Below are 144,179 nucleotides of genomic sequence, written 5' to 3'. Positions count from 1 at the left end.
CTGAACAAACCCTAAGGAATTTCAAAATTAAGAAAAACCAGTTCAGTAAGAGCTAAGCATGAGATTGGTTTCCACAGACTGTGATAATTTCAGTAACAATCAGGTTCTATGCATGATTACTCAGAAGACTGAACTCCATGGGCCTTACTCTCAGGTAAGTGTGTATAGGATAGCAATAGCCTGCAATCCCTATGAACAGTCATTTGGAATTAATCCCCATTGAGCATGGTGGGATTTACTTCTCAATAAACATGCATAGGATTGCACTGTAAATCTCATTTACCCTTTTCAGAATATCCAAATATAACTGAATTGGACTTTTAAAAAACAATTGCTATGTGAGTGGGAAATGGCTTTTAATTTTCCTGCTGCTGAATCAGCATTTTCTCTTTCTGCTGGTAGAGACTACCCCATCTTTCAATCCCCATTCCCTGAGTGCTAGTCTACCGAGTTAACAAAGCCTGATGAAATATTTGAATTTTGAACACCATTACCCCCATTCCTTCACATTCACTGAGCACATGCCTCAGGTGAATTCGTAGCTGACAAATCAAATGTAAAACCTGCATTCAGCCATCTATATTTAATAAATGGCTTAGTTCATGTCCTGTAGTTTTTCCTCTCAAGAGATACAGTGCATTAAATTAGTGCAACAATGTAAGTTATAACACAAATAGAACAGGAAATTAGCACATCAAATTCAATTCCACCCTCCCTAAAAATGGTAGGTCCTTATCTAAGGATTATATTATGGTACAAACAAGGCTTTGTCTTGAATTTCATTGCACACTCTGCTGAGTTCAGATATTGACATGTATTTAGTTAAAGCTGCAAGATGTGAAGCGATCACTAAAATCAACTCAGTTACGTATTTAGATTTCCTTAGGGTTTAAGATTGCTGTAGCTGTTCTGTTTATTTCTGTGTTACCTTATTGATAGCATAACAGGCTGATCCTATATTTCTTCATCAGGACCTGCTCTGGTCATTTGGGTGCATGGAGTGGGGTCCTAGTTCACATACCCATCTTAGATGTGTGATTTCCTTACTGTTCAATGTTCCCTTGCTTCCTGGCATCATCCCATTTATCTTCTGGATGGACAAATCCTGCTTTCTACCTGTCTCTCAGCAGATCATTTCATAGTCCAGAACACCCATAATGTCTGGCACCCAACCAGAGCATGGCCACTTGAGAACAGCAACACCAACATTCACTTGGGGTCTTTCCAGATGGAGGGTCTTTTTTGTAATTATTTACATGTTTTCTGTACAGAACCACATGTGGAAGTGAAATTTCATGTTCAAATGCAGCAGTTCTTGCAGGGGTTGGAGGCTGGTTCTGATATTGCTGTTTTCCATCCACACTAGGGGGTGAAGCATTGCTGGTTGCTTGCCTGTATTTGCCCTTGTCCTTCCCTGGCTGCCCCCCGCTTCCCCACCAAGTCTGGCTTTTTAAACTAAAACAATATACATTATGTTGCACAATTCTGGTTTATTGAACTTCTGCAGCAATCTCCCCCTTCCGTCAAGACTCTTTTAACCTTGGAAAGGAAGAAACAAACAAAAGGGGGGCTGGAGTTTAGACTTCCCACATCCCCTGCTGCTAACTGAGCAAAGAGGCACCTTTTAACATGGTGACTCTCTTATATTTAACAGGGAGAGAACAACTGTCCCTATCCAACCCCAGCACAGTGTCTTTCCAAAATGGCTGTTGCTGGTGTCTAGTTTGTGCTACTTTTAAAGACTATGAGCCCTTTTTGGAACAGGGAACCATCTTATTTTTCTACTGTAGTGGATTATAGCCTTTGTCTCAGAGCAAGATCATGTGAGAGAAAGAAATACTGAATCATCCCTGCTGAGCTGCCTGACTAGGCTTCTCCTAACACTCTTCTGTATTTTTGGTAGGTTCAAAAATGGCTGCAACCCACCCCCCTCTTTATTACAGAGCTTGAATCTCCCAGGGCTTGGGGTGGAATCACAGGGGAAACTCTCTTTATTTTGCTGCTAGATGAATACAGAAATCTTCCACGTGCAAGCCTCCCATGGTGATAAAACTGATAGTAGCTGAACACCTGAGGAAATGTATTTGCACCAGAGAAATCTCCCTTTAGCACCCACTTTCCTGAGTTAAAAACCAACTCAGAGAGGTTTGTAAAAGAAAAGAGGAAAACAGTTTTATTCCGGTACTACAGACTGCTTCCACCTGAGGCTTATTCAGCTTTTCATTACCGATAAAAATTCTCAGTAGGTTACAAGAATACTTCAAAAGCACCCTGAATGATGTTGGGGCCTCACACTTTAAAAATCTTGGTTACCCATTTACAAATAAAGGGTATGTAGGAAAATGTAAATTATTATTATTATTATTATTATAACACCATTATTATTATTATTATTATTATTATTATTATTATTATTATTACACCAATTATAATTAACACCAGTCAGACAGGTGTTATTGAATGGTTTGTTTTATCCAGTCATCGAGTCCTTCCCAAGGACCTGGGATGGCTGAATTTTATTGTCAATGTTGTTGCTGTTCTTATAGATATCGTCGCAGAATATAGGCTGTTCCCAGTAAAGTTGCTTTTTGTAATTGGCTGATGGTGATTTCTGTGGCCTCTATGGTGTTGAGGTGCTCTTCAAGTTGTTTTGGAATTGCACCTAGGGTGCCAATTACCACTGGGATTATTTTGGTCTTTTTCTGCCACATCCTTTCAGTTTCAATGTGTAGATCTTTGTATTTTGTGATTTTTTTTTCTATTTCTTTTTCTTCTATTCTGCTATCCCCTGGTATTGCTATGTTGATTATTTTAACTTGTTTTTCTTTCTTCTTTACTACAGTTATATCTGGTGTATTGTGTGGTGGTATTATTATTATTATTATTATTATTATTATTATTATTATTATTATACCACCACTTGATATGTAACTCTCTAGGCTGTGTACAAATTTTTATATTAAAATCACAAGTTTTAAGGTTTGATTTTTGCCATTTAAATCACCACAATGGGAGCAGCTGGGATAGGCACAATGTTAACCCACACACACACAAAAAGTACGTCCAAATAGCATCCAAATGTACATGTACAGTCCTACCCTCAATGTTATTCATGTCCCCCCCACTTCTTGGGAGCCCCACTAACTAGTCTTTTATTCTTAAAAAAATATAAAATTGACAGAAGATTGTAATAGTAATAATATTGGCTGTGGGTTTTTAAAAAAGAAAAGAAAAATGAATTGCCAAAGGCAATAACCAGAAGTAAAACTACAAAGGTGCACTCAGATACGGGAGAAGAATGACATTAGGAGCCAACCCTCTTATTACACCTGTAAAGGTGTAACATCCATTCCTCGACACTCTGATGTGTCACCACTTATGCAGGAATTTACTCTTCCTCAGACCCAGACGTTATGGTCCAGCCACACCTTTCCTCATCCCCTTATGAAGGGAAACACTTTTCCTCATCCCACTCCCATTATGAAGTTTCAGAATAACAAAACAATAGCAAGAAATGTGTGTTCCACAGCAGCAAGGTAAATTTTGTCCAGAAACCTGAGATGTTATCTGGACACCCTGCAAAATCACCCGACTAACAATAGCTGTTCATGACAGAAAAAAAACACCATCTGAAGGAGCTCTTAGCACATATGGAGCTCCTCCTCATGACGTGAGCTTCCCGGGTAGGAGAGTGTTAACCCAGGCAGCTTGTGTTGTCTAGGCCACCAGGAGGCCTCCAGACCCAGGCAGCCCAGGGCAAAGCAAGGCCAGGGAAAGGAGCTCTGGTCAAATGGCAGAATCTAGAGGAGGCTCCAATCATCTGGAGGAAGGCAGGTAGGATCCTGCCTCCCCCCCTCAGCCCAGCCCACTTTGGTTGTGTGAACAGCCTCATGCAATACACATATAAACCAATTTAAAACTTTAAAAATTATCCTTACCAGTCAAGAAAGCTTGGGAAGTGTATGTTTGTGATAGGAGTAGGGTCTTCAGCAAAAGATTCTTAGTACTTACACAGAAGAACTAGGGTCCACATGATTATTTGGAGAAAGTCATAATAGTCAAAAGAGTTTCCGACTGGTTCAAATATAAATTTGTCTTTAGCTACTAACAAAAGAGTTGGAGAAACGTACAGTTAAGAGACACAGAAATGATCCAGAGTGTACAGCCCACCCACTGTGTGATTAGAATCAAGGCTGTACATGATCCCCCCCCACCCAGAGCCCTGTTCTGCTGACCAGACAGTTACAAATCATGGTCTGAGGTCTATAGACTGTTTCAGGCTCAACCAGAGTTAACAGCAGATATATTATCATTTTCACATAAAACAAAGGCTGGTTTAAGTTCAGGTTTTTTTGAATTCAAAAAAGAACTGATGACAACTCTGCAGATTTGCTGACTAAATAGTTTTCTTATGAATCCAGTATTAAGAGTATGAACTTTTCATGTTTTATTAAGGAAGTAAACTTCTGGTCACATTAGATATTCCCTTATAATGTCTCAGTATTTAGAGGATCAAATTCCCAAAATCTTGTTCAGAGAAACATAACTTGGCTTTTACCATTGCTATATGTGGCTCATTATTGCCCTGCAATGGTGCAAAAATGTTGGTTTAAAATGGCAGCTACTTCAAAGTGATGGTTTCTCTATACTTGAAGTGCTGGATTGAACACTTTTCAAGAGAACATTTATACTGCACTGTAATCACATGCTCTTCTGTATATGCTGAACAACATGAAGTGGTTCAGATTTTTAATTTGTGGATATATTAAAGACAGATATTGTAGCTGATACCCAAGCTAATACTAGTAAAGTTAAGTGTGCCATCGAGTCAGTTTTGACTCCTGGTGACCACAGAGCCCTGTGCTTATCTTTGGTAGAATACAGGAGGGGTTTACCATTGCCTCCTCCCGCGCAGTATGAGATGATGCCTTTCAGCATCTTCCTATACTGCTGCTGCCCAATATAGGTGTTTCCCATAGTCTGGGAAACATACCAGCAGGGATTCAAACCGGCAACCTCTGGCTTTATAATCAAGTCATTTCCCCGCTGTGCCATTAGGTGGCTTCTCAGGCTAACACTGCATGCATTGAAAAAGATTTCACACACACAACGGGGGGAGAGTTGACCCCTTCCTTCCCTCTACTGCTCACTGTGCCTCCAGAAAATATGGCCCTGAGGGTTGCAGAACCTTCAGGGACATATTTTCAGGAGCCACAGTGGGCTGAAGAATGGAGAAATTGGCAAAAATCGCTTCTTCCCTACAGCGTGCAAAACATTTTTTTGAAATGTTAGTCTGGATGTCAACTAGTGACCATCCAGAATAATGTTCAACAGTGACCATCCAGAAATAATAAATAAAGAATGACTCTTTAAAATAGACAGAAACAAGGAAAAGCATTTCCCCACTACAGAAAAAAAGAACCCAGGATCCCTACTTCATTTTTGGGCTGAAATGTTATCAGTTAATGAAAATCTATTCACAAAGGAGAGAATTAACTCCTGATCACACACAAAAAAGTGTGAACTAAAGACGATTTGGATGCAAGATAGTGCAAGTGCTAGAATATCATGTAAATACTCAAAAATCTATTGGCACCAATCCAGTTATCTCATACAGGAGTCAATTCCACAATAACTGTTTAGCTTAGAATTGCTAGTCCTTGTTCACTCACTTTTAATGAGTTCATGCTACATTATTGTCAAATGGCTGTAGTCGAGTCTGATCTCCGGTGATATTCTAGACTTTATTTCTAGCTATTTTTCTTCCTTTTACAGCATTACACCCATTTTCTATGCATAGACTGCCAAAGCACTACTAGTCCATTTGCACTTCGGTCATTTTAAAAAGATTTTATTTTGTTTCACCCATCTAGAACTTGTAAGGGCAGCAGTGGGGAGAGGGTGGCTTCACTAAGAACACTAAGCTATGGAGGCATGAAAAGTGTTTTGCTGCCTTGCAAGCCTCTGTGATATTGAGTGTGAGTGAAGGAGATTTTTCTCTTCACTTCCCACCAGGCTTTCTCCTAAGGTAGGAGAAGGATGCAGCCATCTGGTACTCACATAGAGCTGCCCATCTCCAGCCCACTGGAAGGAGCTTGAATACAGCAGGGAAAACCATGCCTGCTAATGGGAGGAAGGAGAGAAGGAAGATTGAGCTGCTGCTACTTCCACAGGCAATTCTCTCACTCTTCACCTTGATCATACAGAATAGATCCACCCTGGCTCTCACTGGCTTCTCTGATTGGTTGCCAGAGCTGTCAATCAATCTGGAGGTATCTCATTGGTGGGTGGGTCATTCCAAGTCCTGCCCACCCTTTGAAAACAAAACCAAGCCTTTCCTTTGGCTGCTGCCTCATTGATATGTTATGATTGACACATGCTCAGCATTATAATACAGCCTAGTACCGTCACCCATTTTATGAAAATACTGCAGCCTGGAGAGGCAAGCTGCAGGGAAGGGCAGAAAGGACAGCACAACCCAGGCAGTGAGTTAACATGATGGTGGGGAGCTAATTTTGGGAGAGGGGCACCACCCACTCCTAAGCCTAAGTGAAGAGCCTCCCCTGCCTGCCCTTCTTTTCCTACCCTTCACTAATACCTGCACCACTGTTACCCGGTCTCCTCCAAAAGCAGCCTCCCCGCCAATAAAGCTTGCTTCTTTATTTGTGTGGATTTAAATTTTCTAGATTGTGTGTGCACCACAGTGCTAAAGGTAGACCATCCCCAACCCCACACCCTCTTCTCCCCCGCCATCAGAGTTAGTAATAATAAAAAATGAATAATACTTTTTTAAAAAGATGCCCAGGAAGGTGTGAAGCAGAACCAGGAGCAGAATGGCAGGCACGGACGAGGGGTGATGCTTCTGGTTGTGATATGTGATGGTGAGAGGGGCCTACTCCCCAAGTCATTTCTGCTGCTGATGTGGTTATGTGCAGGCTCTCCTATCCAGAAGAGCCTGGCCCCTTAGTGCAGCTTCCTGTGGCAGCCGACGTAGAGGAGACCCTGACAACCAAATCCCCTCATGCACCACCTTTAGCAGGTGGGTGGCGCCATCCCTGTACCTGTTATTCAAGGAGGCCGTGTTGGGGCTGTTGCACCTGACACCAGTGTGCACTTCACTGAGGATCTGTGGAGAAGTTCCAGTGGGAGGCATGCTGCTTTCGTGTCCCTCACAGTGCCCAGGAGAGCAAGGGGACATCTGCTGTTGGTGGCGTGGACACCCCCTCCCATGCAGTGAAGCACAGGTGGGCTGTGCTGCATGAGGAGGGGATTATTTATTTATTTTTAAAACCTAAAGTCCTATAGGATCCTATGGGGGTTTTTAATAAAGGGTTTTTTAAAAAGTTAAAATTTGCCCGCTTGCCCATTTCTTTTGTGGGTTGGGTAGTAGGTAGCACCCATCATACCCTAGCACCCAACCCACTTTGATGTCCCTAGGACCTACCCATGGGGAATAATGGGGTGATTCAAGTTCCCCATTGTTTCCTATGAGCAAATCGTTAATTTCTTGCAAATTTCTGGTTTGATTCATTGAACCATCCAGCAATGGCCAGCTGGTTTGATGAATCAAATTGATTTTTTTCCAATTCAATTTGAGGTTGTATCAAATTGTAAAAAATGATTTGTGCATACCTCTACCAATCTGACTTTGATGCAAACAGAGGTATGTGACACAGTGGTTATTGGCTGGTTCTACCACTAGGTCTGTTTAATGCTGCTTAACCATGGTTCTTCCATGATCAAGTGGAAGAACGAATATAATTTTGGCTCCACATGACACTTACTACGGTGCAGTTCCCATCCTCATGGTAAGAGGCAACAATGTAAATCAGGTTGCACAACTCTGGCCCTCCTGCAGATGTTGGATTACAGTGCCCATATTCCCCAATTATTTGTCATTGTGGCTGGGGATGATGGGAGTTTTAGCCCAAAAACAGCTGGATTATCGAAGTTGTGCAGGCCTGGTGTAAATAAAGCTGCTGCAGCAGCAATCTGACTATTCCTCTTCTACTGGGAAATTCTAGGGTGCCTCTCCACGGCCACAAACCATTTTGAGTGAGCAGTGCTTGGAGCAACAGCTCAGTTTGGCACTGTGACTAGTTACTAGTATACTAGTAAAAGAAACAAAAACTAAAACTGAACTTCCTCATTGGAATTACATATTTCTCCGGTGGTAATGGTGGTGGTAAGTAAGTTGTTTGTTGTTCCTCCAGCACCCACCCACCCACCCCCGCTGGATGGATTTAAACTATGATACTACTTTAGTAATATGTACCAAACCATTTTTCAACGATCCAAAAATGAGAAGCAAATATAAAGGATCTAAAAATCATCCTTCTTGGACTTAATCTAAAATCAAAAGCAGACAGTCATATCAAAATGCATCTATAAAGTCTTGTTAACATGCACCATCCATTCTGTAGCTTTTCTAAAGTTCATGAAGTACTTCTACCTGTCTGCAAAGGTTTACCAAGTAATTTTTTCTACCTGCGACATTAACATTCAATTGTTGTAATTGAATATTAATTCAATTGTTATTTAATGTTAACTCATTATTATTGTTTACCAGATTTTTTTTTAAAGTCAGTGTTCTACACCAGCATTTAAATTGTAAGCTCCTCAGAGCAGGAATCTCTCTGAGTTGCTCATGCTGCTCTGTAAAGTGCTATGTATCTTGATGGAGTTATAGAAATAATAATGAAATATGTGTGTGAGGTCACATTCTGATAGTTTTGGAAAAATAAAATATGAAAATGTGCTGACAAGTTAAGGAAAAACCTTGTAAGTTAAGGTATTATGTGCTGGGTGCCCTTTCTGTCCCTTCATGAGCATGCAGGTGCTCTTCCTAGAGCGGACCCATCCAGATCTGACAGGGATCACACATGCAGTCTCTAACGTGGACCCTGCTTAGCAAAGGAGCAGTACATACTTGCCACCACAAGACCAGATCTACTCCCACAAAATTGTAGTCCAGCAAGGTCTGGGGGGCCCAACGTTGAGAACCCCTTTGTTAGTGTATTTTAGCTTGTGTGGTTTTATCGAGAGACACCTTGAACATGCCTTGGAAAGGTAGAATATAATTATATTGAATACAGAGTTATTATGAATAAATAAAATGTTTCTACAAAGCAAGCCAACTGTGGCCACAGCTCAGCAGGGAGGGAGCAAGCATGGCCTCTCGGATTCAATCCAGGCTTCTAAAATTAAAAAGTGCATAGGCAGCAGTGCTGGGGAACACCCTCCACTTCCTAAGACCTGAAAGTGCTGCTGATAGTCAGAGCTGGCAATACTGAACTGTATGGACCACCGGACTCTGCAGACAGCAGTTTTGCATGCTTAAAATTTCCAGTTAAAAGATGGGAAAGGCCTCTCCCTAAGATCATGGGGAGGTGGGAAGGGTTTATTGTTAACATCAATTCACGACAAATCGGAGGCGATTTGATTTGCCCTCGAATCATCCCCTTCATTTAAGTGGTGAGTTGATTAGCGGGCAAAACCATGAATTGTCCCCAATTCATCACAAATCAATTTGTGCGCTAATTGAATTGCACATCCTACAGATTGGGCTGTGCATGTCCTCAGGGACTCTTCTCAGCTGGTCTTTGCTCAGTTGTCTTAACTCTTCGATTTTGTTCTTCTCAGAGGGATATTTGGTTCTACCTATTGCTAAAAGTAGCATTGACTATCTATCTTTCAGCTCCTTTACAGATCAATGCACACAGTGCTATGGGTTGTAGCTCAGTAACCTTCAGAGACCAGCTAATGGCAGTTGGTGGGACCTGCCCATCGAAACCATGAACTATGAGAAAGCCAGGATTTACAGTTTGCTCTAGTCAGGAGGGAATGAAATTTCAAAGCAGCACATTGAATTATTGTATAGAAAGAAGACTGCAATGCCTGACAAAGCTTGCTGCACCAACAGAGAGGCTCATTTGCTGAGGCAAAAGGCAGGGAGGAACTGTTCCTACTGCTGTTAACAGTATGAATGCATGAAAGAATAAAACTGGCACATCTATGGCTCAAGACTAGCTGGAAATTCTGCTAGCCTCTTGACTATACTGTGAACCATGCTGTAGTGTCTGTCCTAGCTTCACTTCCGTATAGCATAATTCATTCCATTAGCACTTACCATAATTATAATTTTTTGCTCCCACACTATAGATTTTCTGTCACCTAGTAATGTATGCTTTGCACCCTAGATCAGTGGATTATGAGAAACAATAAATTTCCTCTAGAACTCTCATTTTCATTCCTCTTTCTAGCCCACAACGCAACGGCTAATTTTACACCAAGGACCTAATTACTTCACATCTCCCGGCATTTTCCTTCTGCACTTCAAGTAATCATAAAGACCATGTAGCTGTGTCTGAAGTCCTCATCTGAGCTGCAAAACAGCTTCTCTAGTGAGCAGATGCTTAAAAATTATATCTGACAAAAGCAGGTCCAAGTCTGTAGTCTGATGTGATCTTCTTTAAAGCACAGACATATAGTTTAAGGATTTTTTAAATCAGATGGGTAAGTGGCTGATACAGAACTTAGTTTGATAGAGATTTTACTTCTTAATGGTGGACTGAACATGTTCTGTTGCACAGAGGTTCTTAATGCCAGAGGTGCACATTTCTGGTAGTAACTGATGCTGACATGATGCTGGCATGTAACTGATGGTGGTATTTGTAACTAAATTTGGCACAATAGGGCCTAAAACACTGCTATGCACAACATGATTCAAGTGAATGTAGAAAAGAATGGAAACAGTTCACATGTGATGGTAGCTCATCATCAGGTGCAGAGGGAGGCCAGCGGCTCCATTTGCGAGCACACCATGTCTGACGTCTAACATTGGGGGCATGACTGGGGTGCAAGGTGTACCCCCTGAAGTGCGGTGGCCCATGTTATTCATACCCGTTGGCACTATGGTGGCTCCGCCAGTGCTCATCATACAAAGTTCTTGGGAGGATCAGCAATAGGGCAACAGTCATACACATAAACTACCAGGTTGGGGAACTTAGTTTTTATTGTTATGAGTGATTGACATGGCAGTCTTCAAGTAGGGACCCACCAGGGTTGCTGTACAACTTAAAAGGCTGTCTAAACAGAGTAGAGATATGGCTGCTGTGGAATGACTTTGAACTACTTCTGGGGAGCTGCGCAGCAGCTGGGGAAAACTCCTGCCTGAACTCTTAAAGAGCTACTGCCAGTCAGTATAAATAATGCTAAGATAGGGAAACCAATGGTCTAGCTCAGTATAAGGCAGCTTCCTATGCTCCTAAGCTGGGGTTCACCTGTATTTCTATGTTTTCTAAGCTAACTGACTGGAAGTAATGAAGTTTACTAGACACAAATCTTTAAAGCAGGTTACTCACACCATGAACTGCTGTCTCTAGAGGGTGTGCACAAACGATTCGTGTAGAACCGGTTTGCCTCAAACTGGGGCCAGTTCAAAGCTTTGATCACAAACTGAACCAGGGTCAATTCAGTCTGTGATTTAACCGAACCAGGCCCGGTTCAGGCAAACCAGTTCTGCACAATAAGGGGTGGCCAGGCGGAGACCACAAGAGAGGGGGAAAAGCTGCTTACCTGGCCCGGCCCGGTGTGCCTGGGCAAGGTGTGTCTGGGAGGGCAAGCGGTTGCTCACCTGGCCGCCCCATGCAGTCCCCACGCTTGTACATGTAAAGGGGAATCCTCACTGGATTCCCCTTTACATGTGCATCCCACAAACCCATTTGGCCCGATTTGATGGTCAAACCAGACCAGACGTGGTTCGGCCAGACCTAGAACCAGACTGAACCGGCCAAACTGGTTCCATGCACAACCCTAGGTGGCTCAGCTTTGAAACTTGTTTCCCCTGCACCTGCTGGGTGTTTTTTTCATTCCCATTGTGTTTTCATTTCTCATTGTGTTTTTTATCATTCCCATAAGAAAACACAATGGGGTAGACCTGTGGGAATTGGCAGGTCCAAGGAGTACAGCAGAGCAAAATGAGGGTACAATGGCTAGGGTAATTAGGGACAGCCTGGAAAGGGCCGGCCTAATGCAGGCTATGGAGAAATGGGCCTTTAAGAAGACATACTATGCAGTATTTTGTGGACAAGCTTTCATGGTGGTGATGGAGAAGATTGGCATATGAACGTGTGTGGCTACACACGTTCATATGCCAATCTTCTCCATCACCACTATGAAGGCTTGTGCACAAAGTATTGCATAGTATGAAGAGAGGCTGTAGCTTGTAGGAAGGATCAGTATTGTTTTTCACTTTTCCTGTCATGACTTTGAGTAGCACAAGCATAAGACAAAGTGCTTCTTATCTAAATTATATAAGCGTCTGCATACCCATTACATTTTGCATGGTGTTCTTAGACTCTTTTTATATTTTACCAAGCCTCTGCCATCAGTATGTGATTTCTCTCCACCAATATGTTCATTCCCCTAAGGGAGTGAAGAGATAAACATAGGAGTGTGGAAGTCAGAGCAGGTATTCAGAAATGCTAATGTGCCTTTGGGAAGTTAACTGTCAAAGATGACAGTTCTTCACCTTAGCAACGGCTGTCTTTACACAATGAGGCTGCTGAGTCTTGACGATGCATAATGTCAAAGGTTTGACTCTACTTTGTTCCCTTCATTCTTACAGTTTCAGTATCAGCAACTCTTTTGCTTGAGGGCAGGATTTTCTATTAGTCAGTTCCTATCTACAGTCTTCTTGTTATCATTTCCAGAATGTTCTGCTTAATTTATTTACGTACTTCTCTCTCATTAATTTGTAATTGGCTATTAGATTCAGTAGTTCTAAGAGTCAAGTATGGGAAGTCTAGCCAGAAACCCCAAAGCTAAATGGAGAAGTTATGCAAATGTAGAACAATACTCTTAAAAAAACCTGCAACAATCAAGCAGTTTGACAGCATTCTGCCTAAGTGACAGGTAACAACTGATCTGCTGGATCCAGATAAAGGGAATCCAACATGACTTCTGTTTGTAGCCATTTTGAAGCAGTTCAGCCTCCAAAGTGTAGCTGTATTTTAAGGATGACAATGATGGAATGAAAGCAACAGCAAATGGTTTGTGTTTTCTGCTGTGAGTTTACCATGGAATCCTTAAACTTAAAACTGGTAGCACAAATATATGGTGGAATAATTTTGTGAGCCTAGTAATAATCATATGCCAAACTCTTGTTTTCTATGGCTGCCTTTGCACATAACACCAAACCAGAGGCAAATCAACCAGAGATTCCAAAATAAACTTGGAGCCAAAAATTAGATTGGCAGTTTCAAACATCAAGTCCAGGTTTGGAAAACTAAGCAGGAGCAAGTGATGAGCAAGCAAGCGCATCACTGAAAAGGTAAATGTGCTTAACTCATCTCTACCTTATCAAAGCAGTAGCTAATCATGTGAGTGGTGAATCTTGTAGTTTATATATTATTTTGGGGACAGAGTATCAAAAGGTTTGAGAACTAGAAAAAAAATATGTCTCAATGACTGAAGCTTTCAATTGAAAAATAAAGTATACTGAATGTTATTAACAAATGTTCGGTTTTATTTAACATCAAGATGATTCTTACATAGTCCCCTCACCCATATATTCTACTGAATCAAAAGGCATGGTAACTCTCTTATGTCAGTTACTAGTTAGCAGTAAATATATGTTTAAACTGTCAATTGATTCTAATTGCAAACCAGTTTCTCAGTAGATCATCAGCTCCCAGACATTGTGGATTTGAATACAAAATATGTTTCTGGTTGCATTTGCGAGTAACATGAAATCCCAGCTAAATGGGGCAGAGGATTGAATTTGTGAATGTCCGAATACATGCAACCAGGGTTTCACGGCAAAAGCAACCAGAGGTTTGCCATGCCAAACTCCAATTTGAACCTTCGGTTTGTAGTGAGTTTTGTTGCTGCCACCTGAGGTTTTTCAGCAGTGGTGTTCCATCTAAACATGGACACCTCCATAACCACGGTTTTGTGAAGTTCCTGGAACTGTAATAATAGAGAGGGCAGCCCAGACCCACCTGGGATCATGCCCACTCTGTACCTGCACTGCTTCTTGTTGGCCGTCTATCCAAGCACTTCCCTGTAGGGATGTGCATGGAACCGGTTGGGGGTTTGGTTTCTACGTTAAACTGGTTGCAGGGTAGAACTGAATCCCCTCCTGTTTGGTCCACCCTCGTACTGAAACCCCACCCCGACGGTTCGTGAGGTTTGTGAAGTTTTTATATATATAAACCTCTAGCCCCTTTGGGGGGCTTCTTCTAGGCCGCAGGGTGTGTGTGTCCATGAAGGTTCCCCCTCCCCCCGCCGGACTCGTTTATCACCACCGCTGTCCATTTTAAGCCCTTTTTCAGCCCATTCAGGCCTTGGTAAGCTGGTGTGGCGGCCATGTTGCCCACCGATGTGCATGCGCAAATGGCCTCTGCAAGGCTTGGCATGGCCCAAGACCTCACATAGACTATTTCCATATGCACGGTGGCCATTTTTTTTAAACACCCCCCCATGGCCTATAGGAAGCCCCCCGAAGGGGTTAGAGGTTATATCTATATCTATATCTATATCTATATCTATATCTATCTATCTATCTATCTATCTATCTATCTATCCTTCATGAACCCCCCGGACCGGACCAAACTCAAGCGGTAGAGTTCTAAGGGGTGCCAGACTGAACTGGTCCGGTCAGGTTCAAGTCCGGTTGAACCGAAGCGGGCCAGCCAGTTTCGTTCACATCCCTACTTCCCTGCCTCCTGTCTCTGATCCAATAAAGCAGTTGCCCAGCAATAGTGATGCTGGCATGTCCATCCCAAGCTTCAAATCCTGTCAAACAGGAAATTCACATGGGGGCATGCCCTCTTCTCACTCTGTCCCTCCCCCCCCCCATCCCGGTAGTCAGAAGAAAAACGGGATGGAATGGCAAGACAGGCACTATGTGTTTAGAAGATGTATATTCACCAGCACATGCAGTCACATTGGCAACATAAATAGGGCAACCCCATTAGAGGGCTGGGATGGCAACATATGGCAGGGCGGTGATACCTGGAGCTGGGTTTAAAGGTCAGACACAACCAGGAATTTTTGAATGGCTCTGCTCTAGTTTTTGTACAATGATGTTGGGTGAATGTGTGTGGTTCCTAGGCCTACTCATGAGAAGGGCTGGGCAACAGGATCAGTATTGCCCCAGTGAAAGGAGCAATTCGACAGATGTGATGGCAATGGATGCTGTTCCTGAGCTGAATGCTCACTCATGAGAGTGTAAGGACATGGGGACCCGTTCACACCTCATGGGAAGAACCGTCTGTAGAGACAGGGGTTTCGAGCAGAATAACGAGTAATGTGCAATGACTTTCCTTCTCCCACAGACCGCTCTCTCATGAGAGTCTCAGGCCATGGAGACACGCATGCTGGCAGATGCCACCCCATCAGGTTGCACTAGTCAAGCAAGCTTCAGGGACAGGTACTCCAACAACAGCTCTCCCAATCTTGGTGGCTGCCATGAAGAAGCTGTCAAAGAGTGCCCTCTGCCAGCCCGTCCACCCATTTGAACATAGCTTTATTTTTGCCCAGAACAGCCACCCCACTCTACTGGGGTTGCAGACAACCGGGGCTCCCCTCTCTCATGATTCCCCATGGCAGCAAATCTGCATATGCCGGTGAACCCAGGGAATTTGAATGAGAGCAAAGATCTGTCTCCGGTCCTGATGTTTCCCCAGTCTGCCCACCCGGCTACACCCAGACACATGGAGTGTCAAATTTTCCTTTGCATGCATGAAAGCCTTCAGTGGAGAGGAGAGGGTCATGTGCAAACTTTCTATAATTAACCAGAGAGAACAGGGGCTTCTTTGCTGGGGTGAGCCATTGCAAGGGCCTCCTTGGTCACAGTGTGCTAGACCCCAGGATCCTTTGCCCTCTTTCATATACATATCCCCTCCTAGGAAGTCATCATGTTCCCTTCCCTTTCCTGAGTAACAGAAAGATCCTGCCCTCCAAGATCCCCCCTGCCAGAAATTGTGCTTATGAGGGACAGTTTTGTTTTGGGGCTCTTACAAGGGAGGCAGTGCAATCGCTGTCAGAAGAAGGGTTTGCATGGTATTACAGTTAAAGGGATTTAAATGTCCTTTCCCTGCTGGGGGTGGGTGAACCATTCCGGAAAAGCCCAATTGCACTCAGCATGCCCTGACGATTGTGGCCAGTGGCTGCAGCTCTGGAGATTGCCCACAGTCTGGCGATGCTAGCGCTACAGAGCTTGCTTGGATGCTGCCTCAGCATACCAGGAAAAGGGAGGGACTCCCCTGCCCTGAATATGGGGGTTGCTGAACTGTGGTTGGATGAATGTCTGAGCTGTGATACGTGATTAGAAAAATTAACTGTGGGGTCAGCACCCTCCGTTTTCACATTATGTGCGAACGAGGCCAATGTGATGTGATTTATATTTACTTATAAGCTAAAAGGCCCTACAAGCTTCCTTGGTGATTTCCTGACCCTCATGCATTTAAATAAATGTGGTTGGTTATTTTTAATGACTTTAGACATTTGTTTCTCACATGTTTTCTTTGGAACAACATGTATTTTTGCCAGTTTTTTATTTGGGTTAGACTCCCGCTTTGTATAGGCCATATTATTGCTTTTTATAGCTTCTTTTACTTCATTAGTTAAACACACTGGTGTCATCTTAGACTTGTTCATACCATTTCTGATCTGTGGTTTGCTCTATGACCTGGTTTGGTTAATAACCTTCTGTTGGAGTGGCTTTAAATAATCCCTGAGCTCTCTGAATGAGCATGATGTTACTATCGCTTCCCCTCAACTTCCTTTTAACTAAACCACTCAGTTTTGAGAAATCGCTTTATAGAAATTAAATGTGAGAGTGGGTCAGTTTGAACAATACATCCAACAGACCCTGTCCACTACACAGTTAGATACATGGACAAATGCATCCTCCTTGCATACTTTGCCAGTATTTATTTCATATTTACTTTAGTTAAACATAATATTTAAATCACATATAAGGAAGCAGTTTAGATGAACTTAGCCCATCACACAGTTATGAATAATAGCATGCAGGGAGGCGGAAGAGAGCAAGTACATTCATATTCTTAATAATTAGTGGGTGGAGCTGGTTGATTGTTCTAGCTGAACCAGCCCTAAGTTGCACTTTATAATTTTACATCTTCCATCTTACACTTACACAGCCCTAATTTTACACTTCCATCGTTGTTGAATTAGATAATTATGTGGAAAGTGGCTGGCATTCCCTGCACACAGGGGCGGAGACACCATTGGGCGAACAGGTTCAAAGAATCTGGGCCGCCAACAATCAGGGGGCACAAGTGCGGCCCCAGACATGCCCCCCGTATCTGACATCAGATGCCAGGGGGGGCGGATTTCGGTCCCATGCCTTAAAGGCAAGGAGAGCTGCTCCTGGTCTTGCTGCCAACGCAGCGGGGCTGATCGATCTCCCTCCCAAATGGGGCCGCGCAGCCCCATTTAGGAGAGAGATTGGCCTGCGCTGCATTGGCAGCATGGTCGGAACAGCTCTCCCTGCCTTTAAGGCAGGGAGAGTCACTCTGGCCCATGCTGCCCAATGCAGTGTGGGCTGATCTCCCTTCCAAATGGGGCCAAGCAGCCCTGTTTTGGAGGGAGACCATGTCCCCCACGTCTGACATGACGTGGGGGTTGGGACCAGGGGCCTCGCCAGCCTCCCTACGCTCCTGTCTGCACAGTAATGCAGATGGTTCAACACTACCCTCTGAGTTTCAGAACTGGCTTGCTCAGTGGCACAAAAAGTGCCTTTAGGAATAGTGGAGCTCACTGCACAGCCCACTGAACTAGTGCCGCACTAACTCTGGGAGACATGAAGTGGTTGCCTTGGGTTTATTGTGGAAGCTGGTTTGAGGTCTGAGTTGCAGGGGGAGTTATGGCAGGCGAGAGGGCACGCCCTCAACTCCTGTCTGTGGCTTCCAGCAGCATCTGGTGGGCCACTGTGCGAAACATGATGCTGGACTAGATGGGCCTTGGGCCTGATCCAGCAGGGCTGTTCTTATGTTCTTATTATAAGCATATTAACATTAAGAAACACACACATCCCACTGGTTTTGTTAAATTTCTCAATTTCCATGTTGTAGAGAACTGCTTTCATTTCTGTCCTTGGATGCTGTCCTGACACATGGCAAGTATGGATAAATGAAAGCAGAATGATAACATTATTTTGTTTGCAGTCTGAACGTCCCTGTTCTGTCTTCTTGCTTCATTGCCTTTATTATATGTTGGTCTATCATAGCTTAGATGAAAGACTATTGCAGGTAGACTGGCGGATATAGCATGCTGTGCAAGTCTCTTTTGTGCTGTTTCATTGAAAGCTATGTAATGCTTTCGGGCACTTAATTTTCCTAGTGCCTATGTTTCTGTTATTTGTTTTTCAAAATTATTTGCTCTTTGTGTTCCTACCTTGGGAATATCCTTTAGATTATCCAGAACTCTGATTTTTGCAGCTGTCACAGTGTCTACCTTTGGATTTCAAAAGTCAACCACAAACAAGAGAAATCTCTTACAGTGCTTGATTATCCTGGGATGACAACTATTCAGTGATCTCTGTCTATCAAGACCAAAACATCTCAAGACAGGAGACAAAGAAGAGACTGAAATATACTTTTCTATCTTATCATTAATTCCCAAGCTAAGTCTAAATTTCTTTTTCCATTCTCAGTATGAAATGTTGCCTTTCCAAATGTAATATTTTACTAGTGGACAAAGATAGTGACAATGTCACACTCTGTTTTTATTACAATTCCAGTGGGATGCTTGTATTTTAGCTATGCTTAGCATTTCCAGTAACGGGATAGATTTCACATTTTATGCTAAATAAAGGGCATGCTGCGTATTACATATGAATGGGTTTTTAAAAGCCCTGACAGTTGTTTTTAAATGAAAAACAGATTGCAATTTTGAGCAAAGGAGTGGTGGAAGAGGAGAAAGAGCACTTTATCCTTTCTCCGCTGCCTGTATGCCCCCCCAAATCTGGGATTGTGAGGTTCTTTAAGAGTATATATGCATCTGGAGCCCCCTTGAGAGGGGAAAAGCAGTATATGATTTTTCAAGACAAAACTGGTGGTAGAAAAAGACTTAGCATATTCATCCTCACCTGAAACTATTCATCTCCAAATAGCAGCTCTCTAAATTTCTTTTAATTAAGTCATAGAAAATGCTTGGAGAAGACGGTACTTAACTCTTTTACCACAGGCCATTTTACTGCTGCTCCACCCAGGAGCTTTCATTCATATGGGCTTTCATGTGGATCTTTCCCCATGTGCCGATTAAAACTATTGAGCAACATTTTTTTAATGGCCCACTGCGAAAGGGATAAACTAGTCTTACACACACACACACACACACACACACACACACAACCGCATTTCCGTTTATCCCAATGTTATTTTTAAAAACATTTGAGCCCTCTTCAGACGTTGGCAAGCCAAGTGGCACTCATGGTTACAGTTACAGAAGCAGGTAGGAAGTTCCGGCCCGGCACTGCCATTCACCCCCCTCTTTCTAGCCATTTGCGGTTATAGCAGTGTTTGTGTGAAAATGGCTACACTGTAACTGTGATGGCTACCATTTCTGTGACCGTCAGATTTGGGTGCTCAAGGCTGACAATCACAGAAGCAGCAGCCATCATGTACATAGGAACATAGGAAGCTGCCATATACTGAGTCCGACCATTGGTCCGTCTAGCTCAGTATTGTCTTCACAGACTGTCAGTGGCTTCTCCAAGGTTGCAGGCAGGAATCTCTCCCAGCCCTATCTTGGAGAAGCCAGGGAGGGAACTTGAAACCTTCTGCTCTCCCCAGAGCGGCTCCATCCCCTGAGGTGAACACAGAGGCGTATATAGGGAAAATAGCGCCTAGGGCAAGCATTGAAATTGCGCCCCCGTCCAAACATCTGACACCCATCTTTCAGATAACTTTACCATAATATCAGCTGAAAGATACAAGTCTGAAGGTCACATACAAGTCACATATCTGAATATGTGTACAGTGACTTAAATTATATTAATTTTTATTTATTTTTTTACCTGTAGCCCCTTCAGGGGGCTTCCTAAAGGCCATGGGGGGGTCTTCAAAGGTTCCCCCTTCTCCCGATGGCCTCTAGGGCCTCACAGGGACCATTTGAGCATGTGCGGTGGCCATTTTTAAAAATAATTTTTTAAAAAAATATGGCAGCTGAAAACAAAATGGCCACCACACATGCTCAAATGGCCTCTGTGAGGCCTGGTATGGCCTAGGGCCTCACAGAGGCCATTTGAGCATGTGCGGTGGCCATTTTGTTTTCGGTAGGCTTTTTAAAAAAAATATCTAATTTTAAGAAATGGCGCCCCCCTTCAAGTGGCGCCCGGGGCATGTGCCCTGCCTGCCCCACCCTAGATATGCCCCTGGGTGAAAATCTTACAGTGCTCACACATCAAGTCTCCCATTCAGATGCAACCAGGGCAGACCATGCTTAGCTAAGGGGACAAATCATCCTTGCTACCACAAGACCAGCTCTCCTCTCCTGTTTATGGGGCTTCCCTTTTAACACAAACACCACTGTAACTGTGAGCAGCAAGAGAAAAGGAGTGAGTGACAGCACTGGGGCAGGACTTCCTACCCACTTTTCAGTGCTGTAGCTGTGAGCCCTGCTTGGTTTACTAATGCCTACAGGGGGCTTGGGAGATTAAGAGATTAATGAGATTAAAAGAATGCTTATCAGGATGCTATAGTAACTTCTGAGAGACAGCTAGAATGGCCTAGAGACTGAACATTTGAATATTTCCCAGCATCCCTAATGGTAGTCACCATAACTTAAAGCTGCAATGCTATGCACGCTTACCAATTTAGGTCTCAGAAAAGATGCGTAGGCTTGGACCAGCAAGAAAATTCAGACACTTGATCATCTTTCTTGGGGCCTGTTTGCACACTGTGTTGCAATATCTTTGCCCCATTCTCCTTCAAATGAATAGATCACGTTTTCCCCCCTATGTGGTCCCTCCAATATACAGAATTGCATGCAGAAATGGTAGTATGAGCCAGCAGTGAAGATATGTCCATCATTGTGTAGAATCCAGAGGAAAGCATTGTGGTATACAAGGACAAGACAGTGGAGTTGAATCAGGAATAGCAGAGGTTTAATGAGACAGGTATTATTTACAGAGAGGCAAGTGCAGACTACTTTTCAGTGCTCTTGTTTGTTAGTCCTGCCTCTATTTCAGGACTGGAATAAATGAAACTAAAGCACCATTCAGTGCATCAGCACTGGACTGGATCAACCAAAAACACCACACATTGCAGCTGAGGAAAAAATTTTTGCCCATCCAAAAAGTGATATTTTTCAATTCCGCAGAAGAAATGTCTTATTTCTTAACCACGTGACACTGCAGATTGTCTCAGTTCACAGAGTGCAAAACCTGACTCTTGAGGCAGCAGCTGAAGCAGAATCCAAATCTGTTTCTTCAAGTTAAACTTGAAGATCGTGCTGACTCCTGAGTGCTTGTCTCTGCATGCTTGTTCTTTTAATGTAAATAGCAGCTGCATGGGGATCAATTCAGACTGGTGTGGGGACTGGAAGCCTTCACCCATTATTTCAGCTGGGATCCTGAACCAGATTGGGGTCACTACACTCTTTTCTTTGGGATGGAAACTCCCATCAGCACCTATAGGGACTTCGTTCCTGGGCCAAAGCAGCTGCAGTACAATCTGGATCAGAAACATAGTGGAGGTGAAGCTCCATACGGTCCATGAGCCAGGTGCACACATTTTGGGCATCTCAGGGGACAAATGCTCCTAGTGATGTTTGGCAACATCGACTCACCCACCTCCACCCGCCCAAAGATGGAAAATAGGTAATAGCATTCTTTCAGCTTTTGGTGTGTTATCACCTACCCCACAAATGATTAGGGTACAATTGCAGTCATTTTTGCTCAGAGGAAAGGGTTTTTCATTTCCATTCCTGTGAAAACAACATTAATGAAATATTATATAGTAGCATCTATCTGTCTATCTTTCTATCTATCATAATTTTATATCACCTGGTATGTACGTCTTTAGACAGTGTACAACATTTAAAATAATATTTTAAAATCAACACAGATTTAAAATACACAGAACAATAAAAACAGTACCATAAAACATACACAATAAAACAGTAGCATAAAACAATTATTAAAACAAATTATTAAAATTAATTTTAATTAAAAGCCTGCAAAAACAGGTTAGTCTTGAAGGTCTTCCTGAAAACAAACAGAGAAGGAGATGCTCTTATTTCAGCAGGGAGCATATTCTAAAGCCCTGGGGCAGCCACAAAGAAAGCCTGGTCCCGGGTCACCACCAAACGAACTGGTGGCAACCGTGACTGGACCTCTCTAGAAAATCTTAACAAGCGGCAGGGTTCATGACAAAGGAGGCACTCTCTTAAGTTTCCTGGACCCAAGCCATTAAGGGCTTTATAGGTAATAACCAGCACTTTGTATTTCGCCTGGAAACATATTGGCAGCCAGTGCAGTTCTTTCAAAACCAGAGTTATGTGGTCCCTTCGTGTTGTCCCCGAGACCAATCTGGCTGAGATATTCTGTACCAATTGTAATTTCTGGACTATGTACAAAGGCAGCCCCACGTGGAGTGCATTACAGTAGCCAAGCCTGGAGATTACCAGCATATGTACCACTGTTTTAAGGCCATATACCTCCAGAAATGGATGTAGCTGACGTATCAGCTGAAGCTGATGAAAAGTGTTCCTGGTCACTGCCTCAACATGAGAAACCAAGGAGAGCTTTGGGACCAGGAGTACTCTCAAGCTGCGTACCTGATCTTTCAGGGGGAGAAAAAGGCAGATCTAAACCATCTCCCGAGGTCTCCCCCAGTCAGTACCTCCGCCTTATTTTGATTCAACTTTTGTTTGTTATCCCGCATCCAGCCCATTACTGCCTCCAGGCAGGCATTTAGAGAAGATATGCCATTTCCTGATGAGGTTGACATGGAGAAATAGATCTGGGTGTAATCAGCATATTGATACCAAGCACCAGACCTCCTAATAATCTCTCCCAGCGGTTTCATGTAGATGTTAAAAAGCATTAGAGACAGTATGGAGCCTTGTGGAACTCCAAACTTCAGTTCTCACTTTGCAGAACAACAGTCTCCATGCGACATCATCTGGAATCTACCAGAGAGGTAAGAACAGAACCACTGTAAAACAGTGCCACCCAATCCCACCTCCCTCAGGCGGTCCAGAAGGATATTATGGTTGATGGTATCGAGAGCCTCAGAGAGATCCAAAAGGATCAGCAGAGTCACGCTCCCTCTGTTGATAGCCAGTTGGAGATCATTGATCAGGCCGACCAAGGCAGTCTCAACCTCACACAGCCCACATGGAAGGCAGTTTGAAATGGGTCTAGATAATCTGCATCATCCAAAACTGCCTTGAGCTGAGAGGCCACCACCCACTCAATCACCTTGCCCAACCCTGGAAGATTGGAAACAGGTTTGTAATTAACTAACTCTGAGGGATCCAATGCAGGTTTCCTCAAAAGGAGTCTAATCATAGTCTCCTTAAGACAAGGAGCCATCCTGCTCTCCCTCAGAGAAGCATTTATAATATTAACCAGACCCTCTCTGATAATATGAATACGCCAAGTTGGGCAAGGGTCAGGAGAACAGGTTGTAGGACGCACAGTCCGAAGCAGTTTGTCCAGAGTCACGAACTGAAAATGAATCAATCTAATCCCATAAGGGGAGTTGCAGGACACCTCCACCTTAGTGTCATGAGAGCTCAGAGGAAGGCAGCCAATATAGGCTAAGACTCTCATAATGCACTACATACTTGTGTGGTGCATTATGAGGTTTCTGGGGGATTCCCAGCTCCCAAACTTTCCTGCTGCCGGAAGAAGCTGGCAATCATCTGGGCAGGCGATCCTCCCACCTAGCAACAAGGAGAGGATAGTCTGTGGGGGAGATAAGCTTTCTGAGTCATCTTCTGCCCACTCCTTCAAGCCCTTCTCACAGATCATGAGAAAGGGCTCTCTCTATATGTGTGAGAGGATGCTGCAACTTCTTTGCTCACATAGCTGTTTCAAACCAGTTTCAAACCTATATAACTGCAATGACTCTGGTGATGTGCAAACTGGTTCTGAACTGAACTGGTTCAACATCAAATTGGTTCAGTTTGATGGCTTGATATCAAGCTGAGTTCCTCCAACCCCACCCCCCCAACCTGTTCTGGGTTTCTAATTTTTTTAAAATTAACTTACTCCTTCCAGAGGGGCACTGCCATGGATGCAGATGAGTCTCCGGAGGTTCCCCCTCCCCCACCAGCCTCCATTATAGCACCGAATCACCTGATTTGGGCAGTCTTCAACCTGTTCTGGACCTGTCTTCCATCAAGAGCTGGTCTGAGAGGACAGCTGGTCTTGTGGTAGCAAGTATGACTTGTCCCCTTAGCTAAGCAGAGTCCGTCCTGTCGACGGTCGACGGGGAGGAGGGGGAGTCTCCGAAGTGTCACGCCCTCGCTCTCAGATAGCAAGGAGGAAGGGGATGCTGACAGCTCTTCAGCTGATGCAGGGGTGCCTGAGGGGCAGAGTCCCGGCTGTCGGTTCCCAAGAGACCGCCGAGGCAGGTCCGGCTGATGTCTCAGAGCAGGCACGGCAGTCTGAGGCAGCAGAGACAGAGACTGATGAACCGGAGGATGAGCTGTGCAGGCAACCCCCATTGACTCCACAGCAGAGACGGGTCACAAGATGGCAGACACAGCTGGAATCAATCAGGAGAAGTAAGCGCCTCTTGCAGGGGGCTGATAAGCCTTGAATCCCTGCCAGCTGAGAGTTACAGCTTGCAGTTAGCCGCTGGAAGGCAACATATGTCATCCCTAGGGTCGACAGCTTTCAGCCTGAGCTGGAGAAAGAGAAATATTTCCGAGCCATGTTTCGCTTCTGCAACCCAGTTTGGTCTTTTGTGAACTATCATCCTAGACTTCCCTTACTGGGTGGCCAGATTGCTGACACGGAGATCCTACCACGGCAGCACCCCCCTGGAGAAGGTAAGTTAATTAAAAATATATTTTTTAGAATTTCACAAACCCCCCTCCCAAATCGAACCGAGGGGGGCGGTTTGAGGGGGTACAAAACCAAACTGGCCCTGTCCAGTTCAGGACTGATTTGGACTCAGACTTAACCAGGCTAACAGGTTTTGTGCACACCCCTAAATGACTCCCCATCAAAGAACTCTGGAAAGTGTAATTCAGTGGAAGAATCTGTATATCTTAAAGGAATTCCAACAGCTCCTCTAGTTATTTGGGGAAAACCATTGAAACCCAATTTCAAACCGGGATATTTAGAGGCAAAGGAGCAGATGCTGAGGATGCATCAATGGCAAACTGCTCAGTGGTGGAAACAACTCATCAAGTAGTGGTTTTAGGATGGTAGAAAGAGGGCTGGGCGCACATTACAGACATGATATGTAGTGTCTTGTTTTAAACGGCCCAGAGACAGAAGTTTGGGGCAGTAAAATAAATAAGTAAATGATATGGAGGCCACTTTCAGTCGTCAGTCATGTTCAGCACCATGTGGATCAGACAATTTATCTCCATGCCACAGTTTAAAGCACCTCCATCCCTTAAACTCTGTCTCATAGGAGCAAGTTCAAATCAGTTAACATAGAAATTCAATAAGAACAGTTATCCATTTGATCATATCACTGGTGTACAGCAGCACATCATCTTTCAAGGGGGTGTAATGATGTGGCATGATGTTCCTACAAGGCACCGCTTTTGATCACAGGATGAAATGTAATTGTTTGAACAGTGATGGCCTTAGGGCTAGAGCAAACAATAAAAGAGAGAAGGGCTTAGTACAAATCCCTTAGCCTCATGCTTTGATTGAGAATGCTTAAGTAGCATTTCAATCCAGTTTACAAACTTATTCCCTTGGCCTATTTTAATTAAAGGCAACTGCAAAACCTTTATCCATTCTGTTATTTCTTTTTCCTTGCAGGAGATTTAACAATGGCCACTGGGATTATCTGATTGATTTTTATAATCAATTCTATTAATTGCTCTGTGAATATTATCATGTATCAGCTGCAAAGGGATTGCTCCACTTAGTTATTATGGATTAATAATCTGATCACTTGTAAAACCTCTTGAGAGCTATTTGCGCACATGTTTTTTTGAGTTTTTCTGCTAATAAAATGTGTTGAGCCAAGAAAGAGAAAAACCTCTATAGATGCCTTTGTTTGACAGAGAAAAGAAATTAGGACGATAGGGAAACTGAAAACATTAACATGCTGGAAGAATCAAGAAGTCTGACTGAAAAATACCAAACAAATGGTGTTGTGGGGGTGGGGAGAACACACTTTTTTCCTACTCCCAACATAAGGAGAAAAATATCATATCTAAAGATGATTTTCAATAATGCAATCCATACCAGGCATGCAAGAGGTTTCTTACATGTGGATTGAAGCACCCATCTCTTTTTGAAACAGGAACACTTCCCCAAAACTAAATGTAAGTGCTGCTTTGTCCACTGTTAGAACCAATAAATAAATAAACCCAATTACCCATCTTCAAGGACAGATATGTATTATGTGGCTTTCTGAATCTCAGTCAATAAGCATTGTTGGGAATTCTCTCTGGTAAGAGAAACCCTTTTTCATTATAGCAGAGTGCACAGAGGCACAACACAGTGGAGTTTAGTTAGGCATGCGTGTATGCTGAGAGTAAAGTAACTTGGAGCCAGTTCATAGTTTCAAATCAATATAAATGGTATTTATTAGAGAACTCCATTCTGGATAGGAAAGTGAGGAGTTAGGATCTCTAATCTATCTATCTAGCTGGACGCAGATGGATTCTGCATCTCTGCACACATGGTGCAGGGAAGAGGAGCTTGCATGTTGCAAGGTAGAAGGAACAGGAAGAGAAGGGGGAGAGGAAGGAAGTGTCTGGAAGGAAGGAAGTGTCAATAATAATAATAATAATAATAATTCAATTTCTATACCGCCCTTCCAAAAACGGCTCAGGGCGGTTTACAAAGAGAAATAACAAACAAACAAGATGGCTCCCTGTCCCCAAAGGGCTCACATTCTAAAAAGAAACTTAAGACACACACCAGCAACAGTTACTGGAAGTACTGTGCTAGGGGTGAATAGGGCCAGTTACTCTCCCCCTGCTAAATAAAGAGAATCACCACGGTAAAAGGTGCCTCTTTGCCCAGTTAGCAGGGGCAAGAGTAGCTATCTACATTCCAAAGGGATAGTGTCAGAGGAGTGGAGAAGGGATGACCAATGTCTTGACCCTCTAGCCCTCTAACTCACTAGTCTGTCCTCTACTGTCTTTGAGACAAGAGACAGTGCAAAGTCCTTCACTTCCAACAGGCATAACCTGGATGAATTAGGAAAACCTCATAGTTCTCAGTGGGAATCCATATGTGCAAACATTATTTCTTCACATTTATAAATAAGAAGATGCAACGTGGAAATCATTGTATTATACAGTTGAATCAGAGCTATATGTGTATTTCATTCCAAGGTGCCTCAAAAGGTTGAAGCTTCTTGTGCCCTCTAGTAAATTAATATTTCCATTGTTCACTGTAACTCCTGCTTCCTCAAGCAGTTATGGTGGTCAACAATGGGAGTCCCATTTCCAGGTGTGCTTACCACTGGTGGAGTTCATGCAAGACAGGTCCCTGATCTCATTCAAGAACAGGTCTCTTTCTCTAAGGCATCAGATACCTATTCATTTTGTTTTCTTGTATTTTTCTTGTTTAAATTGTTGAGTTTAATTTTTGTAAACTTAGGAAGTTTTATATAACAAAACCTTATATTGCCTAGAGATATTTTGAGTGGATAATGAAGAAATATAAGGGTGATTAATTTATTCATTTTAAATGACACAGGTGCAGTGAATGTGCCGCTACAAGGAAAGGGGTAATTTTTGTCAGACTACCATTCCTTCTGAAGGCCACTTTAACGCCCCAAAACATTCCCTGACTGTGCGGCCTTCGAGATCAGGTCTCACCCTCAGGGACATATTTTAGGAGGTGCCAGTGGACTTCAGAAGAAAGGGGAAATGAACAAAAATTGCTTCTCCTCCTAGAGTGTGCTGTGCGTTTGCTGCACCAGTGCTTCATTGGTCTGGATGTCAGCTGAGTGTGTGCACAAACGGTTTTCCCCAAACCAGTTTGCCTCAAATTGTCGCTGGTTCATAGGTTTGAGCACAGACTGAACCAGGGGCGATTTGGTCTGTGATCAAACCGAACCAGGCCCAGTTTGGGCAAATCCATCCAGCATGAACAAGAACAGCCAGTTTGAGGGGGTGGGAGGTGAGAGGGAAAAGAAGCTGCTTATCCTGGCTGGCCAGTGCAGCTGCTGCTGCCACTGCTCATCCTCCCAGTGTGGCAAGCACTCTTTCCCCTCCTTTACCAAGCTGCTGGCTCAGCGATGGCTCGGTTCTGGCCTCTGTGCAGGCATGGATGCCATTTTCATGACCTCCATACATGCACAGAGCTCAGAACTGACCCACCACCGAGCCAGCAGCTCAGTAAAGGAGAGGGGAGTGCACTTGCCACGATGGGAGGGCAAGCAGCCACGCTGGCGACCGCGCTGACCAGCCAGGGTAAATAGAATCCGCCCCCCTCACTACTGCTGATGCCTAAGGAATACCCCTATACTTGTAAAGGGGAATCCTCACCAGATTCCACTTTGCAAGTCTATCCCCCAAACCAGTTTGGCCCGGTTTGATGGTAGAACTGTATCGGACCCTTTGCTAGACTGACAGTCTCAGGTTTTATTCTCTCACATGAGAAAGAGACTTCCATCTTCTCTCCCTTCCCCTCTTCCTGTATGTAGCTAGCAATGAGGCATGATAGCTCTTAATCTATCTCCCAGATGGATTTCCTAGTTATTTAATGGTACTAGAGAAAGGCATGCTGTTCTGGTAGCTCCAGGTCTTAACACTCAAATCAATTTCAGAGGATGAATACAACTGAAGGAAGTCTGGGCGGGCGCGCGGCTGGGGGAGTCAGTCATGTGACTTGCCTCTGGGAGGCCCCCCAAGGCAGTGGGCCCCCAGACAACTGTCTCCCCTTGCCCTATTATAATTATGCCCCTGGACAATATTAATTAGCAGTGCTCACTTACCTGTGCACTTCTGTAGCTTGGGCAGATAAAGAAATCTTTCCTCATGAGCCCTCTAACAAGGCACCCTACATTATTCATCTGAGAAGTCAGTCAGAGGAAGCAAGGGGTGATTCTAGGTAAAAGCAAGCAGGGGACTGCATCACTATGGGGGGATGTATAATATTTTGTAATATAAAATGAAGCCCCCAAATAGTGATAGTGTAATGCTATATATGAAATAAAGCATTATGATATCAGGTAGGAATTGCCACTTAACAACCCGAGTCATTCAGTGTGATGTGTGAACTTTAAGCATTGAAGCACAGATCTCTAATCATGGTGACTTGCATTCTGTGATTGCCTCCTGCTTGAAATGTGTATGCTTTTATTTCTGCTGGAATATTAAACTGTTCAAAAAAGATTACCTCAGGAACTAAATACATTCAAAAGCAGAGTAGTTCAGATATAATAAAAAAAGGCTAATAAAAAGTTTTATAGGCACCTAATGCCTACGAAATCTCCTTAAGGTTGAAAGCCAACAAATCTGAATAATGGAGAATTGTTTGTAGTAATTTCAATTACTGTACTGTTAATTCGTAAATAAAAAAAAGATTTCCAAAGTGAAATAGCTAGATGTTTTCCTCAAGGCCAACATTATTAACTTAAACACGATTTAATTAAAAAGCAATGCCTCTGGAGAGGTTTCTAATGAGAAAATGTCATGGTGCCAATAACCCTATTACATGATTGATAGCCATGCATAAGCTACCAATATCCAATGAAATGATTATTGTCTTGTCCAATAGTATAATGGACTAAGAGACCAAAACTGTTGTTAATATGTGATAGCAATTGGGGCATGATTCACTGAAATGGAAAAGGGCAAATAGTATTCAAGTTTTTTCAAGTAGCGTTAAGGGTCCAAGGGAAATTAAAAAATGAACATTAAATGCTCATATTAAAGTTGCCACAAGCAATGAATAGAGGTCTTTTATGGAACATCAGAATATGAGGGTGATATGGACAGATGTGGTATGGTAATCCCACATTTCAAAAGGTCACAGCTCTGAATTTATTGCATTTTTATCCTGTTCTTCCTCCAAGGAATGCAGCACTCAGAACAGAGCCAGCACGGTGTTGTGGTTAAAGTGTTGGACTAGGACTGGGAAGGCTCATTGAAGGAAGAGCGGAATATAAATGTAAAAAATAAAATAAAATAAAAATAAATAGTTTCTGCCTTTATTCTCACATCAGTCCTGTGAGGTGGATTAGGTCCAAGGCTGAAGGTCACCCGGTGAGTTTTATGGCAGAGTGAAGGTTTGACCCCCATCTACCTGCCTATGGTCCACACTAGCTCTTGGTTTACTAAGATGTTACCAGAACCTCCCCCAGAGCGCTGGCTAGATGCTCCAACTGTGCTTTTGGCTTAGAGTGGGGAAATTAGCTTGGCTTGAAGGAACAGTTCAGTTCCAGTATCAATTTGAACGAGTTTTGGCATATTGGAAAAAATGAGGAAACAAGAATATAGTTCAAAGGCTTTATTAAGGGTAAAATGGGGGTACAGAAGGCAAAGGTTTGGTTGGGCAATGCAATCAATCTTGGCAGATACTTTAACTGAGAGTCTTACTGGAAATAGTTTAGATTAGGTCCTAATTAAGAGTAAACCAGGTTAGCTAAGGCTCTTGGACCAGAGCCTGGCTTAAGGCTTGTCATGACAAGTGCTTAGGAAGCGGGGAGGGAAGCAGATGAAGGAGAAGAGAAGTGGCAAGAAGGCTTAGAATGGCAAGAGGTTAACTTACCTATCCTTCCTGGGTAAGTTGGTGTGTTTATTGCACATTGGCAGGGAGGCCTTCTCATGGGGAACAGGCAGGAAAATGGAGCAGAGGGGCTACAGCTTGCATGTATGAGAGTCCGTAGGATAGTGATCCAATCAAATTCCGAGGCCATGTGCTTTGGCCAGAGGTAGATATACCTCAAAATGTGCCCTGGATTTCCAATCCATTCTGCATACCCACAAGGTGGCAGATTCCATGCAAGACAAAGAAGTTCATTGCTATTCAAACATAATCACTCTGAGTGCAGCTTGTCCAATCAAAGACAAGAGGAAGCTATGCAAATGTGGTGTATGTAGTGAACAGAGCTGTGCTCAGTTGACTATCTTAAGACTAGAATGTCTTTCAGGCATAAAAAGATTACACATCTATAGTTTTTATGAGCCTCTCCACTGGGTCCTTGACAGACAATTTGTTAATTCATGATGAGTTGGGAAATGTGCCACTTATCTGTGTTACTTCCAAAGAGTGCTTTACTGTTATCTATTTTAGGCAAGGAAATGCCGTTCATCAATGAGTTACCTTTGAAGTAGGGTCTGAATAGCCTGGCATACCTAATTGTTAAAGGGGTTGGGGCGACCTTTTCAGTCTTTGTTGGCTGTCAGACCTGAAAGCAAGCTTCCAGCGCAACCTGTGCTTATCGGCCCATTTGGAGCCAAGTCTTTTGACTAGACAGGGTAAGGCGGGCACTATCATGAGCCCATGATCCAGTGTGGTTGAAACACTTGAGTAGAGGGGTGCTCTACATGCTACCCCAAAATATAGTTTACTGGCAACAGGAGGGGAAACTTTTGTGGTCCTTTACTGACTCTGCTCTTAACAGAAGCATGCCAGTCTGGTGTAGCAGCTATAGTGCTAAATATAGATTGGGGAGCCCTTCCACTTATTCATACAACTCACCAGATGATCCTAAGCCTGTCACTATATTTCAGCCTAGCCTAACTCATAGGACTGTTGTGCTAAATGGGGGAGGGAAGAGAGAATCTGGAAGATCAACTTCAGCTCCTCAGAAGCAGGGTGAGATAGAAATAATTTGTTTTATGTTTAGAAATGTGTATCCTACCCTTCATAATAAATATTAGCCTAATAATAGTAATAATAATGTGGGACTGTTCACCCGATTAGCAGAGTTGGTTGTTAGCAAATAATAAATGTTTCTCTTGGTAAATTTACCAAGATCTGGCCATTGTAGATATCCAAGCGATCATTTGTTGGAATTATTTTCTTTGTTGCATATATCTTCCTCTTCATGGGGTGGGGGGTGTGGATCATGGGGAACGAAAGGCAGGGTATGGAGCATGCCTGGAAATTGTGACTTTGCATGTGTTAGACTACTTGGTTGCTATGTTAGACTACAATGCTGAAATACATTGGATTTGTTTCTGTTGGTGCAATAATATGCATGCTTTTGACTTCTAGCCCAATCTTACTTATAGAGAAAGTTGTATTGTCTTTATCACATTCATATCACATTTTAATCTGGTTTAATTTTTTAAAAAGTGTTTTATTATGTGTAAACCACTCTGAGCCACTTTAGGAAGGGTAGTATATAAACTGACTAAATATAATAAATAAATATCCTCCACTAGATGGCATACATAGGGTGAACATACATACAGTCTCCCATCCAAGTACTGACCAGACCCAAACCTGCTTATTTTTAGCAAGCTTGCTGCACACTGTGTCTTCAGACTACATCCTAAGACATTAATATTTGCTCATACAAATAACTCTAAGCCTCAGTCTTGCAAAGGTATTGGGGGAGGGGGAAGGACTGCAATATAAACACTTAAGGAAGATCCATCTTAACTAGCTGATGAGGGGTTGGATCCAGTTTTCACTCTCTGAATAGAAGGCACTTCCCTTCACAGAAGAAGAGTTGCGGTGATGGAAGGATCTCTTCTATGAGTGGAACACTCCTATTCGTAAATGGAAACTCCTTCCGTTCAGAGAGTGAAAACTTTGGATTTATCCCAAGGTCTCTTTATGTTTTCCATTTAAAAATTTCATTGCTTTTTATTTCTGCAAAAGCAGACCAAGTTGTGGAAAAGATGCAAAAAGCTTGAAAGAACTAGAAGCCCTAAGTATGCAACATATGTAAGTAAAATATTCCTTCTGTTTGCCCTCATTATCAGGCTGGTCTGCTGAAAATACAAGATGTGGTGATGGTTGCCTTTGTCGATCTGAAGAGGACCTTATGCCAACTGAGGAGGGAAACAATTAGGCTTAAGTGCCACATTGTTTCCTGAATTAAGCAACTGCTGGTGGAAAAAAATGGCATCACTGTCATACTTCTTGAAAGCCTTTTTCATGGTGAAATCTATCTATCTATCTATCTATCTATCTATCAGGGGCAGAGCCACCATTGGGCCAATTGGTTCAAAGAACCTGGGCTGTGGCCAATCAGGCCCCGCATCTGATGTCAGACGCAGGGGTACTGGTTTAGTTCCTGAGCAGGGGCCGCACGGCCCCTTCGGGAGCAAAATTAAGGCTGTTGCTGCTTTCGCAGAGCAGCCAGGAGTGGCTCTTCCCTGCCTAAGTCGCTCCTGAAGAGGCCACGTGGCCCCTTCAGGAGTTAAAAGGCTGGCGCTGCGTTCGCAGCGCTGCCAGGAGCAGTTCTTCCCTGCAGGGAAGAGCCACCCCTGCCTGTGCTGTAATGCAGCACCAGCCTTAGTTTAGCTCCCCAAGGGGCCGTGTGTCCCCTGCGGGAATTGGACTCCATTTGGGAGCCAGACCACGCCCCCCCGTCTGAAATCAGACACAGGGGGTGGGGTCAGCAGGGCCACTGCCACACATGGGCCACTGGTGGTCAGGCCACGCACCTTCTTTCTTTCTTTCTTTCTTTCTTTCTTTCTTTCTTTCTTTCTTTCTCTAAGACGTACCCATCACTAATCCCATGTGTGGCAGCTCTTGCAAGAGTTTGCGAGCAAACTGTAGGCAGGAGGAGAGGAAAGTAGCAGCCCTAGGCAGGCTTGTGGGTGGGTGGGAGGGTGTGGAGGGGAGAGAATGGTGGCTGTAGTGGGCGGACAGAAAAAATGGTGTTGGCAGCAGGCGAGCAAAGAAAACGGCAGTGGCAGGCATGGTTTGAGAGAAAACGTGTGTGTGTGTGGGAGAACTAGAGGCACAGATGCCCTGCGCCCGGCCCAGCTAGTATATATGTAATTCTCGAAGGTGTACTTGTGGCTAATCCTGTGCATGGCTGCTCTCACGAGAGTTTGTGAGCAGAAGCACCATGGTGATTGGGCAGTGGGGATTCCATATGCAGATAGGGAGGAGGGGCCTGTGGCACCATGGTGATTGGGCAGTGAGGATTCCATATGCAGATAGGGAGGAGGAGTCTGTGATGGTTAAGGTCAGTTGCAATGCAACTGTTACTGGTTGGAAAATGTTCTTGATTGTAGAGGAGAGGAATCTATGTGTATAAAAGGATAGTGGGCAGGGGTCTGTGAAGAGGGGTTGTGAGAGAGGAAAGAGTCCCTTCAGGAGAAGGAGACTGCCTTTGTGTAAATTTGATGAGGAAACAAGATGAACAAGGGTGGGGGGGAAGGGAGGGAGAGAGGGGGAGGAGGGAAAGAAATACAGGGGAAGAATGAGTGTAGGAGAGAGAAAGCGAGAAAAAGAAGGGAGGGAAAGAGAGAAAGAAGGGAGGGCGAGTGATGGGCCCGAGCCTGTCAGCGGCCTGAGGGGAACAAGCAGCCATGCAGAGGCGTAACTAGGGAAAACGGCGCCCGGGGCAAACACTGAAATTGCGCCCCCCCCGCCGCCTCCCCAACATACGTCAGACTGACACACATGTGTTTTTTCCTCACAACAACCCTGTGAAGTTGGCTTGTATCTCAAACACCAGAATTATGATGCAATGAATGATGATACATCCTACATTACACTTAGGTTTTTCCTCACAACAACCCTGTGAGTGACTGTATGTATTTTAACAAAACGAAAACCAAGGACTCCAGAGTAATTCGAGGGACTAGGGTGATAGTGCTAAAGACTCCTTATTCTCCCGCTGTTAAAGAAAGACTCCCCTTTTCCAAAACCGCACACTATTTATACCAGAAAAGGTTTCAAATGGAGGGGGAAGCAGCGAGATTGAAGTGGGGGGGCGGCAGCCGCAAGTTTCAACAAGGGGTTGGGCTGCTCGTAGATGATGGGGAAGCAGCGAGATTGAAGGGGGGGGGCGGCAGCCGCAAGTTTCAACAAGGGGTTGGGCTGTTCGTAGATGATGGGGAAGCAGCGAGATTGAAGTGGGGGGGCGGCAGCCGCAAGTTTCAACAAGGGGTTGGGCTGCTCGTAGATGATGGGGAAGCAGCGAGATTGAAGTGAGGGGGCGGCAGCCGCAAGTTTCAACAAGGGGTTGGGCTGCTCGTAGATGATGGGGAAGCAGCGAGATTGAAGTGAGGGGGCGGCAGCCGCAAGTTTCAACAAGGGGTTGGGCTGCTGCTGCTCGTAGATCATGTAAGGCTGAGATGCAGAAGGAAGGAAGTGGAAGTACGGGCGGGGAATCGGGGATTGATAAGAATAAGAAGACTACACAACACAACAGAAGAGAAAACACACACCTTGTTGTGACCACCCGCCCGCCGAATCTGCCCGCCCGCCGAATCCTTTCTTGTCCATGCCGCCGGGTGTCCGTGTCCTCCTGCCTGCGCCTGCAGCCCCAGCCTCAGCAACTGTGCTCTCCTCCGCGACCGCACCACGTGCAGGCGAGCCGAGCTGGGAGGACGGACGCACACATGTGTAGCGCGACTCGGCATGCTGGCCGAGTCGCGTGTGCGTGCGTGACTAGAGACCCTCCCTCACCCTGGCTGGCAAGCCACTAGAGGGCCTCTTTCTGGCTGGATATAAGTTCCGTCGCGAGCCAAGGAAAGGCAAGAGCATGGAACTAGGCGCCCGCCTCGGTGCCCACCGGAAAGCCAGGCCAGCAAAGCAATGGGGGGGGTGCGGGCACGGAACGGACTGCTCGTGAGGGAGGGGGCGCTGGAGAAATTTGTATTAAAATTTTTAATTTTTTTTTTATTTTCAAAAAAATAATAATAATTGGGATCTGGCGGCGCCCCCCATGTGACCCGCAAAGATGGCGCCCAGGGCACGTGCCCCCCCTGCCCCCCCTATAGTTACGCCTATGCAGCCATGGTGGCACCTATTGGCAGCAAGGAAGGGCCCAGTCAACCAATGCTGCTGTTTGGGGGTACTGAAACCATTGGTGGAGGGAGGCAGGCAAGAAAGAGATGGGCCTGGGCCTGTCAGTGGCCTGAGGAGAATGAGAGGCCATGGTGGGGTGGCAGCAAGGAAGGGCCCAATCAACTGCTGCTGCTGCTGCTCCTGTGGGAAGGAGCAGGAGTGGGACTCGGGTGAGGGTGGGGAGGTCTCTGAGGTTAGGGGGCTGCGGCTTGGCCAATAGGCACCACAAGAGGCATGAGGGGGATGGAGTAAAGGGATGGAGGAGTGACCAAGAGGGCTGAGGGGGATGGAAGCAAGGGGATGGAGGAGGAGCAGGAGTTCGGCTCAGGTGAGGGTGGAGAAATCTCTGAAGTGAGGGGGGCTGGGGCAGGGGGTGTGGGGAGCAACCAGGTACTAGCACGTGGATGCTTTGTGTGGGTTAAGCTAGTTCTTATTATTAGACACAGCAGCTATTGCCTCTGGTGGTCAGTTTATAGAACATTAAGAACCAAGGATAAACACTCTTCTTGTAAAAAGATATATAACTCATGTTGCTTTATCTTGCAGCTGTCAGAGATTCTGGGCTACTAACATTTATCCACAGTTTATTTTATAATGCCTTTCAAGAGGACAGAGATTGTGTATATATTCTATGTTATACATCACTCCTGCAGAACTTGTATCCCTCTAGCTAGCTATGGCAGCCCAGCCTAATTCAGCTTTCTGGTTTGCCTGCCTGCCATAAATTGGGGAAATGGTCAGTTGCCTGGCCCCTGGCAGGTTGCCATATTTGGCAGGCGGGCTGTGTTTTGCTGGATGAACTGCAACTTGTGCAAGGCTATTATAGATGAACAACAACTAACTGATTCTCCCAAGAGATGTTCATTCATAGACTGGGCTAGGCAACGGTTATTCAGAGGATCACTTAGTTGCCGATTAGCATACATTAATTCCCTTTTTGTTTACAATGGATATACATCCGATCACCCCAAAAGACTGCTGAACATATGAGTTCATATCCTCATGCAGCAACATAACTATTACAGTGCTCTTACAAAGCACTTCTAAGCCACTAGATTTTGTGATCATAAGCCTCAGATTATTTACTGTAGTTAGAATAAGACTGAAGACAGGAAGCCATAGTCATATGAAATGGGTAATCATTACACTAAGTAAAAGAGTCTTGTCTTCTGATCCCTGCAATCCTTTCCTTGTTCTTTGCTTTAATTGTTTATCATCTGCCCATATATTTTTTCTTGGCAATCATGAGGACTAGAAACAAAGATATTTGAGATTCTCAGTGATCTGTTTTAATAGCTGTATTCTGTCTGCATTGGATGCCTTACGTTGCACTTTGCACTGTGATTTTGGGAATTAAAAACACTCAGTCATAACCTGCATCCAAAGCATCCCTTAGAGCAACCTAATTAATCTTCATCAAAAAAAAAACAAACAAAAAAAACCCTGCAAGAAAGGTGAGTCTATGACCTCCACAAACACATTCTTCCATTGCTGAACTTATTTTTAAAAAACAAAAACCCTGCCCCCAGGATGTCAAAACTCCCAAGAATAAATCTGCATTAAATCTGTTACCTTGTGGATGAGGCATGAATTTCCATAGAAAATCTGCCTGGCTTGCTCAATTCCAGCAATGAAATAAGCGTTCACAGAAACTACACTAACTACATATGCATCAACTATAGATAACAAACCATAAAGTGCAAGCAGTGAAATAGAAAAATAGTTTTTGTATTTAGAAAATTGCAGTATGTATATACAAGTATGTTTTTTCTTACAATATTTAATTCAAAAGTTATAGTATACCCATAGAATTTTATAAGATGATTCTTTTTTCCAGGGAAATGGGCTTCAGTAATAGATATCAGCCTCCATTAAAGCTTTCAAGTATTAAGAGTAAGTAGAATAGAATATTATGATTGCTTTAATCCCTATTCAATTTCCTGTGACTACCCTAAGAGACAGCCTGAAGAACAATAGAACAGGAACCAGTATAATCAAACATAAAGCCCAGAAAATTCCATAAAGCAGAAGTTTGAAATGAAATCATTCTGAGTTGTGCAAGATGACACAGGGGAAATCAAGATTTTAGATTAAAGAAAAGAATAACAAAGTTAAGAGGAACCCTTTGTCCTGCTAAAAACTGTTTCCAATAGAAATGCCTTTTACAACGGGATTTAGAACAATGGATAATTATATATCTAGATAAAATTGATATATCATCATGTGACAACACAGCACCAAGGAAACATAATCATCTTCTGTCTTGGCAATGTCTCTATCTATTAACCTAGAAAGAAATATGAGCTTTTTCATGAAAATACAGGAATGTTTATTACTAGTAAGGATACATTCAGTGCTATATTGCACTACATTTTTTTTACGGTTGACAAGGAATTATAACCAATGGAAAACGGAGTAAGGGGAATCGCGGTTGCAAAAAGACTGGCGAAAAGTTAGTGGCTAAGCCACTAGCCGCCCACGGAACACCACCCTGTTCAGAGTGAAAGACCAGATCAAGCATGCGACCAGCTATATACTTCAGTCCCAAGACTAGGCTTGAGCCCGAAACCTTTCAGCTCCGGGGGCCATTTTGGCACTTTGGCGCTGGTGGGAGTAGTTCTTTAAGGGCGAGGGAGGGTCCACTCACTCCTCCCGCTGCATTTCCCCCATCTGTGCTCCGTTCTTTTCAAGCCCCTTCGGGTGGCAGCGTTCCTCCCTGCTGTCCCATTGTCTTCATCAGCCGGAAGTGGCCAGAAGTAGTGATCGTGCGTGCGCCCACATGCATGGCAGATGAGTACGCACGCACACACGATGGGCATATGCACAATCGCTACTTCCTGTCAGCTCTTTGACCTTGGAAAGCAATGCCAACCATCCACAGATCCTTTCCAGAATAAACTTGAAATAATCCATGATCTGATTCTGGATGCTGGGGCCAATCTGGTATGTATTACAGAGACTTGGCTAGGTGAGGCTGGTGGCCCGGTGTGGTCCCAGCTTTTCCCTCCAGGGTACTCTGTTGAGGAGCAGGGGAGGGGACGTGGGCGGGAAGATGGAGTGACTGTGGTCTTTAAGAACAATATTTCCCTTGCCAGAATCCCTGCCGAAGTGTCTGACCATTTTGAATGTGTATACCTAAGTTTGGGGACCAGGGATAGACTGGGACTTCTGTTGGTGTACCATCGCCCCAACGGACTCCCTAACAGAGCTGACGGATTTGGTCTTGGATTTGGCGTTGGAGTCTCCCAGGTTTGTGGTGGTGGTGGACTTTAATGTTCACTTTGGGACCAATCTGTCCGGGGCAGCTAAGGAGCTCCTAGCAGCCATGGCAACTATGGGCCTATCCCAAGTGATCTCGGGACTGATGCATATAGCTGGTCACATGCTTGATCTGGTCTTTCACTCTGAACAGGGTGGTGTTCCATGGGTGGGGACTCTGGTGATTTCCTCATTGTCATGGATGGACCACCAACTAGATGACCATCTCCCACCTATGCAGGGGGCAAGGGCCCAATTAGGGTGGCCCACCCAAGAAGGTTATTGGATCCAATAGGATTCCAAGAAGCCTTGGAGGGATTTAGTGTTGGCTCTGCTGGTGACCTTGTCAACAGTCTGGTGGAAAATTGGAATAATCAACTCACCAAGGCTGTGGACACGATTGCTCCTAAGCGTCCTCTCCGACCCACTCTGAATCTGGCCCCTTAGAACATGGAAGAACTGTGTGGGCTGAAATGGTGAGGTAGATGACTAGAGCGCAAGTGGAAAAAGACTTGACTCAAATCCGACAGATTATTACATAGAGGGCATCTGAAGATCTATACTCAGGCAATATGTGCGGCAAAGAAGAGTTAAGCAACTACAGGCCTGTCTCCAACCTTCCATGGCAGGGCAAGGTGATTAAGAAGGTGGTGGCCTCCGAACTCCAGGCGGTCTTGAAGGAAACTAATTATCTAGACCCATTTTAAACTGGCTTTCAGGCAGCCTATAGGGTGGAAACTTCCTTGGTTGATCTGATGGATGATCTCCAATTGGGAATTGACAGAGGGAGTGTGACTCTGTTGGTCCTTTTGGATCTGTTGGCGGCTTTTGATACTATTGACCATAGTATACTTCTGGAACGTCTGTTCCATATCAACATCATAGGGTGAAAGCATAACCTTAATGTTAATTATTTTAATGCTTAAGTGATTTTAATTGTTTAATTGATTTAATGTTTTAAATGATTTTAATTATAAACCACCCAGAGATGCAAGTTTTGGGTGGTATAGAAATATGTTAAATAAACAAATAAGCAAACCAACCAACCAACCAACCAACCAATAAAAATCTGTACAGCGGAATTGCACTTCTATGTGCACCTTGGGTGACATAAACCACATGAGCCTTCCAGGAGCCATTTGATTGGAAGGCCACCCCTAGGTATCTGCAAGTTTTAACCTGCTCTATTTTTGGCCATTAATCTGCCATCTACGTTTAGAGTATTTCTTGGTGAACACCATAACCTTAGTTTTTTGATAGTTAATGTCTAATCTTTCCTCCAAACAATAGGCAGCAAATGACTTCAGGGCTCTTCACAAATATTTCAATGAGCTAGAAACATGATCCTGCCTAAACGAAGCACTTAGTCCAATTGATTTCAATGGGAGAGATTTAAACACATACTTAACTATCCCACTGAAATCAACAGGACTTAATACTGACAGGACTGTGCTCTAGATTTTAAAGCTTGGCCCAAGCAGAATGTTCCCAGAATCAATTCCGCAGTGATCAATTCACATGTTGATCAATTCCCGTACTTCAGGGAATACCAATATTGCTGTACTTTGGGGGGGAAGCCTGGTTTTCTTGGTGAGAATTATAACTTTAGGCTGAAAGACATGGCTGTACCTTTAAGGCAACTCCTTTATCTAAGGGCCAGTTAGACATGACAGGTGACCCATTCACAAGTCTGCCCTGTTCACATACAAAGCAGGAGAGGTGGCAAGCTTCAGGGGTATGTAAGAGAGAGCACTGAAATCTCCACCCACCCTCCTGTTTCTGCACTGTGCTCTGAGACTTCAAGCAGGTTTCCTCCAGCTTGGCTCTGATCAGGGGTGGATTAACCTCATTGCTGCCTATAGGCAAAGAGGATTTTTGCCGCTGCGGAGGGGGGGCGTGAGGGGAAATCCCCCCTTTTGTCTATAAAAATTGCCACTGCCACGGTGGGATGAGGCGTGCTATCGGTGGCTAACTGTCTGCAGGGAGGTTGGAGGGGGTGAGGAGGGAAGAGTACGCCCCTTTTTTAGCTCTTAAAGTGCCACCGATGATCCATGATTTATCCTGGAGGTGGCATGGCAGTCCCTCCCCTTCAGTAACATCCATCCCTTCCTTGCAAAAGGGGCATGACTGAGCAGCCAGTGAGCAAGCTCTCCCCATTTCAGGCTGTGTTTGCTGCCTGAATGCTGCATATTTTTGCTTTCTCTCCATCGCTGTATATATGAACAAGGTTACACATCCCACAGTATATGTGAACAAAGTTAGTATGGATGAAGTTCTCAAGATTGCTGCATCACAACTAAAATGACCTTAAGTTAAAGGGCCAGGCTCAGAAACTGAGGGTGGTTCTTAGAGCAGGAAATTACTTTTTGCAGAGAACAACCCTGTACACAATTGTACATAAATATGCCATTTGGCAAGTCCTCTTATAGCCTTGCATGGTAATATAAATGGAAAAGGAGAGGCAAGAGAGAGGAGAATATTAAAATGGAGGGGCAGAAGAAACTGAAGTTATGGAGATTAGAGGTGTGCAATTTGATTCGTATGTGAATCGATTCACACCAAATCAGGGCAATTTGCATGATTCAACCTCAAATTGAATCACTCCTAAAATGAAGGGCCTGATTTGAGGTTGTCTCCTTAGCTAAGCAGGGTTCGCCATGGTTGCATATGAAAGGTAGACTAGAAGTATGAGCATCTTAAGACATTCCCCTTAGGGGATGGAATCACTCTGAGAAGAGCATCTAGGTTCCAAGTTCCCTCGCTGGCATCTCCAAGATAGGGCTGAGAGAGATTCCTGCCTGCAGCCTTGGAGAAGCTGCTGCCAGTCTGTGAAGACAATTCTGAGCTAGATAAACCAATGGTCTGACTCAGTATATGGCAGCTTCCTATGCTGCTGGTCCCTCTTTTGCTGCCACCTGCCCTGTTCCTGCTGCATTACTATTTACCAGTGGCCTCATTCTTACTGCCCTGCTTGCTGCTGCTGGAAAGAGGCCATTCTCCCCCTTAGTGGTGTGCAAGCCAGCTGGAGAGTGGAGCCAGCAGCGGCAGTAAGAGTGCGGCTAGCAATAGCAAGAACAGGGGCAAGAGTGGTGGTGGCAAAAGCGGTTGGGCAAGAGAGCAAGGAAGTGGCTGGAGGAGGAGCGGTGGCAGCAGGGCTAAGGCATTTGCAGGTGGCCTTTGTTACAGAAATGAAGTGTAAAAAATTCTGTGGTGGGGGAAAAATTGATGAGGGGCCAATTTTCAATTATTGATCTTGGTACACCTCTGCAGCACCCTCCATTTTAAAAAGCAAGGTTATTAAATTAAAGGAAAAACCTTTGGTTTACTGAGATAGTTATGGGTGTGACAGCTCCAACTGAGCTTCCAAAAAATGAGGAAATTTGATGACCCAAGATGTTCACACCATAAGGGCACGAGATCTGATGTCCAGTCTAAGATTTTGTACTGGCCTAATCCCCAGTTTTTGCTGTTGCCACCAGCCTATACAAGTAGAGTCTTGGTGCATGGAGGACCTAACCAAATAGTGTTTCCATGGTTATGATTTTGTAGGCCAGCACAGTATCTCAGACTGGACATCAGATCTCATGCCCTCGTGGCATGAACATCATGGGCCATCAAATTTCCTTGGGTGTTGGAGCTCAATTTGATATGCCTGAAAACCAAAGGTTTTGTTTTTCTTTAATTGAATAAATAGATATGGGTGAGGTGAGTAAACAAGAACCACTACAGGATAGGATCTAGAAAGTCAATATCTGCACATGATAGTAAACTGTAGTTTCCCTGGATTTGCCACTAGTCCTGTATTTTCATAGAATCCTTTGTTTCTCATAGGAACACCTTTTTAAATGGGAATTGTATTGCCAAACTTCAGAAGTGTTCTTACTGTGTGCAAGACAGCGATAAGCAGGCAGAAATCTGAAAGAAGCAAGATCTACGGTTATCTACAATGTAATGATACATCACTGTAATCTGACTGTACCATACTGCTAGACTTAGAGCATAAGCCTTCAGTATAATTAAAAGCAATACCATGAGCTTTGTGTGCCTTTGCCCATCATTTTTGCTGAAGGCTTTAGAACAGAATCTGTGAGAGATCTATTGTATTGCCTTGGCATCCAGTGGGGCCAGGAGGTTTGAGCAAATCTGAAAGAATCTGCGAGATTGCCTTGGAGGTTTTTCAGTTCTTTCCAGTTATCTTGCACAGCTAGATAAGATTCTTACCTAACTAGTATCCATGCAGCAGATACGGTATTTGCCTCTGTGGTCACACTATGGCCAAAGAATGATCTGTCCATTTGTCTTGCTCCTCAGAAGCACTCAAAATCCTACTTTCATTTGTTATTTATGTTTTATACCCTCTCACTTTTCACTCAAGCTTTTAAGGAGGCTAATAACCTGTTTGTTTGTTTGTTCGATTTATATACCACCCTTCCAAAATGGCTCAGGGCAGTTTACAACAAGGTAAAAACAATTAAAACAAGTTAACAGTTAAAATGAGAACTATATAAACAAAATAAAACCAATTAAACAATTTAACAGCTAAAAAAACCCTGGAGATCTAGGGCAACCATTTAAAATGATTTTTAAACAGTTTTTCAATCATTTAAAACCCTGGAAGGCCAGGCCAAACTGATAGGTCTTAAGGGCTATTTTGAAGGACAGTAATGATCTCGAATTATGGATTTCAGCCGGAAGGGCATTCCACAGTCCTGGAGCAGCTACAGAGAAGGCCCACCTCTGGGTTGCCACCAGACGAACCGGTGGTAACTGGAGATGGAGCTCCTCAGATGACCTTAACGTTCAGTGGGGATCATGCAGAAGAAGGTGCTCTCTAAGATAATTCGGACCTAAGCTGTTCAGGCCTTTAAAGGTAATAACCAGCACTTCGTATTTTGCCCAGAAACATATTGGCAGCCAGTGTAACTGTTTCAAAACAAGCATAATATGCTCTCTCCAGGTTGCCTCAGAGACCAATCTGGCTCCCATATTCTGAACTAACTGAAGTTTCTGGAATACATACAAAGGCAGCCCCACGTAGAGCGCATTGCAATAGTCAAGCCGGGAGGTTACCTGCTGATGCACCACTGTTCTGAGGTTGTCCTCTTCAAGGAATGGACACAGCTGTCGAATCAGTCGAAGCTGATAGAAAGCACTCCTGGCCATGGCCTCCACCTGAGATACCAGGGTGAGGCCTGGGTCCAGTAGTACTCCCAAGCTATATACCTGCTCCTTCTGGGGGAGTGTAACCCCATCCAGCACAGGGAGATATAACTAGGTTATTAAATCTAGACATGGAGTGGCAAAATATTGACCCTGCCCAAGATAGTCTGAAAAATGCTCCCCAGACTTCCAAAATGGCACTCCTGTGAGGCCAGAAACTTTCTACTTTTAAAGGCTACTATAAGGATCTGAAACCAGGGACTCTAGCTACAGAGCTCAGCAACCTCACCACCATCCTAGTGTCAGCAAGCAAGGGGATATTTCTCTTTTTTCTCTTCTAGCACACTGCCTCTTTCCTCTCCTGAATGGTGATAGCAAGCTGCTGAAAAGGGCCAAGATTTCAGCCTTCATCATGCCTACTGATGCTTTGCAGCGTGGCTCTTGAGTGAGCAGAGTGGAAAGCAAAATAAAACAGAGCGAGCGAGAGAGAAGCAGCTAAAGATTGCTGGAAGCAAGGGACAAGCTAATTTGTTTGTTTAGAGTGTATTTTTATACCATCACTCATAAAAACGTATTCCAGGGCCCACAGATGTGCTAAGGTCAAGCAGCACTTGGAACGAATGTGGAGAAATCCATGGAAGCACTTGACCCATCTCTAGAGGTCTTTTGACTCTGAGGATTTCCTCTAGTGGTGAAAAAAACAGTAGGCTGTAACCTTCTGCAAATCTCTAGGCAAGAGTCTGGCAGAGTTATCCTGCAAAGGTTAAAATGCAATAGTCTGCCTCTGTTAAAAATGCTTAGCATAAGTGTTATACTTAGCATTTATATAACACTTCACATGTACTATTTTGATATAATCTGTACAATAACCCTGTAAAGTATGTAAATATTATTATTCCCATATTGGGAGTAGAGGCTGGGATGGAGTGGATTGCTAACAGATCAAAGAGTTGATGGAATTCATCCAACAAATTCATGGAAGAAACAACGTTCAATCCAGACTTGCAATGTAGTTTTCTAGCTAGGCTAGACTAGACTAGACTAGACTATATATAGTCTCATTAGGTTTTTATTTATTTATATGCTGTCTCTATTTCAGGGATAAAATGCTCCAGTTGCTGTTGCAAAATTGCAGCTGGGGATGATGGGTGTTTTGGTCCAACAACAGCTGGAGTTCCTTAGATTGTCCACCCTGTTCTATTGCATTTTAGCCTCTGCAGGACAGTTCTGCCAGTCCATATTCAAATATAGGACTATGACTGGCTTTGCTGTAAAGGATAGTCATGCTGTCATTCCTCCTTTATACACAAGAGCCTGGATGATACAGGCTCTACATCACAAGGAGAATAAGGCCGCGTTTGGACATAACGTGAAACCTCAGGTAGATGAAGCGGTGGGTAATCTATGAAGCCGAGAATCATGCCACAGATGATTGATCAATTGTGGTTTGGCGACCTCCAGCTTCTGGTCACAAGAACCCCTCCCTCTTCCTAGTCTGCCCAGGCTGCATCTCAGCAAGCTCCTTTCTACTCATGTCACCAGGCAGTGGGCAAAGTGACAGCACACTAGTGACGCTGGAACCATTGGCCACAATGTTAGAGGGTGGCATGCTCAGTGTGATTGTGACTTTTTGGCATTGTTCGCCTGCTCTCAGCAGGGACAAAGACATGTTAACCCTTTCCTCACATTGCTCACACCACTGTCTTCCACAGTTGGGGAGGGTCTTGTGCCCTCCCCTCTACTCTCTGCTGGGAAGAGAGGATTAGGTCCCTCTCTTTTCCCACTTGTACTGTTTAAAGATAGACTGCTCAAGTTATCCCTCTACTTTTTCTTATATGTTTGCTTAATGAGTTTGTTACCAGCAAGCATCATTTGTGATACACCCACACCAGCCCACTCTCCAGCAGATATGCCATAGACTCCCCCTCCCCATTTCTCCAAGGACTTCTATTTTTTTTCTCTCCCTAGACCCCGATTCCTATCCTGTGCATGATGGATGGATGGATAGGATGAGACTGCTAGGAAAGGGCAAGATTACTTAGGATGTTTCCCTTTAATTTTGGGTAGTATTGCTCTAATTTTTGTACAGGTTGGTAGAGGAAGGGGCCCCAGCCCCTTCCCCTGGGTGCAAGCATGCTTGGTCTCAGCTCAACCTCATGAGAAGAACAGTCCATCTAGAGTCTTGCAATAGCAAGCATGAATTGTCTCCTTTGCTAAGAATGATTCCTCTTATGCAATGAAAGTTGATTCTGCTCTGGAGTGGACCACTTTCTCATGAGAGTGCCTGGCCACAGAGACATGCATGTGGGCTGGAGGGCTTTTACCACCCAGCCTGGTTGACAGTTCCACCAAGGCCCCAGAAAGTGTCCCTTGGCAACATCCCTCCCGGTCCTGGAGACTGCCAAGGACTGAGAATATATAGGCCCCATAAAAGAGTCTGGTCTCCCCACAACAGATATCCATGCTTGGTTTTGCTGCTCATGGTCACATGGCTGGCCAGGGACCATTCTAATCCATGGGTGTCCATCCCAGAGGGCCCAGCGGTGGCTGGTTTGCATTCGCTGTAGCTTTGGACACAGCTGGTACTAATTAGCCTTGGATGGCAGGCAGCAGAATTCAAATGACACAATGGTGTCTTCTAACCTCAGGTTTCAGTAGTAAAATTCACTACATACCGAGGCTTCAAATTCAGGTTTGGGAGTGAGACTGGAGCTGTGGTTGGGTGACAAAACCACAGCATTTTGCACTTTGGACAATCACAAACTCAAACCTCTAGCATGTTTACTTCTGGCTTGGTATTATGTCTGAACAGGGCCTAAGTTTCAGTCTTCAAAGACTCTCAAAGCAAAATCTGGAGAAGCATCTCATCAGTTTCACCTTTGCAGGCAGTTCAGCTCAAGCGTCAAGGCCAAGTCTGAAGATGCACAGCCCTGGGGTTTGAAACTGGCATGGCATCTGCAGTGAAAAAGCTCTTAACCTTTAAGCTTTATTTACATGCTCTTCTATCTTCGGTTTCCCTTTGCATGCTGCAGAGAGCACAGTGAAATAGTGTCATTTAATTTTTAGTATCCATTAGATATGGCTTAATCAATGCCAAATTACTGTCGGCCTGAATATGGTATCTTTTGTTATCACTGATCATTACAGCAACCTTGGGATGACTCCTAGAGTGCACTTCTTGCTTATAAAACTGTACCAAAATTTTCATTTCACTATACAGAAAGAGGAGAGCAAAGCCCTACATATCTTGGAAGCACATGTCATTCCAAAAGCAACAGCAGCAGAAGGAATAATTCAGACCATGGTTTTATATTTAATAGATTGTTCCTAAGCTAAGTTTTATCTGTTGCTTGTAATTTGTTTTCTTTTTGTACCTCTCTGCAAAAATGAAAAATGAAAAGTATGGGGGAGGGGGGGAATTCCAAGATTTTTTTAGGCTATTAAGCCAAAAAAAGGGGGTACCAGAGCAAAAGGATGTTAGTGATGCAGACAGAAAAACCAGAGTCAGTAGCACAGAAATTAATCTCCAGTGTTCTTAATACACGGGTGTCCATGTTTTTCTTTACTTCTGCTTTCTGCCTTGCAAGGGACCCTCATGTTCTGATATAAAACACTATATAACAAATCAGAGATTTAAAATGATATCTAAACAGATCACAGGAAGCAGCAAGCAGCATCCACTAAAATGGCACAGAATGGATAAATTAATACAAATTAAAAGCCACCTTTTAAAAGATGGTCATTCACTTGTCAGTAGAAGCAGGAAACAGTAGGTGCAAACTGAGCCTACCAATCAATTTATGTTTTCAAAGGGATGGTCTTGCAATAGCAAGCATGAATTGTCTCCTTTGCTAAGAAGGGTTTATCATGGTATGCATTTAGATAGGTGATACCTGTGAGAACTGTCTGCTGTAAGATATTCCCCTTAGGGGACTGGGCCATAGCTCAGTGGTAGAGCATCTGCATGCATGCAGAAGGTCCCAGGTTCACTCCTTGGCATCTCAAGTTAGGGCTGCGAGAGACTCCTACCTGAAGCCTTGGAGAGCTGATGCCAGTCAATGAGGCTGTTCTCACAACCAGCCTAACCCTGGCTGTAAGAAGCAGCCGGATCCCTCCGCTCTCTGCCTGCCTAATTCCCTTAACAAACCCAACTTTTAGCCAAGGTTAAGGGTGCTCTTGCACCCTTAACCTGGCTACCAGGTATCATGTGACAGCCCAAAGAGTCACAGGGATGGGTGCATAGCGTGCCCATCTGAAGGGGGAATCCCCAATGCAACACACATGCTGCGTGTTGCATTGAGGGCTGGCCAGTGGCCAGAACAACAAGTTTTGGTCCTGGATCCCTCTGCCCTGTGCCATGTGCCCCACGTGGGCACACGGGAGATGCACTGAAGAAGACCTGCTTGGTCATCTGGGAGGAAGGTAAGGTGAAAGCAGCCTTCCCCCCATGCCCTTCCCACCCGCCCAGGGCAATGGTATGAATCGCCCCAGTGTTGTAGACAATACTGAACTAAATGGACCAATATTCTGACTCGGTAAACTGCAGCTTCCAATAGTCATAATATAGAGTCTTTCACATAGCTCCACATTATACCTTGCCACAACCTCAGAAATGATATAAGCTAATTAACTGCAAAGCATCTCCACTTTTCCATATTAAGCCTATTACTAATAAAATGTTTCTATAACACCCACCAACGCCCTTTATATCCTCCACCACTACCCCCTTTGTTGCTGTTGGACTTTTGTAGTGCTTTACAACCAACCTGAAGAACAGTTCTGGTGAATGTGCTCACTAGTGTGTGATATTTCACACACTTGATCTTCAGTTGATCCTAATCAAGGTATTACATTACTACTACTTTGGGATTTGTTCTAAAAATGGACTGACATGCCAATGCGATTTTTGACATCTTCAGAAATGTCATCGGAGGGAGACTTCTGTTGTGTATTATTTGGAAACCTGAAGCAGTGCAGCCAGTGATTCAGAAATGCTGGGATAGTGGGATCTTCATGGATGGATGACCAGTCTACTGCCATTGAAGCTGTCAAACAAATTGGCACAAACAGACACAAAGAAGGATTGGTGCAAAGCTAGGACATCCCACCACCACCAGATGGCACTCAATGATTATAAGCAATTAGGAAATGGGAGGCAGGTTCTGTAAGTAGAGTGATTAAGCAATATTGGCTGACTTGATGCACAGCTTACCACCTCCATAATGGTCTGTTCCAGGGCTGCTGCAGATTTCAAAGGTACTCAGCACAATGGGAAAACCTATAGAAATGTAGCTTCTGCAATTATTACTTCAAAACATCATTGGGGCTGCCTTTTGAAGGCTGCAGCAGCCCCAGGGTGGACCATTACAGAGTTGATACGCCATGCATCATGTCAGCCATTGTCTTTGGATTGAGGCCAACATGTTACCTAGTGAAACACAGGCAGTTATGAACCACCTGTGCCACTGTGGGTGCCTACAAAAAAAAAGTAGGCCATCTTGTTCAAGAGCCACTCTTGTGTAAATATTTAAACTGGTGCAGTCACATTTGCACTTCACTATGTATACTGGGAATTCTAGCTGACATACTGCACAAGAGTATATCAGCCTAGTGATGCTGTGTTTGCACCATCTGTGTAAGTTGTGTGACACACGAGTAAGCCAATTGGAAATAAAGGGCTTACTATAAAAATACAGTTTGCGCAATTACACAATATTACTAGGCTGCTGTACTTTTGTGCAATATGTCAGCCAGCATATACGTAGTAAGTGGAATTGCAACTACAAGATCTTGTAGCTGCAAGAGCCTGCTGTTGTTAAAGATCTCTGATGAGGTTTTTTTTAGGTGCTCATAATGGTGTGGGTGGTTCAGAACTGCTCACATTTCACAGCACATCAGCCTGCCATCTGCTGCATTTCAGCAGGGAAATATAGCAGCTTCTGGGGGCAATTTTTGGCACAAAAATTGCACATGTGGAAAGAGTTAACCTTTTTTCCACATGCACTGTGATCTCAATCTGAACCAACCTCTGAGTATTTCCTTAAACACTGCAGCTAAAATGACAGTAGTGTACATTTTCATCTTTCTTTTCCTTAACCTATAACTATTATGATCTATCATCTCAGCCTAATACCATCTCAGTAGGCCAACAGGACCAAACTACATATTTCCTTCAACACAGCCGCTAAGTTTGGTCCTATTGGCTATTAGACTGAGATGACAGATCAGAATAGTTATAGGTCATGGAAAAGAAAGATGAAAATGTACAATATCCAAAAGTAGCTGGACCGTTGCCTGGCCTGTGGTTCATCTTGGATTATAGAGATTTGTATCCAAAGTACTAAAGGACTGATTGTATAGGAGCAAAATACAAACCTTTGCAGCACCACCTTCAGCATTCTCATTAGCTGAAGAATCATGTGACTCCTGGATCATTGTACGGTTGATGCAATGTTCTGGTACACCACAGCAGTAAATATGGTGCTCAAGGAGACGCATGTGTGCTAAATATAGAAGACAGTAGATTGAATAACGGTGTCTTCCTCAGAAAATTTGCCAAGTCTGCAAACTGATTATGTTATCTGAAATGAAAAAATTGATTCTTAGGTGGCTAATGTCTAATAATTTGGCCTCAGGTAGCAATTGGAGAAGCTAGAGTTGTTAAAAAATTCATTTTTGTCCTTCGTTCCAACTACTAAATGACAGAGCCTCTGCTTTAATAGACTGACAAGTTGGGTCTCCACAGTGGCCCAGTTTGCTTAATTGACCATGTTGGTAGCTAAGTACCAGTGAGAGACTACTCAACAAGGCTCATGCCTGCATTTGAGGAGAATATTATAAAATGAATTTCTCACTTATCTTTCCATTTACAAGGAGATAACATTTTCTCAAACTATTAATCCAGGTGTGACTATAAAAATGAGAAGCTCTTTTTCAGATATTATTAGCTATCAAACAGATGTCCCAGTTGCTTAAAATTCTGGAGACTCTCTCTATGAGGTCATTAGATTCCTTTAAAATTATTCCTTGAGTCCCATAGCATTCGCTGCTTCAATGTCCACCACCATGACAATTACTTTCACATAAAGGTTGTCAGGACAGGGAAAGAACTCAAGGAAGCAGAGGCTTGTTTGCAAGTTTTGATGGAACATGGTCAGTTTTTACTAGTGAAATCGGGCTCAGAAAAATCAAACCATTTTCTTCAAAGCAGAAGAAAAGCCCATCCCCCACCCCCGAATCCAATTCCAAACCTATTTTGGACCTTGATGATGTCTCCGGTCCAATCTCTCCCACAACCCCTGCCAGCTTTCCTCACTAGTCCACTTCTTCCCACCCATCCACTTACCATTTCCTTACCTTGGTGGTGGCGGCAGCAGGAAAATGGGGGGAGGGGACAAGTGTTTTAGGAACATAGGAAGCTGCCTTATACTGAGTCAGACCCTTTGTCCATCTAGCTCAGTATCGTCTACACAAACTGGCAGCAGCTTTTCCAAAGTTATAAGCAGGAATTTCTCTCAGCCCTAGCTTGGAGATGCCTGGGCGGGAACTTGGAACCTTCTGCATGCAAGCATGCAGATGCTCTTCCCAGAATGGCCCCATCCCCTAAGGAGAATATCTTAGTGCTCACATGTCATTGACATGTTGTAAGATATTTATAGTTTTAGTCACCCAAAAAACCCAATGCACCACACATCCTGTGGTGATACCTGGCCCATCACTCTTCAGGGATGCCCTACATATTGAGACAGAATGGCTAGAGAAGATGAGCTTCATGGAAAAGTTGGACAATGTTGCCTGCATCATCTGGTCAGCCGATCACATAGCACAGAAAAGAAATGAGCAGTTTGAAATCAGCATCACATCACAACTTCCTCTGCTTTGTGAACAGGCCTATTCAGTTGCTTCTCCAAAGTCACAGGCAGGAGTTTCTCTCAGCCCTAGCTTGGAGATGCCAGGCAGTGAACGTGGAACTTCTCCATGCAAGCGTGTAGATGCTCTTCCCAGAACAGCCTAATCCCTTAAGGAGAATATCTTAGTGCTCACATGTCATATTCCACTCAAATGAAAACTAGGGTAGACCCTGCTTAACAAAGGGGACAAGTAATGCTTGTTACCACAAGAGCAGCTCTTCCTCTGCAGTGCCTGACATACTGAAATGGTTGTGTGCCATGTTCATGGAGTACTTGGAACTGTAATTTTTCCAGCATAGGTTAGAAGAGCTTGAAAGATTCCCAGAATTCTTTGCATCCATCATAATGTGCCAGTATTAAAGGAGAAAAGAGATGCCCCTTCATCCCCCTGTTTCTACCAACAACAAGGTAAGCAAGTGGTGGGTGGGTTGGATGAAGGGAGTACGAACTGTAGGCCTTGAGCTTATACTGAAATCTGAGCTGGAGAGGATTGTTTGTTGTTACTGTTGTCTCATACTAAAGGTGAGCATTTCAAACCTGCCAGATTTGATTTCTGATCTCTCTCTCTCTCTCTCTCTCTGAGGCTCTGAGGGAGGGAGAGAGAGAGAGAGAGAGAGAGTGCGCATCCTGTTTTCCTTTTCTAATAACTTATAAAGTCCTTTCAAAGCCAAACCAGGGCACCATCTACTGGCAACTTCGGCGGAAAATGCATTTCAATCTATGATGCTTTTAAGTTTTTAATTAAGGGGAGGGAAATAATGTTATGCATATGGAATTTCTTCTTCTTCTTACCATAGCTTATGGTAATAGCAGCTAATACAATATAATTATCAACCCCTATGATGTCTTTTTAGTCCACGGGCAGTGACATAAATTGACTGTGGAAGGGAATAATTGGTACCTCATCAAAAAGCACACTGACCCATTATTTATCATGTCATTACAGGGATATGTAACTTCTAGGAAGGCATTCAGAACTGAATTCTTATACATTCTGCTATTTTGTGCATGGCAGCATTTACTATGTTGATGGAATCTTGCAAAATCAGGAGTTTTCATTCATCTCCTCTTTTGTCATGTTAGTTATTCCTCTTGATAATACAGTCGGGGAAACATGTTCCAGAAATAGGCTTGCTCCTTAGAAGCTGCAGCATCCTGTATGAGAGCAACTCATACAGGTGTACCCTGTTAGCCACAGGGGTTCTGTTCGCGCTGATTTCCACGGGTAATGAAAACACAGATAAGGGGCATTAGGGAAATCAGAGTCGGGGGGGGCAATGAATTTGCTACCTGAGGCAATGAAAAATGGTCAAAAAAAGCAAACATTGTGGAAAGGGGTTGGAGAAGTGCCCTGCCATGCTCTGTGGGTCCCCAGATGTCCAGAATGCCACGTTTTGCCCATTTCACCCCCAAAATCAGGTCCCCCATTTTAAAAACACAAATGAGCCACAAAATAGTTCCTTTCTTCAAAATAGTGGCCAAAAATGACCTCAGAGTTTATGACCCCATAACCACAGATGCACGAAAATTAACCTTTTTTGTGCTTCCCCCCACATATACTGAGGTTGGGTGACAATTGCACGACTGTGGATATGCGAATACACAATTGCTGAGACTGCATGTGCTGAGGTCCACCTGTACACACCATCATTGTAAATGGCATTGTACAAGGTACAAGATAACAGGTCCTGCCACCAGAGGTTTTTGTAATGTAAAATTCAGCATAGGAGAAAACAGTGGAAGGGAAAGGAAATTAAGGAAGGGATACAAGGGAAGAATGTCTGTTTATTTTAGTGACACAAACTTCGTTGTATCACAAGTTGTATTTACAAATGGAAGTCACTTCTGCTTGCACAAAGGGAAGAGATTTTTGCCAATCTTAGGAAAGTTCAATTTATAGGAACCTCCTTCCACCCATGCTAGAGATAGGATGCAGCCCATTTAGACAATATAAGTGTTCTTGTGCCATTCTTATGGGAATCCAGAAATTGTTCCATGTCAATACCTTATGCCTGGAACAGTAACAACTTCTTCAGTCCAAACGCTGCAAACATAACAGATGTTTTTGAGGAAGTCTGGCTTTTCAGAATGATTTACCTACGTATCAACTCTGTATGCATATAAGTTAATAGCAAGGCAATATTGTTGTCTAAGATCACTTTATTGTTTTCGTAGCATGTATAAATGTGAATATTTGAGGACTTATTTATAAGGGATATTTTATTTTGTGTGCTATTTTAATTATTTTTGTATATGTTTTTGAAAAACAAATGATTTTAAAAAACATAAGGCATCTTGAAGCCACTCTTGTAGGCATCTAGAAAATGATGTGTGTTAGACTCTTACACCTGGATCATGATCTCCTTTTCCAGTCCAGTCGAAGCAAACTATGATAGCTGTGCCAGCTTCTCAGAATTTACAATTAGTAATCCAGCTCATTGTCCACTTTAGGGTAGGATTATCAAAATTATGTAGAGTGTGCTTATGCCAGTTTCATGGGTAACCAGAAATGGCTTTATGTCAGGACACATATAGGACAAATTCTGTCTACCTGGTCAAGGCATACCAAATATTATAGCTAGGTTCTTCCCCCCACCCCCCCAGATTGACGATTGTATTGGTATATCACGTTTTCCTTCATTTCTTGAGGTATCAAATGATATAGATTATACCTGAACTACTTTTGAAAGAAATTGCTGCATCAAAGCCTCATACGCAGAACACTATATGGTCCTCAGTAACTGTAGCAAAACAGAATAGGTGGATCTAAAAATGCCCATTCTTTACTACATGTTCACAATTTAATTCTCTGTTGCAACAGAACCACAGGATATTTTTGTGCCTCTTTCTGTCTTACTAGTTGTATCTGTGTCTTGCAATTGGGTATATAATAAGTTTTTCTTTATGTACTTGCATATTTTCCATAGAAAAGTTTATATATGTTTTAAACTAAGCTTGTCCATTTAGCTTGTTTTTACATAAATGTCCAACAGCTGTCAGTGGCACAAATAATGAATACAGAGTACTTGTGGACTCATTAAAACGAACATGCTGCCATTAGCACAGCACAAAATTATCAGTGATGAAAGGGTCTCTTTCCACAAACTGAAAAGTACAGATTAGTCTCATTATTAAAGCTGTAGACCATTTCCTTTCCATGGATTTGTGTGGCAGTAAATGATCAGAGATGGACAGCATAACGTAACCCTAATGGCATTGATTTGCTACATGTTATTAAGGGGTAACAAGGCATCCCAACAAGATGGCTTATGTTGCAGTTAGCAAAAGTTAATCATGCTGATAACTGACAAATACTAATTTTCTAAGGTGAACAGTCAAAAGGAAACTTCTGATAGTGTATCAACTTATATGAATGTACTGTAGAGCCAAAAAATTGTTTTAATTTAATTCCATCAGTTTAGCTATAGGGAGGACCCATAGCTCAGTAACAGAGCACATGCTTTGCATGTAGAAGTTCCCAAGTTCAATCATTGTTATCTCCATTATAGTGTAGCTAAATACACCATTTTTTACTAAATGCCAAAAATAAACTGAAATTAACATAGGCCTACAAGCCTGAGATTTGGCAGAAATTTGGTCACATATTTTTATTTTTAAAAAGTAAGGATTGCCAAAAATTCAATATGGTGGCTAAAAACAATAATAGTGTTATGATATAAAATGTTAAAAAATCATCATACTAATTCAAATAGTGATACAAACTTGAGATTGGGCAGAAATATTGTTGGATGTTTAAGGTTTTAGAAAGTAAGGATTGCCATTCCAAAAATCCAATATGGTGGCTAAAAATAAATGTGGTGTTGTATATAAAATGTAAAGAAATAATCAGAATCATGCAAATAGTGATACAAAACTGAAATTGGGCAGAAATGTTGTCAGATATTTATAGTTTTAGAAAGTAACATTAGTCACTCAAAAAATCCAATGCATCACACATCCTGTGGTGATACGTGGCCCATCACTCTTCAAGGATGTCCTACATATTGAGACAGAATGGCTAGAGAAGATGAGCTCCATGGAAAAGTTGGACAATGTTGCCTGCATCACCTGGTCAACCTATCATGTAGCACAGAGAAGAAATAAGCAGTTTGAAATCAGCATCACATCACTACTTCCTCTGCTTTGCAAACAGGCCTATTCAGTTGCTACCATAAAACATGTTTTGAACAATATATGGGAGACAGTTCAACTCTTAAACCCAGGGCAAAACTTAATGGCCAGAATTGTCTAGAGAGGAAAGCTTTGCAATAATGTTTGGAGGGTTACATATCAAAATCATTGAGATCAACTGGAAATTTGCTGCAAGACAGTGGTTGGGCTCCAATTCAGACACATGATGTTATTGGAAAGTCTACACCCATGGGTAGCCAAGTAAATTCACAAAGGCAACTTTGTGGTTCACAAATCTGAGAAAGAATACTCAGCTTTACCACTTGATCAAGTGCATGAGCAGACAAATAAAGTAATTAAAGGTGATGGGGGAGCAATTGGGGTAACTGAGAATCCATCAGCATTTAGGCAGTGGGTGATTTCTGGACCGGACAGGAGCCATCTAGTCTATGATCTAGTCTATGAATATGAGAACTGTTTCAGGTCTCCTTCAAAGATTTAAGGAAAACGTGCAATCACCACAAACAGTGTGGATGAGCTCAACAAGTATGTTTTGATAGAGTGTGCAAGCTCACCAACATGATACTGGAAATGGGGCAGCTTTTTACAGAATCATTGTCAGGCCTACTTGTTCTCCACACCAGAGATATTGCAGATCACAGTTGTGCTCACACAATTTTTATAAACTATGACAGATATAGACAACAAATCAAGACATGCATGGTAGGACTAGACAATGAAGATGAAAACATCTTCAATTCACCTTCTATCAAGCTGTCTTTCTTCAAGCAGGTTTTTGCTCCACAGGCTGCAATGAAGGAAGATCACAACTCTCTCTCAAGATTCTTTATCTCCTGTCAGAACAGACAGTTGGATTTGCAAGAATTTTTTCAGTATGAAAACCAGTCATCTCCAACTGTACTCAGTGGCAATGAGAAGTGTCTCACCCATGAGACCATAGTACCTGGGGCTGCCTCCTCTGGTGGTGGGATGGGAACTCCGATATGGGTTTCCAATTATTCTGACTTGCATGCATCAAACTTAAGTTATGTCGTAGGAAGATAGGAAGCTGTCATATATATACTGAGTCAGGCCATAGGTCCATCTAGCTAGTATTGTCTACACATTCTGGCAGTGGCTTCTCCAAGAGCAGGAATCTCTTTCAGCCCTATCTTGGAGACGCCAGGGAGGGAACTTGGAACCTAGATGCTCTTCCCAGAGCGGCTCCATCCCCTAAGGGGAATATCTTACAATGTCTCAAGGCACTTTGAAGAAGAAGTCTTCTCGATACTGGCTTGGTTTCAAAGACTCATGAGCTGAAGGGGAAAATGTAATTGCATTGTTCTGTGAATACTCACGCAGCTACTAGAACAAGCCCTATTGCAGTACAATCCATTGTGTGTCAGAGGCTGTGTTAGAGGATGAGAAATATGGTGAAATGAGCAATACAGGCTGAAGTGAGCCATAAAAAGTAGGAACGTGTACAAAATGGATTTCGCATATTGTTTCTAGCTCGAAACAAAATACAGATGGCTGAAAAGTTTAATTGAAACAGTGGTCGAACTGGTTGTCTCGATGGAAAAAAACCTCAAAATGTTTTGAGTGTTTCGGCCATAGGGAACAATGGGGAAACTTGAAATAGCCCATTATTCCCCATGGGTACCTCCTAGGGACACCAAAGAAGATTGTGAGGTAGGGCATGATGGATGCTACCCACCACCCAACCCACAAATGCAAGTGGGCAATTTGGACCACACTTCCACGCGGAAGATCTCGTGAAGATTGTGGAGACTGGGCCCGTCTATGTTTTGTTTTATATACCAGTGTCTGCTCTCCGTGCTTGCAAAAATCCTGAACTCTGAAAAAGTATTGAAAAATCAAAGGCAGGAGGGAAGCTGGGAGAGGGGGAGAATGCCTTCCTTCCAAGCACTCAGCTGCCGAGGGAAAGAGTGCAAGAGGGCTGGGGAGAGAGAAAGAGAGAGAAGCAAAGCAATTCCAACTTCTTACCTGATTTTTGAATGGTGATCCTCTTTCCCACCTAGCCCCCAAGTTGCATTAAAACAACAACCCCCCCCCCCCGAAAAAACGCAATCCTTTAGAAACGGGGGGGGAGCAAGAAATATGTGGGATGGGAATATGTTAAGTTGTGTGTTGAAATGTTTCTGCTAATGCATATTTGCATGAATATACTTGTTTTATATTATTACATTCTTGTGAGTTCTTTTGCTGTTTGTGCCCTCAAGAACCCATGTGTGTATTTGTGTTTGTGTGTGTGTGCAGGGGAATGATGCTTAACTTGCAGGGGGAGGAAACTCCACAGGGGGTGGGTGGGGGCCTCCAAAGGCCCGTAGGTCCAGGCTTCAAAATTACTTAGGTGCACCACTGGACACGAGTTAATGGACACTTTTCAGGTGCATGATGGACATTGCCATTTTTGAAATAACTTTATGTCCAGATCTAAGGAGCAAAATGTCTTTAAGAACTAGGCTTTTTGAACATGGCTTCAGCAAAAACCTTTGCTCATGCTAAGAGCTTCTGCCCAGCTGTGTAGCAAAAAGGCAGGAGCCCCTCCCTCTGATAGACAAGAGACTGTTTGTCGTTTCTGCTGCCAGGTGAGAAAGCTGGGACTATGACTATTTCCATCCGCAAACCAGCATGCCGTTTTTGAAGCCTGTCTGCTCCGCACTTCAGCCTCAGACCCAAGCAAGGCTCCCACTTTGCTCTCTCACCCCCTTTCTCCCAACTAAAGCTCTGGCATTCTGCCACCCCACTCCTAGCAACCCCCCCCCTTCTCTTCTTTGCATTTCCTCTATTCTTTGTGAGGTTTTGCTAGTCAGCTTAAACACTGAAACGACATGCAACCAACACATTCATGAAATACTACATGACACTACAATATACTGGGAAACATTAGTGATTTAACTGATTTGCTTGATTGCACTACTGAGAAACCTGAGTGATCTTATTGATCTGTTTGACTTACTTGATCAGCACCATTGCCTTAATAAAGCCCATTGAAACTTTATAAGTGTGTCTGTCTTCCCTCCCACCAGCGTTTCCAGATAGGTAGCCCTATCAAAGAACTATGCCAGTTTGTGGCTAGAGTGAACAAGCCTTATTCTCATTGCTATCTCCAGAGCATATGCAGAGTATGAATCAGGCTTGGCTCACAATACTTCCCCATTTCTTTTGTGGGTTGGGTACTAGGTAGCACCCATCATGGCCTACCACAAAAACCCTCTTTGGTTTTTGTGGTAGGAGCTACCTGTGGGACATAATGGAGCTACCTGTGGGACATAATGGGGTATTTTGGTTTCTCCAGTGTTCCCTATGGCTAGAACAAGCTGCATTCACAGAATGCACAAACAAGTTTTGAACTGCAAATTGCAATGCATTTTACAACCCTGCCTTGAAAAACACTGTAGAAGTATGCAGTAAAAGGGAATCTATCCCTCCCGACACAGAAAAAATTTCAAAGACAGTCCACAAATGACCAAAAAAGCATCACTGACCCAGAATCCACTGCTAGCCACAGTGCCTGCACTGCAGTAACATCAATGGCACACGTTGCTCTCTCACACACAATTATGACTCCTTACTTCCTAGCATTGCAACAGCTGCCACAGCAGCACCCTTAGCAGCAAACATAGCCATAAGCTCAATTAGAACAAGTACCTCCTTTGAGCTCCCCTCTCCCTCTGCCTCCCCCAGCCAACAGGGGCACAGTTGCTCATGACTTGATTTGTATGATAACAAGCCAATCAAGAAGCAAGGAGATCACAAGCCAATCGGAAGACAATGCCAGAAAGCCAAGGTTCCAAAGTGGCACTCAAAATGTTAAAATGTTTCAACTCAAAATGAGGTTGTTCTGTTCCAAGCTCGAAACAGGCTTGGAAAAACAGGTGTTTTGTATCAAGTTTGAGACACACAAAATGGCCCATATTGAGTAAAAATGTTTCAACATCAAAACATTTTGCACATCCCTCCGTATAGGAACATAGCCTGATTTATGTTTTGGGTAAAAAGAAACCCTCTTTTTGCATCAGAGTATCCGTTATGCCCCCAATTCACAGTAAAGCCTCGCGTTAAACCCGCAGAAAAGCCTGCTGTCTTAAAAAGCTCCTGCTACAGGCTTCTAAGGCAGCCCCAATGATGTTCAAAAGCAGCAGTTGCGGAAGCAGCAATTCTGCAGGTTTCCCCATTGTCACAAATGGGGAATTTGCTGCTTCTGCAATCATGCTTCTTAACAGCATTGGTACTGCCTTAGAAATCCACCACATTCCTTGGGTGCAGAAGTATGGAGCCAGATTACTGGGCATCAGCCACATTTCTTATGCAATACTCTGATTAAATCAGAAATAGTCCTATAGTAGCAGAAGAGGCTTCCCACTGGTGGAAAAGCACCTCTGAGTCCAAGCTTTTTCTGGCTTTTATGGAAAAGTCTTTCAGCAGCATGTTGTTCAACTTTGTGTCAACTGAAAATCATAGTTTGTATAAAGTGAGAATCAGAGTTGGTTTGTTTTTTTAAGGGATACAGCCATAGCTGCACAAACACACCCCACCCCCACCCTCAAATTACAATTCTTACAGTTTGCGGTGCTGCTTAAGGACTCAAAAGGAACTTAAGGGTGGGGGGGGGATTTTACACAGAACCCACATTGGAAGACAAGCACCAAGGCTGCTGGGTAGTGCTCTGCATGGACTGAAGACAGGGGCGTAGCTAGGGGAGAGGGGGCCTGTATTCACTCTCTCCCTGGAGGTCCCTTGAAGTGAAGGAGATAATGAAGAAGATAAGAGAGGTGGAGCTGGGGGGCCCTCAGGAGCTCAGGGGCCTGGGTTCTTTGAACCCATCTGCCCAATTATAGCTACACCCCTGACAGGGAGAAGACATCATCGAGTCAATCTCCTGACTCCCATCCAGTCCCAGGTAAGGGAGGGGAGCGGAGGGGAGGACAAGGCAGAGTGCGGGGAGATTCAACTTAACTGTTGGAATTCCAACTGAATCCAAACCAGCACTTCCAACCAGGGTGGATTTGATTTAAATCAAACTGATTTAAATCACGATTTAAATCACGATTTAAATCACTAGCAGGGTGGATAAAAATTAAAAAAATCCGATTTAAATAAAAAAAATCCAATTTTTTTATTTAAATTGGATTTTTGATTTAAATCGGATGTTTTTGATTTAAATCGGATTTTTTTGATTTTTATCCACCCTGCTAGTGATTTAAATCGTGATTTAAATCAGTTTGATTTAAATCAAATCCACCCTGCTTCCAACCCAACAACCGAAAGAGGCAACGTTGATCTTCCTGATAGTCTCAGTGTCATGTTGGGTCAGATCAGAATATGACATTTGAGGCCGTGCACAGGCCTAATGAGTAACATTGGTGATACATTACAGTAAGGCAGGGTTTTGGCCATGTAGATTATTCTATATTTGTGTGAAGCATTGTCACTGCCACGAGACTGCATGGCACTGATCTGCCTGGCTAACCCATCAGAACTGGAGATGACCAGATGGCAGTGTGCCTTTAGAAGGTTCATCCCAGGCCCCACCCTTTAAAAGAGGCACAGGTTGGGCAAGGAAGTCACAGAGGGGAGGAAAGACCATGAGGCTGCAGCAGCAATTGGAGAAGCCTCTTCCTCACTCAAGGAACAACTGTGGGGTGAATAGCCCATTCTCCAGCAGCCATCCCTGGTGTGTTACATACAATAAGTATGCAAGACAGGTTAAAAAAACCCAAACCAAATATAAGACAGCAACTGTGTGTCAGATTCATAAGGGTGCATGCATCCAACTCAGTGGTCTGGAATGCAAACATTTTATGAGAATGGATCTTGCCAAAATTATCTGGCAGTGCTCCTACACTCACAGCATTGTGAAATCATGCTGTTCTGAAAAGTTGCATTACATGAACACTGTTCTAGTGTTCCAACTTCAAGGACATTTTGCTAATTGCTGCAATGGTTCTTAGGTGGCTGAAGTCATCAAAGAAGGTGAAATATTTGTATCCACACCAGTTTATAATTGTTGATGCTTTTTTCAGCAACATAAATGCAAATAAGCAGTGAATAAAGTACAAGAGATATTATTTTATAGAGTTTGGTTTGCTGGAATTTAATATTTATTTCATGTCATGAGCTGTACACAGGTGAATGGACCCTACCCACCGTCTTTATATTCTCAAGCCACAATCTGCCACAATCCACTGAAATTAAGGTGCCTTGCAAGTTCATTATTTGATATAATTGAATGATTTATCACTCCATAAATCACAAATGAGTACTAGTCTATGGGTAGTCTATGCGTACTAGCCTTAGGATGGGTATCCCCATGGCAGGTTTTCCAGGCACATTCCTCCCCTGCTCCCCTGCCCCATGCCTAATAGAAGCTAAAACATCTATGTATTGAGTTGTTACAGCTGTATGTAGGGAAATACAGTATATTAAATCTCTAAAGATAGTAGCACATTGCATTGATATTTCACATGTAATGCCTAGATTCAAAGTAGAAGAATGGGAAAGCATCAAAATATTATTTTCAGACACGTATACAATGTAATTCATTGCTTTAAAGCATCATAAAAGCTTAGTAATTTTAAAACAATATGCCTTAAGGTTAACCAAGGATGCTATGTACAATTGCTAAGTGTTGTTCTGTAGAAATGGAAGGAGAAATAAAATAAAACAGTGGTGACAACGGTCCAAAATAATATCCCATTTTTTGCTCTGAATCAGGGGCATAGCAAGGTTGGAGTAGGCCCAGAGAAGATTTTAAAATGCCCCCCTGACTGAAGCTCAGCTCATGAAGTAAAGAAATCTTAAATGAGGCTGAATAGTGGTAACAAATGTGTGCGTGTGTGTGTGTGTGTGTGTGTGTGTATGACACCTATGTGCCACAATAGAACATCATCCTAAATTATTTTTTAAAAGGTTTTGTAAATTGTGGATGATGCAAGTCATGTAATGGTACTAGAGAAAGACATGCTGTTCTGGTAGCTCCAGGTCTTAACACTCACATCAGTTTTGGAGGATGAATACAACTGAAGGAAGCCCGCGGGTGGGTGCGCGGTTGGGGGAGTCAGTCATGTGACTTGCCTCGGGGGGGGCACCCAAGGCAGTGGGCCCCCAGACAAATGTCTCCCCTTGCCCTATTATAGCTATGCCCCTGCTCTGAATCTTTGGTGGTTTAAAATGTAAATATCAGCTATGTGAGCCCTTTTTTGTGTTGGGGCTATGATGTGGAAAGAGAAGAGCTTTAGCCCATTTTCTGCCACTGCAGAAGGCAAGCTGATCCAGACCTGCTATTTGCCCTAAGACAGAAGCTACCATTTTGTTTATACCTAACTAAAAGAGAGATCTTGGGTTGGATAGGTCAATGAAAACATTAACTCAAATGTGCAACAATTGTGAAAAAAAGGCAAATTCAATTACAGTATCATCAGAAAGGGGATTAAAAATAAAACTTTCAGTACAGCAATATCTTTATAAATGACTTATACAGGATGTGGCCAAATTGGAATATTGGCTGCAATTTCACATGTTGCATAGTGAAATGTGGATGGTTCTGAACTGCTTGCGCTCCTGCAATCAACTAAAAAATACACCAGGGCTCTTGCGCAAATACTTACTTAATTGGGAATATTTTTTTTATTACGCTCTTCCTCCAAGGAGTCCAAAGCAGTGTACATTATGTTATGTTTATCCTGTGAGGTAGGTTAAGCTGAGAGATAAGTGACTGATCCAAAGTCACCCAGTGAGTTTCATGGTTGAATGGGGATTTGAACTTGGGTCTCCCCAGTCCTAGTCACACACTCCAACCACTACATGTGGTTAGCCACTGTGCACAGTTCTGGTCATCCTTTCTGAAAAAGGATCATAGAGCTGGAAAAGGTGTAGAAAAGGTCAACCAAAATGATTAAGGGATTCCCTATGAGGGAAAATATTTCAACTTTTTTTACATTGGGGGGGGAAGATGGCTAAGGGGGTACATGATAGTTGCTTATAAAATTCTGTATAGTGTGGAGAAAATGAGCAGAGGGAAATCCCCCCCACCCCATATCTCATAATGTCAGAGTTTGGATGTATTCAAAGAAACTGATAAATTCAGGACAAAAAAAGTGAAGTATACAATGAATACTTATTTTGTGGAATTTGCTTCTACAAGATGTTGCAATGGTTGTAGAACCCTCAGGGATATAATTTCAGGAGGACAGATAGCTACAGAATCCAGGGGAGGAAGGGGATCAATTAAAAACAATCCTTTTCCTGTTGCCTCAGTCTGTTCAAAACCCTTTTTCAGTGCAAACACTGTTAGTCTGGATGTCATCTACTGCCATTTTAAGAAAGTTATGCTTAAAGACTTGTGCTAACATCTTGACTAATGAAGCACATGCATACAGAGGGACTCTGGGGATGCAACAAGGGTCCATGCATGACCCCCAAATTCTCTATGTGCACTGTCTGCAAGCTTCCCACCTCTGCCCATGCTCTAGAAATGATCTGCAACTTGCAAGAGAGGAAACATATCCCTGAGAGTCAAGAGTTTCCTCTTTTGCAGATGGGGAAGTTTCATGCACTTGTAGAACAGTACATTACAGAGGAGTTGCACATGGGTGCTTATAGAATCTCTTCAGTGCTTTTGTATATGTACACTTTATTAGTCAGGATGTCAGCCTTTGACTTGAGAGCTGAAATTAGTGTGAAGTGATCAGGCAGAAACAGAAGCTGTAATCTCTCTATCTCTCTCCTACTGACTTCTAGTTATGTAATTAATTTATTATATTATTATTGTTATTAACATTTTTATGCCGCCTGATATGTACATCTCTATGTGCATGTAATTAACATTGATATTTGCATACTGGATTTGGAAAGCTCTTAATGCAAGAATATGGCAGTCAATATGTCAGACAAATTCGAAGAGAACAGATCTTTCTATGGCTATTTAGTTATAGAAACAGTATGGACCCTCCAGGTTTGGAAACAGCATGCCACTAAATACAGCTTCTGAAGAGATGGCTATTGCTTTCAAGTCCTGTTTATGGGCTTCCCAGAGACGAGTAGTTGGCCAGTGTGGGAAGCATGATACGGATGTAGATGGACCTTTGGCTTTATGTTCTTGTGGCGTAGTGGTGTGCACGGAACCGGTCCGGGGCCATAGAAAAGGCCTCAGGATAGGTCCGGAATTCTGGCGGTCCAGTGCTTCGGCAGGGCGGGGGAGTGTGTCTTTAAGGGGGGGTGGTAGTACTTACCCCACCACCACCACCGTTCTTCCCCCTCTGGCGCTGGTGTTTCTAAAAATGTTCTTGGGGCGGCAGAATTCCTCCCTGTCGCCCCTGCCCCCATCGTTGTCTGAAAAGCGTAAAACTAGAAAGAGCTGGCGGCGCGTATGCGCCCTTCATGGCGAATGTGCTCATCTTCGCCGCTGGCACGCGCACACCACATAATGTATGTGGCGTGTGCACACCAGCGGCAGAGACGAGCACGCGCGCTGTGAAGGGCGCATGTGCGCTGCCAGTTCTTTCTAGTTTTACGCTTTTCAGACAACGACGGGGGCAGGGGCGGCAGGGAGGAACTCTGCCGCCCCAAGAACATTTTTAGAAACACCAGTGCCGGAGGGGGAAGAGCGGCCGGGGGGGTGTTAAGTACTACCACCCCCCTTAAAGACACACTCCCTCCAGTGCCGGACCACACTTCTGTGGTTCCGTGCACATTCCTATTGTGGTGGATCTTTAGTCAATGGACTTGCAAGTGGATTCTCCAAAGTGATTACTCTGGCCATCCCAAAAGAAACTTCCGGTTCTGGCATCTAATGCAAATAAGACAATGCACTTTAGTTTATACTACATAGCCCTCTGAGTTTCCTTAATATGGCTTGTTAAGGACACTGAAAAGCAAACACAAAGGCTCAATGCAATAATCAAAGTCAGTTCTAGACAGAAAGATAGCTCTCTCCAATCACTGATGATGCTTTGCTTACATCTTTTCCCAGTTGTTTGAAATAACTATTCTCTAAGTCAAACATACATATATTTTAATGCCACACTAGACTTATCTCCATTTTATAAATGAGGGTATCCTGAGCTACACAGGAGGATTGGTGCCAAATCTGCAATGACTTTGCTCACCAGCCTTTATTCTATTTTGACCCTGCTATATTTGTCCAGTTCTTCATTTTGAGGAGCCAGGAAATGAGTCCTTTGTTCTACACTGGAGTAGTTTGTTAAACATTTTCTTAGTACAGTTCTATGATGATTTATGAGTTCTTTTATATAAATCCTGCACAATAATCTTGAAGTTTTCAATGAATTCTGTCCAGGTTTTTTCTTCGAATGTTTCACATTTCCGGCACTTGGATGTAGCAATGTCCTGCAAAATGGAAATTGAATCAAGCTAAGCATAGCATTGTTCAAAATAAACAAAAAGAGAAAAAAGGAAAAAGAAAGAGAAAAGGGAAGCTACAGGTGCTTTGCTCTTGTGACTTATATAAGCAGCTCCCAATAACAGAGTATCTATTTAGTTATTTATAACTATGCATCTTCTGATAACATTCTATTACAAATTTCTTAATTCTGAAAGGTGAGTTGTAGAATTCCTTTAAAACTTCATCATTATTCCTGGTTGAAGACAGTAACTGATGATATCCTAAGATCCCCCAAAGTCAGGAGATGTATGCATGCAGACTGTAATGAATGCCCACAGATTATTAAATCAGTACCCATAAGCCTAAAGAGGCAAACTTAAAGGCAGTAGCCTACATACAATGCAGCCTTAGGCAGGCAACAGCACACTGCTCATACTGCTGAAAGGCTAGCAAGCACAATGCCGACACCATTGTACAAGAGTGCCCTTGTATAATTGCCAAAAAAATTGCCAGAGTTACACAACTGTGCGGCTATTGGAAATAATTGAAAACAATTCAAAATATTCTGTTCTAAAGGTTGGGTTTGTCTGGGTAATCCTCTGCTTATTGACCTCAGGCAGTGAATGAGATTTTGGCAAGCTGTTCCCAGGAATCCCTTCCCAAGTAAGATGCTTAGGTAAAAGTTCTGCAAGGCTTTATCTGATCTCATCACCATCTTAGCACATAGAAGCAAGGCAGCTCGACCAGTTGGTCGGGACTGACTGGGGATCCAGTCAGACCCAGAACAAATGTAATACAAGCATTTTATACCTTCTACAATTTGCTAACAGTGATTCCCTCCCCACCACCAAACATAATGTCACCCTGCACATACACATTTCATTGAATATTGTCATTTTTTTCAACTTCCCAGAATCATGCTCATATATGTGCTTGTTTACAGGCACTGTTGACTGGTACCCCATCCTCCACAGGATATTGCAGACTCCTGTTTTTCCATTCCTCATCCTATGGTGAAACCCTGCTCATGTTTGTAGCATCAGCATATATTAACTTCCCCATTAAAGTTAGCCTCTGACCCACAAACATCTGTGCTAAAGTTTGGTCTGTGCAAACTATAAGCTTATTTATTATTAAGAACTATTAATTTGTGGATTAATATAGAAATTGTGCAACAAAACATGTAACAGACTGGCAGCAGCTTCTCCAAAGCCTCAGGCAGAGGTCTTTCCTAACTGGAGATCTCAAGTATTGAACATGGAACCTAGATGCTCTTCCCAGAGCAACTCCACCCCTTAAGGGGAATATCTTACAGTGCTCAGACGTGTAGTCTCCCATTCATTTGTAGCCAGGGCAGACCCTGCTTAGCTAAGGGAACATGTCATGCTTGCTACCGCAAGACCAGCCCTCCTCTCAAGGATATTCAGAGGTAGTGTAATTTAATAAAATCTGCATTTGTCCCAGGCAGCCCTGTTTTTGTTCGAAATATGTTACTTGTAATGGGGATCAAGAGAAGTACATTTACCCTCCACAATGACCATTACTAAGTCTGGTAATTTTGTCAAGTGTCCACTGTCTGGCTCCTAGATCCAAAAGTATTTGAGCCAGCCCAATAACTTTTGGGCTGGCTCCTAGATCCAAAAATATTTTTTTCCAAGCTCTGCACTATACATAAATGGTATGTATGAGCAGGGGTATAGCTAGGGGAGAGGGGGCCTGTGTTTGCCCCTCTTCCTGGTGGCCCCTTGGAGTGAGGGAGATAATGAAGAAAAATAGGGAAGGATGGAGCTAGGGATGGATGGAACTAGGGGGCCCCTCAGGAGCTGGGTGGCCCAAGTACTTTGAACCCATCCACTCAATTATAGCTACACCCCTGTGTAAGACCCAGGAGTCAGAAGTGGTCCCTTCCTTAAAGCAGGAGAGGGGAGAGACATGAGTCTGACTGTTGAAGAGTGGTCCCCCACAAAGTGAATAACAACAACAACAACAACAATAATATAATATAGTCTATGAGTTTTTTAAATGTGTGGCACTGAGTTAAAATTTTAGAGTAAGTGACAATTCCGTAATGTTAGAAACAAAGCAATAATAGAAGTTGCCTGTTTGGGGACTGAGAGCATCCCTTTGAGAAATTCAAAACAATATCAGGATGACCTGTAATAGATTCTAGGGTATTTAGATGAAATAATAGACAAATGCAAATCTATAGACCTACAAACATGAAATCCCATGGGTGTAAAAGCAGGTGGGGGAGAGCATTTAAGGGGGAAAGCAACTGGCCAAGTTAAACACTCCTTTCCCTCGCTTCTCCATTTACCAATACAAATCCCCTTCTGAGATGCCTGGCAGGCGAGAAGGGGCTGGTTAGGATTTCATAACATGACTGGAGCGTAACATGTACTTTGATCCCAAGTTACACTTACCTGTTCAACATGAGCTGGTAAACTCTTCTTGCTATTTTCAAACACATTAACCATGCTCTTGTATAATGTCGAATCATGTACAAGTTCAGATTCACGCAAGATTACTTTCATCTCAAGGAGAAAGCACCTCATCACTGATACTTCACACTCCTGCTAGAAAGAAGAATGTCAATGGTTTTACAATATGCAAGTTTTAAGATCTAGCTGAGTCAGTGTCAAGACAAATGACATTTGTCTTGTCCATGCATTCTTGGCCATGCAGGCAATCATACCTGACCCAGGGTATCAGATACCCTGTACAAAAATACATGACCTCAAACAGTTACAACGATTGGTCAGCAGCAACTACTGTGATTATGGCTGCTTGAAGAAGAAGAAGAAGAAGAAGAAGAAGAAGAAGAAGAAACACAATTCCAGAACTTCTTGCCAGACAATAATTACAATTGCCTGGTTCACATATTGCATTTGCACAAGTAAATGGATTGGGAAGACTTGTGTAAAAGGAGGACACGTGCACCTGTCCTAGTCCACAGACTTAAATGCTTATGTTATATAATTTTACTCTAATTCAAATGCCAATTTTGAATTAAAGTTATTACAGCAGGACTATAGACAAATTCAATTAAAGGGGAAAAGAACTTTGCTGTACAGGGATAGTTATGTGTGTGACAGCTCCAACTGAGCTCCAAAAAATAAGGAAATTTGATGGCCCATGATGTTCACGTCATGAGGATATGAGATCTGATGACCAGTCTGAGATGTTGTACTGGTCTACAAAATCATAACCATGGAAACACAATTTGGCTAGGTCACAATTCCAATGCGCTGTTCTCCAATGCACGAAGTACCAACATAGGCTGGTGGCAACAGCAAAAGCTGGGGATTAGTGTTACTGCAATGTTTAAGAATAATTCGGTAATATTGAGCATTTGGTGAGAGCTGTTACTTCAGCAAGCCACAACAGTTAGTGAAAGAAAACCAGAGAAGTGATTGATATTTTTTACCAAAGAAATGGATACCATAGGGATGAATATGCTAATAGAATTGTGCTTGCCTTATTTTTGAAACCTAGAAAGATTTCTGGCAGATGGGGAGTAAGTCATGTTACCAACTTTTGGTTAAGCATTTCTGTGACACTAATCCTCAGCTTTTGTTGTTGTCGACAGCCTATGAAGTACATTGGAGCATGGAGGGCCTAGCCAAATTGTGTTTCCATGGGTAGCACGAGCAGGCAATTCTGAATGTTAAAATGCCCCTTCTAGCATGAATACTGCAAACAGAAAGCTTTGAGAAACCACAGAAGATTGGAGGTGGGGGGAGGGTTGGGTGAAAACATGAGGGAACACTGTTTACCTCTCCACCCATAATACACAAGCACTCCCATGCCTGTATAATTTCACTGTCATCTCATCTCTTAGAGTTATATGTTTCTTCAGTTCTTTAAACTAGTGGACAACACCAGGTAGAAGTTTCTGGAGTTTCAAATTGGTCTCTAATTTTTTTAAGTGGGCACAATTAAAAACATTTTCATTTAAGCTTAAAATGAAGTAAAATTTTCCTCCATGCTATGGCTGCAACTAAACGTAAGAAACTTTAATCAATTGATCATCAGATTATTCATTGGTTAATTTTTCTGTTAAATTTTTATGATTGTGCACATTCATAAACCAACAAATGTCCCCCAAAAGTTTTGCTGACTGCTTCGGATTTTGCTTTTTTGGGAAAGGCTCAAGGAAAGAGAAGTTTCCCTGGGAATAGACTGAGGAAAGAGCAACCCTCTCCATATACAAGACACCTCTCAGGCTCAGCGCTTCCTTCTCCCACACACTGCTTTTCACCAGAAGATAGTCTGAGATAGTTTTCACTCATCCATTCAAAATCGTGTTTGAGAAAGAGAGAGAGAAGTGGGAGCATACTTAACCATCCTGCAGCCCTTGGACAGAAGTGTTCATTCTTCCAGAATGCAAGCCTATCCACATTTACTTGCAAGTAAGCTTTACTGAACTCAGCAGGACTGAATTCTTCTGACATAATTAATATTTAATAATATCATCATATAATATAATTATAATAATATATTTAATAATAATATCACTTTTTAATAATATGGCTAAAAGAATCATTTTGAAGTTGGGTGTCAGTCATTACAATGAAAAATAAATCTTCAAACCACCAAATCAGGCAAACCAGGTTCAGCAAAGAAATAAAACAATTATGAGGTGGTTGCTCCACTCTGATTACAGGCTCCAGATGGTACCACCCCTGTCCATGCAAGTAAGAAGTGGATGCGCTTAGAGTTCAACTGTCAGGATGTTCTCTGTGGACTTCCCAATGCCTATTCAGCATGGTTGCCTATTCATCACAGGTTGGGGTGCTCTTCATCTAAAAGGTCACTGTACACACACTCCAAATTAGGGGTGTGCGAAACGTTTCGGGTACAGGACGATCTGTACTCGAAACAGCCCGTTACGGGTGTTTTGTAGCCAAAACGAATCGCCCTTTCTCAAAATCCGAAAGTTTTGTATATAAAACGAATCGTTCCTGTTTCAACTTCAAAAGTTTGTTGTTTTGGACCTCCATTTTGTGGCGAACTCACTGTAGTCTCCATTTTGTGTTTGATGTCTATTTGAATTTCCTACCTTCAGAGCAGTGAATGAAAGCATGGGCTGATTTGCTGACAATTGTCTCCTTGCTCCTGATTGGCTCCTTTGGCTATTGCCACTCCTGACTGACCCCACATTGGCCAAGGGAAGGGTAGAAAAAGGGGCAAGTGTGGGAGGGAGGGGGTTCAAGGAGGGCATTCTCATTCATTCATGCAGTCATCCATTCAGATTTAAAGAGGCAGCAACACCATTCTGCCTTGTTCTCTCTGCCTCATACTCATAGGAGAGGGAGAGGGAGACAGAGAGGGAGAGGGAGAGAGTTGCTTTGCTTGCAGCTGCCACCATGCCATGCCATGCCATATCTGCCCCCCCCATGCCTATTGTCTTATGCCTTGCCAGCCTGAGCTCAGCCTGCCCACCCAGCCTGCCTGCCTGCCCCTGCTGGCTAGTGGCTAGTGTGTCTACCAGCCTGGAAACTGATTAATTTTTTTTTTTTAATCTCTGCTGCACTGCTTTTTAATTTTTTTTTGTTGAATCCTGAGAAGAAATCTTTTTTCACCCACTTGAGACTGAGAATCACTGCATGTCTGTGTCAGCAGCCACCAGCAGCCCCACCTGGCCAGCCACCCCCTTCCTCCCCCCCCCGATTTTCCAGGATTTTGCCCCAGCCCCCCCCCATCTGAAGACTGAAGTAGGAGAAGAAGAAATCAAGAAGAAGATTGAAGAAGGAAGAGTAGACTCAGAGACCAGACCACAGAAGTGGACAACTGGACACACAACGTGGGTCAAGCCCTAGACTGAGTGAGTGTACTTCATTCTCTCTCTCTCTCTCTCTCTCTCTCTCTCACACACACACACACACACACACACACACACACACACCCCTCTCTGGAATTCTGTATTCTTGGGGTTTTTTCCTGTTTGGAGGGAGGTTTTGAGTTGCAATTGGATTTTAAAAGTTGTGTGTTTAGTTTAAAAGAAGTTTAAATAGGAGTTCTGTGTGGGAGGGAGCCCCGTTAGCTAGTACTAGTAGGTGGTTAAGGGTAGTGTAGCCTTGTGGTTTTAAAAAACAATTCTGTCTTTTTCCCCATTCCAAAGATTTGTTGGGGTGTGTGTGCATATTTAAAAAACAGAAGCCTGTCCTCCAGTCCTCTGCCCCATAATATATCAGTATTCATATTCTCTGGGCCTATTGTACCTTCCCTAGTTATATTGTATCTATTCTGTTCTCAATCCATTATATTGTAATAATGTATCTTCTGTTGTTCCCCTAGTTATTGCTTCCTCCCTAGTACTATCTGTTCCCTATTGTATCTGTTCCCTACTAGTACATATTATGCAATTCAAATGCCTTGGCTTGGTTTGTTGTTGTGCCTGCCTCTGTATTTTAGGGACCTCATCATGGATGGGCACAGGACAGGCTCTCTCTCTCTCTCTCTCTGGATTTCATTGCAATGAAGATTGGGTGATATTGTGACTTCTAGCATCATCATTTTTATTCAAACTAGATGGCTTGCATCTACAATAGGTTGCACTTGCTGGTGCCACAGGCATCTGTTCTGTTGCAGAAATCAAGGGTAGCTTTGCACCCAAATAGGGGTGGGGTGGGGGGACAATTACACCTGGGGTACAAAATGTCTCCTGGCACTTTTTCAACCACAGAGGTCATGCCATTACAGTAACTACATGATATTCCGGGTATTGTGTACTGGGGTGCCAATAACAATGCCCTAAAGGGATAATATTACAAAATTAAAAACAAAATATTCAGCAGGTATTAAAATTTACCCTGTGACTGCGACTGAAGGTTAAAAGACTGATAAAATGGAATGGTGAATTACAGGCTATAGGCTATATGCAACATATTTTTACAAGGTCAGTACATTAACAAAAGAGTAAATGCACAAAATGTACTTACAGAATCAGGTTCTGGAGTATATAATAATGCACCAACCTAAAATAAAGAGGAAGAGTTTGCTATTGTAAGCAACAGTTTTAGTACTAAGTCATAAACTCCTAAGATTTTTTTCCTCAGCTAGCTCAGTGGTTCCCAACCTGGGGGCCTATGACTCCCATCAGCCCCAGCTACAATTTATTGTGGCTGGGGATGATGGGAGTTGTAGTTCAGTAACTTCTGGAGGCTCCCAGGTTGAGAACCACTGAGCTAGGTCATTGCTCAAAAGGCCAAACTGGAATAGAAAACTGGATGCTGAACGTTTTGACATTGTCTAGCACCTGAAGGGTGTGGTTTGACAGTAAATCAAATTAAAAGATAGTATACAATTTAATTTAATGGATATTGGAGAAAGCTCAAAGTGGGCAGTCTTCCAATATATCTATCCTCCAGCATTGCAGGCTCATAGTGATGCACTAGCAGTGTTGCACTTTCACACAAAAGCACAAATACTTCAAAAAGCACACCTACAATCCGGAAGCACTTACTAATGGTCGCTAACATTCGCTCAGAAACACATTGCTAATGGTCAAGCAGTGTCTTTCTGAGCTAACTAGTGCTTCTGGAGCGTGGACGCACTACTTGGAGTATTTGCGCTCTTGCACAAAAGCACAACACTATGAGCCCACAGCAGCATGGTTGGATTGGCACTGCCCACATTATGTTGTGCAATGTATGTTCTTAAATAATGTGCAACATATGTTCTTAAATAATAGGTAGATAAAACACAACAACAGTTGACACTTGAAATGTTTCGGGGTGGGGGGAAGCAGTGAATGCCTTACAGCATTCCATATATTCTTGTGTCCAAACTGCTTTCCAAATTATAAACACCATTAACATCATTCATTCATTCAATTTTTATACCACCCTTCCAAAGTGGCTCAAGGCAGTTTACAATTAAAACAAAACCATTAAAACCAATAACAGTTAAAACAGAAATATAAACAATATAAAACATCAATTAACACATCATAAAAAACAATTAAACAATCAGAACAATGTAAAAACCCTGAAAACCAGGTTACAGCATAAACAATTAAACTAATAATGAACAAGATTCCCATTTTTATCCAGCTTTTTATCCAGGCTTTTACATGATTGTTTTTATTGCTGCTTCTATGTGTTTTTACCCACGTATAGTTTTTAGGCTTGTATTTTATAGATTTTAAATTTGGTTTGTTTTTAATTTTTTAGCTTAATATTTTTATTGTCATTTTATTGTATGTTTTTTAACTTTTGTAACCCGCCTTGAGATTGTTTTTAATGAAAGGCGGTATATAAATTCAACAATAAATAAATAAAATAAATACATTTCCCTTCCCTGTTTCCCTTATTTGCTTTCTGTTTGGAGCTAACATCATGCACGAAACACTGCTTCCTAGCCTCCACTTACCTTGGAATCGGTTTTAATATTTTTCAGATCCTGTATCACAGCATGCCAGTAGGAACGAGTTTGTACTTGTAGCAGATATGAGCTTAGTTGAAACAAAAAAATAATTAAAGAAAAGCACATTCATTGTTATTACTCTCTGCAATGCATTTGCATGAGAGTCTTGGGTCTCAAGTGGCTGTTGTTTGACTAATGATGAGGGGCAGAACCCCCACCCTGTATTAATGTTCCATTTTTCTTACTTTGAAAGAATTACGACAGTCATAATTATTTTTGTTATTGTTACTATTGCTTTAATACTCCCCCACTATAGAACCTCAGGACAGGAGTATCATATAATACATTGTCATAAAGTGATGAACACCAACAAGTTAAGTTCTGTTTACTCTTCACAACGCTTTGCCACTTTTTTGGGTGAAAATCTTTTTCGTCTATATATTTTTAAAAGTATTACCAACAAAACAAAAAATTATTTTTCTATCTATTAAACTTATAAATTGAATAACTCCTGAATCTCAAGGTGGTTAAATTAAAACAAAACAATAAATAAAACTCAATAAAAACATAACAATTTTAAAATCATTTAAAAATAAAACAAAAGCATTTTTTAAAAAAATAGTTTAATGCAAAATAACTTTGCATAAGTTCATTCATTTATCATATTTCACAAGGAGGAGACAAAATTTACTACAGAGTTTAAAAATATGTTTATCCCCATAGAATGTAAGAGTTGGAAGGGGCCTTAGAGGATTTCTAGTCCACCCCCTGCTCAGTGCAGGGAGCTACCACAGCCTCTCTGACTTCTGTCCATTCTCTGTCCATTCTCTGTTCAAAAACCTCCAGTGAAAAAGAGCTTCCCACTGAATGAGGGAGAATGTTCCATTGACAAACAGCTCTTGCAGTTAGGAAATCCTTCCCAATGTCTAGCCTAAATCTGCTTCCTTGTCATTTCAATGCACTGGTTCTGGTCCTGCCCTCAGGAGCAAGAGAGACAAATCGGTTCCTTCCTCTATGTGACAGCTCTTCAGGTATTTTTGTCATCTCCCTCATTAGTCTTCTCCATACTCAGCTTCTTCAACCATTCCTCACAGGATTTGGCTTTGAGACCTCTCACCATCTCTGCTGCCTTTCTCTGGATCCTTTCCAGTTTATCAAGTGTCCTTAAAATAGGGGCCCAAATCCATGCTGTCCTACTATCACAAGCTTCTTTTCTAAGTGCCCACACACAGACTGCTTAATAATCGGTTCTGGGATCCTGCCAGTACCAACGTGCACACTGTTGTACAAGAGTCCTTAAGAGTATGGAGTGTTTCCTGCACTCTGGAAGAGCTCTGCAAGATTGGAAACATGTACCTGAGAGTCAGCAATGCCTTCCTGATCTTACAGAGTGCTTCCGGAGTGCGGGAACACTCCAGACTTGAAGGAACATGCCAGACTAACAGCGTTCACATGTGGGCGGGGGGAGACTGAGGGAGTTGTGCAGGAACTCCCATCACATCCCCACAAAGTGTGTACACTTCATTAGTCAGGATGTCAGCCAGTGGTTCTGAGGTCACATCCACAAGTTCCTTCAGTACCCAGGAATTCAAATTCATCTAAACCTGGAGACTTAAACTTCTTTAAGGTAACTAGATATTCCTTTACCATTTCTTAATCTATCTTAAGGTGCGTTTCCCTTCTTTCTTAATTTGTGCATTTGCTGTCCAGCTGGACTACATTTGCCTTGTGGGAGAAGACAGATGCAAAGTTAAGCAGCTCTGCCTTCTCTGTGTCACCTGTTACCATTTCAGTATCTTTCCCAAGCAACAGACCTACCATATCTTTAACCTTCCTGTTTCAAATGTCAGAGGAGGGGAAAAACAACCCACCATTTTTTGTATCCATCACAAGCCTCAGCTCAGTCTGAGCCTTAGCTTTCCTGACACCATTCCTACAGGTTCAGACTACTCTTTTGTACTCCCTTTAGTTACATGCCTCTCCTTTCATTTCCTATATTTATTTTATTTTATTTATTTGACTCGATTTCTATACCAGCCTTCCAAAATTGGCTCAGGGCGGTTTACAGTAAAATAAAACTAAAATCAATTAACTGTTAAAATCAAAAACTGTAAAAACAACATAAAACTACTGTATTATTAAAACAATTAAAAACATTTTTTAAACCCTAGAAAACCAGGCCAAACCTTTACAGTTTAAAAACAGTTTTAAAAGGCCAGGCCAAACAGATGGGTTTTAAGGGCTCTCCTGAAGGCCAGTAATGAACTCAGATTTCTGCCCGGAGTGCATTCCACAGCTCAAGAGCAGCTATAGAGAAGGCCCGACTCTGAGTCGCCACCAGACATGCTGGTGGTAACTGAAGATGGGCCTCCTCAGAAGACATTAATGTGTGGTGGAGATCGTGCAGAAGGCAGCGCTCTCTAAGATAACTCAGTCCTAAGCCATTCAGAGCTTTAAAGGTAATAACTAGCACTTTGTATTTTGCCCAAAAACATATCGGCAGTCACTGCAACTGTTTCAAATGACATAATATGGTCTTTCCAGGTTGCCCCAGAGAACAATCTGGCTGCCGCATTTTGAACGAATTGAAGTTTCCGAACTACATACAGAGGCAGCCCCATGTAGAGCGCATTGCAATAGTCAAGCCTGGAGGTTACCAGCTGATTCACCACTGTATTGATATATGTGTCCTTTTTGCTTCTCATTTGTTCAGTGAGTTCTCTGTGCATCCATACTGGCTTCTTGAGATGCATCTTAAGTATACCTCTCATGGGAATTGCTTTTGATTGTGCCTTCAGTATCTCCCTTCTCAGAATCTTTTAACACTCTTAGACTCTTTCCGCCCACTTAGAATTTCTAGCCATTAGATTTTATCAGAGAAGTGTGACTGGTAAGCAATTCCAACTCTTGACGATTACATATACAGCTTAAATGCTCTGGTCTAGTATTTGTATCTTTTCTTGAATCTATGAAGTTAATAAAGGGAAACCATTTCTCCAAAAGTTGTCTTTGTATTTAGTATTCATACTGCATTTAATTTGAGTTGAAGTGTGTCAGCCATAATGTCCCAGATTTTTTTTCAAGCCTTGGGAATGTTTGGTGTTTCTTCTCTCCTACAATGAAGCACTCAATACTTGCTCACTTATTTAAGCAGGAGCAAAATTTGCATGGCTACAGCAAGACTTTGCTCCCTTCTCCATTCAATAAGGAGCTTTACCAAAGAGAGATTGAATGCATCTTTACACCATTTAGGCTGGGGGCGGGGGGAGTTCGTACCAGGGAACCATTTACAATGATGTCAGGACTGTGACAGAAGGTGCCATTTATACAGCCAATAAGAGCCCCTGGTGACGCAGTGGTAAAACTGCCGCCCTGTAACCAGAAGGTTACAAGTTCGATCCTGACCAGGGGCTCAAGGTTGACTCAGCCTTCCATCCTTCCGAGGTCGGTAAAATGAGTACCCAGAATGTTGGGGGCAATATGCTAAATCATTGTAAACCGCTTAGAGAGTTCCGGCTATAGAGCGGTATATAAATGTAAGTGCTATTGCTATTGCTATTGCTAATAACGTTATTCAGCTTTGCTTCTGGCAATTTACAGTTTCTGTGAGTTATATGTGTTCTAAAAAAAAGTAGAGATTTCGTATAGTACACAAAACAGCTTAAATGGGTGCCACCAGTTCATCTGGTGGCGACCTGGGATCAGGCCTTCTTGGGTGTCAGCCTTAGGTTGTGGAATGCACTCCCTGTGGATATTTCTCTTCCTTGGGGGCCTTCAGGAGAGCCTTAAAGATCTATCTGTTTAGCCTGCCTTTTAATGATATCTAGTTTGAATTTTAATTAGTTTTAACCTGGTTTAAATGTTTTATAATTGTTTTATTATGTGTTATTGATTTTAATGTAAACCACCCTGAGTCACTTTAGCAAAGGAGGTATATAAATTGAATGAATTAACAACTAAACTAAACTAATTAACTAAATCAACTAACTAACTAAAGGCACTTCCTGCAGCAGTAAAGCCTCCTATCAAGGGTGGAAAGATATTGCTCTATTATCAATTGGGTTGGGTCGAAAAGTCTGTAGGTTTGTGCTTAGAATGATTATATGGAAAGATCCATAACATCTATATGCCTCACTTCTTCGAAGTGTAAATGGTAATGTATCCTGCAATGTTAAGCACTCAAAATCATTCTGGTACTGTACAAGTAAATCACATTATTACTATTTCATATAATTACCATCGTAACTGCAAAAACAGAACAAAGATGGTGACTGCAAACTCATTACTTAAAGAGTTCCATAAATAATTTTTCATAATGACATGCGGTTGCTACTGGAAGCAAACATCCTCAAGTGTGTTTTCTGAAAGACATAATTCAGGGGTGGGGTGGGGGGGAAAGATACATAAACAGATTATGTGGTATGATATTACTTTGGTTTTGCACATATTTCTCTCAGGACAATTTATTAAGGAACATATGATGATGTGTATTAGGAAATACATGATCCATTTACAAAAATGTTTCTAGAAATAACGATATATGGAAATACTCAAATAATTTATCATGATTGTTACAACAACCAGAATGTTGTTTTTTAAATATTCCAGTTAAATATACACGAGATATATACACTCAAATATACACAAGATAATAGTGAAGTCTCCAAGACACAACCCTTTTTATTAAAATAAAAATTTCTTCCACATCTCAATTTTTAGACCCTGATAGCCCAGTAAGCCATTCTCAATAGGGAGGTTTCTAATTTTTACATTGATTTGAATGTTTTTATAAGCCACAAAGGTAGTGTATTACTAGAAGACAGTTCCAGTAGCTTATGCCTGCTCCCATAGGCAAAACTAGGGGGGCAGCCAGGGCACATGCCCTAGGTGCCACGGTGGGGGCAGTGCCCCCATCCCCTCCCCAATTCATGGATTTTTAATTATTTTTTTTTAACCTGTAGCCCCTTTGGGGGGCTTCCTAAGGGCCGTGGGGGCGGAGGGGTCTGTAAAGGTTCCCCCTCCCCCCACCGGCCTCTTAGATCACTGCTGCAGCCTGTCTCGGGCTAATTTTCAGGCCTGTTTGGGCCTACAAAGATCAGTGTTGTGGCCATTTTGGAGGTCGCCACACATGCTCAAAAGGCCTCCGCAAGGCCTGGCAAGGCATAGGACCTCACAGGGACCATTTGAGCATATGTAGTAGCCAATTTTTAAAAATAAAAAAGGCTGCTGAAAACAAAAATGACTGCTGCACATGCTCAAATGGCCTCTGCAAGACCCATGACTAGATTTTTCTCTGATCTAGGGAGTCAGATGAATGCAAAGTTGTTGGCAAGGGACCCGAGCATTTAAAAAAAAAAGATATAAATGGCACAAAAGTAAGTGGACAAAACATCCCTTTAAAAGACAATGTTGGTTTAATACCTTGTAAGCTGGCAAAACTGGGGGGGGGGGGGGAGAGGCAAAGAATAAAATAGAAATATTAACTCACATGCTGTTTAATTCTCTATACAGAGCTCTATATTTATCTGAATATTTGTCAAGCACTCTGATTATAAGGTTTGTGGGATTTCAAACTTGGAAAGTGCCTACCTTTAACTTGTGTGGTGCTTAAAAACAAACAAACAAACAAACAAACAAACAAACAAAACCCTGAATATCACACTGTTTTGCTGTTCTGTGGCTAGTTGCAACTTCCACCTTCTTCAGGCTGCTGGATCCAAGCCTATTGTAAGTTGCTGGATAATTTCAGATTTTGGGGGGCCCTAGGATTTCCCATTGCAGCCATCTCCCTTTAAGGCAAGAGCTGTTTGGACAGAAAAAACCCATCCCTGAATTTCTTGGAGGCAGCAGCCTGTAGTGAGGTGTGCTGAGGTGGCAGAGCATTTACTAAAGAGAGCTTTCATTGCTTAGCTCTGTGGAGGTATGCCCAGCACATGGATATGCTGCGTTTCCTTGGGAAGGCGACTGGCACATATGTGCCACATGTGTGGTTGAATGTGTGTGTGTGTGTGTGTGTGTGTGTGTTTGTTGCTTACAACCTGTTTCTCCTGAAAGTGTCTGAACTTGTATTTTTGAGCTGATATTATGGTAAAGTTATCTGAAAAATGGGTTTCAGATGTTTGGACAGGGGTGCAATTTCAATGCTTGCCCTAGGCGCTATTTTCCCTAGATACGCCTCTGCCTGCTCCAAAAACGCATTTGCTTCAAAACAAATGCTAGTCATACAATTGCAGTGATCATCTGCATTAAGGCAAAACTAATGTGAATTATATTCATACAATTTTTGTTTCATGGGTAAGGCACAGAACAATTAACAGCAGCCACTATAGCAATTTAAATAAATAGCTCATGAGCCCTTCCTCTATTGCTGCCACCTCTCTCTCTTAAGCAGTGCAGGCCCTGCAATCCTAAGGGCCAACCAAATTCTCTGTCCCAGTAAGAGTGGCTTGTAACAGCACTGAGAGGACCTTCCCTCCACAACCAACCTGATCTGACTGCAACCAAGCCAACCACAGTGTGCACCACTTACTTCTTGTTTTGGGTCTGAAAACTCAAGAAACTAGGATGGAGGCTTCCGTCCAAGCAATAACAGCAATAACAGAGTGTAGTGAGGCAGGGAGAGGTGGGGATAGAATACAGTGAGGAGGGAGAGTGTGGAGGAGGAAAGCAAGCCAGAGACCATGCAAGGAACTGTGATGCCTAGCAGTAGGGCTGAACCTTAGTTTATACATAGCAAAAGAATGAATACATGAGTAAATATTTCCCTGATCCAAAGTGGCCCACAATCTTAACAAACACAAGGGAGATACCACCGTCACTAGTGAGATGGTATGCTGGATTGAAAAGAACACTTGTGATTTCTCCACTAAATATAAGATAGCTACCACTTTAAAAGGTTTATCTTTGCTGGGTTAGTGGAGGATTATAGTTATTATGTATCCAAACCCATTAGTACATATTAAAAGGAAGGAAAACAAACTAGATTCTCAATTAAATATTCTCAAGCGTTCACCTTGGAAAGAAGACAATTGACAACATGCTAATAAACTGTCAGGTCAGTTGGCTTAGTGGGCATCCTATGGGCTGCATGCCACAAGTCCTATTTTCACTGTAGGATTGGGTGCACTTGATTGTTAGGGAAAGGTGTACAGAATCAGACTATTAGTACCATAAGAGGGCAACTGACCCTAGTCACCTCTTTGCCTTCAACAGATATTCTGTACTGTGAAGCACTGGTTATAGTATTAATTTTGTTTGAGGGACAGGAAGGGATTCTAGACATCATTTAAGCATCATTTCCCCTTCTCTAGAGAAGATCAGCACTAAATCCCCCTTCACACATTTATATTTTAGGTGTATATCTAAGATGCTTACATGTACGTATATCTGATGGTGTGAAGTGTATACATGTTTGCAAACACCAGCATCGTACAGTACGTGTGGGATTAGTGATAGCTCCCAGTCAAGGGTACACTGAAAACCTGTTGAGTATAAAAACAAATGTGTAATGTCTAAAAGGGAACTATCCTGTAGAGTTGGATTCTGAATCTTGGAGGCAATGCAATCACTGAGCTTTTTTTTAAGCCAGCAAAAATAACTTCACTTAAAATAATATTCATTTATGTCTAGGTTTTTAACATGGGCCTTTACTAGTCAGTTTAAATGGTGATTAATTTTTCTCCAACTATATATGAGATGAGAAGGATTAAATTATGTTACTGCACATTAAATTATATCAGTGTGTATGTATGTGGCAAGCATCATTTATCTGGTTGATGGACCACAGAAATGGCAGCTCAAATGCCTGGCCCAGGAACTCAGGAAATGACATCTGACTAATTTTCAGTTGCTGGCACATTACGCTCAAAGGCATGGCAAGAAATGAAGACAGCCTAGTCTCTTCAATTTGTAACCTCATAAATTAATGCTGAATATATACCAGTGCCCTAGAAAACTGCAGAACTGAGGAAAGTATTACCATTAAACTTTGTTCTTTTGGTGAAAATTTGTTGTTTATCTTTCCAATATTTGTGAAAAACCATGTGTCCCCTTTGTGGAAGACAAATAAATGCTATGTCCTGATTGTGTTTGCTTTTAACATTTCATAAAGCTCAAGTTGCCCTGGAAAGAGAGTAAAATATCACAAGCAGGGCTTTGTTAAAACTGCTCTCATTGTCTGATTCTTGTTAACCACTTGATGAAATGGCCAATAATTTTTAGATCGTTGTTCTGAAATGTGGGTTGTCTTTAAAATTTTGTGACAATGCACAGCTTCATGTGATTGGCTGAGTGACCTCTGACAGTCTTTAGGGAAGAAGCAATAACACAACTAATGAAACTGTAAAATGCAGCTGGTAAAAACTTTAGAATGGGTAGTATCAGTAGGTGAGCCAGCAGCATCAGTGAGAAAAATATTAATAAGCCATGTTTTATAGAACCTTGAAATTTTGAAAATTATGTAAGTAGTCTTTCAGGACCTTTCTTTGATTTTGTTAATCAATTTTTCAAAGAGAGAAGAACAAAGTATTCTACAATCCTAATTATGGAAAGTTTTGATGTGGAGGCACTATATACTAATGCTGATAATGAAGGAGCTAGAGAGAGTGTAAAGCAATTGTTATGGGATAATAAGCAGGAGATTAACTGCTATGGTTTATCAATTAAGGATATTGATGGCTTCATTGTGGTCTGTTTACTATGTAATGTGTTTAGATTTAATGGAAAGTGTTTTTCACAAAAACAAAGCTTGGCTATTGGGACAACTTGCACCTTTACTTGCTATTTCCTATATGAATTCTACTGAGAGGAAGTGTACAGCTCAAGATATAATATTGTACAAGAGGTATATTGATGATATCTTGATTATTATTAGAACTAAAGATATGCTGATAGAAAGTTTGGGGAGCTCAGCATACTAGGGAGCAAAAGGTTAATGAGGGAACAACCTAATGAACAGGGATAGTTATTTTTAGATATTGAAATCCAAATTTGTGGGGGCTATGTGGAAACTAGGTAGCATAGGAAGGCTGTGAAAAAGGAGATTTTAATGAATAGTAATTCAGCACATCACAGAATTGTAAAGGAGCAGACAGTTAAGAACGTAGCACAAAGGGCTATAGGTGTGTCATCTTGTAAAAACATTGTCACATCTAGGGGAAAGACTGAAGAGTTGATTCAACTTAATGGTTATAAACTTCTACTATGTAGGAGTAGGAGTGTAAAGTTGGTGAGAGGTTGGCTGGCTTTAAAAATACCCATTGCAACAGATATATTTGCATGGCAGGTCCAGAAAACTTTGAATAGTCATTTAGTTAAGGCTAATGTTGTTTGTACAGCACCTAAAACTTTAAAATAACATTTAGTTAAATCCTGGTTGTATGTTCATAGATGTGAATGGAGGGATTATTCTATCTGTGAGGAGGATGAAGGTTGGTGTAAGGTGAAGGGGGTAGTGTAGTGTATAAAATTGAATGTGTGGAATGTGCAGCATTCTATATTGGAGAAACAGGAAGGCCATTAACGAAAAGAGATAAAGAACATCTGGCTGATAAGCAGCACAATAAAAGTTGAACAAAACCGTGGGTGACACATATGAAAGAAGACAACAAAACAATGGGAACGTGACCAAAGCAAAAATATCAATACTGGCTGTTGAAGATGTAAGACGTAAGCAATGTTCATAGAACAATTGAAATCTAATATTAATGTTAAGGATGAGATGAAAGGAGCCATGAGATACATTGGTCTCTGAAAGAGCTGAGGTGGTTCCCACGATCAGTGGGAGCTGCCTGGAGAGGGTTAGCGGGGTTAGATGACCCAACAGTCTGCTCCAGGTGGTCAAACCGGCTGCCCATGTGACAGCTGGCTCTGTTATGGGTGTATCGGGGGCCACGCAGCCCCCGGAAGCTGCAGCATGCCCTGTGCGAGCACGCAGGGCATGCTGGAGAGACCCCCCGAGCCGGGAGGATGCTTTTCAGCATCCTAGTCGGGGGTCTCCTTGTGAGTTGCGCCATGGAGCCGCACCGCAGCAACTTACGATTGTAGAACCCAGGGAAGTGGAGTGCTCGCTCCACTAACCTGGGCTTAGGGGAGGGTTATTTAAGCGGGTGACCCGCTTAAGAACCACCAGACTCACAGCCGAGCCTAGTGGTTCTCACGATGGGAGAAAATCGGGCTAGTGATTTTCTCCCATTGTGTGAATAGCCTCAATATCTTTTCAGCAGAAGGTCCGCTCTCCCCACCTGCATGTGTTACCTATTATCCGTCTGCTGCTTTCTATTCTCAGCTTCTGTATTTAAGTGCCTTCCGCTGGAATGCTAAATGGAGTACTGATAATGGTGTATTACACCAAAACGTTTGTTCAGTTTTGTTTTAGCTTACATGTTTTGTGTAAAAATATGTATGTTAATATAATATCTTTTATGCATTAAGGAGGTCATTTTGAAGTTTGTCTTTGGAACAGTGCAATGCGTATTTCATCGCTGGTATATTGTCTTAATCCTAATTACTTCAAAATTAGGATCTGCTGTATTTGGTTTTTATTTCATTTGGTAACGTAGACTTACAGAGTCAAAGAAAAGGTCTGATTCTGAAGTAATTAATTGGTGTGGGGGTGGGGTAGGGCAGGATTCTGGATTTATAATATACCTCCATGGCAGTGGTGGCTCTTACCAGAGGTCAGAGTGGACAATGCCCACCTGAAAATATATTCCAGCCATTTTACCTCCTCTGCATGTCTTCTGTACCAGTGTCTCTGATTGCCTCCCTGTCTGTGCCTCTTCCCTGCCTGCAGCCTGGCCCCAGTGTTTACATAGGATGGGAGACAGTACTAGAAATTTCTAAACACCAATAGGAACAAACAGAGGCTTTTCACACATGTGTGCAAAACTGGGCTAAGTGAGAACTGCTGGGATTGGGTCGATCCTGGTGGCTCCACTGCAACAAGCCCGCCTAAACAGTACCCTTACTAAAATGAAGTTAAGGGAGCGAGCACTCCCTTAACCTCATTTTCTTGATCGCAGCCACACTTTCGGGGAGCCTGGGGAAGGGAGGGGGGATCCCCATGATGCACCGGGCACTCACATGGTACATCCTGGTAGTTCCAGCAGCCAAGGTGACACATCCTGGCCCCTGGCCCTTCCAGCTGCCTCGGCACATGGGAAATCCTCTGGGTGCACAGGGAGCGTGCCCAGCAATGCAAGTAAGATCATCTGTGGGGAGGGTAAGTTTAACCCACTCTACCCGCAGCCCTTCTCTGTAATTGTGAGAAGAGGATCAACAGAATTGTTCATATTTGGATATTAATGAGCCAGGAGCCAATTACAAGGCTTGCCCTAATTTTCATAAGGTGAGCAGAGCTTAAAATTCCCTGAGTACCAATCAGAAGGCATCATGCTGATTGATTCCTCAGGCAGCCAGTCAGAGTGCCAAGAGGGTGGGGAAGACTTTTTCTTTTAACTACCTGTATCTACAGTAATTAACTACAGTGAACTTATGCAGTTTGTTTGTTTTGACATTTGTCCAAAGGGGGATTCTGTACAGAGTGTGGGGAGGAGTCAAGAGGAAGAGGGAATCACAAAATAAGAGTTGTTGGTGAATAAATCTTTAGTTAAATCTACTTACAACAACAACAACAAATGTTTATATACCGCTTTTCAACATGTTTTCGAAGCGGTTTACATAGAGGAATTTAAAAAAAAATAAGATGGATCCCTGTCCCAAAAGGGCTCACAATCTGAAAAGAAACATAAGATAGACACCAGCAACAGTCACTGGAGGTACTGTGCTGGGGGTAGATAGGGCCAGTTACTCTCCCCCTGTAAAATAAAGAGAATCACCACATTTAAAAGGTGCCTCTTTGCCCAGTTAGCAGGGTTACTTAAGATTTCCTTTTGTGTATGAGGGTTGCAGCTATAAAACGCAACTCAGGAGAATACAATCACCATTTTGGTTAGAGAGCAGGCTGGCTGACTGGCTATTGAGAAGTTTGATCTTCTGCTGGCTTCTTTGTGTTTGTTTGGAGGGAAGGAATGTAACCTCTGCTTTCTCTTCTTTGCTCTCTTATCTGTATGCAAAACATTATTGCCCATTCCCAAAATGACATGCCATAAAACACTGGAAGTAACAGCAAACTGTAAAGCTGATAAGATTAGAAACTGGCATAAGAAGCCAGAAAGTTATTTTAGGGCATATGCATGGATTTCTGAGTCCAATCTACTTTTCAAATAATTGCAGAAATGGCTCTCCATGTGTGTGTGTGGTGTATGTAGAGAGGAAATGGATTCTGTTGGAAGGAAAATAATGTTAAAAATCCATTTGCTATGCAGAGAGCTAACCAGGTTTTTCTCTGGATTGTGGCCAGTATCTGTAACATTAATATGTCCACTGGTGGTTATGGTTCATTGGGCAAGGATGAGAAAGTGATCTCTACAAAAAGCATTTGTTGCTTGCTATAATATACACCCAGACTAAGTAGTGGGCACCCAAGGAGGGCAGAGAGTGGCAGCCAGCTGTTCAGCAGGCATGGAGTAGGAAGATGGAATAGCATCCCCAGTGAGCTTTGCCTGGCTTCATCACTTTGTTCTTTTAGACACCAAGTAAAGACCTTTTTGTTCACACATGCCTTTTAAATTTGGGTTTTTTAATTTGGGTTTTCAGATTTGTTCTGATTTTTAATTAATTTTAAAATGGGTTTTAAAGTTGTATTCTATTTTGTGATTTCTTTTTACCTTTTTTTTGTCTGTTATGATCTTAAGAATTTAAGTGTTGTGTGTTTTTATTGTATGTTTTAATCCTCTGTTGTGAGCCGTCCAAAGAACAATTTGTTATGGGGCAGCTAACAAATAAAGATTAATGATGATGATGATGTCTCCATGCACCTTTGCTTATTTTTGCTTTTACATGTATAGCCTGTGTTTCCTCCTAGAAGCCCAGAGTGGTGTATATGGTTACATTTATCCTCTCAACAGTCATTTGAGGTAGGTTATAATGAGAGATAAGTGACTGTCCCAGGGTCATCCAGTGAGTTTCATAGCTGAATGGAGATTTGAACATGGATTCTTCCAGTCTAGTCCAGCACACTAACCACTGTACCACTCTGGCTCAGTTATTTCTTGTTGCTGTTAGTTGTATTCATTTTTTAAATAATCAGGCAGACAGAACTGTTCTGGTGACTTCAGAATGCATTTACTCTCCACAGAAGCAGCCTTTTGTAGCTGATCTGTGCTTTACTTGTGGCATGTACAGTTCTTTTCATGAGTGTGTGTGTGTTTGATCCTGCCATGTTAGATACAAATCTACACACTACTGTAGTCCTTTTAAGCACTATAAAGCAACTGATGTTTTCCATATTTCTCTGAATCTCTGCTGATGAGCAACTGAGATTTGTGTTTTTGTGTGTGTGTTTGCATTTTGATCTGACTCATTAGCTACAAATCTGCACTTTGCGAGTTATTGCTAAGGCACCCACCTAGTCCTGGCTCCATCTCTGCAGCTGCCTACAGTTGGCTCCACCTCTCATTACCTGTACCTCCAACCATCACCTGCCCTGTCTAGCGCTCTTCCCTCCCCCAGTACCAGGAACCATTAGCTGCCACTGCTCTACAGTCACTGAACCTACCTAATTATTTTTTAAGGAGCTCTATACATAATACAGTCATAGTGAATTATATAGATGAATAAAAAGTGTGCTTGTAAGGGAAAAAATAGTCTGTGGATGTATAACTGTTGTAAAGCTTATCAAAGGTTGTGGGGAAATGATGATGTGATGGACTGTAGAGTGTTATTTAGTCAGAAAAGAGTGAGTGCAAATAAAGAGCTGAACTGGAAAAGAAACATGCTGTATATAACAGAGCAAGCATATGCCCTTATTGCACCAGTACTGAATGAAAACATCCTCAAAATCTTTAATCCATAAACATTTTATCATTTTTATTCCAGAAGCCAGTCTGAGGGACTATGATGAATCACCTCCCATGCCTATACATTATTAGTCCAGAAGTTAAAGATCTGCTATGTCCTATGAAGTGTAGTTGGTGGCAGCAAAACTAAGGAAATAGCAGAAGTTTAAACAACTTCTTAAAAAATACTAACAATCACACCAAACACAACCTTCCTCTCATCACAGAAGTAATTGCAGGGTGGGGGGGGAATCCCCTGACATGCAGAGCCCAGCATCCTACTCCTCCACACTTCCAGGAGAGCTGGTCTTGTGGTAGGAAGCATGACTTGTCCCCTTAGCTAAGCAGGGTCTGCCCTGGTTGCATATGAATGGGAGACTTGATGTGTGAGCACTGGAAGATATTCCCCTCAGGGGATGGAGCCACTCTGGGAAGAGCAGAAGGTTTCAAGTTCCCTCCTTGGCTTCTCCAAGATAGGGCTGAGAGACATTCTTGCCTGCAACCTTGGAGAAGCCGCCGCTAGTCTGTGAAGACAATACTGAGCTAGATAGGCCAATGGTCTGACTCAGTACATGGCAGCTTCCTATGTTCCTTTCACTCCCCATTCCTTGCCCTCTTCCATTTCAAAAACCAAGCACCAGGAGTAGGAGGTGGCAATGGTAGCACAGTCACTATCACCAGATTAAGATGGTGGTATGAATGAGGTAGAGACAACAGGGAGATGCACAGAGAGGCAGCAGATGGGGATCATCTCCACCTGGCCAATCTGCCACCTGAGGCAAATGCCTCACCACCTCTCACAAGTGGGCTGGCCCTGTCTGCACTTCTGCATGCAAGTACACAGGCTTAACTTCCTCTCATCTGCACAAGGTTTGGTTCCCTCTATCTCTTGAGGTTCAAGTTGGGGGAAAACCTTAAGCTATTTGTTTATTTATTTATTTATGGATCCCTCGTTCAGCCATAATGGTGACCTTAAGCCAGTCACTATCTCTCAACCTAACCAACCTCATATGGTTATGAACCCAAAGGGGGTTCTCCCTGTGGCCAGTGTTCCCTCTAATTTTAACCACCAGTAAGCGGAAAGAGTTCTGAGTGGCACTATCACAACAGTGTGCATACATAAAACTCACACACACCCCAGGAATCTTTTTTTAAAAATTTCCCCAGGCCCCCAGAAAGAATTACCTCCTCCCTCCATTCTCCTCTGGATTCCTCCTCCCCCTGCCCCCAGGCCCCCACTTCCTGTCTTTCTGGACTGCTGGAGGGGAGCCACCACCACCCATCCTCCTCCTTCTGTTCTTTTCTGGCTGGAAGAGGAGGTGGCGGCGGCCAAGGCCCGACCAGGGGGAGAGGGAGAAGGTGGAGGCAGTGCGGCAGTGCGGCGGGGAAATGGGGCAATGCTTCCCTTCCCAGCTGGGGAAATGGGGTGCCGGGCAGTTGGGCAGTAGTGGCGGGTGCAGCAGAGACTGCACACCCACCAAAAACAGCTGTGCGGGGGCCTAGGGGTGCACACATTAGAGGGAAGCCTGCCTGTGGCCTGTACACCATCTTGAGTTCCCTGGGGAAAGGATATTCTTATTAATAATTGTTAAGAACAATTTGTTATGGCCAACAAATAAAGTTGTTTTGTTGCTGCTGTTGCTATGATATATTTGTAAAAGAAGTTCCAATCACAGAAAAGGAAAAATACAAAGCTATGCAAGATTCCCCCAAAAGCTGGCTAAACAGCATGATTTCAGAGCCAACCATGAACAGATTTTGAGATGTATCAAAACTGGCCATATTCAGTAATTCACTCATGTCTGAACCACTTGTCTTTTTAATGCTTTAGTATCTTTAATATATTCCCACATACATGTAGGCTTTCAGCTTTGACAGCTTTTTATCTATAGGCAGATAAATCTTTATAGGATCTCTGGTGGTTTTGTTGGAGATGGCTGATGAACCTCTACACAGTCTGGGGATAGCTCGGGATCTGGGAAGCAACAATAGTTTCAGGTTGTGGTGAATGGGGAAAAAAACTGTTTACAGAACATGAATGCAGAATCTAAAGCAGTACTTGATTTAAGAGTTTGAATAAAAGTACATCCTGCTTAAGGACTTGCTAGTTTCTTTACTGCAAAGGTTCATGAGATTTTTTGAGAGATGGGGAATTTTTAAAAGAGAAAATAGAAAGGAAAGGCAGACAGTGTCTGATAAAGGTCTTATTACCTTTGCTGTTTAATCATTTCTCATAGGAATTTCTTCGGTGACTTGTCTTTTATCACTTTTCTTTCATCTTACATTCTGACCACAGTCAGTAATAACCTCTCTCTTGGCTACACTGAAGCACAACTCTTTCCATTCACATCCTTGCTCAGCATGGACTTGGATTTTTACCTTTCAATCTTTACAATAATATGCCTCCAAAGACACATTTTTTTAAAAAATCAATAAACTTTGTTCTGCTTTGAGCCTCTGTTCCCGGTGCTGTGTTATTTAGGAAATTATGTGCCTCGACGTTACTACCTGCCTAAAATAACCAGTGAGCTGAGCTCCTGGGTTCACCATGGGTTATGTCTTTGTCTGCAGTAAGTACTGTACAACATTCACCATAGCTGCTATAGCCATTAGAGAATTATGAAGAGGTGGGGAAAGGGGAACAAAGGTATTAAAATGAGATCAATGTGTAGAAGTAGTTTGAGGGAGCAAAGCAAACAGTTAAGCACAATATCGTAAAACAAAGTAGTAGTCAACTGAATCCAGAGAAAGAGGATTATAGGTAAATAATAATAATAATAATACGCCCTGGGTGCAGTTCCAAAAGACCTTGAAGAGCACCTCAACACCATGGGGCCACAGAAATAACCATCAGCCAATTACAAAAAGCAGCTTTACTGGGAACAGCCTATGTTCTGCGACGATATGTATAAGAACAGCAACAACATTGACAATAAAATTCAGCCATCCTAGGTCCTTGGGAAGGACTCAATGTCTGGATAAAACAAACCAGTCAATGTCACCTGTCTGTGTAAATAATAATACACTTGATTTTTAGGTGCCCCATAACAAATTGTTCTCTGGGCAGCTCACAACACAACATTTAAAAACATCCAATAAAAACACCTAATACACAACAAATCACAACAATTAAAAAATGCAAAACATTTTTAAAACTTTTTTCAAATCAAAATATTTAAGTACACTGTCCAAAGCGGGAACACAAGTCCAGCTCCTCCACTACCATCCATCATTTCCCCTCACCCCGCCCCCATGGCACTCATGCTTACAGCCTTCATCTGAAGTGGTGAAGGCTCTATGTCTCATGGGGAGCACTTCTGTGATCAGGAGACTCAGGCACCCAAGTCTTCTAGTCATGAAAGTGCCCGCCATCATGCTTAGAGCCTTTGCTGCTGCAAACGAAGGCTGTAACTGTGAGTGCTGCAGGTGGGAGAGTGAGAGGAATGGCGTGCCAGCGGGTTGAGACTTCTGTTCCGCTTTGGGGCAGCATACTCAAATACACCATCCTTTTTGAGTAATATGGGAACGAGGCTGAAGTCACTGATGTTTCGGGAGAATGGCATCGATCTGCAAGAAGTGTTCCAGAGAGCGATCGGGGGTGTGGAACATCGGGGGTGGGAATCATTGGGGGATAATTAAGGCTCTATGAAGGGTAACCCTGTGCACCTTACTGGAAGTCAGTCACATTGCGTCTGTGGCTGACACCCCGACAAAATTACTTGATGGAAGTCCTATTGAAATTTAGTCCTTTAAAGTAACTCCTGAGTAGCAGTATTGAATAACTTAGTCTACATGTCACTCATTGTGTATAGAATTGCAGTCTTAGACTAGCAAAATAAGAATGAGAGAGATTAGGACTTCACACTATAAAGAAATTCCAGTCCCTTTGTTTATTGCTATAGAGAGATACACAGTAAGGCATGGAAATAAAACAGTAAGATATGAAAGAGTGCTGTCTTCCACTTTACTAGTATGTTGCTGCAGACTGAAGGAGAACATCTTTATTTTGATGCAATGAAAGAAGTTAGGGTGGGACTAGGGAGAAAGGAAGCCAGATTTTTTTGGGTGGGGGCAGGGAAGAAAGGAATGGTTGGCTTAGCCCTGAAACTCCTAGCTAAACATGTGCTTAGACAAGAAAGTAGCTTGAACTCTCTGGAATAGTGGGAGCTGTTGTGTGGTGAGGGAAAGCACTCTGCACATGCTCAATAATACCTTCCTTCCCATCTTACAGGACTCAGACCTAGTAAGTCTTGACACAAATTAAGTTCAAGAGGACAACTGTTCGTCTATAACAAACAAACAAACAAAAAAGAGAACATGTGAAATGGAGAATAAAATGTATGTGATTTTTGTAGTTTGCTGGCAAAAGAACTAAAGTCAGTGCTTTAATTTCTAAGCACTAGGAGGGAGATCCCAGGACTTTTTGTGCAAGATATGCCACCACTCTGTAAGCCCTGTATCTCAATTTTAAGCATGTAGGGAGAGGAGAAGCACTCTGCATATGTTCCTATGTACATTGTCCCTCAGTTATAACTATTTCCGGAGGTAGCAGTCTATAGTTGCTCAGTAGTAAGAAAAAAGTACTATACATATTTTCTGAGACACTCAATTGTTACTTAACTGTTTGAGTTTAAGAATTTTCTGCCATGGATTCACTTACTGATCTTATGCTAGTCACTGTGGTGTTCAGTATTCCTTGAGGCTGTTCTCATATGCACCCTAACCCAGGCCAGAGACAGCCAACCTGGGATAGGCTAAGCATGAGAGCTGCCAGGATCGGGCCTGATCCCAGGGGGCCAATGCTCCCTAGCTCAGCTTTTTAGCATGGCTGCTAGCCAAGGTTAAGGGAGCAAGTGCTACCTGCTCGTGTGCGAGCCAGGCTGCTTCCAGCCCTGTCGAACACAGAGACGGGTGCCTAGAGTTCCCATCTCTTGGGGGACTCCCCAATGCATCATTATTACTATTATTTATTATTATTATTATTATTTACATTTATATCCCGCTCTTCCTCCAAGGAGCCCAGAAACTACATACTTGAGTTTCTTTTTCACAACAACCCTGTGAAGTAGGTTAGGCTGAGAGAGAAGTGACTGGCCCAGAGTCACCCAGCTAGTTTCATGGCTGAATGGGGATTTGAACTCGGGTCTCCCCGGTCCTCGTCCAGAACTCTAACCACTATACCATGCTGGCTCTCTTGTGTCATGTGTGTCACATAGTGCATTGTGGGATTTCCATAGGCCCCCCCGGGACAAGTCTCGGCTTCTGTTCACCCATTCTGCCAGGAGCAACTCAAGAGATTTCTCTGCGCTGCTCTCAGCAGCTCTGGTCATATGGGTGCACAGCTTGCATGCCTTCAGGGCTGTGAGCGGTCATCTGGGGGAAGGTAGGTTGAACCCTTCCTTCCGCCAGCCTGACTATGTGCACGTGGTCATGTGAACAGCCCCCTTATTTGTAAAATGGGACCGTAGTACATGTATTTATTTGCATTTGACTTGACTTGCATTTGAATACATCGTGCTTCACTGTTTTATTATCTGGAGGAGCTATCTGTTTGCATATCCTTTTGGTTTTTGCATTGAACTTATGGAATGTTTTAGTTTGGATGGCATTGGGCCCACAATTGTCTTGCCAGACCATGCGGAGTGGCTACTAGACTTTGTCTTTAGCTCCGCTAACTCATATGTGGAAGTGTCCCCATTTTCATCAGTGAAACATCGGAGAGTACCCTTGAACAAAAGTACAGTTTGAATATTAGAAGGTAAATTTTGCCCTCATCATGATCTAGTGCTTTGAGTTATCAGGCCATTTAAATAAGGGAATTACAATATTTATGTCTCACATAAATTATGTATCATATTCCGAGGACATCCATAAAACCTCATGTATCTGAAAGACATTTTCTGTTTGTGAGCAAAAGATCAATGGGATGAATCTCCTCTTCTATCCCAATCCTCCCTATCATTTTGGAACAAATAGAAGAATTGTACAGTTCTGCACAAAATGTGTTCTGCACACATGAAAAATGGAGATCTGAAATATATACCTTGTGTGATGAATATGCATTAGTTTTCAGTACTGAAAACCATAAATTTATGTTCTATTCCGGGGCCATCACCCTTTATTTAATAACAAATGCTGATAACAATTGTTTTTAAGTGCTAAGATTATGTGCCACTGCTTATAACATCAGTTACATGCAAAGTGAAATTGAAAGATAGGTAAGTTTCCACAACTCTAAATAGAAAGGTCATTGATGTCAATTGTAGAGATGTGCATGAAAAAGATTCTGTGTTTTGTTCAGAGCTCAAAACAAAACACAGATGGCCAGAATATTTCAAGTTTGTTCCATCGAAACAGCTGGCTTTGACGGAACAACTCAAACCATTTCTAGTGTTCTGGCCAAAAGGAACAATGGGGAACTCGAAACACCCCTTTGTTCCCCATGGGTAGCTCCCAGAGACACCAAAGTGGATTGGGTGTAGGGCATGATGGGTGCTACCTACCACCCAACCAACAAAAGAAATGAGCAAGCGAGCAAATTTTTAACCTTTTGCCCCACACTCCCATAGGATCCTATGGAAATTTGGGGGAAAGGTTAAAAAATTGTTTAAAATCTCCTGCTTGCCCATTTCTTTTGTGGGTTGGGTGGTAGGTGGCACCCATCATGCCCTACCACACAACCCACTTTGGTGTCCCTAGGAGTACCCATGGGGGAAAATGGGGTGTTTCAAGTTTTCCCATTGTTCCCCATGACTGGAACATTTTTGCATTGTAATTTGCAATGCATTTTGTAACGCTGCCTTGAAAAAAACTGCAGATTAGAAGCACACAGTAAAAGGGAATCTGTCCTTCCCAACACATAACAGACAACACACAGTACAAAAGTGTCCAAAAATAATCACTGATCCTGAATTCACTGCCAGTCACAGTGCCTGTGCTGCAGTATCTAATAATAATTATTGTTGTTGTTATTGTGTGGCAGATGTTTGTCTGTTTGTAGTTGGAAGTGCCATGCAAAAATATTATGGGACTTCTGACTACGAACAGACAAACATCTGCCACACAATACACCAGATATAACTGTAGTCGAGAAGAAAGAAAAACAAGTTAAAATAACCAACATAGCAATACCAGGGAATAGCAGAATAGAAGAACAAGAAATAGGAAAAAAATCACAAAATTCAAAGATCTACAAATTGAAATTGAAAGGCTGTGGCAGAAGACGACCAAAATAATCCCAGTGGTAATTGGCGCCCTGGGTGCAATTCCAAAACAACTTGAAGAGCACCTCAACACCAAAGGGGCCACAGAAATCACCATCAGCCAATTACAAAAAGCAACTTTACTGGGAACAGCCTATATTTTGTGGCAATATCTATAACAACAACAACAATATGGATAATAAAATTCAGCCATCCCAGGTCCTTGGGAAGGACTCGATGTCTGGATAAAACAAACCAGTCAATAACACCTGTCTGAGGTACTGGGGCTGCTGGTTCCTTCTGGGTACCACTACCGAGAAAGTCCAGGAACCGGAAATGGGATGACTCCGTCCTGCTCCTCCTCAGTCCCAGACTGGGGGGTGGGGCGGGGGCGGTTTGCATTGCCAAGGCAGATTGGGGAGAATGGTGAGAGTGTACTGGCTAGGCTAGTAGAAGCTGTCACAATCACTTCCTCCTCTGCTGCCACATGAAGATCTTTTTCCCTGACAGGGGAGAACCTCCCTACCTAATTTTAGCTCAGGAGCTACAGGACCACCCTCCTTCTGAAAGGAGAGCCTGTGCACAATTGGTAAGACTCAGGGAGTATGCCCCTATTGCCATCGTCCTCTATGACCAGCATCATCCCTCTCTCTCTCTGCCTGCCACTCTGCTCCTGGCTCTGCCTCACACCCTCCCAGACATCTTGGTTTTAAAAAAAATTCAGGCCCTGATTTGAGGGTGGGGAGAAGAAGCGCATTTAAGGTGGGTATTTTTAAAAGGGGTATGGGGTGGCGGTAGTCTGTTTATGCTGTATGTACCATACTCAGTGCTATCTATAGCACTGTAGTACACTCACAGAAGCTAGAAAAATTAAATCCCCAAATAAAGAGAACCAGGCCTTAAGCTGGGAGGGGGGCTTTCTGTGGCCTCTCTTATTCCACTCCTCCTGTCCTACACACCTGGCCAGTACCTAATCCCTTCCCAAAACTATTTAAAGAAATCTAACCTGACCAAGATTGGGGTGCTTATCTGTTCCAACATCTTCGGCTGGAGTCTGGCCAGGTGCCACTCTCATAGGCACTCGGGCTGAGAAAACATTGGGATTCAACATCTGGAAGTAGGGCAAGTGGGTGCCATGCAGCAGGCACCTACCCACCCACCCACAGAAAAAGAGGCGGTGGGGGCGAGGGACAATAAAAAGGGAAACAGAGAGAGAGCCTGGCAGACTGGGCACTGGACAGAAGTCACAGAACACACCAGCCTACAAAAACAGAAAATTAATTCCAGTCCAGGAACACAGCAGCTTGGGGCTGCAAAGGGGCAGTGGGAACAGTCAACACAGCACCCCTGTTAAGCCACTGGGGGCTGGCTACAAGGGGAAAAAACCACAGTAGCACCCAGTCAAAGCCACTGGCTAGTGGTACAATTTTTTAAAAATGAGGGAAGCAGTTTGCACTGCAAAATAAAAAGAGAGAGAAAGATAAGTCAGGCACTTCTCTGACTCTCCACAGGCCCCTGGCCATCACCACCAGTCTCAGTCTGGGCTGCTGCAGTTTCTCTGATGCTCCTCCTCGCACACTATAAAAGAGTGCGCTCTGGCCTCCTAGTTTCTTAAATACAATCCCTCCATTTCATTTCATGGTGTTCTGCTTTGAGCTAGAAACACTCAAAAACAGCCATTTCACGGTCAACCACAAACTGTTCTGCACACCCCTAGTCAATTGTGTTTGATGGTTTAATTATGCAAGTATCCAAAACTTAATACATTAACTGCTAATGAGCAGTCAGCATTTCTCTGACCTGAAAGAGAGTGCTTGAATGAGCAAGGCATCAAAGCATTTGGTGGCCTTTTTTTTTGGTGGGAATTTATTTTCAGCAAAATGAACAATGATCTAGCAACAACAACAAAAGAAGGGGCTAAAATAGTAGCAGAGTAGAAATAGGAACATAGGAAGGCTGCCTTATACCAAGGGAGACCACTGGTCTATCTAGCTCAGTATTGTCTACACTAACTGGCAGAGGCTCTCCAAGGTTTTAGGCAGGAATCTTTGTGGCATTCTATGCAGTAAACTTTTAATGTTTAGTTGTTTAGAAGTTTGTCCTAGTGGGGATCCTGTAGAAAGTTTGCGTGGCGGAGTCAGAAAGGAAAAGGGAGGGAAAGGAGAAGGAGAAAACTGAGTTGTTTCTGAATAACTCCTAGTTAAATTTACATAAGATTACTTTATGTTTGTGAGGGAAGCATCAAAAATAATCTTTCCCAGCTGTACCTGCAGTTGCCAGAAATTGAACCCAGGATCTTCTGCATGCAATAGGGATGTGCAAACCGGCTTGACGTTGAGCCAGTTCAGTTTTATGGTCTGGGGTCAAACCGAACCACCCTGTTTGGTCCAGCCCTGGACTGAACCCCCTCGACTGTTCGGGTGTGTGTGTGTGTGTCCAATGAACATTAAAAAAAAATTTTTTTTTTAATTTCTTTTACCTTCTCCCCTTTGGGGAAGGTCCTTGATGCGGCAGCGGCGGGGAGGTATGCAGAGGTTCCCCCTCCCCCCCATCAGCCTCTGTTATCACCCAGTTCTTCCGCCCGTTCGGGTCTCCGTAGTTTGGCGTGGCCTCAGAGAGGCCATTTGTGCATGCGTGGCAGCATCCAAAATGGCTACCACGCTGAACTACGGAGGTTTTTTCGCTTGTTTGGGCCTCTGTAGTTTGGCATAGTGGCCATTTTGTACACCACCACGCATGTGCAAATGGCCTATGTGAGGCCCTGGGTCATGTCAGGACTTGCAGAGGCCATTTGCACATGAACCAGCCGAACCGGTTGGAGGGAGTGATAATGGAGGCTGGCAGGGGGAGGGGGAACCTCTGCAGAACCACCACCACCCCTGCCTTGAGGACCTTCCACAAAGGGGAGAAAGAAAGAAAAAAAATTTTAATGTTACAAAAAATGTTCGTGAATCCCCTGTAAACCAAACCGGGAGGACAGGTTCGAGGGGGTACCGGCCTGAACTGGTCCAGTCAGGTTTGAGTCCGATCCTGAACCGGGACAGCCCGTTCCGTGCACATCCCTAGCATGAAAAGCAGATGCTCCACCACTGACCTATGGTCCCATCTGCAATGAATGGACAAATGCAAATTGGCAAGATAGTTGATAAAGACATGACAGTATCCTTACAATTTAAATCATTTTAGTACGTCTAATAGACTTGTAGGTCACCAAATATCCGATGGATCTTAATATTAACTGCAAAATGACATTTGAAAGAGCTCTAAGGACAAAGCACATTGACTCATAACTGGACTGCAGTTACTTGTATGACCTAGGGAGGACCACTTCACATGTATGACAATTCTTGCATTTCCATTTTAGGTCAGCTATGCCATTTGCGGAATGTTTAAAGTGTATTTGTTTTACATCTTCACCAGCACGCACAGAGAAACACACACACTTTTCTCATGCATGTCTTGAGACATTGCCCTCCAGTTGGATTTTCACATATTGGTTTAAATGTGCATAGAAGAAGAAAAGGAATACACCTGCTGTACCCACCTTCAACAACTGTTCAGTATAACATGAGAAAGAGCCTACACACATACAAAGCTTTGCATATAGCCTCTACAAGTGACTGAGGACATTTCAGCAAGCAGGGTCCTGGACTGCATGTACCCAAGCTACACACTTAATCTCTTACACAGCTTATTCCAAACGCACATATAGGTGGGGCCACCCATGAAAACGTAGTTGTAGCATTTTGCATATGAAGCGGAGCCAGGCTAGCATGTGCAACCCTATTCCACTTTCTAGGCACATTCAGTGTAATGTGTGAAGAGCTTTAGTGAGGCCCCAATCCTGTTAGAATCTAGATGACTTTCTTAGTTACAAACTGGGGAACATATAACTTTTGGTGGCTTAAGCTACCACACATTCCACAGAAGTGAGAAATCTGCAGAGTTCAAATTTCAGTGTTTGTCAAAGGAAAAATATATTTGGCAAGCATAAAAGGGATCATGATTTAAGTTCTTCTTCCTATCCCTCTCCAAAAATATAGACAATTATTTCTCGAGGCCACATTATGAAAGTAAGCAAGACTCTATAATGGTTAGGTTTATCTGCCTGTATATGTGGAAAGTTATAAAAAAGAAAATTAGCTTCGGCTGCAATCCAGTACACACTTCCTTGCCAATAAGTCTAACTGAGCAAAGAGGCACCCTGCTAACTTGGCAAAGAGGCACCTTTTACCGTGGTGATTCTCTTTATTTAGAAGGGCACGAGTAAGTAACTGGCCCTATCCACCCCCAGCACATTATCTCCAGTGACTGTTGCTGGTGTCTATCTTATGTTTCTTTTTAGAATTTGAGCCCTTTGGGGACAGGGTTCCATCTTTGTTATTTCTTTGTGTAAACCGCCCTGAGCCATTTTTGGAAGTGCTGTATAGAAACTGAATCAATAATAATAATAAATTGGATTCAGTGGGACATGCTCCTGAATAAATATGCAAGATTGGAATATAACCCCTTTTAGAGAATCACAACCCCTTTTAGCAAACAGACTAGGAGATCATCTAGTCTATTCCTTACAGAAACTAGCCCATATGATAATTTAACCCCCAATATTCATTTCAGTTTTCCTCCTGGGCTTTATTTAAAAGTTGCAATAAAATAACATTACACTGCAAAATAAATATCACATGCCATGGTTACTATTCAAAAGCATAAATGTTCTCTCCCATTTGGATCTCAATTGCATAGAGTAGCCCAGAGCCTCTTATTCAGGGCCACAACCAGCATTTTTGAGGGGCAGACAGCCTGGATAGCATAAGCCAAGAGTCCTTCCATGGGAAGTCAACAAAATGTGGCTGACACATGTGGGTTGCATCATAATAATTGATTTTGTAAACATTTTGCAGAGACATCTATAATTAACATTTTTATCTCTATAGTGGCTAGGCTACGATTGCACAACTGCTTGGACTAAAGTCACACAATATTGCAGTTGCACAATCCCACTAAACATATCAAGGTTATTTTTCTATAAAATGTATGCTCATTCTTTTTGCCATAAATCAAATGTACACAACCTACAATAGTCATTAAGATCTCATCTCAAAGCTTAGGTTCTATGTAGAATGATATATGCCAGAATTTTCAAAAATATAGTAGTAACCAACAACCAAACATTTAAGAGTGGGGGAGTCAGAATTCTAAGAGTTCCCCCATCGATTGGCCAACGCATTGTGCAATATTATGACTGTTAGAGGTGTAGCTCCTGATGACATTGACTCTTAGCACCAGCAACCCTATTATCACTAGGAGTTCTAGGGTTAGAGATAGTGAGCAAGGGAATTTTCTCTCTGACTATGCTTTCTCTACTCTGCTTCCCCTTGGTTAGACTGATAGTTTCTGGTTTCATTCTCTCACCTGAACGTCAGACTTCCTCTTCCTCCTTCCCTTCCTGATGTAGTGACCAGATAAACATGTAGGCCTTTCCTATCTCTCTGACATATTTTCTAAATAAACTACTTTACTTGGAATTTTAACTCCAGACAATATTAATTAGCAGTGTTCTCCTTTAGGGGTATGCACAAAACTGGTTTCCCAAGTTTGGTTCGAGTCCAAACCAGACTCAAATCAAACCATACATGTTCAGTTTTGTGCCCCCAAACAATCCTCTCCTGGCTTGAAATCAAGCCAGTTTGGGGGTTCTAATATGTGTGTGTGTGTGTGTGTGTACACACACACACACACACACACACACACAGCACCTAGGGGTGGTGCTGCAGTGCCATGTAGGGGCTCTCCACTGTTTCACTCTCCCAGTCTTCCTCCAGTCTCCCCCAGTCTTCTAAGGGCCATTTCAGCCTGTTTTGGGGCCATCCATCCCTTTTTCCGGTGGTAGCAGCCATTTTGGAGGCTGCCACGCATGCGCCCTGGCCATTTGCATATTTCTTTTTTTAACTTTAAAACCCCCAAACTGGCCCCAAGCCTGGTTCACATATCCCTACTTTCCTTACATGTGCACTTCTGCTGCAGGTGGGGCAGATGATCTCCCTTCCAAATCCCTGTAATAGTGGCCAGAAAACATGCATGCAGAAGACAATTCCACTACGCTGGGAGTTCACATTGCAAACTAGTGTTTCTACTTGTTCAACTGCAATTGTGCAACAAATAAATCAGTGCTAACATGGTGCTCTTGCTTGTAGAGCAGTTAGCATCCAGCCTGTGTTTACACAAGATAAGTTGTGCAATTGTGCTGCTTGCAGATTTGGACATTACACAACTACAATATCTTCTTGTGCTTGCTTCCATCAGCATAACATTCCTGGCTCTCACCAGTGTCATGTTCCACAAATGTTGGCCATTATCTTTATGTGCAATGGATCTAGCAATGGCTTTAGTGATGTTGGTTCACTAGTGAGCAATTCTCCCACAACATTTCATTACAAGATTCTAAGGCATACATGATGTTTTGAGCTGCTGAATTTCTGTAAAACATCCTCCACTTTTGTCCCACATTAACCAACACTAACCGGGGTTTTTATGGTCCAGCTATGTAAATGCTTTTGTCTTTAGTTCTTGAAATAACCATTTTCATTTCTCAATACAGACTGCCACATGTATCATTCATCAATAGAAAGGAAATTAAAAACAAGGAACATCTAAAGTATTAGATGTTAAGAGTATTAACTTTGTTCTTATTTCAGAACATTTACCGTATTGTAGCATCAACCCGCAAAATCTGTGGCACGTTAAAGACTAACGGGCTTTTGTGGCCTGGGCTTTTGACAGCTGGTGTCCACTTGTCAGAACAACGTTAAAATTTATGATGCCTTATTGAACTTAAATTGTAATAGGCCATTAGAGGTGTGCACGGAACCGCGGAGCTGTGGTCTGGCACTGGGGTGGGGGTTCCTTTGAGGGTGGGGGAGGGTTTACTTACCCCTCCCGCTGCTTTCCCCCCTCCAGCGCACATATTTCCGTAGTAATTGGGGTGGCAGGATACCTCCCTGCCGCCCCTTCCCCTACTTGGCTGCAAAAGGCGTTTTGCAGCCAAGCGGGGGAAGTGGCGGCAGGGAGGTATCCTGCTGCCCCAATTACTGACGGAAATACGTGCGCTGGAGGGGAGAAAGTGGCAGGAGGGATAAGTAAACCCTCCCCCTCCCTTAAAGGAACACCCACCCCAATCCACCTGAACCCCAAACCGCCCATGTCCAGCCCAATCCGGAGGCCTGTAGAATGGCCTCCGGACCGGTCCGGGCACATCACTATAGACCATTTTGACCACTCTAAAAACAGTTTGACTGCAATATATATTTGTGTGTATGGGGTGGGGGACAAGTACCTGATTCTGTGAAGCAACCTGCAGCAGAATTAATTGGTGGTTCTAAAATACTTCCTTGGTTCTAGAATACTTCCCCTCTGAGCAGGTGGACTATCATAATAATTGTATTATACAAGACTCTAGTAGTGACAAATAATCAATGTTCGTAATGTTTATTTTGAGTAATGTTCATAATATTGCTGGAGTATTCTTTATTTATTTATTGAAACTTCTTATATACTGCCTCCTCCAAAGACTCTAGGCGGTGAACAACAGAAATACCAACATCAGGTTTTTTAAAAAAATTATTAAAGGGCAAATGCCTGGCGAAACAGGTGGGTCTTAAGAAGGGCCTTAAAAGGAGTCAGGGAAGGGGCTGAATGAAGCTGGGGAGGGGAAGAGTGTTCCAAAGAAGAGGGGCGGCCACAGAGAAGGCCCTCCTATGATCCCAGGCACTGTGCACTACACCAGGGCCTGGGACACTAAGGAGGGCCAGCTGAGAAGACCTCACAGGATGGGATACAACTGGCCGAGAGAGGCGATCCCGGAGATATACAGGTGCTAAGCCCATAAGGGTTTTGTAGGTGAGAACCAGCACCTTGAATTGGACCCAGAAGTGAACAGACAACAGTGCAGTGGCCCTAAAAGAGGTGTGACACTATCAGATCTACTGCCATGCATGAGGAGGTGGGCCATTGCATTCCAGACTAGTTGAAGCTTCCGAATCATTTTCAAAGGCAACCCTAGATAGAGAACATTACAGTAATCCAAATGAGAGGTAACAAAGGGTTAGGGTAACCCAGATGAATCAGGGTATCAAAATGTATCTTTTACAATGCCCTTCATTTTTTCTAAATTAAAAACACTAACAAAGTCTAATAAGCTGCACTTATCAATTCCTGATAGTATGCAGCTCTCCGGGGGGAAAGTAAAGACGTGGCTCTTCACCTAGGCATTTGAGTGAAAGTATTGTTTCACTTCTTTGCTGCTTCTTTGGTGTTTTTTTTAAAGGGTTATTAGATTTTTAAATAGAGATATTTTTGTATTTATATAAAATATAACACAGGAGCAGCCTTTGCACAGTTCCCCCTGTCCTCCTGCACTTGTACTGTTGCTCAAGAGGGGTAAGAGTCCAGAGCACTCCCTGCACTCTGCAAGCACTTAATAAGATTGGAAACGCATTGTGGAGGGTCAACAACAGGTTTCTGATCTTACTGAGAATTCTCAGAGCATTGGGGGCAAGCCCCAGATACTTAACCCTCTTGTACAACAACATGAGCACAGGATGACAGGGGATGTGCATGAGGGGGTGCTGCTACGTGCCTGCATACCCTATGTTCACGCACGCTTTGTTAGTCAGGATGTCAGCCAGTGAATCAAAGGGCCAAACTGCAAGTTATATAGAACACATAGCTTATTTCAGTTAAATAGCAGCCACAGGGGGCCTGATCAGGATTGGGACTGCAGTGTATGAAAATGAGATGTTTAGCCTTGTGGTCCCAATGAAAATTGTGCCCCTGAAGCTTCTATTGTTAGTCCTAAAAGGAAGCTTCCATTTTTTAAATTTTTAAATACAGTTATGTGCTCTTCAGTAACAAATTTTGTTCCATCTGTAGTTTACAGCAAAGCTGTTGGTATCCATAGGAGTTTAACAAGATAGCCAGATTCCCATGGTGGTTTTTTTTAAGCCCTCAAAAATCTTCCACATAAATCATAAGAGGGCAGTTTGTTTTGCCAGCAAATGAAGCATTTTCTTATTCCGCCAGTGTCCATTTGATTCAAGCTCCCACACATGGAACTGATTTATCTTGCTGGTTCCTTTGCTTACAGATCATTAATCATTAGTAGTCCCCGATTTAAAAGCAAGCAAATTAAGCCCAAGCTTATCAATACAATCAAGGCAGTAATTCTTTAAAATGGCTGTCCATTAATATTTTACGGTTGTCATCTTTTGTTAGTATTTATGTTTCCTAGTTATAAGAAAACAGGTGGCTATCATTAACTCAGCTGGACAGTTTCATATTGTGTGGTCAGAGAGACAGGCAGCCTGATCCAGCAAACTCAACCTGCATGCAGAAACTAGCTGTATTGGAAGCACAAAAGGCTGCTAAGGGGGGAAGGAAAGGACCATTTCCAGTCAATAAAACTAGCATATTCATAATCCCATGCATTTGCTCACAGGGATCCCTATGTGCCCAAGTTGTATAGTAGACATTAGGGCTTCACACACAACCACTTGGGCTTTGTTACGGGGGTAGGCAGCTTCATGAGGGGCAGGCGGGTGCAAATGCTGTTAGGGTTTACAAATCTGCCAAGCAGATGATCAATGTTGGCATGCCTGGCATGCCTGGAATTGAGAGCAGCAAGCCCTGTCCTGCTGTGTAAGGCCCTCCAGAAATGCCCTCGTTATCCTGGCATGTAGAGCGCCACCAGCAAACTGGAAAACCATCATGATATCTGCAGCCTCACTATGAGAGGGCAAGAAGAGTCACATGACCCATGCTATCATGCCACATCCTCAGGCAGAACCATCACACCTCAGGATGCCACAGCCCCGCCCTGCAACGTTGGTTAGTGCTGCCCATGGACATGGTCCTTAACCTTTTACCTTGCAGCCAGAGAGGTTGAAAACTTCACTGAACTATGAGCCCCCCTGCTAATGGGGGGGGAGGAAGTTAGCCTGGGAGGATGAGCAGCCCTGTCACTGGACAGGCAGCCCACTAGTCCAATCAGAGTCCATGCATGCACTGTGGCTGGGTGGGATTAGGCAAATGCATCCACCCTAGGATGTACCTGTCTGACTGTGTGCCATGGAAATGGGGCCACTTGCACAGAAATGGGTTGGCACTGCCTCACGCCTCTGAGCAGCCCTGATGAAAACCACCCTTGCCTATCACTTACCAAGGCCTCAAGGGGCATCCCAGGGAACTGACACTGGCCCTATCATGTTGGCCCTATACATTGATTAATGCCTTGACAATTAATTTGGCATCCACTGTGACCAGGATAATTAATTCCCCCCCCCCTTCCTGGCTTTTCCATACCAGTACAATGTGCTCATTTTTGGAAGGAGGCTCAAGTCTCCAGTAATGTGGTTTGAAAGAAAGAGCAGCATTGCCCCTGTGCAGGCAGCATGGGTCCTGTGTGGGGCATGAGCTAGCCATTTTTGCCAACTGAGCAGCACCACCCCTGTGTGGGTGGCAGGGAGGTCTGTGCTGCTGTGCCCATGTGCTTCCCTGGGGTCCCACAGCATGGCAAGTGCCCTGCTAAGGCACTCCACACACCCCACAATATTCTTTCTGTGCACACTGCAGCCTTGCATCTGGCAGCTCTGTGAGGAGCTTCTTGTGGTGAGGACTGGTATCTGATCTGCAGAGCGCTGAGACTTCAATGCAGTGGGGCCCTCACCATGAGTTTCCCACTTGTCCTGCCATTCTCTACCTGCTGTTGCTCCCCTGCAACTGGTATTTAGAGGCATCTTGCAAGATGCCTCTAAACACCAGCTGCAGGGGAGCAACAGCAGGAGAGAGGGCATGCCCTCACCTCTTGCCTGTGGACTTCTCAGAGGCATCTGGTGGGCCACTGTGTGATACAGGATGCTGGGAAAGATAGTCCTTGGACCTGATCCAGCAGGGCTCTTCTTATACACACAAACTAAAGGATATCTATATACTTATTTCTCTTAGCCAGCATGCGTGTCCTTAAGAATTTGGCGGCGGAACTCTCACGACACACTGAGAGAGTGGATGGGAGGACACTGGAGGATGCCGGCCGGGCCTGGCTGCGGGGTAATGGAGGTGGGGGTGGCAATGGGCCCGGCCGCAGTGAGGAGGAGGAGGTGGTGGCCGGGTGGCCGAGAAGGTGCAGAGGAAGGGGAAACCGCTGCCCCCAAAGTCGAAGGGCTGAGGAGCCGTGGCAGTCACTGGAAAATTGTGGGGAGGGAGGGAGCCAGGTGGTGGGCTGAGGAGGGGTGGCGGTTGCCACCCGAAAATGGCAGGGAGGGAGGTGGTAGGAGGCCACCAGCGGGCTGAAGAGGAGGCGCAGTGGTGGGATGGCAGGAGGCGTGGCAGTGGGGGGCAGGAGGGCAGGAAAGACTGGGGCAGGACATTGAAGGGAAGGGCAGGAGAGACTGGGGATGGAGGTCGTGGGGGAGTGTACTGACGCACAGATGCTCTGTGCGGGGTCAGCTAGTTTTTTATTTAATTCCAAATGGGTTGTTTACATTTTCCTGTCTGGTCCTTCTGTACTACAATTCTTAATTACCTGGATTCTACACCAGTTAGAGAAGACAATACTGACCTAGACTGACCATTCATCTAACTAAGTATAAGGCAACTTCATACATGAAAAACTAGAAATCAAACATTCAAGACATGAAATGGTACATGCAAATTAGGAGTGGAATCAGAAGGCATCCAGTAAAATGTCTGTTTATGTGAACTTAGGCCCAATAAATATTGCTTCTCTACCAATGACAAGACAGATACAAGGCAAGAAAAGATTTTATTCAGTTACCTATTTAAGATAACCATTAACAGACTGGAAGAAAACAGGCTTTAATCTTTAGTTTTCAGCACAGCTTGGTAAAGGAAAGGAAAGATTGTGCCATGGAGTCAGTGTCGACTCCTGGAGACCACAGAACCATGTGGTTTTCTTGGTAGAATACAAGAGTGGTTTACTATTGCCTTGGCATACCCATATCATTGGCAACAGGAACCAAATAATTTGGATACTATCTTAGGGGATTTTGTTGGTTTGAGTCTCCATGTCTAAAGTGTTGAGAGGTTATTTTCCCCTACAAACACTTAGGACGAATGAGTAAAAGACAAAAATAAATATATTCTTATCTATAGCCTACTTAAATTGATAGCTATAAATTATATTGCATTTAAAATAACTTCATTCATTCATTCATTCGATTTGTATACCGCCCCTCCAAAATGGCTCAGGGCGGTTTACAATTAAAACTCACCACTAAAACAGTAAAGAGCTAAAACAAATTAAAAAACAACAATTAACAATTTAAAAACATTTAAAAACAATTAAACAGTTACAATGATTAAAAACCCCGAAATCGGGTTTTGAATTTTAAAATAAACCAGATATTAAAACCCCCACAATTTAGGAAGCTGAGAAAGCTTGGGTGAAAAGAAGGGTTTTCAGGTGTTTTTTGAAAATTGCCAGAGATGGGGAGGATTGTATCTCAGCAGGGAGAGCATTCCAGAATCTCAGGGCAATGACCAAGAAGGCCCGTCTCTGTGTAGCCACCAAACGAGTTGGCGGTAACTGGAGATGGACCTCCTCTGATGACCTCAATGGGCGGTGGGGCTCATAACGAAGAAGATGCTCTCTTAGGCACCCAGGGCCTAAGCCATTTAGGGCTTTGTAAGTTATAACTAGCACTTTGTATTTTGTCAGGAAACCTATTGGCAAGCAGTGTAACTCCATCAGTAAGGGAGTAACATGGTCTCTCCGAGATGACCCAGAGACCAACCTGGCTGCCGTGTTCTGAACCAAATGAAGTTTCCGGACTACGTACAAAGGTAGCCCCACGTAGAGCGCATTACAAAAGTCAAGTCTGGAGGTCACCAGCAGATATACCACAGTTTTGAGGTCATTGATCTCGAGAAACGGGCGCAGCTGGCATATCAGCCCGAGCTGATAGAAAGCACCCCTGGCCACCGCCTCAACCTGAGAAACCAGGGAGAGGTGTGAATCCAGAAGTACTCTCAGACTGCAAACCTGTTTCTTTTGGGGAAGTGTGACCCTATCTAGAACAGGCAGATCAAAATCGGCTCTAGAGTTCTGACCCCGCACAATAAGTACCTCCGTCTTATCTGGATTCAGCTTCAGTTTATTCTCCCTCATCCAGCCCATTACTGCTTCCAGGCAGGCATTTAGGGAGGATATGCCAGCTCCTGAAGAAGTTGACATGGAGAAGTAGATCTGGGTGTCATCAGCATACTGGTAACACCCAGCTCCAAATCCCCTGATGATCTCTCCCAGCGGTTTCATGTACAGGTGAAACTCAGAAAATTAGAATATCGTGCAAAAGTCCATTAATTTCAGTAATGCAAATTAAAAGGTGAAACTGATATATGAGACAGACGCATTACATGTAAAGCGAGATAAGTCAAGCCTTAATTTGTTATAATTGTGATGATCATGGTGTACAGCTCATGAAAACCCCAAATCTCCAATCTCAGAAAATTAGAATATTACATGGAACCAAGAAGACAAGGATTGAAGAATAGAACAATATCGGACCTCTGAAAAGTATACAGTGTACTGTGCTTGATTGGCCAGCAGACTCGCCTGACCTGACCCCATAGAGAATCTATGGGGCATTGCCAAGAGAAGGATGAGAGACATGAGACCAAACCATGCAGAATTGCTGAAGGCCGCTAATGAAGCATCCTGGTCTTCCATAATACCTCATCAGTGCCACAGGCTGATAGCATCCATGCCACGCCGCATTGAGGCAGCAATTGCTGCAAAAGGGGCCCAAACCAAGTACTGAATACATATGCATGCTTATACTTTTCAGAGGTCCGATATTGTTCTATTCTTCAATCCTTGTCTTCTTGGTTCCATGTAATATTCTAATTTTCTGAGATTGTGGATTTGGGGTTTTCATGAGCTGTACGCCATGATCATCACAATTATAACAAATTAAGGCTTGACTTATCTCGCTTTGCATGTAATGCGTCTGTCTCATATATCAGTTTCACCTTTTAATTTGCATTACTGAAATTAATGGACTTTTGCATGATATTCTAATTTTCCGAGTTTCACCTGTAGGTGTTAAAAAGCATTGGAGAAAGTATGGAGCCTTGAGGGACACCATACTTAAGCTCAGATTTTGAAGAGCAACAGTCTCCAATCGACACCATCTGGAATCTGAGAGGTAGGAGCGGAATCACTGTAAAACAGTACCTCCCACCCCCAACACCCTCAGACGTTCCAGAAGGATACTATGGTCGATAGTATCGAAAGCCGCCGAGAGATCCAAAAAGACCAACAGAGTCACACTTCCTCTGTCAATTCCCAATTGGAGATCATCCATCAGGCCGACCAAGGCAGTCTCCACCCCATAGCCCGCCCGAAAACCAGTTTGAAATGGGTCTAGATCATCAGTTTCCTCCAAGATTGCCTGGAGCTGAGAGGCCACCACCCTCTCAGTTACCTTGCCCTGCCATGGGAGATTGGAAACAGGCCTATAATTGCTCAACTCCGAGGGATCTAATGCATGCTTCTTTAGAAGAGGTCTAATGATTGCCTCTAAGACAAGGAGACATCCTGCCCTCCCTCAGAGAAGCATTTATGATTTCCACCAGGCTGTTTACAACAACCTCTCTGCTAGATCGAACAAGCCATGTTGGACAAGGGTCAAGAAAACAAGTGGTAGGCCGCACCGATCCAAGCAGCTTGTCCACATTCTCAGGAGTCAACAAACTGAAACCGATCCAGTCAAATCACATAAGAGGAGTCGTTGGGCACCTCCAGCTCAGACATCACATTAATTGTGGAGTCTCCATCTAGGTCGGCCCGAATCCGAGATATTTTATCTGTGAAAAACTCTTTAAACACATCACAGCAGGTAACTGATTACTCTAAATTCTGGTTCAAGGGAGCGGGGGCAGATACTAATCCCCTCACAATCCTGAACAACTCCGCCAAATGTGAATTCGCAGAGGCAATACAGGCAGAAAAGAACCGCCTCTTTGCCGCACGTATTGCCTGAGCATAGAGCTTTAGATGTGCTCTATGTCGCAGTCTGTCAGATTCGAGTCGAATCTTCCTCCACTTGTGCTCCAGTCGCCTACCTTGCTGCTTCAGCCCCCATAGATCTTCCGGATACCAAGGGGCCAATTTTGAATCAGGTTGGAGGGAACACTTGGGAGCAATCGTGTCTACTGCCCTGGTGAGCAAGTTGTTCCAATTCTCAACCAGAGCATCAACAGGATCACCAGCAAAGCCAACATTAAATCCCTCCAAGGCATCTTGGAATCTTAATGAATCCAATAACCTCTTCGGGCGGACCATTCTAATGGGCCCCTCACCCCTGCGGAAGTGGTAAGTGGTTGTAAGTCCAACCTTAACCAGATGGTGGTCCGTCCATGACAATGGGGAAATCACAGGAGTCCCCACCCACGGAACACCACCCTGATCAGAGTAAAATACCAAATCAAGTGTATGACCTGCAATATGCGTTGGTCCAGAGATCACTTGGGATAGGCCCATAGTTGTCATGGCCGCTATGAACTCCTGAGCTACCCCGGACAAATTGGTCCTGAAATGAACATTGAAGTCCCCCAGCACCAAGAGTCTGGGAGACTCCAACACGAGTTCCGCGACCAAGTCTGTGGGCTCAGTAAGGGATTCTGCTGGGCAGCAGGGCGATCGGTACACCAATAGAAGTCCCAACTCATCCCTGGTCCCCAAACTCAAGTACACACATTCAATATGGTCTGATACCCTGACAGGGACTCTGGTAAGGGAGATGTTATCCTTATAGACCTTATCCTTACAGCCACCCCACCTCCCTGGCCACGTCCCCTCACCTGCTCCTCTACAGAATATCCTGGAGGGAGAAGCTGGGACCAAACTGGACCACTAGCCTCCCCCAACCAAGTCTCGGTAATACATACCAGGTCGGCCCCTTCATCCATGATCAAATCATGGATGAGTTCAGATTTATTTTGGACTGACCTGGCATTACAGAGGAGCAGGGAAAAGCTATGTGGGTTGTTGGCAGTGCTCCCCGAGGTCAAAGAGCTGGCAGGACAGCCGGAAGGGGAGACAGCTATTAAATTTCTGACTACCCTTCCCCTAGAACGACCCACTGACCTGCCAACATTACTTCTTCTATTCCCCACCACCACCGGAATGGCTGCCCCATAGTCAACGAAGGCACCCCCTGTCCCCCCATCTTCAGATGAACCCAAACACATTACAGCAATTTCAACCCAAGTCTAAAACAGCTTAAAACTAATTAAACAGAAGCCCTCTAGCCCTCGCCCTCATTCTCCCCCGAAGTGGCTCCCCCAAAGGGGCGACCCCCTTTGGTGTTGTCCCTTCGGTGGCGGGCCCACCACCACAGGGAGCCTTCCTATAAAGCCCAAAACTGAGCAGGTGACCCAAGGAACAGCTGAGTCACTCAGGGGCTGGTCCCAGTCCTGCCCACACTTCCCACAGATGTTAACCTGAGGCTGCAGCCCCACAGGGGAAGCAAAAGCAGGCAGGCAACAGCAGAAGGAACCCCAGCACTCACTTGGTCTCTTACTCCAGGCAGTACTGGGTGGGAGATAGATGGACTCTCCCTTCCCTCTCTACTGGGCTTCTATTTGCATCTAATTCATACAAATGCTTTAACAACATTATCATGTTTTAAGAGAATAATATAAATAAAATAGGAATTCCAAATGGGAATTTAATTAAAGTTGCTGTCCTCTTCTTTATTCCATGAATTCCATGGTAGGGCAGAAAGAACCAAAGTATTCATATTCCAGAGGATGTCAGAGTCCCCACCAGAAGACATCAACATCCACTTGCTCAGCACAACAAGCAACCTTCTGAATGAAATAAGAAGCTGACTCTCATCCTTCAAAGGGACCCCCAGATTATATTCCTCAGAAAGTATGTTGCTTTGCCTCCCTCTCAGAAAAGTCTCCTCATATCCAACTGCTTCTCTCTCTCCCCCACTCAGCCAGGGGGAGAAGAGGGGGCAATCGGTCCCTCAGCCCAACTGACCCAGTTTCCATTGAATAATATGGGGCATATTCCTAGGGAGGAGGGCAATGGATTTCTGGCTTTGCCCCCCACAAATATGAATTTTATATGCCGCTTTTCAACAAAAGTTCCCAAAGCGGCTTACAAAGATATAAATATAAATATCTATTATTTATATGTGTATCTACACCACCCTCCAGAAAAAGTCCTGTGGATGTCCATGCTACTGAATGTTTATTTTTCATGTTTATTCCTTAAAAAGAACAATCTATGGGATGGCCAAATCAATCACCTCTGAAACAATCAAGAGAGACTAACCCCAGGGTATTAGTTATTTGTTTGATAGATTTTTAGACCGTGCTTACTGAATAGCTCAGGGCACTTCACAAACATCAAAGAGCACTGGAAGGCCAGGCCAAACAGGTAGGTCTTTAGGGCTCTCCTAAATTCCAATAAAGGATTCAAATTATGGATGTCTGCAGGGAGTGCATTCCACAGTCCAGGAGCAGCTACAGAAAAGGCCTGCCTCTGGGTCGCCACCAGACGAGCTGGTGGCACCTGGAGCCGGACCTCCTCAGATGATCTTAGCGTGCGGTGGGGATAAGACAGAAGAAGGCGCTCTCTAAGGTAACCTGGACCTAAGCCATTCAGGGCTTTCAAGGTAATAACCAGCACTTTGTATTTTGCTTGGAAACATATCGGCAGCCAGTGGAGCTGTTTCAAAACAGCATAATATGGTCTCTCCGGGTTGCCCCAGAGACCAGGCTTGCTGCCGCATTCTGAACTAACTGAAGTTTCCGAACTACATACAAAGGCAGCCCCACATAGAGCACATTACAGTAGTCAAGCCTGGAGGTTACCAGCTGGTACACCACTGTTCTGAGGTCATCCTCCTCTAGGAATGGACGCAGCTGTCGAATCAGCCTAAGCTGATAAAAAGCACTCCTGGCCACAGCCTCCACCTGAAATACCAGAGTGAGGCCTGGATCCAGGAGTACCCCCAAGCTATATACCTGCTCCTTCCAGGGGAGTGTAACCCCATCCAGCACAGGGAGATCTAACTCATCCCTCAGATTCTGAGCCCCTACAATGAGCACCTCCGTCTTGCTTGGATTCAGCTTCAATTTGTTATCCCTCATCCAGCCCATTACTGCCTGTAGGCAGGTATTTGGGGAATGAACGCCATTTCCTGATGAAGCAGATGAAAGAGAGAAGTAGATTTGGGTGTCATCGGCATACTGATAACACCCAGCATCAAATCTCCTGATGACCTCACCCAGCGGTTTCATGTATGTATGTGTGTGTGTGTGTGTGTGTGTGTGTGTGTATATATATGTAATTATCACTTGTTGAATGTAGTACGGTAGTCATAAATCCTGGCTAGGTTACAATGTAGAGGTTTTTATTTTCATCTACAACTTTGTTTTCCTCTTCATAAAGTTTAAACCTGTTAGTTATTCCTGGGTGCTTTCCAGACTAGCTGCTTGACAGCAGCAAAATCCCTCCGTTCAGGCAAGCTGCATTTGAAACATAAACAGCAGGGGGAGCAGTGGAAACTAACAACCTGAAAAAACAGCAATTTCCTTACACCATAGACAACGTCATGATTTATCAATTTCCTTACAGATAGACAACGTCATAGCTCTGTATCGCAGCAATTAAATTCGACGCAAGGCATTGATAATGTGAACAGTACCCTGCTGTCCACGTAGGGACTGCGGTGTCACAATGCAGGTCATGTGGAAGCACACTTCCGAGATACAACGTGACCCCATTGCAGGGTCTAATCTGCAAAGCACCCTGGTTAATCTGAGACTAAGTTAAATAAATATTTTATTAGTTTTCAAATTTTATTCATAAGGTTCCTTTACCTATGGCTGCAATCCTGAATATACTTGCACAGTGGGACTTGCTACCATGTAAACGACAGAATTGCGCTGTTAATCATGTATCTACTTGCCTCATGATTTTGTTCATTTAAAGCTTTGAATTATTTAGAGCTTTGCCTATTTAGAAATAGTAAAAGTATTTAAACCACTGATAGATTTATTACCTCTCCTCAGGAGAAAAGAGCTGGCCTTGTGGTAGCAAGCATGAAGTGTCCCCTTTGCTAAGCAGGGTCTGTCCTGGTTTGCATTTGAATTGGAGATTACATGTATGCGCTGTAAGATATTCCCCGTAGGAGATGGGGCTACTCTGGGAAGAGCACATCTTCATGCTTTCATGCAGAAGGCTCCAAGCTCCCTCCCTGGCTTCTCCCAAATAGGGCTGAGAGAAATTCCTGCCTCTAACCTTAGCGAAGCTGTTGCCAGTCGGACCAATGGCCTGACATGGTATAAGGCAGCTTCCTATGTTCCTATGACTCAGTGATTTTGGAATCACTAACATTCTGGCAGATAGGAGAAGGAATCCCATTTGATTAGTCATAGGGGTCTCACCATCCAAAATAATCCATAATCCCCAGTGAAACTAAATTTGTTTTTTATTTTGTTTTTTCAGAAGGGAATAGCATTTCATGCACTGGAAATTTAAAATGTACATTGGTGACCTGATCATAAAATGGTTCTGCTCCTGTACTATACAAAGATTCATAAGTGAACATTCAAGACTAAATAGCATTTTAGAGTCATGTTACTTGCATTCTACAGATTGTAAAAGTAACAAACACACAGTGAAGCTGTTCACATGAGCCCTACCCAGGCTGGCACAGCCCTACCCGTGTTGGGCTGCTCGTGTGGAGCAAAGGGGCACCTTTTGAAAGTGGTGAGTCTCTTTATTCAGCAGGGGGAGAGCAACCAGTGTTCTCTCTAAGGCGTGCCCACATGCCTGCACTCACAAGTTTTTTGATGTCCGCTCAGTTAATTTTAGATCTCGCTCAGGCTGAATCAGGAAGGCCCCATTCTGAATGCATGTGTGCACACACTGCCTTGATACTCCCACCCAGAACAATACTCATTCCGCACACAGATGAAAAAAATTAGAGAGAACACTAACAGCCCTAACCAGCCCCAGCACAGCATTCCTCCAGTGGCTGTTGCTGGTGTCTATCTGATGTTTCTTTTTTTAGATTGTGAGGCCTTTAGGGACAGGAAGCCATTTTATTTATTTATATCTATGTAAACCACTTTGGGAACTTTGGTTGAAAAAAACAGTATATAAATATTTGTCATATATTTCCAGAGAAAGACATCCTTGCATCCCAAGTGCCTTCAGCTCTCTCTCTGTCTCAAGACTGCTGCCTATCTTGAGACAGAGAGAAGCTGCTTCTTTTGTTCTCCACCCCCACCACACACACACATACACACACACACACACACACACACACCCCGCTACCTTAGAAGGGCTGGGTGGAATATGTCCCTTCCCCAGAGTCTGAGGACTTTCCCAATTCCCAACTCCCAGAGTCTGAGGACTTTCCCAACAGAATAGTCTCTGGGTATAGAGATCTAGTCACCTTAAGTGGCACAGTGGGGAAATACTTGACTAACAAGCAGAAGGTTTCCTGTTCGAATCCCCGCTGGTACTATATCGGGCAGCAGCAATATAGGAAGATGCTGAAAGGCATCATCTCATACTGTGCAGGAGGAGGCAATGGTAAACCCTTCCTGTATTCTACCAAAGAAAACAACAAGGCTCTGTGGTCGCCAGGAGACGACACTGACTTTACAGCACACTTTACAGAGATCTAACAGTTCCATTAAACACACACACACATGCACACACACACACACACTGACCATTTAAGGAGCAGGAACACTCTTCTGTCGAATCTCAGACCCTGATCAGGCATACCTTTAAGGCAGACTCATTTGATAGGCATATTCATAGTAATTGAACATCAAACCCATTACATATAAACCACTTCTCCTACCATTCCTTAGAGATTTCTTACAATACAGCTGGTTAACGCCCACTCTTCACCAGTGAGAAAAGCTGGTCTATTCATTGCTAGTAATTTTCAGCATTGGCACTGTAGATAATTGTTAAACTATTAAACTGTAGATTATGATTTATAATGTCCATAATGGCAACAATCTCTAAGTGATCACTCTATGCTGTCATTGAAAATGTATCTAATCTCTTGCAGCATGAAATACAGTACAGTAGATTGTAATGACACACATTTCTTATTACCTGTTGGTAATAAGCTATCGGCAAGGATGACAGCTTAATTATATAGTACATCTCCTTCTGGCAAATGACTGGAAGGGCTGGAAAACAGGTACACTGAAGGCTTCTTCCACAGCCCAGCACAGGCAGAGGGGGAGAGAGGAGCAATTTTTACTTCTTTTCTCCTTCTAAAAGCCCCTTTTGCTTCCAGTAATATATCCCTGAGGGCTGCATGACCCTCAGAGACACATTTCTGCAGGCAAAAAAGGCCTTTTAGAAATGGGAATAGAAGAGAAAAATGTTCCTCCCTCCCCTTCTGCCGAGCCGAGGAAGAAGTCCTTCTTCTGTCCTCATAGCATTGTGTAACATATTGGTCAGCATTATTAAGAACTATTAAGAGCATCTGCACCTCCAGCCAGCCCACCCACCGCCACTGTACCCCACCACCATGCCAGCATGCCCAGCTTTCTGGCTGGTGACACTCGCCCTCCCCCTGCCACCTGCTCCCTCCAACCACAGGCTTTCTGGCTTGTGGGCCAGCCAGAAAGCTGGCCTGTCACCTCCTCCCACCCATTCCTCCCAGCCCGGCCAGCCCACCACCACCACCATTGTCTCCCGTCCCGGTCGCTATCCCCAGACAGCTGCTCTCACAAAGCTGCCACACATGGGATTAACGATGGGTACGTTTAGGAGAATTAAATATATAGATGTCTGACATCCAGCCTAACTCCGCACTAGTGGAAGAATTTTGTACTCGCTAGTTCTACTAAATCAAGAGCTTGTGTTCCAGACTAATGTTGCAGTAGTGCAACAGGCTGCATTTGCACAACTCGCAATGTGCCTCCTGCAGTGAGACCTTGTAGCATTACACCAAGAATCAGCATAACTGATATTCTTAGATAGCTGTTCTGCTTTTGTTGAATCTTTTATGGTTTTATTGTTATTTTAATATGATTTCATTTAGAACACTGTTGTAAGAGACTATGAGGGCCTCTTGGGTCTATAAAAGAGGGTAAAAGAAAAAGAAAAAGTAATGGGACCCAGCACAGAGCTGTACCAATAAACGCATAATGTAGGGTTCTGTGGCTAAGGGTCAGTTCAGTCTTCAATAGCTTTTTGGGAATTCTGTGTGCCAATTCAAAGAATATCCAATCAGAAATGGAGAAAAGTGTATGCAACAGGCAACAACTGAGAAGGGACAAGACATTATCTTTACCTCACACAAGGAGTGCAATCTGTATCTGTATTCTGCCTCCTGTTGCCCCAGACTTGCTACAATATACAAGCAACCCCTCACCACATACACCACTTGTCATAATGATGGACCTTTTGCCAGCTAGTAGAGGCAGATTAGCACTGACTCCACTGGTGTCACTGAATGCACTCTTTTACTTTGTTCCATATGTTTGAATGGCTACCTTTTACTCCTATGAGGATCTGATGCAGCCATGTGGGCTGCTGCCCTATAGAGGCATCCTATCTCCTGGCCTTATAGAAGGCCAGGAATCTTTTGGGCATTCTTTGGTACTGGTCTAGGGCCAAGACTCAATAAGGGTATTGAAATAAGGCATTCCTTGTCTGAAATCTGTGTTGAGCTAGGGAGAAGCTCCAACCTTGCCAGCTGCACTTCAGCCAGGAAGGAAATGTTCAGGAATGGTCCGTCCACTAGGCTGACCTAGACGGGCACCAATTCTTGGGCAGTCCATGCACCAGCCCCATAATACACTGGAAACTCTTTCCTATAGTATCCCCAAAGCAGCATGGGCTAGTCATTTGCTGGTCATCTGCATGGGCTAGTAAATCAACCCAGAAAATGAGTAGCCAGCATGGCTGAAGTTAAAGTTGGGGTTCCGCATTCCTTGGCTAGGATGGCATGGAAACCAAACTTTTCCTAGGGCCAAACCTGGAGATGCGGTTATGGGCTCCCATGCAGAGAGGCCCTTTGCTGCAGAGGAAGGAGCTGGGGCTTTAATACAAGTTCTTCTGAGCAAGTGTCAAAGTACTGCACTTGAGGCCAACATTGCTATACAGAAAATTCCTCAGTGGCTCTTCAGGCAGACCTCAAATAACTGCAATGTGTTTCTGATTTGTTCCCCTCTTGCCCCGGGCTCACTGCAATGCACTCCCCAGGCTCAATGCATGCACTCCCTCGCCATATACTCCACCAGTCAACATGATGGACTTTATCCTAGCTATTCTGAACTAAATGCTTTAATATGAACTACAAAGTCTATGGACAGTTATTTTGATTTATAGGGGGGGAAATTCCCTAGGAATGAATAGTTGGTGCCCTAAGAATAAGATTATGCCTACTTTCATCTCAAGGTTTAGGTGTTGTGTGAAACTGACATTTATCTCTTACTGCAAGGATACACTTTCTTTAAAATGACAGGTATTGTGATTTTTAAAGGCAATGTATTATAGGCCTCTTAAAACTGATCACTGACTGGCCTATAGTTCTATGTTTTAAGTTCAGAAGAAATGTCATTTTTAATAATGCTGAAAATAAGATGGCATTTTAAAATTCAGCTTTGATCTGTGTGCATCCATCACCACTTCTTAGCAAAATAATTCTATTAAAACATGCATGTTTGTTCAAAACAAGTTAAAACTTCATATAATTGAAGAAATGAAAAGGTGATAGAAGATCTGTTTATCCTGTAAAAAATCTAGACTCAGATGCTGTAAACAAATCCCCAGAAATACCAATTCCAAAGCCAAGAGATATCAGGAACTGATACATGCGTGACAAACATGTTATAATATTTCCCTTTTCATAACTTTTCTCTTTGCAACCTGGAAAGCATGTTATACAGCTACCACTGAAATGATTTATCTGCAATAGATGATTAGTGTTAGATAATTTAACCCAGAAGAAAAAGTACAAATCCATTTCCATTCCACACAAAAATGTCATCAGTCTGTTTGTCCACATGCACACAGCTAGAATAGGTAGTTTGACATGGTATTTAGATCAAACTATTTCCCCACTTGCATGTCAACAATGGTATTCTCAAAAATTATAATTTGGGGTGGGGGCCTAAATCTAGGAAAGGGGGTCTGTGGGAAGGCATCACAAAAAATAAACCATGAAGCAGAGTTGGGAAAAAGAAGAGAGACATCTGCAAGCATTGCCACCACATATAACCAGTTAAAATGTAATGCTTGATGAAAATGATAATAATAATAATAATAATGTACCCCCAGTGAGGCACTACCTTGGCGTGGTGTGCTCTGAGGAAGGTGAGAGCTATGCCAGAGGTCCAACCATACTGGACAGGTCTAGTTTTTGGACTAGAAAAGTGTGCTGCATTAATACTGAACAGAGGGAAAACAACAAAAACAGAAGGAATAGAACTGCCCAATGGAAGCAACATCAAGAACCTGGAAGAGAAAGAACCTTACAAATACTTGGGCATTCTCCAGGCTGATAACATCGCACACACTGAAGTTAAAAGAAAAATTGGAAGTGAATATATCAGGAGAGTTAGAAAAATCCTCAAGTCCAAACTCAATGGCGGGAACACCATACAAGCCATAAACACCTGGGCTATACCTGTTATCAGATACACTGCAGGAAAATAATGACCATCAATCATGCTCTGCACCCCAACAGTGATGTAGATAGGCTATAGCTCCCTCGCAGCTCAGGTGGAAGAGGAATGCTGCAAGTCCATCAAACAGTAGAGGAGGAGAAACGAGGCCTTGAAGAATATATAAAGGACAGTGAAGAAGATGTACTTCAAATGGTCAATAATGAGAAACTATTCAACACCAATGAAAGAAAGCAGGCCTACAAGAAAGAACAAGTCAAGAACCGAGCAAAAAAATAAGCCACTACATGGTCAATATTTGCACAATATAACTGGAAAATCAGACATCACCAAGACCTGGCAATGGCTTAAGAATGGCAACTTGAAGAAAGAAACAGAGGGTTTAATACTGGCTGCACAAGAACAGGCACTAAGAACAAATGCAAAAGGAGCCAAAGTAGAAAAGTCAACAACAAACAGCAAGTGTCGCCTTTGTAAAGAAGCAGATGAAAACGCGGACCACCTCATCAGCTGTTGTAAAAAGATCACACAGACTGACTACAAACAAAGGCATGACAAGGTAGCAGGGATGATACACTGGAACATCTGCAAAAAATACAAGCTACCTGTAGCCAAAAATTGGTGGGACCATCAAATTGAAAAAGTGGTAGAAAATGAAGATGCAAAAATATTATGGGACTTCCGACTACAAACAGACAAACATCTGCCACACAATACACCAGATATAATTGTATTCAAGAAGAATGAACAACAAGTTAAAATAATCGACATAGCAATACCAGGGGATAGCAGAATAGAAGAAAAAGAAATAGAAAAAATAATACAAAGATCTACAAATTGAAATTGAAAGGCTGTGGCAGAAAAAGACCCAAATCATTCCAGTGGTAATTGGCGCCCTAGATGCAATTCCAAAACAATTTGAACAGCACTTCAACACCATAGGGGCCACAGAAATAACCATCAGCCAATTACAAAAAGCAGCTTTACTGGGAACAGCCTATATTCTGCAACGATATCTATAACAACTGCAACAACATTGACAATAAAATTCAGCCATCCCAGGTCCTTGGGAAGGACTCGATGTCTGGATAAAACAAACCAGTCAATAACACCTGTCTGTGTAAATTATTATTATTAATAATAAAAATCTACATTACATTTTTACTGGTTATATACAGTGTTTCCTCTAACAGAAATTCCCAGATGTTGTTGACTACAACTCCCAGAATCCCCAGCCAAAGGCCATTGCAGCTCGTGATGCTCGGAGTTGTAGTCAACAACATCTGGGAATCTCTGTTAGAAGGAACACTGGTTATATGTGGTGGCAATGGTTGCAGGGGCCTCTCTTATTTTCTACAACTCGGTGATTCATGGATTATTTTTTGGATGAGGATTCAGATTATAATTATAGCTAACAACTTTGCATTAGTATTTTGTCAAATGACTAGTAGGGGATTAATGTATGGATTCATAACTATAAAGCTATCAAATACCCTAATCATAAGCTTGCAGTTTCCCATCCTAACTGAATTACTTGGTGGAAGCCCCATCAATATAGGACAAGTTAGTCATGACTAGACTTGTTTTATTAATTTCAGTGGGATTTCCATTGAGTAATTTGGCCAGAATATCAGCCAATGATCATAAGCAAAACAGCTTTTTAAAAATTTAAAGCCATTGCTTTTATATTATAGGAAGAAAGGAATAGCAGGTTGGGAAATGAATAAAGAACAACTAGTGATGAAATGTAAATTCACTTGTCAAGGTGCAAACAGAAAAGAACCAGGGGAGATAAGGAGCATTGTGAATATGAAACAGCAAACCTTTTAGGACTTCCTCTTCTAGGTAGAACTTGGCTTCACTAGTGGAAAGCTATTCAATTTATTAGTGGAAAGCAATTTCCATTAGGAAAGTAAACTTCCTCTTTTACTCTATGGTTAGTGCCAGGAACTGGCTCACAATTACATATACGTTGTGACCATGCAATTTGTTCCTGGAATAGTGATATCTTTTTCTGCCTTTCTCCGCTCATTAGATAGCTGAAGGAACTGCTTTTTAGCCAACATCTCTCTGAATTCAATACACGCCTATGCATTTCATACAGTGAAAGTTTTCTGCTGTGTCTTGTGTACTCCCCTCTCACAAGATAGAAACAGCAAGCCTACTTCCCAATAGAATTCCCATGCTCTGGATTTAATGTTTTAAAATCTACAGTATGGGGCCCTAGCTTAGCTCAGTGGTAGAGCATCTGGTTTGCATGCAGAGGGTCCTGGGTTCATGTCCCTGGCATCTTCAAGTAGGGATGGGAAGGACTCCTGCCTGAAACCTAGGAAAAGCTGCTGACAGCCAATGTAGACAATACTGAGCTAGATGGATCAGTGGTCTGACTCAGTATATGGCAGCTTCCTATGCTCCTAATAGCATTAAGGAAAATGAGTGTGGAAGCCATTCCGTCTCCCAGTTCATGAGTGGTACTGTTCCTTCCTTCCTTAGTTACTAACCAAGCAGAAGCCTCTTATACCTTAATCAAAGTTATCTTGTAGACAGCAACATAAGGAGGCTGGCGGCAGCCCGTGTGCAGCCGCCGCCGCAGCCCCCTGGCCCCGCCCCCTGCATCAGACGCAGGAGACGTGGTCTCCCTCCCAAAGAGGGCCACGCGGCCCTGTTTGGAAGGGAGATCGGCCCACACTGCATTGGGCAGCGTGGTCCGGAGTGACTCTGCCTGCCTTAAAGGCAGAGAGAGCCGTTCCGGCCGCACTGCCAATGCAGTGTGGGCTGATTTATCCTAAATGGGGCCTGTTTGGAAGGGAGACTGATCGGCTCTGCTGTGTTGGCAGCGAGACCAGGAGCAGGTCTCCCTGCCTTTAAGGCAGGGAGTGTCACTCCGGCCATGCTGTCAACGCAGCACAGGCCAATTTCGGCTTCAGATGGGGCCGCGCGGCCCCATTTGGGACTGAAATAACGCCCCCCGCGTCTGATGTCAGACGCGGGGTGTGTGTCTGGGGCCATGCTTGCAGCCCCTGATAGGTGCCAGCCCGAGTTCTTTGCACCCATTCACCCAATGGTGGCTCTGCCCCTGCATGTAGACTTATCCTCTGAATCATCTGGGGCTCAACCCAAGTCTTACTAGCACAGTGATAGTGTTTATTTTTTATTAATTTAAAATATTTTTCTGCTACCCATTCAGCACACTGCTGCTAGAGATAGCTTACAATAAAAGCAACAGTAAAATGCAACAAGATAATCACAGGTGGTCACCTTCGGTTCATGGCACAACTACAAAGGGCCCTTACTTGGCATCCTGTGGGTTGTTGTCTATTGATCGGAGAATCAAGAACTACTGCACAACTCTTCACTTGAATAAACTATTTCTTAAGTAAACCCACAGAACTAGCCTCAGGCTTTCATTTAACTTCTTCCTGGTATTCTGTTTAGTGCTTAGTCATGTTTTCCAATGTAACTAGAGATATCTATGTGTAAGAATTACCATACCTACTTTACTGTGTCAAACAGTCTGCAACCGTCTGTACACTTCCTCAGGAGGGAGCCTTGCAGAGCTCAATATGACTTATTTGCAAGTAAAGATGCACATACCTGCTCTCCATGTTTGTTGATAAAGTGAGTGGCTTGGGTGAGTCTCACACTCTTACTCGCAGAGCTAAATCTGCAGTGGTGGCATCAGAAAAAAATGAGGTGGTGCACAAAAGGGACAAAGTGCATTTATAGATAAGTGAGCCGTGTCCCACAGATTAGATTTCTGAAACAGAAATGGGGGCAGGTGGGGGCAAACCATTTGTCTGGGGACACTTGGCTGACCATGCTCCCTGTATGGAGCCCCCCTTGCAAATCTGTAAAATGGAGCATTGTAATAGGGGACAGCTGAAGCATATGCTTTACAATTTGCACATAAAAGTCGTATTAGGGAATATGCTTCAGTTGTCCCCTATTTATTAGGTACCTATTTTCACTTGATCCCAGTAAAAAGCTGTCCCCTTTTTGTGGTGATGTTGGGGGATGCCCTTTTAAAATGTTTCATTAGTGTTCACACACATGCACTAAAGTTTCAGTCCTCTCTGGGACTCTAGAAGCTAAGCCTTTATTACTTCACACTGATGTAAGCAACCTTGTGGATCACATTGAAGGCAGCATAGACACATTTTAAATACAAATATGATCAGGGGCATAGCTAGGGGAGAGGGGACCCGTGTTCATCCCTCTCCCTGGTGGCCCCCCCAAGTGAGGGAGATAATGAAGAAAATAGGGAGGGGTGGAGCTGGAGGGCCCTCAGGAGCTGGGGGCCCGTGTTCTTTGAACCGCTCAATTATAGCTACACCCCTGAATATGATCCTAAATGGAGGTTGATCTAGTTTTACTTATAAAATATCTACAATTCAAACACAATTCTAAGCTCACTTTCTAAGGAATAAGATCATGAATGCAGTATCTTGTTTAGGATTATGCTGCTTATCTAAGTGATATCTGGGTACATCAGGACTCTAGAACACTTACACATACATGCATGCACATGTACGCACATGCACACACAACTCTATGCAGATGGTACGTTTATTTTAGGGATTTCTATTCTTCCTTTGGGCCATAACAAGGTCCTCAAGGTGGTTTATAAAAGACATAATAAAGTACAAAGTTAAAGAATCACAACAAATCCAAATTAAATATGAAAGAAGAAAACAAACAAAAACAAAAAAACAAACAGGCCAATGGCAAATAATTTGCAGAAAAGTTTGTGTGTGTGTGTGTGTTCCTCTGTCAATTGCACAGTTAAACAAAGTTTTGACCAAGCCTCGAACTAGCATCAGTGATTGAGAATTGGTTGTGGCCAGACACACAGGATAGAAAATTGCTGAGTGGCTTTCATTTTGTAAACGTTGCTGAATGTGTTTGAGGTTTTTCACCCCTCAGCTATTACACAATACCTTCAGAAGTCCTGAGAGTTTAAACACTCTACTTATTATACAATAGCTGCAACAATAAGCACACTAGTATAAGAGAAAGACTGGTTGAACTCAGAAATATGACAGGCTCATGCAGCTAGCTACCCTGAAGGGAGGAGCAAAAATGTATTGATTCCAGATATACATATATGCGCGCGCGCACACTCACACACACTTATCAGTGTGCTGATAAGTTGGTGCTGAAGGTGTTTTGAGCTGAAGTTGTTATGTAATAATAGCCAGCATGGTTTAGGGGTTAGAGCAGCAGTGTTCAAACTACGTTGTTGGACAACAACTCCCTTTGGCCATTGTGCTGGGGATGATGGGAGTTGTAGTCCCACAACATTCACGGCTGGGAACCACTGGATTAGAGTGTTCGCCTAGGTCGGGAGAGATCCAAGTTCAAATCCTCACTCTGCCATGAAGCTCAGCCGTTGACACTGTCTCTCACCCGAACTTACCTCACAAGGCTTAAAGCGCGGGAGCAGGAAGAGGGGCGATGACCCATGTATGCTACGCTGGCTGGAGAGGCAATTTAAGCAATAGAGCACAGCCGCCAAAGTCTCGGCAAAATGGCATGTTCCTCAACAGCTACCGTCAGTTTTCCCAGCCAGCCTGCAGGCAGAGAAGAGCCTTCACAAGGGTCTCCCTCCCACCTGTTTGCACCTGTGAAAGTCTTGGCGGGTTGGCGGCAGCCAATTCAAAGCCAGGGAACAGAACAGCCCGTCCTCCTAACTCTGGCTGGGGTGAACCGAGAACTCCCCAGACGTCTACGAAAGCGCTTTTCCAGGCGACCAACACCCTTCCTTCCTCTTCCTCCTCCGCCTGTTTTACTTTCGCTTAGATTTTAAAAAAACAATGTATATAAAAATAATGAGGGCACTTGGTTGCGGTAGGAGACGCTCGCTGTTTGTGGCACAACGCGGGAGACCGCGGCAGCGGCGTTTTGCCCCCTCCGGCAGCCAGACAGACATGAAAGGCAGCAGGGCACGAGAGGGAAGTGAAACGGGTACCTTGAAGCAGGCGCAAAAGAGCCGCAGGTTCGAGCAAGGTCCGCGAGATGGCTGTCTGCTCAGTCCCGACTCCCGAGGCACTCGCAGTCCCTTTATAAACGGGAAGGAGGGGAGGGAAGTTTGACGGTCCCTCCCTCCTCTCCAAGGGCGTAGCAAAGTTGGAGTGGGCCCAGAGAGGAGATTTTAAAATGCCAACCCCCCCTTCACTGCTTTCCTCTCCTTCTCCTGGCCCGATGTCTCTGCTAACTATCCCAACTAGGTGTAAATTATAACAGCAGAACTTGGGATTTCGCTACGGAGACCTCACTATTGCTAAAGAAAGCAGAACTCTAAAATAGGTGCAGAATTTTCTTCAAAAATTCTTCAGAATTTTTCATCTAAAACTGATCCTAACCATACATATTTAAAAGCACTCATTGCAAGCATGTTTTATTTGCAGGCATATTCAGAATTACAGTACAAGCCTCCTAGAATTCTTCCACAGACTTATAAGCCCTTGAAACCAACTAAGCAACTTTTTTTCATACGTGAGACCTGGGCGAGGGGGGGGGGGTGTCTCCTACCCTTCAATCAGAATTGAAAATAGCTCCCCTCTGCAATTACCACTAGGCAGTATCGCCCCTTAAGCTCAGGAGTACAGGCACCACATGCCCGCCCCATCCCATCTCCCAGGAATCATCAGACTTCACTGCCTTATGGGGAATCCTCCAAACCCTGAAAGCTAAGTAAACGCCACCAGATCCTCACTAGACCCAAAGGATCCAGACCCTGTGCTATGCCTCTTCTCCCCCACATGATAACTACTAGATCCTCCTTCCGCCTCTGGAGAGACTAGATGTCCTAAACTAAATATAGGCTGTTCCCAGTAAAGCTGCTTTTTGTATTGGCTGATGGTGATTTCTGTGGCCCCTATGGTTTTGAGGTGTTGAGAGACTAGATGTCCTGACCCACCAACCCCTTCCTCACTGGAACATCTGCAAAAAATACAAGCTACCTGTAGCCAAGAATTGGTGGGACCATAAAATTGAAAAAGTGGTAGAAAATGAAGATGTAAAAATATTATGGGACTTCCGACTACAAACAGACAAACATCTGCCACACAATACACCAGATATAACTGTAGTCAAGAAGAAAGAAAAACAAGTCAAAATAATCGACATAGCAATACCAGGGGATAGCAGAATAGAAGAAAAAGAAACAGAAAAAATCACCATATACAAAGATCTACAAATTGAAATTGAAAGGCTGTGGCAGAAAAAGACCAAAATAATCACAGTGGTAATTGGCACCCTGGGTGCAGTTCCAAAAGACCTGGAAGAGCACCTCAACACCATAGGGGCCACAGAAATCACCATCAGCCAATACAAAAAGCAGCTTTACTGGGAACAGCCTATATTTTGCAACGATATCTATAACAACCAACAGTATTGATGATAAAATTCAGCCATCCCAGGTCCTTGGGAAGGACTCGATGTCTGGATTGACAAACCAGTCTATAACACCTGTCTGACTGTGTAAACAAGAAATAATAAATAAACATCTAAAACATCAAGTAAAATAAACCATCTGCTATACATGGACGATCTGAAGTTGTATGGAAAGTCCCAGTCGGAAATCAAATCACTGCTAAACACTGTCCGTATATTCAGTAGCGATATAGCAATGGAGTTTGGACTAGACAAGTGTGCTGCATTAATAATGAACAGAGGGAAAATAAGAAAAACAGAAGGAATAGAACTGCCCAATGGAAGCAACATCAAGAACCTGGAAGAGAAAGAACATTACAAATACTTGGGCATTCTCCAGGCTGATAACATGGCACACACTGAAGTTAAAAGAAAAATTGGAAGTGAATACATCAGGAGAGTTAGAAAAATCCACAAGTCCTAACTCAATGGCGGGAACACACTACACGCAATAAACTCCTGGGCTATACCTATTATCAGAAAAAGTGCAGGAGTAATAGACTGGACCCAGGCAGAGCTAGAGACGCTAGATCATGAGACCAGGAAAATAATGACCATCAATCATGCTCTGCACCCTCGCAGTGATGTAGATAGGCTATATCTCCCTCGCAGCTCAGGCGGAAGAGGAATGCTGCAAGTTCATCAAACAGTAGAGGAGGAGAGAAGGGGCCTTGAAGAATACATAAAGGACAGTGAAGAAGATGCACTTAAAATGGTCAATAATGCAAAACTATTCAACACCAATGAAACAAAGCAGGCCTACAAGAAAGAACAAGTCAAGAACCAAGCAGAAAAATGGAAAAAGAAGCCACTGCATGGTCAATATTTGCACAATATAAGTGGAAAATCAGACATCACCAAGACCTGGCAATGGCTTAAGAATGGCAACTTGAAGAAAGAAACTGAAGGTTTAATACTGGCTGCACAAGAACAGGCACTAAGAACAAATGCAATAAGAGCAAAAGTAGAAAAGTCAACCACAAACAGCAAGTGCCGCCTTTGTAAAGAAGCAGATGAAAGCGTGGACCACCTAATCAGCTGTTGTAAAAAGATCGCACAGACTGACTACAAACAAAGGCATGACAAGGTAGCAGGGATGATACACTGGAACATCTGCAAAAAATACAAGCTACCTGTAGCCAAAGATTGGTGGGACCATCAAATTGAAAAAGTGGTAGAAAATGAAGATGCAAAAATATTATGGGACTTCCGACTACAAACAGACAAATATTTGCCACACAATACACCAGATATAACTGTAGTCGAGAAGAAAGAAAAACAAGTGAAAATAATCGACATAGCAATACCAGGGGATAGCAGAATAGAAGAAAAAGAAATAGAAAAAATAATACAAAGATCTACAAATTGAAATTGAAATGCTGTGGCAGAAAAAGACCAAAATAATCCCAGCGGTAATTGGCACCCTAGGTGCAATTCCAAAACAACTTGAAGAGCACCTCAACACCATAGGGGCCACATAAATGATCTAGAAGTTGGGGTAAGCAGTGAAGTGGCCAAATTCACAGATGACACTAAACTATTTAGCGTAGTGAAATCCACAACAGATTGTGAGGAGCTCCAAAAAGATCTCTCCAAACTGGGGGAGTTGGCAATAAAATAGAGCCAGCATGGTATAGTAGTTAGAGTGCTGGACTAGGACTGGGGAGACCTGAGTTCAAATCCCCATTCAGGCATGATACTTGCTGGGTAATTCTGGGCCAGTCACTTCTCTGTCAGCCTAACCTACTTCACTGGGTTGTTGTGAGGAGAAACATAAGTATGTAGTACACTGCTCTGGGCTCCTTGGAGGAAGAGCGGGATATAAAATGTAAAAAAATATAAATAAATAAACAAACAAGCAAACAAACAAACAAATAAATAAATAAAATGGCAAATGTAGTTCAATGTAAGCAATTGTAAATTGATGTATATTGGGGCAAAAAGGCCAATTCTATGCTAGGGAATGGGATTGAAAATAAAAATGCTGATATAATGCCATTATACAAATATATGGTGTGGCCACATTTGGAGTAATGTGTTCAGTTCTGGTCACCATACCTTAAGGAGAACATTGTAGAACTGTAAGAGGTGCAGAAGAGGGCAAACAAGATGATCAGGGGCCTGGGAGCATGTTTCTTATGAGGCAAGGCTATAACATCTGGGGCTCTTTAGTTTGGAAAAGTAGTGATTATGGGGAGACATGATAGAAGTGTATACAATTGTCCTTTGCCAACTGTGACCAGAACCTCAGGGGTATACTCGTGAGTCAAATGGGCCATAACCCAAAATTTGGCTTTTTAAAAGCCAAATCTGGGGCCCTGACCCCCAGAAATGACCCCTAAATCTCCAAAATTATCCCCGAACCCCCCAAAATGATCCCTATGACCCCTGAAAATGACCCCAAAAAACCATCCAAATTTGAAAAAACTCTCACCAAATTACAGATACTCAGGTCGCGGTTGGTGAGGGTGGATGCAATTTCCCAGTTGTGGATACTCAAATCCGCAATTGGGAAATCCGTGTTTGGCAAGGGACAACTGTAAAATTATACAAGGATTAGAAAGAGTGGAGAAATTTTTCACCCTCTCTCACAACACTAGAACCAGGAGTCACCCCATGAAACTGAAGGTCGGGAAATTTAGGATCGACAATAGGAAGTACTTTTTGACACAGTGCATAATTAACCTATGGTATTCTCTGCCACAAGATGTGGTGATGGTCACTAGCTTGGATGGCTTTAAAAGGGATTTGGACAAAGTCGTCGAGGACAGGTCTATCAATGGCTACCAGTTTGATGGCTTAGGCCACTCCAGCCTCGTGGGCAAGATACTGCTAAATAGAGCCAGAGCAACAACAGGAGAGAGAACAAGCCCTCACCCCCTGCCTGTGGGCTTCTCAGAGCCATCTGGTGGGCCAATGTGTGAAACAGGCTGCTGGACTAGATAGGCTTTGGGTTTGATTCAGCAGGGCTGTTCTTATGACTCGCAAGTGTCACAAACATGTCACTGTGCAGGTGCGTGGAAGCGACTCTAGTGACTTCTCTGCTCCAGGCCTGCCCAGCCTAGGCCCACTGCTTTTGCCACCGCTGAGGCAGCTGGTCGTGAGCTGACCACAGGCAGGCCTGCTCGACCCTCAGCACCCCACCCCCAGCCATGCAAAAGAGGAGGGGTGTGTGCCACAGGCTGGCTCTCAGCATTGTCTGCTCGACTGCTTGGTGCTGTGGCAACCCTGTCCCCCAGTGGGACATTTCCCCCCCCCCGCCCCAGTGTGGAGGACCAGACTTCCACCTGGGTGCCTCTGTCTACATGTGCTGAGCGAAGGTGGCCAAGTACTAACAGAGGCCATTGCATCATAACCTGTGAGCAGAGAAGGCTTTGGAAGCGGAACCTACATAAGGACACAGTTTGCTCGGGGCTGACTGGCTCCTGAGAGGCTTAAGATGCACCCACCCACCCCCCAAAGGCTTGTAGCGCCTTTAAAACTCAGTGCTTTCTTGTGGCAGAAGCTTAAAAGTAATCTTCCATTCTGCAAAAAGGTGCCAGGCTCATGCCTCTTATGTGGCCCAGACTGCCCAAACCAGTGCTCAAGCTATTTTGTGGTTCTATAGAACCAGGGGAGGGCATTTTATCCCCGTGGCCTTAAAACTTTTTCAAGCAAAATCATTGACACAGTTATTGTATGGTGCCCAATTGGGTCCTTACCCAGATCTGTCCCCCCAAGAAGTGGTGCAGTCTAAATTATTGAGAGCAATATTTCAGACTCCCAAGTGCACCTCCAATGCGAGGCTTAGATTGGAGGTGGGTCTCATTAGAGTTGAGGCCAGATGCTGGCAAATGGTGCTGTTTTATTGGCTGAGGGTTTTTTCCTCGGACACAGGGCTGAGCTGCTTAGTATTAGAGGATTCCTATCAGTTGACCTGGAAGTGTGCTCTGAACCAAAAGATGACCGCCTTGGGCCTTGATCAGTCTGCCTTGCTTACGCAAAGTTTGGAGACAGCTAGGAAAATCATTAAACAGAGGATATTGAGAGACAAATGGATATAGCGAGGGCACCTGACTTTCAGAGCCAGGAATCAGTCAGGTATAGTTTGGCCCCAGCATCCTATTTCACTATCTTGGAGGTGCCCCCATGTAGAAGAGTTTTTACCCTGGGAAGATGCAATGTCCTGCCTTCAGCCCTCTTAAAGGGCAGATATAGAGAGACTCCCTATGGGGAGAGTCAAGTGGAAACGGTTACCCATGTGCTGTTGGAATGCTTGTTCTATAGAGACCTGCGTCAGGATCTCATTTACCCTTTGATGGCTAAATGCCCAGGTCTTGATTCTCCTCAGATGATTGGCAGGCTGTTGGAAGGAAGTAATTCCAGCACCACCAGACAGGTAGCTAAATTTTGTAGCGCAGCCCTTAATGACGGGGAAATAGGTGATGGATTTAAGGCCAGAGCAACTTTTGCAACTACAATGTGGCTAACTGTAGGTGGGCACGCAGATTTGTATAGTATCAGTAAATCTAACAACAAAATTTTTCCAAGCTCCTGAATTGTTTAACCCCTCTCAGATTCAGGAGTCGGGAAGGCACCTGTTAAAATTTTGATCTCTATGTAATAATCTCATAAGTATGAAATACTGCTGTCTCCTTTTATTCTTAGTTATGCATTTTTAGTAGTTCTGGCGGGTTCACTTTCAGTACCTTGATCGATGTTCTGAAGGACTTGTTAAAATTTATTTGGTTTTATTGTTTGTAGTAGAAGTTTGACTGTTTTTTCTTCTACATTTGTTTTAACCTTATGCTGGTCGCTGACCGAAATAAAGAGATTTGATTTGATTACAAAAAGGTGCTGCTGCTATGTGAAAATGTCACCTCCTGAATACACGCAGGAAAAAGTGGCACCTTAAAGCTATGGTTTTGTGCATCTCTCTGTAATGGACTACATTGAGTAACCCCAAAGGGTACATCTGAAATGGTGACTATCTCATATTTAGCATGGGAGATCAATTGTCCTTATCCAACCCCAGTACTGTATTTAGTGGACTGCTGCTGGTGTCTACCTTGTGTTTCTTTTTACTCTGTAAGCCCTTTTGACAGAGGTGTGGACTTCTTAATTTCCTGGAAGGTGGACCCTGGAAATTACTCTGTTACCCAACAGGCTACAAGAGCACCACCCCATCTATTAGCCCTTTACTACATACCAAAATGCAACAATTCCCCAATGCCAGCTGAACAAACAAGATAGCATTGTGCCTCCTAGGGACTTCCTAAGTCCCTATGAAGACAAGACAGGGACTGACTGATTAAGCTGCCAACCAGTAAGCTTCCAGATGTTACCTGGATGTCCGGAGGTGGGAATGCCCCCTTCGGGAAATCCTGGAGCCCTCCCCCTGAAGCTTATGCTCCTGACTTTTGGAACATCATGTTCGTTTTTTCCATGTAAACCAATTTCAGATGTGTTTTGCTGAAAATTGAAATACAATAATTAATAGTAAAATATAACAACTAAGAGGTTGTGTTAAAATGTCTGATCTGGCATTTGTAATGAATGTGGTATTTGACTACATTTAGATTAAAATATTAAAAAGACCCCTTTGGTTTAAGGTCCTTGCAATTTCTACTCATACTATATAAAAGCACTTTAAGGGTGGGGGAAGATGCACTCTCCCCCCCCCCATTCCCCCTGCTGGTGCTCAGTTCCTTAAACATTTCCCGGGCTGGCAGAATACCTCCCTGCCGGCCCCTTCGCTATGTTTACTGGAAATAGCGGAAATGCCTGCTTGCAACATGCGTGAACATGCACGTCAAGCATGCGCAATATGCGCACGTGTGCAGGCACATCCACTACTTCCAGGTACTTCCAATAAATGTAACGAAGGGCATGGCAGGGAGCTATGCTGCCGCACCGGGGGATGTTTAAGGAACCAAGCGCCTGCGGGGAAAACACAGCATGGGGGGTAAGTGCATCCTCCCCCACTCTTAAAGCTGCAACCCCCTGCCATTGAACTGGTGGAACCAGCCACCGTTTGAACCGGTTCGGAAGCCCGTGCACATCCCTATCTCTGGGTAGTTTGATTGATAGATGATTGATTACGTGCCATCAAGTCAGTGCTGACTCTTAGCGACCATATGGATAGATTCTCTCCAAGATGATCTGTCTTCAACTTGGCCTTTAAGGTCTCTCAGTGGTGTATTCATTGCTGTCATAATCAAATTGCCAATTGATCTGTGAACTGAATGACCTGTAATGACATAATTTTTATTATGTTGAAGAACAAAGCAAATTGAGGTGGAGGTGGAAGTGGAACTCTGAGCAACAATAAGGGAAGGATCATGGTTCACAAATATTTTCAAGTCCGCCCCAAAAGAACTACAACTTGTAATTTCCATGCTTTTTAGTTCATTAGTGAAAGTTGTAAGCATTGTAACTCATCTTAAGCCACTGGCTTTTAAAATATTTTAACTTCTTCATTCCTTTTTGAAAAGGTACTATATCAATGAAGGGTGTGTGTGTGTGTGTGTGTGTGTGTGTGTGTGTGTGTGTGTGTGTAAGAAATGCACCTCTATAATTTTACAACATTTTCAGAAGCATAAGCCACTTCACCTATATTATCTTGTTAAATGTGTACAGGATTATGTTCTGCAACTTAACACAATTCATTTTATTCATCTGAACACCAGTTATTAGCAAAGTTAGTGAAATGAAACCTCAATATTCAGAGACAGTATATCTTGTATTATCCGATTATGAAAAATCTATAAAGTACTATACTCTGCTCAGAAAGATTTGCAAATGAGTGCTCATTGTAAATTTAAAATGATATAGGGACTGGGTGTGTGTGTGGATAAGAGTACTCTACCAGTGTTAGTACAATAATTTTTACAACAGCCCTGCAATGCTGTTCACTAAAGAATCAACACATTTTATACCCGGTTCATACTAAAAACTACTTTGTGTACTTTTCTTCCCATAAGGAAAATAGATTTAACAATTTAAAAGATATATTTTGGGTTCAGACGACTAGAGCTAGATGCTATCGATGCCAACATACATTAGCAGCTTCTAAAAAGGAATTATAGATATTTCTTCCACACTTGCACTTGTTGCAAAGCTATTATTTTAATAAGCTTGTGGAGACTTTATTCATACTTATTGGTATCTGTCTCTCTTCTGTCTACAAAGTAGTACATTTTAAAGAGGCTACCACTTCCTAGTGTCTGTAAGTACCTAAATAAAGACACAAAGTACTACCTGTAAAAGCTGTCCCGAGGACACAGCCTCTGAGCACACAATGCATCAGTCAATGCATCAAGAGGGAATCCAAATATTATGTGCTAATATTTTAATATAATAGTCATGAAACCATGTATGTCAGATAGATAGATAGATAGATAGTTAGTAATCATTGAAATAGTCTCTGAGTATCCAACTAGAAGAATAAAATCCAATAGTTTATTTCAAAAATGTTGGGTTGCCAATAGGATGGGAGAAGTGTAGACAGGTGTTCTCATCTGATCTCAGTATAAGTGTATAAATTCCAGACAAGGAGAAGGTTTTATTTCTCTCCTTTAAAAAAACAACAACTACCCAGAGATTATTTCATTGTTCCCTCTCCTATGTTTTAAAGGGATCTTTCCATTGTTCTCCCCCTCTATATATTTTTATTTTCATTATGCCACATGCAAACACACACCCCGCACCCATTTTGAACAAGAATCTTTACACACACACACACACACACACCATTTTGAACAGGAATCTTTCAAGTAATCCCTCACCACATTTTTACATTTTCATTATTCCTCCCATATTTTTAAAAGGATCCTTCCATTATTTTCCTTATTTAAAAAATACATTGTCCCCCCTGTTTTTGTAGAGATCTTTCTATTACTGGTGCCTTATTAACAGCAGGACATACCCTGGAGAAGGTATGCAAAAGTACTGTTGGGTAGCTGATGCAGACATAGAAGAGGCACAGGAGACACATAGAAGAGTTACCAGTCTCTGCTCTGAACAAGGTCAGGTCAGGCCCAGAGCTCAGCTTGCTATGAGTTGGTCAGAACAGTAAGAGAGAAAGGCAGGCAGCAGCGATATTTACTGAGAGAGAGGTTAGTAGAAAGAATCAAGCAGCCATTTGACATGTGCTGTGATGTACACCTTCAGGTGATTACCTTGTTATAATGGGGACTTCAAAGGCTAACAACAGGATAAGTTCTCAACAGATTAAAAAAAACAACATTAAAAACTCACATTCTTCTATGGACCTGAATTTTTGATACATTTAAAATAAAACTGGGAGGAGATTACCCTTAGCCCAATTTAGGTCACCAGGAACCTTCTTAGGATCAATTTTCAATCTGCTATATCTTGGTCATTTCCCAATGGATGTACGTGAACTTTGGAGAAGTAGTGGAATGTGACACCTAGTTGCTTCATGCTAAGTTCCAGGGGGATTGGACGGATTGTTTGAATTCCACAACCAATAGAATGTTCAGCACCTATAATGGTGAAATGCAATTTGTACAACTAACCTAAACTATAAAAGCACTAGCATGCCTATATGAAGTCATGCACCACAATGGTCAAAGGAACAATGAGACAAAACAGAAACTGGACAACAGAAGCATCAGTTGAGAAACCACAGTTTTAACAGCAGCCAGAGGAAATAGGTATGACTCGGGTGACATTGATTGACTGTTACCAGTAGGAAACAAACTCCTTTTTGAGGATTTAGCTTATGGAGCACTTAAGAGGTTAAATGCATTTGCAATTTAATTTTTGACCATGATCATGCATACACAGTTGCTAAGAAAATTCAAAAGTAATGCAGGTGTCAGGCAATATTATGCAAAGGCATGCTGCAGTACCACCTGCAATCTCTCTACATTAAATTCTCATTCATTTTCTTAATGACACAAAAATGTGCTTCCTAATTACCCTAGGGACACTTAATAGCCATCAAAACATTACTAACCATAGCAAGGTGCTTATTTATAGCATAAATTATTCTGAAACACTCACCATCCACAAAATAGCCCTTTCTAATATATGCAAGCCTCATTTCTAGTGGGCACAGGCTATTTGGCAAGATATAGACAATTACCATCACTAATGAGCAACTAAATTACAATTTAGTAATTTAAGTGCAATGACAAACAAAGTAAATAGTTTACAAGATGCAAACGCTGACCTGAATTAAACACTAGCCTGAATTTACCAACAAACATAATTGTTAAGTAAAATATGCTTGTATTATATTAAAATAGAAAATTAAGGCAATATCACCCAATTTGCCACAATTTAAGGCAATATCCCCTAATTTTCAAAATGGATACTCTTTACAAAAGTGATTTTTCCCCCCCTTACATGACTCTCATGGGAGTGATTTCATTTCTGCCATGGTCAATACCATCTTTTGTCAGTGAATAGAGTTAGCATAGCACTAGCCAATAACAAAACCCAGCACACCTTTCCCTCTCCCCACCACAGCAGGGAGCGTTCTGGAACATAGGTAGCTGCCATATACCAAGTCAGACCATTGGTCAATTTGGCTCAGTATTGTCTGTACAGACTGGTAGAGCGAGGCTTCTCCAAGTTTGCAGGCAGGAGTCAAGGAGGGAACTTGGAACCTTCTGCATCCAAGCATGCATGTGCTCTTTCCAGAGCAGCCCCATCCCCTAAGGGGAATGTCTTACAGTGCTCACATGTAGTCTCCCATTCAAATGCAACCAGGATGGAGCCTGCTTAGCAAAGGGGATAATCCATGCTTGCTACCACAAGACCAGCTCTCCTCCCTTAAGGAGGGGAGTGCCCTGAATCATTCCAGTGGCAACAGGTGTTATACTAAATACTGAGTAACTGAAGAACAGTCTTGATCAGTCATCCTCTCAAGGCTCAAAGTAAGCATCTTGTTCAGTAAACCCTTGGACTCTAGCTCCTTCTCAGTCTGAACTAATTGTCTATATAGAGGATAATACATTATATAGAGGAAAGAAAGAGGGTCTTGGGAAGAAAGCTTAGATTGTGGTAACCAGCATGAATTGTCCCCTTTGCTAAGTAGGGTCTACCTTGGCTTGCATTTGGATGTGTGACTACATGTGAGCACTGTAAGACATTCCCCTTAGGAGATGGGGGAGGCATAGCTCGGTGGAAGAGCATCTGCATGCATGCACACATGCAATAGGTCCCAGGTTTCCTTTCTGGCATCTCCAGATGGGACTGAGAGGGACTGCTGCCTAAAACTTTGGAGAGCTGCTGCCAGTCACTGTAGACCAGGGGTTCTCAATGTTGGGTCCCCAGATGTTATTGGACTTCAACTCCCATAATTCCCAACCAAAAGCCACTGAGGCAGGGGATTATGGGAGGTGAAGTCCAAAAATAGCTGGAGACCCAGCGTTGAGAACAATGCTGTAGACAAATACTGAGTTAGATGAACCAGTGGTCTGACTCATTATAAGGCAGCTGCCTTTGTTCCTATGACAAAACTGTTTTCAAATCTACTCACCTGCCTGCTTCCCTTGTCTGATTTTTGAGCTTGGACTTCTACTTTCCCTACTCTACCTTGGTGATAATTCTAGAATCACCAACCCTGACATCCTCATCCAAATCCCACATATGCAGCATGTCAGCCCACAGTGTGCTAAAAGCATGCATCTGCCACCTTGATCTGAGCCCCTGGTGGCGCAGTGGTAAAACTGCCGCCCTGTAACCAGAAGGTTGCAAGTTCGATCCTGACCAGGGGCTCAAGGTTGACTCAGCCCTCCATCCCTACGAGGTCAGTAAAATGAGTACCCAGAATGTTGGGGGGCAATATGCTAAATCATTGTAAACCGCTTAGAGAGCTTCCAGCTATAGAGCAGTATATAAATGTAAGTGCTATTGCTATTGCTATCTACAAATGCATACAAAATACAGTACAGCAATGACAGGCCAGCTGTACCCCAATGTAAAAGCATACAGAAACATGAAATAGTTGTACAATTTTTATAGACGTTTACATTTCAGATGACATTATAGGTTTAAAGTTCCTAACCTCTATTCTAGCTGATAAAAGTCTGCCCTGCCCTAAGTGTCATTGGCCTTGGTCCAGGTAAAGTCACTTGTGAATAAGGGCCAAACTGGAGCTTTGCCAGACATATATTCTAACTTTATTTAAAATCGCTATGGAAAATAAAAGGGGAAATCCACACTATGAAGAAGGTCATGTATTCTTAGTGCCATCAGCTGGCAATCTGAGGCAATCAGTGAAACCACTGAAAACCCACCATCATTTTTATATTTCTTTTATTCTAATTCGTGGCAGCGGAGGGGAAGAGAGATGATTGTTTCACAGATTATCAGCAGATTAATTTATTACTTTTATTTATTTCGCGCCCTTATATACCACACTAAATATAAATCTCTGGGTAGTCTGCAATTTTAAGACACAAGCAATGAAAGCATTAACTCAATTAAAATAGTTAAAATATAGATAATAATAACTTTAAAACTTAAAACTAAGAACTAAAAGCCTGATTTCAACCAGAGGCGTAACTAGGGAAAACAGTGCCCGGGGCAAGCACTGAAATGGCGCCCCCCTGTGCCCCCCCGCCCCCCAACATACTACATTATACTTAGGTTTTTCCTCACAAGCGCCCGCCGCCGCCGCCAAGCCAGGCCACTGACTGTCCGCCAGGCACCAGCAAAGCAATGGGGGGGGGCACGGGTGGTGCGGAAGGGACCGCTCGTGGGGGAGGGGGCGCCGACGCGCTCCCTTGACTGCTGCAGCGTTGCTGCACTGAGCAGGAAACATTTGTATTAACAAAAAAAATTTAAAAATTTTTTGTCATGGCGGCGCCCCTCATGTGACCAGAAAAGATGGCGCCTGGGGCACGTGCCCCCCCTGCCCCCCTATAGTTACGCCTCTGATTTCAACAGTTATGTTTTCAAAATTTTATTTAAAACATCCAGAGATTAGGAGGTTCTAATTTTGGGGATGTGTTCCAAAATCCTGGAGCAACCCTAGAAAATGCCTGGTTTTGGGTCGCCACCAGACAAGCTGGTGGCAAGTGGAACTGGACCTCCTCTGATGATCATAATAGGCAGCAAGGTTCATGAAGAAGAAGGCATTCTCTTTAATAGCAGATAACATTAAGAATATGATGTGACATCTTTCTTCTTAGTATGGATTTCCCATTTTATTTTCCATGGTAATTTACATCTAGAAGGGCCCTGGACGCAACGGTGGCAGTTGTGTGGGCTTAAGCATGGCTTGCCTCCGTGCGGCCCCTCTGTCCAGAGGTGCTTTTACCCCCTGGACTTTGGGGATGAGTTCCAGGGCCTCCACATCCCCTGGGGGCCCCCAAATCTTCTTTAGTCTGCCCTGGGTGGTGTGGTTGCCGCTGGTCCGCACAGCGCCAAGCAGATGAAAATGATTATGACCTATGCTGTGTGCTTTAGAGACAGACGGAGGAGGAAAGAAATAAGTGGGATGGAAATATGTTAAGTTGCATATTGACAGGGTACACCTAGATAATTTGGGTGCCCGGACTGCCCAGCTACGAGCCACCACACACACGAGGCCCCCCGAAACCTCCTTTGGGGGGCCCACCACACCAAACCTCTGCTATTTGTTTTTTAATTCTTACTGGAGCAGAGGGGTGGCTGTGGGGTGGGGGAGCGGAGCAGTTCTTCTCTCCTCTCTCCTCTCCCCCTCCCCGGCAGCGGCGAAGACCGGATTGATGCTGGGCCCGTCCGCTCAGGCCAGCGTCTTTTACCAACTGCAAGGTGTGCCTGTGCAGTTTAGAGATCATCACAAGCCTGTGACATCACTGCCCTGAGCTATTTTTGGAAGAACGGTATTTGAATTAAATAAATAAAAATAATAAAATAAATAAGAAAGCCCTTAAAACCGTTTTTTTTTTTTGGTCTGGCCTTTCATGGTTTTTAAATTGTTTTTAAATGTTTTTAATTGTTTAATGGTTTTAAACTGTTTATTTGGTATTGTATTGATTGTTTTTAATTGATCGAATCACAGGTTTGGTTTTGTCCTTGTGCACCACCCAGAACTGTTTGGATGGGGTGGTATAGAAATGCAATAAATAAACAAATAAACAATAATTTAGTATTTTCATTGTCCCAAGGGCAAAGAACTCTGCCATCTTTGTATTTCATTGTTTCGTTTGCCAGTTTCATTCATAAGAACATATGCAAGTGAGCCAGATAAATATAATAATTTCATTCCTCTTTTGGAGCAATCTTTTAGCCTACTTTCCTTAAGAACAGTAAGCTTATGAGATCACCCAGCTCTTTGTGTATGTCCTTATCAACTTCTCAATGCCTGGAACGATTTGGACCAAATTTATTACAGTTGTAGGGACACATAGGGACACCTCAAAGACGTAGTTTGTGATGATATCATCCACCCCATTCAAGATGGCAGATGCATGAACATTTGATGTGCGTGGGCTAATGTATGAACCACTTAACCGGTTTGAATCATGGTTGATACAGTTGTAGAGGCACATAGGGACACCTCAATAATATAATTTGTGATGATGTCACCCACCACAGTTCAAGATAGCAGATGTGTGAATGTCTGAGGCAAAAGTATGATAACTTGTGAAGATAGTAATTATCAAGATTATAGTGAAAGGAAAGTCGGCAGATTTTTTTAACCAGAATTTATTGTTTGTTTATGTGATCACTTGTTTTGTTTGGCTTGTACTGAGTCAGACCACTGGTTCATCTAATGCAGTATTGTCTATACTGACCTTCAGAAGCTATCTGGAGTGAAGCTATCTGGAGTTACAGAAAGGTTCTCAGACCTACCTAGGCATTCCAGAGATCAACCCAGTGGTCTTTTACATAGAAGTGATGTGTTTTACCATTGAGCTATAGCCCTTACTATTCATAAGGACTTCTGGGATTTCTAAACCTTCAGAAACCTAAATGGCACATGTGTCTTTCTCCAACAGTTGCTGTCATTCCTGCATAGAGATATAAAACTAGTCTATTAAAATGAGCATAAATAATCAAATGTGTAGAACTTATGGGGAAGAAGAAAAAATTAATCCAACAAGAACCTCCAGAAGGATTTCATTTGACCCCATGCAGTGTGTTATCATAGCACGTCGATAGATGTTCAAGTTATATCTTTAAAGCTCTAGAAGATTTGTGCTCAAAAGCCACTACTAATTTAATTGGTTTTCATTGCACCTCTGACACCCACCAGTGGGAACCCAAGCTAAACCATGTGACATTCCTGGAAAAATATATCAACATTATTGCAAAGTTACAGAAGGTCAAAGACAGACATTTCAGGGAATAGAAATGTATTACTTCAAAAGCAGGGGAACAGTATACTATGCATAAAGTGCTATGATTTAATACTTTAAGGGTAATTTATTAAAATTAAAGCATTTAGACAAACTCTGGCTGATTAATAGCTGAACATCTTACTTAGACTTGGATAAATTGCCAAGAAAATAGTAACTGAGAGTATGATATAGAGTTTTCACGCGAGACGTTGTCTTGCATCCCTACCCTGTCAGAAAGAAACCTGCTCTCTTTCAGTGACCAATATTTCTTATATCTTGCCTAAAGGGAGCTTTCAATACTGATTTAAATTTTTGTAACCCATGAAGCTGCATGAATAGCCTGCAGCTGATTGATTAATAAGAGGAAAAACAGCCTCTTTTGGTCCTAGGTTATTTCAGATAGTTTAAAGATCCTACTGAAACTCTGCTTGTAAACTCCTCTATAACTCTTAGAACCAGACTAAAGGTTTATGAAACACCCGATCTGTGGCCCTAATTTACTGGTTTAATTAATCAGCCAAATTAGTATCTTCCTTGGAAATGCAGGATTTTTGTCCTTGCAAGTTTCAACTGGTTTTCTCCGTCTCAACAAGCCTCTTTTAAGCACTAGAATAATAGCAAACAGCCAGGCAAAGATTAATTTCCTAAAAAATTAGAGCCAACAGAGCTCCATCTGTTACCTGGTAGGAAGCTCTGGAAAAATAATCAGTCTCAAACCAGCTACTTCAGGCTGGGTAATTTCTGTCTTAAATTTTTAAAATGCTTTTTTTGCTTTTGCATCTGCATAGGCTCAATTTCCTGTAATAAGAATGTTTGCTGCTCAACCACATGGGACACTTCTCTAGAAACAGTTCTCAACAGAGTCTTAATGATTAGTAAAGCAGCTTATAAGAGCCAACAGGTACTACTTTAGGAAAACGTACATTTTTTCATCTGCTTATATTATCATCATTATTATTATTACTACATTTTATATCCCGCTCTTCCTCCAAGGACCCCAGAGCAGTGTACTACATAATTACGTTTCTCCTCACAACAACCCTGTGAAGTAGGTTAGACTGAGAGAGAAGTGACTGGCCTAGAGTCACCCAGCAAGTATCACGGCTGAATGAGGATTTGAACTTGGGTCTCCCCGGTCCTAGTCCAGCACGCTAACCACTATACCACGCTGGTTCTTATATGCCATAGGGAATCACAACCTGTTGGGAGCACAAGCCTACATAGTATACGTGTTGTAAAAAATTGCCCTGAGTCTTGTAAGTAGCTTGGAAATATAGTCATGGTTCACATCTAGACTAAGTTACTCAATGTTACTCTGATTTCTGCT

At 43.1% G+C, this 144,179-nt stretch overlaps 1 protein-coding gene and 1 long non-coding RNA gene across 4 annotated transcripts; one reads left to right on the top strand and one right to left on the bottom strand.

The window, feature by feature from the left end:
- The first annotated feature begins 36,522 nt into the window (after nucleotides 1-36,522).
- LOC128325826 (uncharacterized) lies at nucleotides 36,523-43,419 on the top strand. Its single transcript, XR_008307655.1, has 2 exons — nucleotides 36,523-38,020; nucleotides 43,217-43,419. It is a non-coding gene; the product is annotated as an uncharacterized LOC128325826 (long non-coding RNA).
- Nucleotides 43,420-66,608: 23,189 nt separating this feature from the next.
- IL15 (interleukin 15) lies at nucleotides 66,609-127,232 on the bottom strand. 3 transcript variants are annotated; one of them, XM_053256382.1, is made up of 6 exons: nucleotides 127,102-127,232; nucleotides 79,563-79,686; nucleotides 75,332-75,413; nucleotides 73,900-73,935; nucleotides 69,379-69,531; nucleotides 66,609-66,960 (listed from the first exon to the last, which is right to left on the bottom strand). In XM_053256382.1, exons 2-6 carry the CDS (start codon nucleotides 79,637-79,639, stop codon nucleotides 66,838-66,840), a joined length of 471 nt encoding a protein of 156 aa, XP_053112357.1. In that variant the 5' UTR covers nucleotides 79,640-79,686; nucleotides 127,102-127,232; the 3' UTR covers nucleotides 66,609-66,837. The 3 variants fall into 3 exon arrangements, with proteins under 3 accessions (XP_053112357.1, XP_053112356.1, XP_053112358.1); XM_053256381.1 differs by lacking the exon at nucleotides 127,102-127,232 and adding an exon at nucleotides 126,550-127,030; XM_053256383.1 differs by lacking the exon at nucleotides 127,102-127,232 and adding an exon at nucleotides 126,550-127,029 and having other exon boundaries at nucleotides 69,379-69,528.
- Nucleotides 127,233-144,179: the final 16,947 nt, after the last annotated feature.

The sequence above is a fragment of the Hemicordylus capensis genome, chromosome 5 (genome assembly GCF_027244095.1).
Source record: "Hemicordylus capensis ecotype Gifberg chromosome 5, rHemCap1.1.pri, whole genome shotgun sequence".
In the NCBI taxonomy this organism is placed as follows: Eukaryota; Metazoa; Chordata; class Lepidosauria; order Squamata; family Cordylidae; genus Hemicordylus; species Hemicordylus capensis.
Note: the sequence above shows the minus strand (reverse complement) of the source record. Positions and strands in the feature narration are given on the sequence as shown.

Bases quoted from the DNA above. Each gene is read 5' to 3' on its own strand.
- IL15 (XM_053256382.1), bottom strand. From the start codon at position 79,639: ATGAAAAATTATTTATGGAACTCTTTAAGTAATGAGTTTGCAGTCACC. The intron at 75,414-79,562 runs GTAATTATATGA...GTTTCAACTAAG, and splicing joins CTGTTTTTGCAGTTACGATG to CTCATATCTGCTACAAGTAC. The intron at 73,936-75,331 runs GTAAGTGGAGGC...TCTTTATTTTAG, and splicing joins ATATTAAAACCGATTCCAAG to GTTGGTGCATTATTATATAC.